This window comes from Carcharhinus amblyrhynchos, chromosome 14, assembly GCF_965287045.1.
Source record: "Carcharhinus amblyrhynchos chromosome 14, sCarAmb.v2.hapA, whole genome shotgun sequence".
Lineage (NCBI taxonomy): Eukaryota > Metazoa > Chordata > Chondrichthyes > Carcharhiniformes > Carcharhinidae > Carcharhinus > Carcharhinus amblyrhynchos.
Genome location: NC_137337.1, coordinates 10847482 through 10991660, shown reverse-complemented (window position 1 = coordinate 10991660; position 144179 = coordinate 10847482). Strand labels below are relative to the sequence as shown.

Genomic DNA, 144179 nt, shown 5'->3' with positions numbered 1-144179 from the left:
AATAAATCAGGTTGAAGCCAATTCTCCGGAGGATCGGAGCCAGCCAGCTGGCCTTGAGAGGGAGATATTAACAACGTCGAGTGACAGCTTTGCTTTGTCGAGTGGGCTTGTCACCTTTCAGCTCGTCCAACATCCTCTACAGAGACTAAGTACCCTGTCCAAATCCCACTTACAATGCTGCTCAGTTCACCTCCAATTGTAACTGACCCTTCGCTGACACACAGAGAGGTCAACAGAGTCACCAGGTCTGAACTCATTATCCTGGATCAAAGTAGTTTCTATATCAGGAGTCCTGACTGCCGCAGGAGAGACGCATGTGTTTATTGATGATGAACAGCTTGTGCTACTTCCTTCTGTCTCTCCCCTCTGGTGGCACAGTGGTTAGCACAGCTGCCTCACAATGCCAGGGATCTGGGTTTGATTCCTGGTTCGGGTCACTGTCTGTGTGCAGTTTGCACATTCTCCCCGTGTCTGTGTGGGGTTTCCTCCGGGTGCTCCGGTTTCCTCCCACAGTCTGAAAGATGTGCTGGTTAGGCGCATTGGCCTTGCTAAATTCTCCCTCTGTGTACCTGAACGGGCGCCGGAGTGTGGCGACGTGGGGATTTGCACAATGACTTCATTGCACTGTTAATATAAGCCGACTTGTGACATTAATAAATTAGCTTTTTTTAAACTGTGTTTCCCTCGGCAACCACCTCCAGGAGCTAACAGATGCTGTGCTCGGTTAAATATACTGCTGCCGCCTTTCTGTATTTTGAAGATACGACCAGGTCCTTGTTCTCCGCCCTCAGTCCTTCAATGTTCTCCTTCTTTGATTTAAAGATAGGCAAATGAGGCATGGTTCATGAGCAGCCAACTTCACACTGGAGCTTAGCACTGAACTGTACAGAGCAGAAGGTGGCCGTTCGGCCCATAGTGACTGTGCAAGGACTACACTCCTCTGTAAGTGATCCTTTTCAGTTATGTATCCAACTCCATTCTGAAAGTTACTATTGAATCTGTCTCCACACTGTTACATCGAGTACATTCCAGGCCATAACAACAATTAACAAATTCCTCCTCATCTCTCCAACCCCAGGTTTCTTTAGTCAATTATCTTACATCTACCTCCTCTCTCTGACAACAAGATTCCTCTTCATTTACTCTATCAAAACCCTTCATAATTCTAAAGGCCTCTGTTAAATCTCCCCTCAGCCTTCTCTGTTCTAAGGAGAACAATGACGTGGAGATGCCGGCGTTGGACTGGGGTAAACACAGTAAGAAGTCTCACAACACCAGGTTAAAGTCCAACCAGTTTATTAGATAGTAAACCCACAAGCAATTGGGGTTTTCCCCTTTGTCAGGTGAGTGGAGAGCTCTGGTCTCAGACATCTGTCTGTGCTGTTATATGCTCTGTCTGAGACCAGAGCTCTCCACTCACCTGACGAAGGGGCAAACCCCAAAAGCTAGTGGGTTTACTATCAAATAAACTGGTTGGACTTTAACCTGGTGTTGTGAGACTTCTTACTAAGCAGAACAACCCAACTTTCTCCAATTTCATCGCATAACTAAAGTCCCACATCCCTGGAATGAATTCTGAAGTTTATTTATTAGTGTAACAAGTAGGCTTAATTAATACCGCAACGAAGTTACTGTGAAAATCCCATTTCTAGTCGGCCTTGGTATCAACACAACACATCCACTTACTGGGGTAAGTTTTAAAATACGTGTTCACAAATCTCTCGTGGTCGTTGTAGATAGTTCGAGCCATTCCAGGCCAAGGTTGTGCGATGCAGAGGGACCCAGCGATTTCGTTGCCTTCTAATCTTCTACCCTGGAACACAGACAGAACAATAGTCAATACAATTCGGAAATCAAATCTAAGGCCCCTGAATTAAATTTACGGAGTTCTAGTGACTCAGTGTGTAGCATCCCTACCTGTGAGGCAAATATTCCAGGTTCGAGTCCCACATCAGGACCTGATGGCCAAGGATGGCCAAGGTACATAACACGGGCAAACAGGTTGACCAGAATTTTACCATCTTGCCCACTCAAGGCTCGCAAGGCCTTTGGCCAACAGAGAAAGCTGTTCTGCGAGCCGATCCGAGGGCATGTGTGCCGGTAAAGTTCCGTCCTTTGATTTTTGTCAACTTGCAAATCCTTCCAAAAGCGCTAATAGCTATCGGTAAAGACTCCTGGTCAGCCACGCTTGATGCACAGTGGCGCCCCTCAACCTATAAGCCCCTGATCATAGATCATAATATCCTACAATGCAGAAGGAGGCCATTCAGCCCATCACGTATGCACCAACCACAATCCCACCCATGCCGTATCCCCACAACCCCATGCGTTTATCTTAGCTAGTCTCTCTGACACTAAAGGGCAATTTAGCATGGCCAATCCACCTCGTCCACACATTTTTGGACTGTGGGAGGAAACCGGAGCACCCAGAGGAAGCCCACGCAGACATGGGGAGAATGTGCAAACTCCACACAGACAGCGACCCGAGCCAGGAATCGAACCCGAGTCCCTGGCACTGTGAGGCGGAATAGTGGAACCACTATTCCACCGCGCCCATCTGGTGACAGACCTGTGACCTGTTCGGGGAATTACGAGCTATGGGAACAGACAAAAGTCTGCCTTAGTGCACCACTGGGGGCAGGAAGAGAATTGGAGTGGAAATTAAAATTACAGAAAGTGGCTGCAGAAGACGAGACAGAGTTAGCAGGTCTCAAAATTCTTCCTTGTCAAGAAATGGGTGAACAGAGGAAATCAGATGAGTATCTGAGAGAACCAGGAATAAAAAGATCTACTGAGATGAGGCAGATGGAATGAGAACTCATGAAGTTTAAAGACCAGCACAAACAATAGAGAGTGTCATTGACTCCAGAAAGCGTAAAGGAGAATATGCCCCTGTCTACATCAATGGGGACAAAGTGGTGTCCAGTTCACCAACAACCTGTCCTGGCCCCTCCCATGCTGACACTATAGTTAAAAAAGCCCAACACCTCTACTTTCTCAGAAGACTAAGGAAATTTGGCATGTCAGCTACGATTCTCACCAACTTTTACAGATGCACCACTGAAAGCATTCTTTCTGGTTGTATCACAGCTTGGTATGGGCTCCTGCTCTGCCCAAGACCGTAAGGAACTACAAAATGTCATGAATGTAGCCCAATCCATCACACAAACCAGCCTCCCATCCATTGACTCTGTCTACACTTCCTGCTGCCTTGGCAAAGCAGCCAGCATAATTAAGGACCCCACGCACCCCAGACATTCTCTCTTCCATCTTCTTCCTTTGGAAAAAAGACACAAAAATCTGAGGTACGTACCAACTGACTCAAGAACAGCTTCTTCCCTGTTGCTGTCAGACTTTTGAATGGACTTACCTTGCATTAAGTTGATCTTTCTCTACACCCTAGCTATGACTGTAACACTACATTCTGCACTCTCTCCTTTCCTTCTCTATGAACAGTATGCTTTGCCTGTACAGTGCGCAAGAAACAATACTTTTCACTGGATGTTATTACATGTGACAATAATAAATCAAATCAAATCAAACTGGTTGGGCTGTGTCTATGCTGTATATTTGAGGTAATTCTCTGGAACCATCAGGCTCCACTAGGCTCTTAACCACTTGACCACGACTGGGGATGACCCATTGCTGGTAGACAAATGGAAATCGCTTAATTCTGAGGGAAAAACTCACTCCCGATGCCCTTTCCCACACCCCACACTCCCCTTACTAGAAGAGAAACCAGGATTGTAATTCCACACTGAATATCCTGCATATTCCCACAGAATCCTGACCAGATCCAAACACACTATATTCCCAACTCCAAATGTAAAGGGACTTCTCCAGTTCGGACCATCTGACCTCCTCAGACAAGAAGGTGGGTGAGGTGAGGTGAGGCGAAAGGAGAAAGGAGATATTCTACTTACCTGCTCGTCCATGAGTACGGGTTCTATCCCAAAGAAAGGCCTCATCGCCATGGTAGGGACAATCTTTGCATCTCTGCTGGCAGGACGAGGGGCTATACAGATACCACCGGTCTCTGAAAAAGATCACAAACCTTCCTCATCAGGAAACAGGCGGTGAATCATTCCAAGCAGCTGTGTGAGACACCAAGGTCTCTGCAATATTCTGAAGAACCTTCAACTCACATCATCACCTCAGAACATGGTTCTGACAGATGTAGCTCTGTTTGCAGTGACAGTTTTCTAGACGTCATTGACAAACCCCATCTTGTTCCAGGGTTTGTGGATTTTATTGGCAGTTCCACACTCTGAGAGGCCGATCACTTTCGCTCAGCACCCTCTGCGCTCTCACCTCTGAGTGTGCTTTCAAGTCCTACACCAGAAACTTGAATATCTAGGCTGACACTGCACTGCCATACTGGCAGAATGCTCATCTGATGGATGGCACTGCCAACAGATGAGACATTAAACCAACGTCTTGCCTACTAGCTCAGGAAGACATAAAAGAACCTCCACTATTTGGAAGTAGAACAATGGAGACATTCCCCAATATCTTGGCCAATATTTAACCTCAGTCAACATCAACAGAAAACAGGCTATCCAATCATTGTCATGTTGCTGTTTGTGGGATCCTGCTGTGTGCAAATGATGTATTTCTTACAATACACTTCAATGAACACATCAAAAGTATTGTTGATAAAGGAGACATACTATCGAAGCTTTTCATCTTGCACTCATCAGTGCAAGATAAGCCAACAGTAAAAGGAACAACAATTCTTACTGCATGAGAAGAGAGTGCTGATTGGTTGAACTCTGATTGGCAGAGGTGTTGGCATAGATAATACAGCAATATTCTCCACCAGATTCCATTGCCAACCAATCAGTACTCTCTTCTCATGCAGTATGAATTGTCGTTCCCTTTAGTGTTGTTTTACCATGTGTAGCTGTTCTGATGAGTACAAGATGAAAAGTTTTGACAGTATGTCTCTTTTTTCAGCGATACTCAAATCCTGTACTACCAAGTGACTACTTCAAAACTACTCCACTATTTGGCAGTGAAGCATTTTGGGGTACCATGTTTGTGAAAGGTGCTATAGAAATGTGAGTCTTTATTTCATTAATGCTGATAGTTGCAGTTACTGCCAGGGCAAGGGAGAGTTACCAAGAAACTTTCTTCCCAAGTGCAGTGGCACCCCTCAGGCTGAGTAGCCATGAGGGTATGGCTACGAGTCAGGTAGATATGCGGATTCAGTGATGGAGGAGTCTCCTTGACTTTAGCCAATAGGTTCATGACCCCGATGAATATTCCTAGTTCAGTACTGAGGGAGCACTGTGCCGTCAGAGGTGCCAGCGTTTTGGTTGAGACATCCTCCCCTTTGAGGATGTCATGCCAGTGTTCAGGCACTTAAGCAATAAGCAAAGGGGCTTCCCTGGAATCAGGGACCCTGGAGGTGGAGGTCCCGCCTTCATCCCCACACCCCAAGGGCTTCCAGCCAATCAGAGGCCAACCGCTCCTCACTACTGTCAGCATCAATGGGGGGTGACAATGCACCCACCCCTGGATCAGTGAGAGACCCAGGGGTCACAGAGGGAGAAAGGGATTGGCAGAAAGACCTGGATGGGTAGTGGTTCTCAGTGGGCCTCTCTCCTCTCTTGATTCTGGGTCCTTCAATCAGGCACTGAGTGCCTTTGAACGGGTAACCCCTCCACTTCATCCCTTCCCCCCCCAACACAACACCGGAAGCATAAGCAACTCCACACACAGTTCCCACATATGACTGCAGCCAAAGGGCAGCCAGGATTCTTGGAGCCACATCCCAACAAGACACCAAAGGAAAGGAGTGAGGTGTTTTTGTAACAATTGCAACTTTTCAAACAGTCACTTCCATTGCCTTACTCTTAGTCTCTCACATCATCATTTTACTTTTATACTTAAGCTTAAACTGCACTTTTTTTTTAAACCTGTAATCCTCCGTGATCTTACTATTCCTTTTGGAGAACAGGAGATATATCTGGAATCCTGGTGAACGTTCCTCTCTCAAAACAACAACCACCTCCCTCACACAACAGATTCACTGACTCTTTTCCTCATTGCTGCTGCTGGCACAGACAGCCATAAGGTTTGACTCCACATGTAGCAGTCCGTGTACAACACATGGTAATACAGTGGTTAGCACTGCTGCCTCACAGCGCCAGGGACCCGAGTTCAATTTCCAGCTTGGGTTACTGTCTGTGTGGAATTTGCACGTTCTCCCCATGTCGGCATGGGTTTCCTCCGGGTGCTCCATTTTCCTCCCACAGTCCAAAGATGTGTGGGTTAGGTGGATTGGCCATGCTAAATTGCTCCTTAGTGTCAGAAGGACTAGTGGAGATAAGGCCTGCGTGGGATTGTGGTCAGTGCAGACTTAATGGGCCAAATGGCCTCCTTCTGCCCTATAGGATTCTATGACACCAACCAACAAACCAGATGCAAGAATATCATACGACAAGATCTTCAGGCTCTTCTTTTTCCAAGGAACTTGCCAGGCACCTTTTTTCTGTGTGGATGATGGCGAATGGGATGCTGGCCTTCATAGCGAGGGGGACTGAATATAAAAGTAGGGAGGTCTTGCTGCAACTGTACAGGGCACTGGTGAGGCCGCAGCTGGAGTACTGTTTACAGTTTTGGTCGCCGCACTTACGCAAGGATATTTTGGCCTTGGAGGGAGTGCGGAGGAGGTTTACTAGGCTGATACCGGAGTTGAGGGGGTTGAGCTATGAGGAGAGGCTGAATAAACTAGGCTTGTACTCGTTAGAGTTTAGAAGAATGAGGGGAGATCTCATTGAGACGTATAAGATGATGAATGGGATGGATAGGATAGAGGTGGAGAGACTCTTCCTGCTCAGAAAGGATAGTAGGACTAGGGGGCACAGCCTCAAGATAAAGGGGGGGGTGCAGTTTAGAACGGAGTTGAGGAGGAACTTCTTCACTCAAAGGGTGGTGAATCTCTGGAATTCTCTGCCCGTTGAAGTGGTGGAGGCTGCCTCACTAAATATTTTTAAGACACGGGTTGAATGGTTTTTGATAAGCGAGGGGATTAAGGGTTATGGAGAGAAGGCAGGAAAGTGGAACTGAGACACGACAGATCAGCCATGATCTTACTGAGTGGCGGGGCAGGCTCAAAGGGCTAGATGGCCTACTCCTGCTCCTATTTCTTATGTTCTTATGTTCTCTTTAAAGTCAATAACCTCAGTGGCAGCAACAGCTGCACCCACAGCTGCGGAAGTGGTTTTCGATCGCAGTACACAGATGGCCCAGACTGCAGCGTTTTATAGCTGGGTTGTGTATCTCAACTCAGTCAGGCTTTGCATTCGACTTTCCCAGACGCCATGCCAAACCAATAGCTCCACGTGGTTACTGATCAGTCTGGGAAGCTCAGGAAGTTTCCGTTACATCATTAATAGCGCACGATATGGAGATCACAAGACCAACAGTCACACATAATTGAACAGTCTCTCTCTTGGTAGTGAAGAACATGAATATTGAAAAAAAATGGTTCTGATGTCAAAGATCTTGCGCTTACCAGGATAGACGCAAGAATGTCAAATTTCAAAAGGTAAACAATTTATGTTGCATGAAAAGAGGGTGCTGATTGGTTGGCAAGTGAACTTTGATCAGTTGCGTTGTTGTTTGGGAATTCACCAGGGAACTACTGCCCCCATACTTCTGTTTAATTCAAAAAAAGTGCAATACCTGATGAATACAAGTTCAAAAACTTCAACAGTATATCTCTTTTTTTGAGCAGTATCACGTTTCTCTCTCTCTTTATTCACCCTTACACTGACCACTCTTCAGATGTGTGAATCAGTTTTAAAGTTTAATTATTAGTCACAAGTAGGCTTACTTTAACACTGCAATGAAGTTACTGGGAAAATCCCCAGTCACCAGCGCCTGTTCAGGTACACTGAGGGAGAATTTAGTATGGCCCATGCACCTAACCAGCATGTCTTTTGGACTCAGGAAATCAGAGCGCCCAGAGGAAATCCATGCAGGCACGGGGCGAACATGCTGACTCTGCACAGACTGTGACCCAAGCTAGGAATCGAACCCGGATCCTTGAGGCTGTGAGGCAGCAGTGCTAACCACTGTGCCACCGTGCCGCCCACACCTCACTACTTAGAACTGTAGCAACAATGATCTATACAACGAGCTGGTAAGTTCATCCTCAATATTTATCCACTCCATCGACAAGACAAAAACAAATTTTCTGGCCATTCTAACACTGTGCCTTGTGGGAGCTTGCTGTGCACAAATTGGCTGCCAGATGAAAATGGCTACTATCACAGTGAAAAGTGGCTGTAAAGACTTGGGGGCATCCTGAGGTCTTTACATGGTGTTCTAACAATGCAGGTTTTTCTTTCATTAAGAATGTAGCTTGCGGCAGTGCTGGTCACAGCCTAAGATGTAGCACCAGGGAGAATCTGCCTCTGATCGGTGCTCCTGCCTTATAATGATGTGTTCGCTCTTCATTCAATTCTTTCATCAGCAACACGGCTGAGATCCCAGATCGAGGATGGTTGGATTGGTGCATGTGAACATACATTCCAATCCTCCCTGCCTCCAGCGGTCCAGAAAGGTACAGGATACACTGAAACATCTCTCCAGCATCCTTGTTATTTTGTCGGACAGTTTATATCTTGGACCTATTCAGAGATTTCTGTGTGTGGGACAAGTTTTATTCACAATGCTTTGTCCAAAACTTTAAAATGTCTCCTCCGCGCTTACAACTGTGGCTTCCAGTTCTTCCGGCAGCTTTGCTTACTTTTCTCTGAGTCCACACCCAGGTTTAATTAATCAAGCACAGTGAACGTCAATAGTAAACAGACTCATATGATCAAATACAAGGTAACACAGTGGTTGGCACTGATGTCTCACAGCGTTGGGGGTCCAGGTTTGATTCCCAGCATGGTTACTGTCTGTGTGGAGTCTGCACGCTCTCCCCATGTCTGCGTGGGTTTCCCCCGGGTGCTCTGGTTTCCTCCCACAGTCTGAAAGACATGCTGGTTAGGCACATTGACCCATGCTAAATTCCCCCTCACTGTACCCAAACAGGGGCCCAACTGTGGTGACTAGGGGATTTTCACAGTAACTTCATTGCAGTGTTAATTTAAGACTACCTGTGACCCTGAAAAAAAGCTTAAACTTAAAATGCAGAACAATTTAATATTTGAACAGACCCGCCCCAGTGTTAAACACCATGCTCACTAGGTCATGGTGTTAATTACATGGTATCTACAATAATGTGCCCACATTGGCTTTACCCTCTTACCTGTCTGCCACCAAGTATCCACCACTGGACATCTACCATCTCCAACAACGTTGTAATACCAGTGCCATGCCTCCGAGTTGATGGGCTCTCCAACTGTCAAACAGAGCAAGGAAGCTCATTTCCATTCTTTGCCAAATGAATGCATGAAACGAGACCCTAGTCACTGAATTCTGGAACAGGAAATGTACTAAATCTTTCAAAAATACTGGTTAGGAGCTGGAATATTGTGCCCAGTGATGGAATTCAGAAGGAATGTCAAGGACTGGCTGCAGAGATTTACCCGAGCGTTCCAGAGATAAGGAACCTCGATGATGCAGAAAGACTGGTGAAACTGGGATTGTTGTTATTAAAGTAGTGACGGTTAAGGGGAGATGGAACAAATGTTTTAGCGGGTTTTAATTGGATAAATAAGGAATAACTGTTTTTATTATTTGTAACAAACACTTAACGTAATTGTCAAAACAGCAAGTGTTGTGATGAGAATCTTTTTTCAAATACATTTTATGGGATATGAGCATCACTGGCTAGGCCAGCACTTATTACCCATCCCTAGTTGCCCGAGGTACTAGGGTACACCAAAGTGCTGTTAGGAAGGGAGTGCCAGGATTTTGACCCAATAACAGTGAAGGAATGGGGATATATTTCCAAGTCAGGATGGCGAGTGGCTTGGAGGGGAACCATCAGGTGGTGGTGTTCCCAGGTATCTGCTGCTCTTGCCTTTTTAGATGGTGGTGGTCGCGGGTTTGGAAGGTGCTGCCTAAGGAGTCTTGGTGAGTTCCTGATGAGTTTTATTGTTAACTGTTACAATGTGGAATGCACTGCTTGAATGGGTGATGGATTCAACGACATCTTTCCAAAGAGAGTTGGATAACACTTACATAGAAATAGAAAAACCTTACACTGCAGAAGGAGGCCATTTGGCCCATTAAGTCTGCGCCGATAACAATCCCACCTAGGCCCTATCCCCCTAACCCCACATATTTACCCTGCTATTCCCTCTAAACTACGCATCCTGGGACACTAAGGGGCAATTTAGCATGGCCAATGCGCCTAACCTGCACACCTTTGGACAGTGGGAGGAAACCAGGGCAAACCCACACAGACATGGGGAGAACATGCAAACTTCACACAGACAGTGACCCAAGCTGGGAATTGAACCTGGGTCCCTGGCACTGTGAGGCAGCAGTGCCACCGTGCCGTCTCCTTGAAATGGAGAAGCAATCAGTAGCAATAAGAGGAAAAAAAAAGCATGGAACTAATTGGATATCTTTTTCAAAGAGCTGGCACAGGTTAGATGGATTAAATAGCCTCCTTCTGTGCTGTATGGTTCTCAGGCTCATTGACCGATTGGGGATGAGCTTTCTAGAAGCTGGGTAACAGGAAGACAAGGATTATATCGGTCATGATGTCCCAGTTCCGGAACACTGGGTCAGGGAGCAACTGGCGAGCTGCCAGTAATTCCAGTTAGAGGAAAGGAGATATCAGCTATCTCTTCCCCCTTTGGCCTACTTCTGTCCCTCTGTCCACATTCAGAGTCACAAGTGTTGGCAAACAATCCACTACCAGACACCTTATCTGGGAGATAGAATCATAGAGGTTTACAGCATGGAAACCAGCCCTTTGGCCCAACTTGTCCATGCTGCCCAGTTTTTTAACCCTGAAGCTAGTCCCAATTGCCTGCGTTTAGCCCGTATCCCTCTATACCCATCTTACCCATCTAACTGTTCAAATGCTTTTCAAAAGACAAAATTGTACCCGCCTCTACCACTACCTCTGGCAGCTCGTTCCAGACACTCACCACCCTCTGTGTGAAAAAATTGTCCCTCTGGACCCTTTTGTATCTCTCCCCTCTCACCTTAAACGTATGCCCTCTGGAAAAAGAAATTGACTATCTAGCTGATCTGTGCCCCTCATTATTTTATAGACCTCTATAATATCACCCCTCAGCCTCCTACACTCCAGAGAAAAAAGTCCCAGTCTATCCAGCCCCTCCTTATAACTCCGTCAAGTTCCAGCAGCATCCTGGTAAATCTTTTCTGAACTCTTTCTAGTTTAATGATATCCTTTATGATCAATGTGAGATCAGTGTAATGGGGAGAAGCATGTGTTAGTGCCTTCCCCACCTTCAGCACCTTCCCAGAACAGGTTAACATTTCTCAGCACAGCCTTCAATGGCCCAGGACGCACACGGTTCTGACGTACTCACCTGTCCCCAGCATCTTCAGTGAGGACCGGTCGTGGGACTTCACCCATGTATCTCCATACTTCAGCAAGAGTCGGATCGCTGTGGGGGCCCCGTAGAACTGGTTGATCTTTAACCTTTCAACTGTCTCCCAGTAACGGCCTAAACACAGGGCAGAACCGTCCATTAAATAATGAGTGCATTCAGGTATTCAACCACTGGAGGATCACAGCCAAATCCAGTTCCAGCCTTGTCACATGGCCTCCCAGCTAATGGGATTGAGGGATATGGGGGATGATGGAGGGGGGAGGATCAGGATATTGAATTTGCAGATCAGTCATGATCGTAATGAATGACAGGGGACCTGGGTTCAATTCCGGTCTCAGGTCCCCGTCTGTGTGGAGTTTGCACATTCTCCCCATGTCTGCGCTGGTTTCCTCCAAGTGCTCCAGTCTCCTCCCATTGAGTGAAACATGTGCAGGTTAGGTAAATTGGCCATGCTAAAAATTGCCCCTTAGTATCCCACGATGTATAGGTTAGAGGGATTAGCCATGCTAAAATGCGTGGGATTACAAGCAGAGGGCCTGGATGGGATGCTCTTTTGGAGAGTCAGTGATGGGCTGGATGGCCTCATTCTGCACTGTAGGGATTCTATGTAAGTTGTTCTATGGGACTATTTTTTGAAGAGGTTTGGGGGATTAGTGGGGTAAATACCTAGGGCTTGTGAGATAAACAGAGTAAGAAGTCTCACAACACCTGGTTAAAGTCCAACAGGTTTACTTGGTAGCAAAAGCCACTAGCTTTCAGAGCACTGGCTGTCCCTTCGGCAGGTGAGTGGGAGTTCTAATCACAAACAGGGCATATAAAGACACAAACTCAATTTACAGAATAATGATTGGAATGCGATTCTTTACAGCTAATCAAGTCTTGAAGATACAGACAATGTGAGTGGGGAGAGCATTAAGCACAGGTTAAAGAGATGTGTATTGTCTCCAGACAGGACAGTTAGTGAGATTTTGCAAGTCCAGGCAAGTTATGGGGGTTACAGATAGTGTGACATGAACCCAGGATCCCGGTTGAGGCCATCCTCATGTGTGCGGAACTTGGCTACCAGTCTCTGCTCAGCGACTCTGCACTGTCGTGAAGGCCGCCTTGGAGAACACTTACCCAAAGATCAGAGGCTGAATGCCCGTGACTGCACGTTCTCCCCGTGAGATAAACCTGGGTAAGAGTTAGTACAGACTTGATGGGCCAAATGGCCTCCTTCTGCACTGTTGGGACTGTATGATTATGTTACCAATCTTGAGGCCAGTGCCTAGCTGGCAGCTGTCAAAACACTCAACCCCCTTCCCCAAGAACATTCGCCTGACGTTCCTCAATGTTAACTGAGATATTAACTGGTGTTAAAACCAGTGGACAGAATGACATCAGACTAATATCACTGGGGGGTCACTCCTAGACACAAGAAAGGTACGGGTGTAAAAGTCAATAAACAAGCTTACTATTTTGTTAATCGATTGCCACAACGTACATGACCTTGCAGTTCTTGACTCAGCTCAGAGAGGCTGTACTTGTTGCCCTTGAAGGTAGATATTGATTGAACCACAAACTGTTCTGCCTCAAGTTCTTTCCCCGATTAAGGAATGACTTTACGGTAACGCGCAGGAATTTCAGAAACGCTCTCCAAGTTCATTTCGCCTCCTCAGGTTGGATGATGTCCCTCCACAAACCCCCACACTCAATAAACATGGATTTAACTTCCTGAAACTTTTCAGGTGAAACTGGGGTGTTCCTTCATTCAGAGTAGAAGCTACGGCGGGAAACATTTACCTGAACAGAAAACATCTGCTCCCACAGCACAGAAAGGGAGCTGCACAAACTGTCCCTATTTTCCGGGGATTAAAGTCCATGTAAAACAAATCAGCCCCCAATGGGTGGTATACTGTGTGCCCACTGTCTGAGGCAGTGTGCCTGCTGTGTAAAGCCTCACCATTGATAATGAATGTTGGGTCACAACTCTTGTGTACCTGAAATCAGTTCGGTTTCTTGACCATTCCAATTGCTTTGTGATGAGGTAAATTGACAGACCTCCCTCTTATAGGCACAGTGGTTGGCACTGCTGCCTCACAGCATCAGGGACCCGGGTTCAGTTCGGGGCACTGTCCGTTTGGGGTCTGCACATTCTCCCCGTGTCTGCATGGGTTTCCTCCAGGTGTTCTGGTTTCCTCCCACAGTCCAAAATGTGTGGGTTAGGTGGATCGGCCGTGCTAAATTGCCCCTTAGTGTCAGGGGGATTAATAGGGCAAATATGTGGCGGTTACAGGAATCAGGCCCAGGTGGGATTGTTGCCGGTGCAGACTCGATGGGCCGAATGGCCTCCTTCTGCACTGTAGGGATTCAATGATTTCTATGATTAATGCTTACGGGGTCCAGTTGAAATCTATCTGAGTCTTTGGACAGGAATACTGAAAGGCCTTCATAGGGTGAACGTGGGGAAGAATGTTTCCATTAGTGGCATAGACTGGGATCCGAGGGCACAGTCTCAGAATAAAGGGTCAACCCTTTAGAACCAAGATGAGGAGGAATTTCTTCAACCAGAGAGTGGTGAATCTGTGGAACTCATTGCTACAGAAGGCTGTGGAGGCCAGGTCATTGAGTGTCTTTAAGACAGAGATAGGTTCTTGATTAGTAAGGGAAGAAGGAGGGAGAATGGGGTTAAGAATCATATGAGCCATGACTGAATGGCAGAGCAGACTCGATAGCCCGAATGGCCTAATTCTGTTTCTATATGTTATGGTCTTGTTTTCCAGTCCCGGATGATCACCGAGATCATCCAGTGCCACCAAAAGTCCATCACATGACAGGTCCTGCCACAACGGGGCTGGAAAATCCCAGTCTTTGAATGGAACAGAATTAGTTTCTTTGTGACCCGTAGGGAATTATATTGCCTTTGGTTCTCCAATCCACAATAATTCTGCAACCACTGATTTGTTAAATTCATCCTTACCCTCAACCACTTAGACCCACCAATGCATTGCTCTCTCTCACCAATCCAACCCCTGCCTTCCTCACCTCAAACCTCTACCCTCGGACTGTCCCTCATCTCCACCTCCACTCCCGTAAGTCCAAGGGACGCAGGCTTGGAAATGTTGGGGCAACTGGCTTAGACATTCATGGCCAGATGTGGCTGGATCACAAAGCAGTATAGAAATCCAGCTCTTGTCTGCTAAAATAGATCACTAATCCAGAATCATCCTGAGGTACAAAGATAATCCTCAGGTAGCACTGTGGCACAGTGGTTAGCACTGCTGCCTCACCGCCCCAGGGACCTGCGTTTGATTCCTAGCATAAGTCACTATCTGTGTGAAGTCTGCACATTCTCCCTGTGTCTGTCTGGGTTTCCTCTGGGTGCTCCAGTTTCCTCCCACAGTCTGAAAGACATGCTGGTTAAACGTATTGGCCATGCTAAATTCTCACTCTGTGTATCCAAACAGGTGTTGGAGTGTGGCGACTAAGGGATTTTCGCGGTAACTTCATTGCGGTGTTAATGTAAGCCTACTTGTGACACTAATAAAAAAGTCTGGAGACTTCCCAAGTCCTGGATTTTCCAAGTGTCTGGGGTTGGATCTGGCTGGGTCACACACCTATGGCACTGCCCTGAAAGACTTTGGCAGCTTGTTCTAAGGGAAAAACAAACCCTTTGGATCTTTTGCTATTGGAAATATTTTAATTGGGAACCTCACACAACGGGTTAAAAAACAGTCATGTACCATTTCTACATCTGTGGTCAGTTATCTGAAGCTCCAATTTTGAGCAATGACTCAAGATCCAAAGACTATATCCTGAGGCCTGGACAGGGCCTTCTAACATGGGCTGAGAAGGTGAGAAGAGATAGGGATGAGAAAGGCCATTTGGCCCATCGAACCTCATTGCTCTAGTGCTCTAAAGTTCCCCCCTTGTAGCCTCTATTTCCTCGCTTGGCATATTATTACATAAACCTCACACTTTCCAAGCACAAACTGTTTATTCCGTAACTCTGCGTATTCCCCTCCATCCAATTTCCTTTTCTTCATCCTGTCGAGGAATATTGTCTGTGCGGAGTATGCACATTCTCCCCATGTCTGCATGGGTTTTCTCCTGGTGTACCGTTTTCCTCCCACACTCCAAAGATGTGCAGGTTGGGTTGATTGGCCATGCTAAATTATTATGAGGGTTAGCAGGGTAAAAACTGTGGTTACGGGGATAGGATCTGGGTGGAATTGTTGTCAGCGTAGGCTCAATGGACTGAATGGCCTTCTTCTGCACTGTAAGGATTCTATATTTAACAACAGCCTCTTGTCCCACTCTTCCAACCAACAGCGAAGCAAGATTCTGATTTTCCCTCAGCCAATACATACACAATACTTTCTATTGTAGTTGGAGTCACGGTGGTGCAGTGGTTAGCACTGCTGCTTCACAGCACCAAGGACCCAGGTTCAATTCCTGGCTTGCGTGTTTGTGCGGAGCCTACACATTCTCCCCATGTCTGCGTGCATTCCCTCCGGGTGCTCCAGTTTCCTCCCACACTCCAAAGATCTGCAGGTTAGGTGCATCGGCTGTGCTAAATTGCCCATTAGTATCAAGGGATTAGCAGGGTGAAAGCGTGCGGCTATGAGGATAGGGCCTGGGTGGGATTGTTAGAACATAAGAACATAAGAAATAGGAGCAGGAGTAGGCCATCTAGCCCTTCAAGCCTGCCCCGCCATTCAATAAGATCATGGCTGATCTGTCGTGGCTCAGTTCCACTTTCCCGCCCTCTCCCCATAACCCTTAATCCCCTCTCTTATCAAAAACCCATCAACCCGCGTCTTAAAAATATTTAGCGAGGCAGCCTCCACCACTTCAACGGGCAGAGAATTCCAGAGATTCACCACCCTTTGAGTGAAGAAGTTCCTCCTCAACTCCATTCTAAACCGCCCCCCTTTTATCTTGAGGCTGTGCCCCCTAGTCCTACTGTCTTTTTTGAGCGGGAAGAGTCTCTCCACCTCTATCCTATCCATCCCATTCATCATCTTATACGTCTCAATGAGATCTCCCCTCATTCTTCTAAACTCTTAACGAGTACAAGCCTAATTTATTCAGCCTCTCCTCATAGCTCAACCCCCTCAACTCCGGTATCAGCCTAGTAAACCTCCTCTGCACTCCCTCCAAGGCCAAAATATCTTTGCGCAGGTGCGGTGCCCAAAACTGCACACAGTTGTCAATGCATGCTTGAATGGCCTCTTTCTGCCCTGTAGGGAGTTCTATGGGTTGCACCTCCCTTAGTTTTACACAGGTTCCTATTTCAAAAGATTATTCATTATCAGGCTTAAGCCAAAAGAAAACTCAAATCCAGGACTGACATCTGATGCTTGTCTTTATCAGTTACTGAGGAACACACACAGTATCTGGGCTGAAGTTAGATAGCAGTCATTTATCGCAGGCTGCAGTGCTCATTCTAACGCCTGCCCTGGTTTACTCTCAGAGGGACAAACATTCCCTGCATCATCAGCAGGCTCCTTGTTCTGTGGTACATCAGCGTGACTCTGGGAGAGCATGAACTTGATCCTGGCCACCCAAAGGTTCTGGACGGAGGTTTGTACAGTCCTTTTAGAAGGTGTGAATGGTGTAAATCCCACACAGTGAGAAACACCTTCTCAAAGGGGCGTCTCACAGTGATAACAGCAGCAGCTAATACGTTTAATCGCACTCCTGAAGTAATAAAAGATCTTAAATGGCTGGAGCATTACGAAACAAAACATGGCAGCAAGCCACATAATATCAGATATAAAAAGCTTGTTCAAGGAGTTAGTTCTAAGGTGTGTTTTATGAGAGGGAAGTGAGGTAGAGAGGGAGCAAGATGTAAATAGCTTATTCCAGAGCTTAGGACCAAGGCCACTGAAGGGTGACCGACTCCAATAGCGAGAAATAATTGATACTTCACCAAATCCTTATGAGCGGCGGAGGGGAGAGAGGTGCAGTCAAATCTGTGAGCTGGGAGGGGGTTGCAGGCAATATCTTCAGATCGGGGGTGCAGGGGGGGCGGGGAGAAACCACACATAAGGATGGCAGATTTCCTGCCCGGACTCTGATGCTGCTGTCTGGTGGAACCGTTCCGCCTGGCAGGGCAGCCCCAGACACAGGCGGGATATTCCACTCTAGGCCTAGTCACCACCTCCATCCCCACCCCGACCCAGACAGGACAGTGTCTTGAGAACAGAGATCAGGGCGCAGACTGGGCAAGATTGGCAGGTTTCCTTCTCCAAAAGAATATTAAATTAAGTTTATTTATTAGTGTCACAAGTGGGCTTACAGTAACATTGCGATGAAGTTACTGTGAAAATCCTCTAGTTGCCACATTCCGGCTCCTGTTCAGGTACACTGAGGGAGAATTTAGCACAGCAAATGCGCCTAAACTAGCACACCTTTCAGACTGTGGGAGGAAACTGAAGCACCTGGAGGAAACCCACGCAGACACGGGGAGAATATGCAGACTCCAAGCCGGGAATTCAACCCAGGTGCCTGGTGTCGTCAGGCAGCAGTGCTAACTCTGTACCTCCCTACTTTATTACTGAAGGAGTTGAATTTTTATGTCAATCCAGTATCTTCAGGATCGCTTTAACTGATAAGCAACTTTTTATTTCCATATGGTTAAAACATTAAGATAAAATCTTCAAAAGGACTTGATGGGATTTGAATTCTGGGTAAATAGTTCAGGAACATAAGAGTAGCCTTGAAACAAGAGATGGAGGGAGCTGAGCACTGCGAGATGTTTGTACACGAGGGGCGCTACAGACATGAGTGAGCTGTTGATGTCATTACCTGGGTTGGGGTAGGTAGGGGTGCTCTCAAACAGCACTGTGGTTCCTCCATTGCACAGGGGTCCATACACAACGTAGCTGTGCCCAGTGATCCAACCAATGTCCGCAACACAGCCAAACACATCACCGTCATGGTAATCAAACACATACTGGAGGGAGAGAAAGACAAAGTAAGGTTGCGTTGCAATCACAGATCATTATGGGTCATCACAGATTCTGTTAACCAGATTTTAGAATTATCCCAACATGTTTTTTTTTTGCATTGATTTCCCCACTGCAACGTAAACAGCTCTTTTCTAATCTATGTATTTCCCCCAAACTGTAGTGATTTCGAGAAACTGACGTGTTTTGGTTGCTTGTGTTCATCCCACAGACGCCGCAATGTATAGACTATAAATATGTTTCATTACACTATAGAATAGTACAGTTAGCACAGTGGTTAGCGCTGCTGCCTCACAGCACCAGAGACCTGGGTTTGATTTCCAGCTTGGCTCACTGTCTGCGCCTGCAGTGCTCTGGTTTCCTCCCACAATCTGAAAGACGTGTTGCATAGGTGCATTAGTCGTGCTAAATTTTCTCTCAGTGTATCTGAACAGGCGCCAGAGCGTGGCAGCTAGGGGATTTTCACCGTAACTTCATTGCAGTGTTAATGTAAGCCCACTTATGACACTAATAAATAAAATTTAAAACTTTAGAACTTTACAGGAGGACACCATCTGGCCCATTGGGTCTGTGCCAATAATTCAAGGAGCAATCCAGTTATTCCCACTCTCCCATTCTTTCCTGAAATTCCTGCAATGTTTTCTCCTTCAAGTGTTTATCCTACTCCCTTTTGAAACTATTATCGTATCTTTGCCCACCACACCAGGCATTCCCAATCTTAACCATTCTTCATTACCACCACTAGATCACCCAGTACCCCTGTCCTCTGGTTATGAACCTTTCAGCTATTGGAAACAAATTGTTGATGCTATGCAAACCCTTAAATAATTTTAAACATCTCAAATCTCCTCTTCACCTTCTCTGCTCCAAGGATAATGACACAGCTCTACCAGCATAACGGTAAACCCTCATTATGAAAACCATTCTCGCATATTTCTTATCTATTAGTGTCACACTAGGCTTACATTAACATCAAAATGAAGTTACTGTGAAAATCCTCTAGTCACCACACTTCTGCGCCTGTTCGGGTACACCGAGGGAGAATTTAGCATGGCCAGTGCACCTAACCAGCACGTCTTTCAGACTGTGGAAAGAAACTGGAGGAAACCCACGCAGACACAGGGAGAACGTGCAAACTCCACACAGACAGTGACCCAAGCCGGGTCCCTGGCATCGCGAGGCAGCAGTGCTAACCATTGTGCCACCATGCTGCCCGTTCTGCCCCTCCTGGAGGTTTCCATGTCCTTCCTAAAATGGGAGTGCCCAGAATTGGATGCAATATTACAACTGAGGCTACACTGCAGTTTGTATAGTGGTTTGGTCAGATCTAAGCTCTACAGTCCAGTTCCCTAATTGTTGGGCAGAGTACATAGCTAATGGGAGCACGAATCCACAAACACTGCCTCCTGATGGTGGACCCCAGAATCTCAGTGCAAAAATTCAATCACTTTCAAACAGAGTTGTCAATTGGAAGGCCCACCTCCTCCTGAGGTCCCCAACGTCACAGATCTTTAGGCAACCTCCATCCACTCCAAGTGATATGAAGAAATGTCTGAAGGCACTGGACGCTACAGAGGCTAAGGGCCCTGATAGCACAGCAGCTGTACTAAAGACAGTTGTTCCAGAACAAGCCAAGCTGTTCCAGAACAGGTCCACAGCTGGCATCTACCCAACAATGGGGAAAATTACCCAGTGATGCCTTTGTCCACAAAAAGCAGGATGTATCCGTTTTCAACAGCAGATGTATGAGGCAGTCAGGTGACGTTACGGAAATTGAAGGAACCAAGGCTTCGTGATGGCACAAATATAGCCAGGAGTTCATCAAGAGGTCAAATATGATATCAAGATTGCGAGCAGTCCAGTTTAATCTCTGACAGTGGCTAGGGATGAAACCAACAGCTAGAGAAGTTGAGTTTGTCAGAGTGGATTAAATACAAAGGCTTCAGTCTTCCCAATGGGAGAAAGTTGCTGCCCATCCAGTATTGAACGTTGGAAAAGCAGTCTGATCGTGTGGAGGCAATGAAGGAGTAAGCGGAGGTGGTGGTGAGGTAGGGCCGCTGTCACCAGTGTATATTTGAAAACTGACACTAATTTTAGACGGTTACCAAGGAGCTGATGAGAAATGAGAAGGAGCCCAAGGATAGATCCTTGGAGGGGACACCAGGGGTAGCGGGTGGAAGAGATGGAAGAGAAGATATTGCAGGAGACAATGGTCTAGTGGTATTATCGCCAGACTATTAATCCAGAAACTCATCTCCTGTTCTGGGAACCTGGGTTCGAATCCCACCACGGCAGATAAAATGAAATAAATCTGCAATTAAGAATCTGCTGATGACCATGAAACCACTACCGATTGTCAGACAAACCAATCTCATTCACTAATGTCCTTCGGGGAAGGAAATCTGCCATCTTCACCTCGTCTGATCTACATGAGATTCTAGAACCACAGCGATGTGGTTGACTCTCAACTGCCCTCAAGCAACGAGGGATGGGCAATAAACACTGGCCAGCCAGCAACACCCACATCCCACGAATGAATAAAAAAAGGCATTAGTCTGGCCATGACTGGATAAATGGAATGGAACCAGCTGAGAGCAGTCCCACCCTGGGATGACACTGCTGTGACATGGGGGAGGGGTGATGTGGTGAACCAGGTCAAAGGTCAACAGGAAGAGCAGGGCGAGGAGAAAAAGTTTAAAGTTTTAAACTTTTTAAAGTTTATTTATTAGTACAAGTAAGCTTACATGCACACTGCAATGAAGTCACCACACTCCAGTGCCTGTTCGGGTACACTGAGAGAGAATTTTGCATGGCCAAATCACCTCATCAGCACGTCTTTACACTGAGAGGAAACCGGAGCACCAGGAGGAAACCCACGCAGACATGGGGAGGATGTGCAACGCAGACAATCACCCAAGCTGGAAATTGAACCCGGGTCCCTGGCACTGTGAGGCAGCAGTGCCACCCAGGTGGAAGGATGATGTGGTGAACCAGGCCAAAGATCAACAGGAAGAGACGGGTGAGTAGGGGAAGTTTATCTTGTTACAGTCACTTAATGTGACATTTGTGACTGCGATGGGGCAGACACCTGATTGGAGGAAGTCAAACATAGAATTTCAGGAAAGATGAGCAGGATTTGGGAGAGGACATCACATTCGCGGAGTTAGGAAAGGAACTGGATCTTGGGCTGTCAGAGGGGGCAAAGTTTGTCTTTTTTTGTGGAGTTTTGAAGGGGAGAACCACAGTACCTGCAGAGAGAGAGGGAGAACTGTTAACAGTATCCAGTTAATAGGGAAGGCAGAAGGGAAAGCTCAACTGTTTGATGGGAACAGGATTGTGGAGGAGATACTAATGGTAAGATGAGCTCAGGGAGGGCACGAGCAGCAATAAGAGAGAAAGCAGAGAAAGATGCAAGTTCAGGGCCAGGGTTAGGGGAGGCTTTAGAAGAACTTTGGTCCAAGCAATTATCATTTACCAAAAAGAGCAGGGGTCTTAAACCTTGTGGAACTGCATTAAATACCTCATTCCAGTGCAATAAAAAAATCGCCTCATCACAACTCTGAATTTGAAAAGAAAACATGTGAATGAGTGCAAGGGGCTAGGACTGATAAGACAGCACTTCAAAGGGCTGGTATACTCATGATGGGCTGAATGGCTTCTTTTGAGCTGCCTGATTGTACATGCTTCTAGCCCGCACCAGCTCAACCACCCCAGCTGATAGATGTTAGAAAGCGCAAATCATTAACCATTATCGTGAAGTTATTGCTTACATTGTGTTTAGTTGGATTCTGCATTTCAGACAGAAAAGGGTGTTCACTCGGTATTTCCCAACCTAATTAACGACAACTAACTCAATCACAGATGTTGGGTTAATGCTGCTCAACTCTGCCTGAACTCTGCAACATAAATTAGAACTCATTATGTTCCAAAGTACTAAATAACCACTACACAATATACAAGAACTGAGGGCCAGCCCTTCAAGTCTACTCTGCCACACGATAAGATCATGGCTGATCTTACCGTGGCCTCAACTCCGCCTTCCTGTCTGCCCCCAGCTTTCCATGACCCTTGTCGATTAAAAGTTTGGCTAATTCAGCCTTGAATATATTAAATGGCCATGCCGCCACAGCTCTCTGGGGAAGCAAATTCACGGACTAATAATCTCACTCTGAAAGAAGAGACTTCTCCTCATTTAATGGGATTTAATGGGATTGAGGGTTATAGAAAGGCCTGGTAGGTAGGGATATGATCAGCGCAACTTGTGGGCCGAAGGGCCTGTTTGTGCTGTAGTGTTCTATGTCTATCTCAGCAGGACACCTTTGATTTTTCAAATGTGTACAACCTTTTAACAGTACTTCTCACTTAATGTTTCAATCTTCTGACTAAATCTACTTCAGAAACCATCTTCCACTGGAACGTATTAAATTTTAGCACCAAATCACTTTCACCGGCGATTCTGTTCTTTCTGTTAAACAGGATGAGTGTGGCAGATGGAGGAGGTTACAGGTCAAGAAGACCCTGTGGTTGGAGCCTTGGTGAGTCGTTGCAGTGCATCTTGTAGACGGTACACGCTGCTGCCACTCTGCACCGATGGTGGAGGGAGTGAATGTTTGTGGAAGGGTGTGGAGATTCCAGAGTTGGACTGGGGTAAACACAGTAAGAAGTCTCACAACACCAGGTTAAAGTCCAACAGCTTTATTTGGTAGCAAAAGCCACTAGCTTTTGGAGCACTGGCTGCCCCTTCGTCAGGTGAGTCACCTAGCTCCGAAAGCTAGTGGCTTTTGCTACCAAATAAACCTGTTGGACTTTAACCTGGCGTTGTGAGGCTTCTTACTGTGGAAGGGGTGCCAGGCAAGCGGGGTTGCTTTGTCGTGGATGGTGTTGAGCTTTTTGAATGTTGTCCTGACGTGTGTGGAGTAAGTGTCATTTGATAGCACTATCAACAACACCTTCAGAACAAACACTGATCAGTAAATCATTGAAATCAGAGCAGCAAAAATACTTACCAATAAAACTGAAAATATTTGACAGTGGTTGGTTAAATTTTAGAATACTATGGCCAGAATTTTACCACCTCCTCCACTCCAGAATCGGAGCCGGTGAGACTCGCAGAACAGAATTCTCCGCCAGCTGCCCGAGCGAGGTTGTAAAATACCAGCCTGTGTCCACTGACACTTTAAATCACTTCAGTTAAATTTGTTCCAATGTTTAACACAAACTCAGCAGTGGCAGGGCCCAGTCAGAGGGTTCCTTACATTTTGGATCTTGGCAAAGCTCTACTTGTGGTTTTTGATTTGATTTATTGTTGTTACACGTATTAGTATACAGTGAAAAGTATTGTTTCTTGCAAGCTATACAAAGCACACTGTACATACAGAAGAAAAGGAGACGGTGGAGAATGTAGTGTTACAGTCATAATGAAAGTAAGATAGAATTAGAGGGTATCCTGGGGATCGGAAGTCTCTACATGGCTCTGGCGCCTTGTATTCATGCCCTCGTCACATGGCTGCTGCTCTCTGTTGCCACCTGGCAGAACACCCGAGTCACCCACTCTTTGACGTACCTTGTATAGAGTAAAGGGTTAACTCTAATGATCGCTATTGAGCATGTGCAGAAGGAGCCATATCACAGCAGTGTCACGCGTTGAGGATTGTTAATGGAGAGGCATTGAGAGAAGCTCCGGGCCTTACTTAACCTCCTTAAATAGTTAGCGTGTAAATAAATATGTTTTCAACATTGTCTCCAGCAAGGCCCCTCCTCAGCAAGAGTAAGAAGCTAGCAAACTGCCAGATAAAATCATGATAACGGACAAACCATAATAACGGACTTCAGGCCAGTGCTGTCTTTGTGAAAGATCTCTTTGTACAGATAAAAATGGGTAATCTGATTTCCTTCCCCTCTCATAGTCTCCAATTCTCACTCCCCAGAATATTGCCTTGATCCCCTGGACAGGATTAGCATGGATGCTTGAGAGAGGGCCTAGGGCTGGATGTGACTAGCGGGCAGGAGTTTGCCCTTCGCTGCTCTACACCGACGCTGTACTGAAACATAACTCCGATATTGAATTTACACTGGGTCGGGGCAGGCACGCCTGGTACATGTTGTTGAGGGAAGCCCTTCAGACTTTCCGCAGAGGGGCTGTTTGACCCAGCTGCTGCAAGAGCCAAAATGCTGCAGATGCTGGAAATCTGAAAGGAAACCTGAAAATGCTGGAAGAACTCAGCACATCTGGCCACATCAGTGGAGCGAGAAAAAAAAAGGCCTTTGACCTCTCGTTTGACCTTTCAACCAAAAGTCAGAGGTTAACTCTGATTCACTCTCCACAGATGCCACCTGGCTTACTGCATTTTGTTGATGTCACCTTTTTAAATTCTGGCTAATCTTTGCCCTGCTTTCCCCACATCAAACAATTGGAAGGCAAGAAGATTTTGTCCCATTCTGATCCCACAACACAGTAGATTGAAGCTAGAGGGAATCTACATCTTGAGGACAATTAACAATGAATTGGAGCTGACTTCTGGTTCCTAGCATCAGACCGACCAGAAAAGGACACAATATTCCAAATGGGGTCTAACCAAGACAAAGAAGCCTCCCCTTCCATGATGGAGAGCAATCTCAACTTTCCAGGTGCTGCCCACAGCCAAAGATGGCCATTTCTTTGAAGTAACAGAGAGTAACACTAGTAAGAGAGAATCTAAGCACATCCCCTCACCACTCAATGCCATTCCCATCATCAAACCTTCCATGAGCAACATCTTGGGGGTTACGATTGACCAGAAACTGAACTGGACCAGCCATATGTGGCTACAAGACCAGGTCAGAGACTGGGAATCCTGTAGCAAGTATCTCACCTCCTGACTCCCCAAAGCCTGTCCACCATCTACAAGGCACAAGTCAGGAGTGTGACGGAATACTCCCCATTTGCCTGGATGGGTGCAACTCTAACAACATTCAAGAAGCTCAACACCATCCAGGACAAAGTAGCCCGCTTGATAATTAAGTGGCCAAACAATTGCCCATTCCCGGTGTAAAGACATTTCACACTAATGTACGACAAACAGGCTCCTTGTGAAATCTAAACATATCCCACAAGTTATTTTGTTTCTCTAATCTTCAAACAGAACCTTTTATCAATTTTTCATCATAAATATTTATTCTGCATTTATCTAGGTTATGATAGCATCCCTAAACTTTGAACATTATTTGCAATTTGGTCATGTTCTATATTGAATGACCCCATCCAGCACCTTAAGCATTCACTCCCACCGATGCACAGTGACAGCAGTGTGTACCATCCACAGAATGCACTGCAGCAACAAGCCAAGACACCTTCCACAGCACCTTCCAATCGCACAATCTCTACTATCCAGAGAACAAGGGCAGCAGACACACGGCAACACCACGGCTTGGGTCAAAAACCTAGAACTCCCTCCCTAACAGCACGGTCGATGTACCTGCACCACATGGACTGCAATGGTTTAAGAAGGCAGCTCACCTTCTCAAAGGCGATTAGGTTGGCCAATAGATGCCCACATTCCAAGAAATAATGAAAAAAAAATTAATAAACGACTATTTTCTTAAAAGCCTTATTAAAATCATGCTAGCTCAAATGCAGCACTTTCATATTGAGTATTGTATAGTACTCAGATTTAGATGGTGGAGAGGACGCGATGGTTAATTCAATCTAATTAATTATAAAATAAATGTCATTACATGGTAACTGTTTGGCCAATAAGAGCATACCAGAAGTGATTAAGAAGCCAATTGTACAAGCACGCACACGTTCTGCATTTATCCTGGCAACAATAGCATTCCTAAATTTTGAACTTTAGTTGCATGTTAGTCATGTTCAATGTTAAATATTTTTAGTGTATTTTGTATTTTAGCATTCAGGGAGTGGGTGTTCTGGGACTCAATACAGGGCAAAGTGGTCATGGTCTTTCAAGTAGTGGTGTTGCCAATTCAATCCTTTCAATAGAATTCCTACTCACATGTAAACATCGGAGAGTGGAATGTAACGTTAACAATATCTCCCTTGCACTTGTGTTTGACAGGCGATGGTTTTAATTTCATGCACTCTCATTTCAAAATAAATCTGCTCCTAAAGGTGAAGTGATCGTACAATTCCTCCAACCATGCATTAACCCAGAATCATTAAACCAACAGGGACACCAAAACAAGAGCAAAATACTAGGGGTGCTGGAAGTATGATCATCGCAGCAAACAAGGGTCACATCTGACCTCGAAAGATTAACTCTGTTTCTCTCTTAACAATAAGACACAGGAGCAGAACTAAACCAAGTCTGCTCCATCATTCAATCATGGCTGATACTTTTCTCATCCCCATTCTCCTGCCTTTCCACATAATCCCTGATCCCCTTTTTAATCAAGAACCTATCTATCTCTGTCTTAAAGACACTCAATGACCTGGCCTCCACAGCCTGCTGCAGCAAAGAGTTCCACAGATTCGCCTCTCTCTGGCTGAAGAAATACCTCCTCATCTCTGTTTTAAAGGATCGTCCCTTTAGCCTGAGGTTATGCCCCCTGGTTCTAGTTTTTCCAGTTGGAAACATCCTCTCCACATCCACTCTATCCAGGCCTCGCAGTATCCTGTAAGTTTCAATAAAGATCCCCCCTCGTCCTTCTAAACGCCAATGAGTACAGACCCAGAGTCCTCAACCATTCCTCATACGACAAGCTTTTCATTCCACGGATCATTCTTGTGAACCTTCTCTGGACTGTTTCCAAGGCCAGCACATCCAGCCTTCACAGATGCTGCCAGATGTGCTGCGTATCTCCAGCACTACCTGTTTTTTTTTATTTCAGATTCGCAACATCCGCAGTATTTTGCTTTGGTACAATAAACAGAAACACATTGTGAATAGTTCAATCAAACCCCTCCTTTCTCTCAATAGCCCTCTGATCTCTTCTAAGAACCTCACTCATATTGCTTACGCTCAGTTACTTATTAATGCATGAAAGTGCATTAGCCTTGTCTCAGCAGGTCATTCTCTAACCTTTGAGACAGAAAGACGTAGGTTCAAGTCCCCCTTGTACAAAGCACAAAGTCTAAGCTGACACTCACAGTACAGTAGCGAGGGAGTGCTGCACTACCAGAGGCGCAGCCTTTTGTTTATGACACTAAACCTAGAACCCCCTCCTGCGCAGATCTGAAAAATCCTACAGAGCTAGGCAAGACTTGCAGAGTTCCTCGTCATCTCTCGCTCAATCCACATCACTGAAGCAGATAATGAGAATATTTATCTTGCTGCTGCTTGTGGAATCTCACTATTTCCCAAGATTTCAAAAGTCCTTTGTTAATTATAAAGCGCTCTGGGATTTCCTGAGGTGGGGTAAAGAACAAAGAACAAAAACCAGCCCGGGAAACAGGCCCTTCGGCCCAACGAGCCCGCGCCGCCATCTCAACACCACCAGTCCACCTCTCTACCCATGACCCCTATCTAATGTTTTATGGCCATCCAGATTGAGGGAAACTGATTTAGGGACAATTTATTCCTGCCAATCAGCCTAACAGCACATCTTTGGGGTGTGGGAGGAAACCGGAGCACTCGGAGAAAACCCACGCAAGCACGGGGAGAATGCGCAAACTCCCACAGACACCGGCCCAAATCCATGTGTCTGCACAGCAATCAGCGATAGTCACTGAGCTGTCGTCTTGCCCAGTATCTGGTCCAGTTTAGGCACACACTAACGACATGGAGCACTAGGCCAATCTCGAACAACCAAGAGCAGCCCCAGTACGACCCATCGTGTGTATGCCCCTCGTTGGACACAAGGTGGACCGACTTAAAACCTGTAGGATGATGGAGCGGGCCTGCTCGAGGTGTTCTTTCAGGGAGCCCATGCGGACACAATGGGCCGAATGGCCTCTTTCTGCACTGTAGGAATTCTATGGTTCAGCAGTCAGCAACTAGTCAGGTCACAGTAACCACCAGCACTGACAGCAGGGAAGACAGTAAAACTTGGGAAATAACTGGTACTGGTCCAGACTGGTTCTGTATATCTTAAATTGGAAATCCAGTCTGCACCAGGAGCACTCATTTACACATTGGGGCAGCACAGTGGTTAGCACTGCTGCCTCACAGTGCCAGGGACCCGGGTTCGATTCCCAGTTTGGGTCACTGTCTTGTGCAGAGTCTGCACGTTCTCCCTGTGTCTGCATGGGTTTCCTCCGTGTGCTCCGGTTTCCTCCCACAGTCTGAAAAAACGTGTTGGTTAGGTGCATTGGCCATGTTAAATTCTCCCTCCGTGTACCTGAACGGGCGCCGGAGCGTGGCGACTAGGGGATTTTCACAGTAACTTCATTGCAGTGTTAATGTAAGCCTACTTGCGGCACTGGTAAATAAACTTAGTTTAAACTTAGCCAGCACAAGTAAAGCAGCCATCTAGTTCAGTGCTGAAAGGGTTAACAGCCATTCACAAGCCTGAGCACAGGGGCCTCCCACATCTTGCTGCATTCAACTCCTCACCTTCCCGACCCTTCCCACCTTCCCGCTCAATCCAAGGCCTGGCAGAGATCTAAGACAGTCAGCCCACTAACTCCAGGAAAGCGCTCTGCCCCTGGGAACACACAGCCTTCCAAAGCCTGATCATGTGGCTGGCAATAAATCCCTGTTAATCCAGAAAAGAATGTAGGAATTTTTCCAGAATTTATATTGCGATTGCTGGGTAACTACTTAGAAAAGCAACTCCAAGCCAGTCCTGTTTCCTGCGTCACTCTCACATTTCATATAATTCAGACCGTACGCTCACTGACAGAATGTTAACTAATCTCACTTCTTAAATAATCACAAAATATCTTTACCCCTGCCCATATTACGCACTCTCACCCTATGCCCTACTCACCCTATGCCCTACTCACCCGGTGCCACACACTCGCTCCATGCCACACACTCACCCCGTGCCACACACTCACCCTGCACCCTGCCCACCCTCACCCTACCCTCCCTCCCCCCTATCCAGCCTCAGTCCCAGGGCGTTCAGGCTCGGAATCCCCACTTGACCCCGAATCCTTCAGGAAAATCCTGCTCAATGATTCAGGTCACCATGAAAGGTGCAGTTGGCTATGAGGAGAGATTGGGCAAACTGGGGTGGTTCTCCCTGGAGAGGTGGCGGATGAGGGGCGACGTAATAGAGGTGTATAGAATTGTGAAGGGCATAGATAGGGTGAACAGTGGGAAGCTTTTTCCCAGGACGAACACAAGGGGTCACAAGGTCAGGGTTAAGGGGGCAAAGTTCAACACAGATGTTAGAGAGACGTATTTTACGCAGAGGGTGGTGGGGGCCTGGAATGTGCTGCCAAGCAAGGTGGTGGAGGTGGACACACTGGGATTGTTTAAGACTTATCTAGATAGCCACATGAACAGACTGGGAATAGAGGGATACAAATGAATGGTCTACCTGGGCGCATGAGCAGAGCAGGCTTGGAGGGCCGAAGGGCCTGTTCCTGCGCTGTACTGTTCTTTGGCCGCCAATCGACCTGACCTCCCCTTCCCTCCCAGAGTTCTGGCCCAGTGACCAAATGATACAAGGGGACAGGCGCTGGAGGGGGGGAGCTTGTTCCTTCGTGGCCAGTGCAATGATGACCCTTGTCAGACCCCACTTGGAGTACTGTGCGCAGTCCTGGTCACCTCACTACAGGAAGGATGTGGAAGCTGTTGAGAGGGTGCAGAGGAGATTTATAAGGATGTTGCCTGGATTGGGAGGCATGTCTTATGAAGATAGGTTGAGGGAGCTCGGTCTTTTCTCCCTGGAGGGACGAAGGTTGAGAGGCGACCTGATAGAGGTTTATAAAATGTTGAGAGGAATAGATAGGGTGGATTCTCGGAGGCTATTTCCCAGGGCTGAAACGGTTGCTACGAGAGGACACAGGTTTAAGGTGCTGGGGAGCAGGTACAGAGGAGATGTTAGGGGTAAGTTTTTCACTCAGAGGGTGGTGAGTGAGTGGAATCAGCTGCCGTCAGTGGTGGTAGAGGCGAACTCGCTGGGGTCTTTTAAAAGACTTCTGGATGAGTATATGGGAATTAATGGGATTGGGAGTTACGGATAGTTCTATGGCCTGGTAGGTATGGATATGATCGGCGCAACTTGTGGGTCGAAGGGCCTGTTTGTGCTGTAGTGTTCTATGTTCTGTGTGATAGGCGAGAAGGTCCGTTCTTTCTAACTGTGGAGCTTTCCCTCTCCACACGCGCTGCCAGACCTGCTGAGCATTTCCAGCCGTTTCAGATTTTATTTCAGAGTTCCAGTGTCTGCAGTGTTTTGCTTTTGTTTGTGTGTTTATTGATTCTGTGCAGTCCAGAGTTCTCCAGTCTTGTACACACCGAGAGCAAAGTCTAGCACGTCGAACTGGTTGCTACTTAATTATTAGAGATTGCGATTTGATATGACAGCTTTAAGGGAAGAAGTGGAACATTAATTTGGCCACATGGTCTACTAATGGCTTGTCATTTATCAAGGACAGATCTTAAACGTGAAGCTGCCTTTTCCCTTTACACGTGCTGCCTGACCTGCCACGTGTATCCAACATTTGCAGTCTTGATTTCAGATTCCCAGTGTATTTTGTTGCTGTCCTGTCCTTACCCCCACCATCACTTACCTTGTGTGTGAGACAGGCGTACAACAGATAGCCAGCCTGCGTGTGCACCACACCCTTAGGCTTCCCAGTGCTCCCTGACGTGTACAAAAGGAACAACATATCCTCGCTCTCCATGGCAACGGGATCACATGCTGCTTCTTCTTTCATCATTTCCTGGAAAAAAAACGAGCCACTGTTTAACCATAAAATTACGCAATAGATAGAACTTGTTGGGAAACCATCCCAAACCCTGCTGGAAAGCTTTGGCTTCTGAGTTCAGGATTCGCAAACACAGGGGACACTAAGGATGCGAAAAGGCCTATTTGATCCCTTTTCCTTTTGCACCGTCGTCATTCGGGGGTCTCACAAAGATGGCGGCCCACATTGGCCGGGGGGGGGGGGGGGGGGGGGGGGGGGAAGGCAGGTTGGCAGTGGGTGTGGGGCCAAAGATACACGGAAGGGAAAAAACCAACGACAAATCAAAGGACAACAAGAAAAGTTAAACTATCTGACTCCCCCAGAGGATTTGAGGTTATAAGACGTAGCGATGACGTAGCTAATTAAATGCCCTGGGGTCCTGTTCCGATTGAGACTATGAGAGAGTACATGGAATGCAGTTGTAATTAAGTTGATACCGAGAATTTTTTTTTACAGTTTCTTTTCACGTACAGCATCAATGGTGGTACAGATCGAGCCCATTATGTGGATGAGGGGAGGCTCAATTGGATAGCTAATCACAGAATCCCGACACTGCAGAGGGAATCCATTCGGCCCATCGAGCCTGCACCAACAACAATCCTACTCTGGACCTATCCCCGTAACGCCACATATTTACCCTGCTAATCCCCCTGAGGGGCAATTTAGCACGGCCAATCAACCTAACCAGCACATCTTTGGACGGTGGGAGGAAACGGGAGCACCCGGAGGAAACCCACCCAGACACGGGGAGAATGTGCAAACTCCGACTTCGCCGGCAGTGACCAAAGCCGGGAATCGAACCCGGGTCCTTGGCGCTGTGAGGCAGCAGTGCTAACCACTGTGCCACCGTGCTACCCCAAATCCTTTACCTTCTCACAGCCTCGGTGTTGTACAATGCGAATATTAGGATAAAAACTCCTTCACACATTCACATCAACATCTCTCGGCTCCTATTTCGACAGATGCGTCGATCCAATTATTCTGACTAAGTAAGTACCTGTGTTAAAATTGCGAACATTTCATACAAATGTTCATACGGTTATAATTTGCACTGAGGTATCTCGGGGTGTTTGCATTTTTCTAAACTCCCACTAACAGAGGCCGATTTAAAAATCACTCAGATGAACATGAATCACTTCTTGGCCTTGAGCATAAACCCCGTGCAGTACTGAGAGAGTGCTGCACAGTTGCAGGTACAACCTGGCCTTCGCCTGTGCTCTCGGGTATATGTACAGTACGCAGTAACATGGTGGTAATATTACTAAACAAGTCATCCAGACTAATGCTTTGAAGCAGACATGAGTTCAAACCTCATCGAGGTAACTGGGAGAATTTCAATTCAATTAATTAATAAATCTGGCAATAGTAATGGTGACAGCAAATTGTTGTTTAAAAACCCCCCTCGATTGTAATGTCCGTCAGAGGGGGAAATCTGCTGTTCTTACCCGGCCTGGCCTACATGTGATAGGTTGGCACAGTAGCACAGCGGTTAGCACTGCTGCCTCACAGCGTCAGGGACCCGGGTTCAATTCCCGACTTGGGTCACCGTCTGTGAGGAGTTTGCACATTCTCCCCGTGTCCGCGTGGGTTTCCTCTGAGTGCTCCGGTTTCCTCCCACAGTCCAAAGATGTGTGGGTTAGGTGGATTGGCCGTACTAAATTGCTCCTTAGTGCCAGGGGGACTAGCTGGGGTAAATGCATCGGGTTATGGGGATAGGGCCTGAATAGGATTGTGATCAGCTCGAGGGGCCGAATGGCCTCCTTCAGCATTGTAAAATTCTAAGGAAAAAAACCCACGTGGCTGGCTCTGAAATGGCTTTGCAAGTCATTCATCGAATCCATACAGTGCAGAAGGAGGCCATTTGGCCCATCGAGCCTACACCGACAGCAATCCCACGCGGGCCCTATTCCCGTAACCTCACATATTTACCCTAGCTCGTCCCCTTAACGCTAAGGGACAATTTAGCATGACCTATCAACCTAACCTGCATATCTTTAGGCTGTGGGAGGAAACTGGAGCACCTGGAGGAAACCCACGCAGACATGGGGAGAACGTGCAAACTCCACACCGACAGTGGCCCAAGCAGGAATCGAACCCAGGTCCCTGATGCTGTGAGGCAGCAGCGCTAACCACTGTGCCACCACGCCACCCTCTAAGTTGTATCAAAGTCACAACAGGGAAACAAAAAGCAATGTGGTTAAAAATATAGATTGCCTTGTCAGAAACTGAATGCTACACTTTGAAAAGGCTTAGTTGGTTGAAAAATGCTTTGGGACGTCTGAGGTCAGGGAAAGTGCTATTTATGTACATAAAGGTATGTGGCAAAGGAACAGACAATGTCATTTTGTTTATCGTCCCCAGCAGTGGTGTAGTGGGATCGTCACTGGGCTAGTAATCCAGAGACTCTGGGTAATGCTCTGGGGACCTGAGTTTGTAATCCCACCACAACAGCTGCTGAAATTTGAATTCAAAAGTCTCACCATAATATTGAAACCATTGGCGATGAGTGTAAAAAAACCTATCGGTCTCACCAATGGGAAGGGAATCTGCCATCCTTACCCGGTCTGGCCTACATGTGACTCCAGAGCCACAGCAATGTGGTTGACTCTTCAATGCCCTCTGCAATGGCCGGGTCAGCCATTCACTCCAGGGGCAATTAAGGATGGGTAACAAATGCCTACATCCCAAGAACGAATAAAAAGAACATACCTCCTCCAGGGGCATGTCGATATTTGACATCGGGACCTTGTTCTCTGTTCTCATAGCAACAAGCACTCGTTTGACAGAAGGACACAACTTTACAGCCTGATCGACAGTTTTCTTCAACTCGATGACCCGTCCACCCCGCAGGGCTTGGTTGGCGGTAATCACAATTTCAGACTGTGCTTTAGGAAAGAGAGCATGATGGTTTGGAGATTGCACAGTGAAAACAGCGTAAACCAAAAATCCCCAAGGTATTTCACAACTGTATAGGTCGAGGCTGAGAATAGGCCTCGGAATTGTTATAGAGATGAGTTTGAAGGAAGCTTTTGAAGGTGGGAGAAAACGGGGAGAGCTCAAACGTGTAGGGTTGAGGTGTCAACAACAACAAAGACAAATCTGGTGAATTGGTGCGATGACAATAATCTCTCCCTCAATGTCAGTGAAGTAAAGGAGATAGTCAGTGACTTCAGGAGGCATGTCTACATCGATGGGGCTAAGTGGAAATTCACGGGCAGTACGGTGGCACAGTGGTTAGCACTGCTGCCTCACAGTCCAGGGACCTGGGTTCGATTCCCAGCTTGGGTAATTGTACGTACAGAACCTGCACATTCTCCCCATGTCTGCATGGCTTTCCTTCGGGTGCTCCAGTTTCCTCCCACACACCAATGATGTGTGGGTTAGGTGCATTGGCCGTGCTAAATTGCCCCTTTGTGTCCCAGGATGTGTAGGTTGGAGGGATTAGCTGGGTCGATATGAGAGATTACGGGAATAGGGCCTGGGTGAGATTGTGGTCCGGACTCAATGGGCCAAATGGCCTCCTTCTGCGCGGTAGGGTTTCTATGATTCTGTGAAATGACTTCAAGTTTCTAAGTTCAATAAAAGCAAAATACTGCGGATGTGGAATCTGAAATAAAAACAGAAAATGCTGGAAAATCTCAGCAAGTCTGACAGCAACTGTGGAGCGAGAAGAGAGCCAACATTTCAAGCTTGGATGATGAAACATTGGCTCTAATTTCTCTCCACAGATGCTGTCAGATCTGCTGAGATTTTCCAGCATTTTGCATGCGCGCTTCAAGTTTCTAGGTGTCCGGATCACCAACGAGCTCCCCTAGTCCCTCCACGCTGACGCTCTAGTTAAGAAAGCCCACCAATGCCTCCACTTTTTCAGGAGTCTAAAGAAATTTGCCAAGACTGTCACCAACATTTACAGGTGCACCATAGAAAGCATTCTTTCTGGTTGTATCACAGCTTGGTATGGGCTCCTGCTCTGTCCAAGACCACAAGGAACTACAAAGGGTCGTGAATGAAGCCCAGTCAATCACGCAAACCAGCCTCCCATCCACTGACTCTGTCTACACTTCCCACTGCCTCGGCAAAGCAGCCAGCATAATCAAGGACCCCCACACGCCCCAGACATTCTCTCTTCCACCTTCTTCCTTCGGGAAAAAGATACAAAAGTCTGAGGTCACGTACCAACTCAAGAACAGCTTCTTCCCTGCTGCTGTCAAGACTTTTGAATGGACCTGCCTCATATTAAGTTGATCTTTCTCTACACTCTAGCTATGACCGTAACACTACATTCTGCTCTGCACCGCCCCCACTCCCTCTCTGCCTCCATCCAACCCTGCCCCCCCACATCTGCGCCCCACTGGTAATAAAAAAAAGCACTGTCATAGTCCCTGTGTATCTGTCAATAAAAGAGGAAGTTTGTGGTAAAACAAACAAGCCAAATCAATCTTGTGAAGTAAAGTCTGCAGATGAGTAAATCAGATAAATTCTCACCATCTTGGATCCTGTTGGCCAAAGCCTCAGCACTGAACCCTGCGAACACGACAGTGTGCACCGCCCCAATACGGGCACAGGCCAGCATCGACGCCACTGCCATTGGGGAGACTGGCATGTAGATGACCACCCGATCTCCTTTGCGGACGCCTTGTCTTTTCAGTGTGTTTGCCAAGCGACAGGTCATCTCCAGAAGCTGCCTGAACGCACAGAACGGAGCAGTGAATGCAACGCACCCCAGTGACCGGTGACCCACTCTACATCTGCACACGGGCGTGCACTGTGCCTTTAAGAAATGAGGCCCCTCCTGCATTCTGCCCCACAATGTGGCAATCTCATTAAAATGCACGCCCTGTCATTCACGGTGGCCTTATTGTCAGATTCTAAGCGGCCTTGAGAAAGTGGATGTGAACGAATGTTTCCCCTGGTGAGAGACCAGAACTAGAGACAAGGGGACACAGTTTATAAATAATAGTCTCCCATTTCAGGCAGTGATGAGGAGAATTATTTTTCTTTGAAAGAGTCGCATGTCTGTGGGTCCTCCTTAGCGATGGAGCAGGATCACTGAACATTTTTTAAGGCTGAATTTGGGAGTCAAAAGTGGAGTTGAGACCACAAATGGGGCAGTATGACAGAGCAGGCTCACAGGGCCAAATGGCCTACTCCTGCTCCAAATTCGTACGTACAACACTTCTTCTGAAATAAACTTCATTTATTAGTCACAAGCAAGGCTTACGTTAACACTGCAATGAGGTTACTGTGAAATTCCCCTAGTCGCCACGTTCTGGCACCTGTTCGGGTACACGCACTCTAACCAGCACCTCTTTCAGACTGTGGGAGGAAACCGGAGCACCCGGAGGAAACCCACGCAGACATGGGTGGAATGTGCAGACTCCACACAGACAGCGACCCGAGCCGGGAATCGAACCCGGGTTCCCGGAGCTGTGAAGCAGCCGTGCTAACCACTGTGCTGCCCTCACAGGGAAGTTAGCCTTTCTCGTTCCCCAAACCGAAACAAAAATTTCCAAAATCGCTGCCACAGTTGTGGTTGCTCAGAGATTTCAGTCGGACAAGACTGATCAACTCTTAAAGGAGTCAAGAACTGAACTGCTACACTTACGATTCAATGAAACTGAGTGAGTGCCACACTGTCACGGGTGCCAACTTCCAGAGGAGATATTAAACTGAGGCCTTGTCTGCTCTTTCAGGTTCTTTTTAATTCATTCATGGGACTTGGGTGTCGCTGGCCAGCATTTATTGCCCACCCCCAATTGCTCTTGTTCTGAGGGCATTTGAGAGTGAACCTCATTGCTGTGGCTTTGGAGTCACATGTAGGCCAGACTGGGTAAGGACGGCAGATTTCCTTCCCTGAAGGACATTAGTGAACCAGATGGGTTTTTCTGACAATTGACAATGGTTTCATGGTCATCAGTAGATTCTTAATTTCAGATTTTTTTAATTGAATTCAAATTCCACCATCTGCTGCAGTGGGATTTGAAACTGGGTCCCCAGAACATTAGTTGAGTTTCTGGATTAATACTCTAGCGATAATACCACTAGGCCATACTTCCCATTGTATTATTCCAGGCAGTATATATCCTTCAACTAACATCAGTAAAAAATATAATTGATCTGGCCATTACCTCATTGCCAATTGTGGGATCTTGCTGTGTGCAAATTGTTAGCTTTGTTTCACACAGTACAACAATGACTATACTACACGAGCTATACATGGTTGTGCACAACTCCACAGTAATACGAAACCTTCAGGGGTTTGTTCTCCACACTCTGCTCCCGACACTGACCTGTAGGTTACATTCACCTGGGCACCAGGCTCATCCTTCTCCCAGATCAATGCTACCTTGTCTGGAGACTTATGGACGTGACGGTCAATGCAGTTCACTGATTGGGGAACACAAATCAGAAAGGTGAAGGGTTAATCAATGTCGGAACACATACCTATCCGGGCGTTTTCCAAATGGCACCAAAGGGGAAGGGAAAGCGGATCCAACAGTGCAGCTGAGTAAATATAAAATCAGTCAAATTAAGTCTGCAAGTGGGAAGCACTGAGGCCGATGCAATATTTCTTTTTATTCATCATGGGACATGGGTGTCGCTGGCTGGCCAGCATTTATTGCCCATTCCTAGTTGCCCTTGAGAAGGTGGTGGTGAGCTGCTTTCTTGAATCGCTGCTGTCCATGTTCTGTGTACTGAGCCAGAATGCCGTTAGACAGGAAATTCCCTCCTTTCAACCCAGCGACTGCGACGGAACGGCAATATATTTCCAAGTCAGGACAGTGAGTGGCTTGGAGGGGAACTTGCAGGTGGTGGTGTTCCCATTTATCTGCTGCCACTGAACCATAGAACCATAGAAAATTACAGCTCAGAAACAGGCCTTTTGGCCCTTCTTGTCTGTGCTGAACCATAGTCCTACTGACCTGCACTTGGACCATATCCCTCCACACCCCTCTCATCCCTGAACCCGTCCAAGTTTTTCTTCAATGTCAAAGGTGACCCCACATTTACCACTTTATCCGGCAGCTCATTCCACACTCCCACCACTCTCTGCGTGAAGAAGCCCCCCCTAATATTCCCTTTAAACTTTTCTCCTTTCACCCTTAACCCATGCCCTTTGGTTTTTTTCTCCTCTAGCCTCAGTGGAAAAAGCCTGCTTGCATTCACTCTATCTATACCCATCAAAATCTTATACACGTCTATCAAATCTCCCCTCATTCTTCTACACTCCAGGGAATAAAGACCTAAACTGTTCAATCTCTCTCTGTAACTCAGCTTCTCAAGTCCCGGCAACATCCTTGTGAACCTTCTCTGCACTCTTTCAACCTTATTTACATCCTTCCTGTAACTAGGTGACCAAAACTGTACACAATACTCTAAATTCGGTCTCACCAATGCCTTATATAACCTTACCAAAACACTCCAACTTTTATACTTGATACTCTGATTTGCCCCTGTCCCTCTAGATGGAAGTAGTCTTGGGTTTGGAAGGTGCTGTAGATGTTTTGTAGATGTGATGCCAATCAAACGGGGCTGCTTTGTGCCGGATGGTATCGAGCTTCTTGAGTGTTGTTGGAGCTGCACCCATCCAGGCAAGTGGAGAGTATTCCATCACACTCCTGACTTGTGCCTTGTAGATGGTGGGCAGCCTTTGGGGAGTCAAGTATTGGAGTTTGGAAGGGAGAACACGCACACGGTGTGAAAGATGGTGAAACTGCACAGCTGGAAGAGGCCAAGAAGTCGTGGTTGACTTAATGGCTAACCAGAGCAGGGGGCAACAAACGGTAATGCAAATGGAATGTTTAATAACGTAGCAAAAGCGGTAAAGTATAAATCAGGAAATCATGACCAAGCTGTACAGTGCTCTGATCGGAATAGGGGCGCAATCTTCGCAGCCGTTCACATTGCCGCTGCAGGCGAGGAATGAGAATTTGGCGCTCAGCCAAATCTCCGTTCACTGCAGTGGGACCAGAAAACCCGGCCAGTGGGAACAGAGGGAAAATTCCACCCGGTTACTCAGATTCCTTTTCATCTTTATTACCTGGACCCACCGCAGAGGGGGAACTCTGATGGCTATGTCTAAACATATTCATCATAGATACCATCCAATTTCCTTTCCATTGAAGAAGACCACCATGGTCCATTGGCACTAGCTTGGTTATATAATTATATTGGTGTACCCAATACAAACTTCACAGCAATAGTTTTTAAAGTTTATTAAGGTGCAGCCCAGCCAGATTCTGTGGACCAGCCAGATGCTACCCCAGACACTTGGAAAATCCAGGACTTGGGAAGTCTCCAGACTTTTTTTTATTGGTGTCACAAGTAGGCTTACATTAACACTGCAATGAAATTACTGTGAAAATCCCCTAGTCGCCACACTCCAGCGCCTGTTCGAGTAGATTGGCGGAGAATTTAGCATGGTCAATGCACCTAACCAGCACATCTTTCAGACTGTGGGAGGAGACCAGAGCTTTGAATATTACCACCACATTTGAGTTCTTTGATCAGCATCCGAGCAACTGCACTGAGTGGCCAGTTCTTGATGGTTTGGAATATCAAATTCAAGGGGTACAAATCCCATTTGGAGGAAACCCAGGTGTGGTCACCAATGTAATGAACAGGTGCTCCTCGCAAACAGAATCCAACTGGTTCTAACCATTCTTCCTAAAATTGGCTCCAGACAACTTTTCAAAGTCTTCATCTGCGCTGTGTGATAAGATCTCCTGAACACTGGCATTCCTGGAATACCAACATTGTACATTAGCTGGGTCCAAGATTTATTAATTCCCTCTCCATTCCAAAGTGCCCAGCTTAACTCAGTACAAACCATGTAAGGTTCTCACTGGCCTGACTAGAAAAAAGGTTTGGACAGTGTTCAGCAGAGTTTACGATCGCTCCCTCCCTTTACATATCTTGCTTATACTCTTCAAACCCTTGCCCTGGTGACACGTGGAGGATGCCTAGTAATAAGACTGCTTCCCAAACTTTCTTCACAATTCTCCTTAAAATCTACCCCTTTGACCGAACTTTTGGCCACCTTCCCAGCTATCTCTTTCAGTGATTCATGGAATAGAATACCTACAGTACAGAATGAGGCCATTCAGCCCACTGAGTCTGCACCAACCTATCCCCATAACTCCATGCATTTACCCTAACTAGTCCCCCTGACACTAAGGGACAATTTAGCATGGCCAATCCACCTAACCCACACATCTTTGGACTGTGGGAGGAAACTGGAGCACCTGAAGGAATCCCACGTAGACATGGGGAGAACGTGCTAACCCCACACAGACAGTGACCCAAGCTGGGAATCGAACCCAAGTCCCTGGCGCTGTGAGGCAGCAGTGCTAACCACCGTGCCAGTATCTGTTGCTCCTGTGGAACATCTTAAGATCTTTTACTATGATTAAGGTGCTATATAAATGCAAGTAGTTATTGTTGCCTTCTGTTTACTACGGCAGTAAGTAGTCAACGTGGAAGTGCAAGGCTGTACAGGGGGAGGAAAGGAAGATCTAACTGACGATTGTACTTGGAAGTAACACTGCTCAACCCTTCCAACAAGCAGCCCCTTCATATGTTTAATGAGCTGATTGTTTGCTGTGACTAGGGCGGTTGGAACATTTTATTCTCAATCACTGTTTTGTTTCGGAACGTAGGAATGTTGCTCCCAGAGCCCATGACTCCCTTGCCTTCCGACACCCAGAATTAGGGGGAGATGGAGCTGCAATGGTAATCTCACTGAGCTAGTAACCGAGAAGACTGGAGTCATGCACTGGGGACATGGGTTCAAATCCCCCCCACGGCAGCTGGTGGGATTTAAATCCAATTAATAATTTTGGAGTTGAAAATGAGTTTACGTGATGGTTTTCATAAGTGATATAACTGACTGTCATTAAAAAAACCTATTGGTTCCCTCTAGGGAAGGGAATCTGGCCTACATGTGACTCCAGGCCCACAGCAATGTGATGGACTCTCAATTGCCCTCTGAAATCATAGAATGATGGAAAAACTACAGCACAAACAGGCCCTTCGGCCCACAAGTTGCGCCAATCTTATCTCTACCTATTAGGCTTACCTATACCCCTCAATCCTATTAAGTCCCATGTACTCATCCAGAAGTCTCTTAAAAGACCCCAGCGAGTTCGCCTCTACCTCCACCGACGGCAACCGATTCCACTCACCCACCACCCTCTGAGTGAAAAACTTACCCCCAATACCTCCTCTGTACCCACTCCCCAGCACCTTAAACCTGTGTCCTCTTGTGGCAGCCATTTCAGCCCTGGGGAAAAGGGCCTGAGAATCCACCCGATCTATACCTCTCATCAAACGGTCCAGCAAGTCACCCAGGTCAAGGGCAATCCGGGGCGGGCAATAAATGCTGCCCTGGCCAGTGGCACTTCATTCATCCCATGAAATAATAAAGAAGGCACGTTCCCCCCTCCAGAGACTCGAGTATAAATATCCAGGCTGTTGCCTGTCAGATGTGACATTGAACCAAGGCCCTGTCTGATCTCTCAGATAGATGCTAAAGATACTATTCTGAAGCACAGCAAGGGAGTTCTCTCTGGCATCTCAGCCAACATTCATCCTTCACTCAACACAATGAGAACAGTTGATCTGTGGCTGTAATCGGAGTACGGAGACAGGGGTAGACTTTTAGCCTCTGGGTCCCCTGTTTCACCATTGAACGAGACCATGGCTGATCATTGCCCTAACTCTGTGTCCCCGCCTTACCACTTATCTCTTAATATGTTGAGTTGACAAAAATCTATCAATCTGAGATTTAAATTTAACAACTGGCTTAGTTTCAGTAGTAAAAAGTCTGACAACACCAGGTTTAAGTCCAACCGATTTATTTGATAGTAAACGCACTAGCTTTCGAGGTTTCCCTCTTCGTCAGGTGAATGGAGAGTTCTGGCCTCAGACAGAGCATATAAAGCACAGACAGTTTACAGATTACTGATTAGAATGCGAATCTTTACACCTAACCTGCTGTTCAAGCCTTAAAGTGGCCGACAATGTGAGTGGAAGGAGAATTTCAGTAGCCTTTTTGGAAGAGAGTTCTAAATTTCTAGCACGTTTTATGTGCTGAAGTTCTTCCTAATTTTATTCCTGAAAAGTTCTGATTTTAAGATTTGCCCCGAGATACACCAGCCAACAGAAACAGAGTTATTAGAGAGAAAGACTAATCAGTTCAATCTATTATCTTGGAAATTTTGATCGCATCACCTCTTAATCTTGTAAACTCCAGCAAATACAACCCATGTTTGTGTAATCTCTCCTTGCTGTTTAACTCTTCGAATTTAGGTACCATTCTGGTAAATCAACACCACAGTTCCTCCCAGGTCGATATATCCTTCTTAAGATCCAGGATTGCTCACAATACTCTAGGTTTTAAAGTTTTTTATTAGTGTCACGTGTAGGCTTACAGTAACATCGCAACAGCTAGCTGTTGGAATATTTTATTCTCAATCGCTGTTTTGTTTGGGAATGTTCGTCCCAGAGTCCACAACTCCCTTGTCTTCCGATACCCAGAATTAGGAGGAGGATCTGTGAAATTTACTGTGAAAATCCCCCAGTTGCCACACTCCGGTGCCCGTTCGGGTACACTGAGGAAGAATTTAGCACCTAACCAGCACGTCTTTTGGACTGTGGGAGGAAACCAGGGCACCTGGAGGAAACCCATGCAGACATGGGGAGAAAGTGCAGACTCCACACAGGCAGTCACCCAAATCAAGAATGAAACCCGGGTCCCTGGCGCTGTGAGGCAGCAGTGCTGACCACTGTGCCACCATATCACCCTCTAATCTAACTGGGCTATGTATATGGTTGGTGATGATGTGTTCACTCAGAGATGCATACTGCAGTCCAGAAATATGGAAAATGAAGTTAGAGGCGCCAAAATTTGCTCCATTACGTTCAGCCTGGAATCTCTCCGACTCTCATTGCCTGCCAAGGGCAAGTGATGAAAGGATTTTCAAATTCATACTCAATCTGTTTGGCTGTGTTATGAACTCACTTTCCTTGGCCAACAATTCCTGGGGTAGAGCCAGAGCTTTGGTTCCAAGGCAGGTATCCTACCCATTGTACCTCAAGAACACCTCAGCATGGCTCCTACCCCCCTTGTACTCTAGTCTTCTAGGGATATAAAGGCCAGCATTCATTTTGTCTTTCTGATTATTTTCTGATAAGAGCAGGAGGCCATTTGGCCCTTCGAGCCTGCCCCGCCATTCCTTACGATCATGGCTGATCATCCAACTCAATAGCCTCATCCTGCTTTCTCCCCATAACTTTTTATCCCATTCGCCGCAACTGTTATATCCAGCTGCCTCTTGAGTACATTTAATGTTTTGGCATCAACTACTTCCTGTGGTAATGAATTCCACAGGCCCACCACTCTTTGGGTGAAGAAATGTCTCCTCACCTCCGTCCTAAATGGACCACCCGGAATCCTCAGACTGTGACCTCTGGTTCTGGACACCCCCAACATCAGGAACATCCTTCCTGCATCTACTCTGTCTAGTCCTGTCTGTGTAAATGGATCTCAAATCTCTTTAGACCTTAACTGTTTCCAGCTTTTCGCCATTTAGAAAGTGATCTGTTTTATTCATTTCAGGTCCAAAGTGACAGCCTTCACATTTTCTTACAGTTTTGCACATTTGCTTCTTCTATTAATCCCTCTTCTACACTGCTCACTACACACTCTCCTTTAATCACAGCCAGCTTGGTGTCTCGCCTAACGAATGTGCTTTATGCTTCAGGGACATGGGTTCAAATCCCACCACAGCAGCCAGTGGAATATAAAATGAATAAATTTAGAATTGTAAAGCTAGCATCTGTAACAATGATTATGAAACCATTGGTGATTGTCGGAAAAACCCATCTGGTTCACTAATGTCCGTTAGGGAAGGAAATCTGCCGTCCTTACCCGGTCTGGCCTGCATGTGACTCCAGAGCCACAGCAATGTGATTGGCTCTCAACTGTCCCCTGAAATCACAGAATCCTTACAGTGCAAAAGGAGGCCATTCAGCCCATCGAGTCTGCACCAACTCTCCAACTGAGCATCTCACCTACATCCTATACCCGTAACCCTTCATATTTATTCCGCTGACCACCTCCCCCGCCCCCCCCTCGCAACCTACACAACTTGGGACACTAATTTCCTGATGACAGATATTAGATGTTAGGCAGAAAGCTGGATTAGGCTCAACCCAGCCCAGTGTACTCCTGTCCAGCCCAGTCCACTCCGCTCCACTCCAGCCGAGTCCACGCCTGTCCAGCCCAGTCCACTCCTGCCCACTCATAAGAACATAAGAAATAGGAGCAGGAGTAGGCCATCTAGCCCTTCGAGCCTGCCCCGCCATTCAATAAGATCATGGCTGATCTGTCGTGGCTCAGTTCCACATTCCCGCCCTCTCCCCATAACCCTTAATCCCCTCGCTTATCAAAAACCCATCAACCCGCGTCTTAAGAATATTTAGCGAGGCAGCCTCCACCACTTCAACGGGCAGAGAATTCCAGAGATTCACCACCCTTTGAGTGAAGAAGTTCCTCCTCAACTCCGTTTTAAACCCCCCCCCTTTATCTTGAGGCTGTGCCCCCTAGTCCTACTGTCCTTTCTGAGCGGGAAGAGTCTCTCCACCTCTATCCTATCCATCCCATTCATCATCTTATACGTCTCAATGAGATCTCCCCTCATTCTTCTAAACTCTAACGAGTACAAGCCTAGTTTATTCAGCTTCTCCTCATAGCTCAACCCCCTCAACTCCGGTATCAGCCTAGTAAACCTCCTCTGCACTCCCTCCAAGGCCAAAATATCCTTGCGTAAGTACGGCGCCCAAAACTGCACACAGTACTCCAGCTGCGGCCTCACCAATGCCCTATACAGCCGCAGCAAGACCTCCCTACTTTTATATTCAATCCCCCTCGCTATGAAGGCCAGCATCCCATTCGCCTTCCTGACCACCTGCTGCACCTGCAGGCTGGGTTTTTGCGACTCATGCACAAGGACCCCGAGGTCCCTCTGCACCGTCGCCTGCTGCAGTTTTTCGCCAAGTAAGTAATAGTCCTTCCTACCATTATTCCTACCAAAGTGGACAACCTCACATTTGCCAACATTAAATTCCATTTGCCAGTTCCTGGCCCATTCGCCCAGCCTATCTAGATCCTTCTGCAGACTCTCCACACCCTCCGCACAATTTGCCGTTCCACCAATCTTGGTGTCATCAGCAAATTTCGACACCATACACTCGGTTCCCTCCTCCAGATCATCTATATAAATGGTGAATAGCTGAGGCCCCAGCACCGACCCCTGGGGCACTCCACTAGTCACCAGTCCAGTCCAGCCCAGTCCAATCACTCCAGCCCAGTCCACTCCACTCCAACCCACTCCACTCCAGTCTAGCCCAGTCCACTCTGCTCCACTCCAGCCCAGTCCACTCCACTCCAACCCACTCCACTCCAGCCCGGCCCAGTCCAGTCCACTCCAGCCCGGTCCACTCCACTCCAGCCCAGCCCGGTCCACTCCACTCCACTCTAGCCCGGTCCACTCCACTCCACTCTAGCCCGGTCCACTCCACTCCACTCTAGCCCGGTCCACTCCACTCCACTCTAGCCCGGTCCACTCCACTCCACTCTAGCCCGGTCCACTCCACTCCACTCTAGCCCGGTCCACTCCACTCCACTCTAGCCCGGTCCACTCCACTCCACTCTAGCCCGGTCCACTCCACTCCACTCTAGCCCGGTCCACTCCACTCCACTCTAGCCCGGTCCACTCCACTCCACTCTAGCCCGGTCCACTCCACTCCACTCTAGCCCGGTCCACTCCACTCCACTCTAGCCCGGTCCACTCCACTCCACTCTAGCCCGGTCCACTCCACTCCACTCTAGCCCGGTCCACTCCACTCCACTCTAGCCCGGTCCACTCCACTCCACTCTAGCCCGGTCCACTCCACTCCACTCTAGCCCGGTCCACTCCACTCCACTCTAGCCCGGTCCACTCCACTCCACTCTAGCCCGGTCCACTCCACTCCACTCTAGCCCGGTCCACTCCACTCCACTCCACTCTAGCCCAGCCCAGCCCAGTCCACGCCACTCCACTCTAGCCCACTCCACTCCACTCTAGCCCAGCCCAGTCCACTCCAATCCACTCTAGCCCAGTCCACTCCACTCCACCCCGGTCCACTCCACTCCACTCCACTCTAGCCCAGCCCAGCCCAGTCCACGCCACTCCACTCTAGCCCACTCCACTCCACTCTAGCCCAGTCCACTCCACTCCACTCTAGCCCAGTCCACTCCACTCCAGCCCAGTCCACTCCACTCCACTCTAGCCCAGTCCACTCCACTCCAGCCCAGTCCACTCCACTCCTCTAGCCCAGACCACTCCAGTCCACTCCACTCCAGTCCACTCCACTCCACTCGAGCCCAGTCCACTCCACTCCACTCGAGCCCAGTCCACTCCACTCCACTCGAGCCCACTCCACTCCACTCCACTCGAGCCCACTCCACTCCACTCGAGCCCACTCCACTCCACTCCACTCGAGCCCACTCCACTCCACTCCACTCGAGCCCACTCCACTCCACTCCACTCGAGCCCACTCCACTCCACTCGAGCCCACTCCACTCCACTCCACTCCAGCCCACTCCAGCCCACTCCACTCCACTCTAGCCCAGACCACTCCAGTCCACTCCACTCCACTCTAGCCCAGTCCACTCCACTCCACCCCAGTCCACTCCACTCCACTCGAGCCCAGTCCACTCCACTCCACTCTAGCCCAGACCACTCCAGTCCACTCCACTCCACTCTAGCCCAGTCCACTCCACTCCACCCCAGTCCACTCCACTCCACTTGAGCCCAGTCCACTCCACTCCACTCGAGCCCACTCCACTCCAGCCCACTCCACTCTAGCCCAGTCCACTCGAGCCCAGCCCACTCCACTCCAGTCTAGCCCCGGTTGCAGCCACTTACCGGAGACATTGAGCTGTCCTCCCTGGAACCAGCGAATCCTGCCCTGGCTCAGGTCGCAGTCACTCACTGTAGTGAAGGGGCTGATCCAGGACAGTCTGTCCCGGGCCAGCACAGCCCAGAAGCGCTGGGGATGCTTCAGGGAGAGGTCCCGCAGCGCCGGGTAATCCCTCACCCCCAGGAAAGCGGCTGCCTCCGGCATGTAAGCGTTCACATTGAAACCGGAGCAAGTTGTGGCCGAGCGCAACTTTGTAACGAAGCCCAGGAGGCGCTGGCAGGGGGGCTGGGGGGCAGAGAGAGCCGCTCTCAGCAGCAGGGACATGGTGCAGACCTTCAGAACCTCCCCAAGAGCACCGACTGATCCCAGGCACTGAGCTGGAAACATGCACTCAGCCTGTGACGAAATGCACATCTGTCTGGAGCAATGTGATCGCGTTTAATCGTCCAAAACAGCTGCAGCCTCTACCCCAGTGCCACCTAGGGAGAGTGACACACTTCAAACTCTACTGTCACAGCTTCTATTTCTTCAAATCTCAATAAAATCCAAAGTCAGCCCGCAGAGAGTACTTTTTTTTAATTAGTGGCAGTCTCCACTCTCCAGTGGGGGGGGAAAAAAAAATGAAAGGGAGTTTGTAAATTATGAGTTTAAATTTTAATAGTCTCACAAGTAGGCTCACATTAACACCGCAATGTGAAACCCCCTCCCCCCCCCCAGTCGCCACACTCCAGCGCCTATCCGGGTACACCGAGGGAGGATTTAACATGGACAATGCATCTAACCCGCACAGCTTTTGGGAGGAAACCGGAGCAACCCAGAAGTTTCGTAATTACCAATGAACCACAGAACCCGACAGTGCGGAAAGGGGCCCTTCGGCCCATCGAGTCTGCGCCGAACACAATCCCAGCCAGGCCCTACCCCCCTATCCCTACATATTATACCCACTCATCCCTCTAACCTACGCATCCCTGGACACTTAAGGGGCAATTTCTTAGCACGGCCAATCAACCCTAACCCGCACAGCTTTTGGACTGTGGGAGGAAACCACAGCACCCGGAGGAAACCCACTCGGACACGGGGAGAATGTGCAAACTCTGCACAGATAATGACACAAGCCGGGAATTGAACTCAGACCCCTGGCGCTGTGAGGCAGCAGTGAAGGGGGGCGGGGGGGAGGGGGGCAGGTTTGATCGAGTTAATTGAAAGAGGAGATGTTTGCGTTGGCCAGAGGATCGGTGAGCAGAGAGATGATATTTTTATTCTGGAAGTGAGTTCTGACCCGCAATGAGTTGTCCGACGGGAAGCAAATCCAAGGAAGCTTTCTAAAGAGAAATCTTCGAGAAGGGCGCTGAGAGAGTGGGACACCTTCTTACACAGGCACAATGAGCCGAATGGCCTCCTGCTGTGACTCTAGGACGTGATATTTCAGTGAGATCTCCTCTGAAAGCAATCTAGGAGCAGTGGCCAGACAGTCCCACAATCCCCCCACCACCGCCAACTCCATCCAAAAGACCCAAACCAGTTACTGACTGTTATCAGCAATAAACTTATAAAAAAGCAAAATCCTACAGGTGCCAGATGCTGAAATAAAAATGCTGGAGTAAACAAATGGAAATTGTTAGCGAGCATCAAGATCGCAGAGCTGAAACGTGCACTGTGATTCTCCCTCCTCAGATACTGCCTGAACTCAGGAGAAATTCCAGCATTCTCTGTTTTTCATCTTACCTTTGTCAGTGTTTATCCAGTCTCTACCCAGCGTTTATCCAGTTTCTATCCCGTGTTTACCCAGTGTCTATCTGGTGTTTAACAGAAAGAAATCCCATAACACCAGCTTAGTGTCCAACTAGTTTATTTGTAGCAAATGCCGCAAGCTTCCAAAGCCAGTGTCTCCATGTCGTATCTGGTGTTTATCCAGTGCCTGTACTGTGCCCTACCCATTCCTACTGTGCCTATCCCATGTTTATCCAGACTTTTATGGTGTGTCTGGACAAATATGTGAATAGCGTGGGAATGGAGGGATATGGTTCCTGAAGGTTTTAGTTCAGTTGGGCAACATGGTCGGTGCAGGCTTGGAGGGCCGAAGGGCCTATTCTTGTGCTTTTCTTTGTTCTGTGTTCTTTGTTCTGAGCACGTGTCTGTCCAGTATTTATCCAGTGTCTATCCAATGTTTATCCTGTAAGTATCCCGTGTATCCAGTGTCTATCCCATGTTCATCCAGTGTCCATCCACTGTCTATCCCGTGTTTATCCAGTGTCTATCTCGTGTTTATCCAGTGTCTATCCTGTGTCTATGCAATGTCGATCCTATGTTTATCCAGTGTCTGTTCCGTGTCTATCCAGTGTCTATCAGATGTCTATCCAGCACCTATCCAGTGTCTATCAGATGCCTATCCAGTGTCTATCCTGTGTCTATTCAGTGTCTATTGAGTGTTCCTTCCACATTCCTGGTCTTCATGCTCCACATTTCTCCAGGTACATGGCCATGAGAGATACTCTCGCTGATTCAACTCCTTGAAGCATACCCAAACTATTCCTGTCATCTTTCTGGAATCTTCTGTCTAAGCCAGAACTTTCTTCCTTCTTGAAGCCTTAAATCTCCCAATATCCCTCTCCAGCAACTCTTCACTGCTATTAGGATCGCTGACTCATGTTCCAGTTCTCAGATTCACACTATGATAGGGGCATAACCATCACCACGTAAATGTTACCTTCATTAGCAAAGTATCTTTAGTCTTCAATGAGAAGGTTGAAGTGTGATTTGATAGAGCTGGTTCTGATTAGGAGAGGGTTTGACAGAGGTGGCATGGAGAAGATGTTTCCCCCTGTTTGTGCAGGAGGCCATAAATAGGGATCAGAACTGTAAGAGAGTCACTAATAAATCCAAGTGGGAAATTAGAAGAAATGTCTTTATCCAGGGAGCGGTGAGAAGGTCCAACTAGCTCCCATAGGGTAGTTAATGAACCTCGATGAATTGAAGGGAAAGATGTAGATTCGATGGGCAGAATGGCCTCTTTCTGCACTGTATATGATTCGATAATGAGAAAGGATTAGAGCATTGTGCTGATAGGGTGAGAGGTAAAGAGTTGGGAAGAGGCTTCAGAGGAACTAAAATGGCCAATGGTCACAGGGCCTGTTTCTGTGGTGTAAATTATAGATAACATGCTGAGCAGAAACACACCTTATCCTTGTATATAATGTTATATCCACAACTCCCAGGGTGGGATTTTACAGCCCTGCTCGATCTGAAACTATAAAATCCCGTCCAAGGTCGACGGACCTCCCCATGCTCCGTCCCTCACCCATTCCGATTCCCAAGGCGGGTGGGTGTAAGTGAGGGGGGCCTGTTAGAGTATGAACCCCCTGATTAAGGGCCAAACTGATGGGGCAATCAGGGACCCTCTTGCTTTGTGTTTAACCAGGAGTGCCAGGTCCTCTGGGACTCCTAGTTGTAGGCTGCTGACGGAAAGCTCTCAGTCTGCTGCTGTCAGGCTTGTAAACGGAAGGGATTTTGGTGAGGGGGCTTCTGCCTCCGAGGACTTATTACAGCGGGCCAGTAAAATTCCGGCCCCACTCTCGATCACTAAACCCACCAAGATACACAGGCCTTTCCCCTCCAACGAGAGAGGGGGACGTGTGTCAGAGGGCTGGGAAATCACTTTGACATTTATTAAACATTTATGGGCAAGAACATCATGACATCACCAGCGAGGGGTGGGGAAAACCAGGAAAGGCAGTCCCTCCGGATTTTCCGCCCACATTGCTGTTCTCTCTGACAACAAACGTGGCTGCAAATCCCCCCCCCCCCCTCCCCCCTCCCCCCTGCCCCGAGTCTCCAGTTTCACTTCTCTATTTGAATCCTGTCTCTATCCCAGAAATACCACACCCTACACCCGTCAGCTTCCGGTTTAACTCATTATAAAACAGATTTATCTGATCATTTGTCCCTCTCTCTTTCCGGGAGTTTGCTGCTTGCAAATTATTTGCTGTGTTCCCTACACTACAGCAGGGATAATTCTTCAATAGGACCTCATTGGCTGTGAGTTGCCTTGGAACATTGTGAGGATAAGAAAGGTGCTATATAAATGCCAGTTGTTTCTATTTTTTGTTTGTTAATGTTTTATACAAAACAGCAGAACCACAGTTTACCACAGCAGCTCCAACAACACTCAAGAGTCATAGAATCCCTACAGTGCAGAAGGAGGCCATTTGGCCCATCGAGCCTGCACTGACTATGATCCCACCTATCACTGTTTACCCTGTTAATCCCCCTGACACTAATGGACAATTTATCACGGCCAATCCACTTAGCTCACACATCTTTGGACTCAACCCCAAAGCAGCAGTTTGACTGTCACCCCATTCACCACTTTAAACATCCATTCCCTCCACCATGGGCACACAGTGAGAGCCGTGTGTACCACCTACATGATGTCCTGAAGCAACTCACCGAGGCTCCTCAGACACCTAGAAGGACAAGGACAGCAGATACATGGAAACACTACCACCCCTTACCAAACCACTCATCATCCTTGGAAATATATCACCGTTCTTTCACCGTCCCTGGGTCAAAATCCTGGAATTCCCTCCCTAACAGCGCTGTGGGTGTATATCCACACTGGGTGGGCTGCAATGGTTGAAGAAGGCAGCTCACCATCACCTTCTTAAGGGTAATTAGGGATGGGCAGAGAAATGCAGGTCTAGCCAGCGACGCCCATGTCCCGTGAATGAAAAAAGAAAGAGAAAGCTCGGGGCACACAGAGACCGAGAGTGTTTGTTTTGAGGCAAGAAGAACAGAGGGTGCAGCAAACTCACGGCACTCATATAGAGGGAGAAAAATGTTCATCACACAATCTGGGATGAGGTGAATTCACAGTCTCGGTTTAGGCACAGAAAGAATTCTCACAACACCAGGTTAAAGTCCAACAGGTTTATTTGGAACCACGGGTTTTTGGACGCTGCTCCTTCATCAGCCTCTGATTGTGACAATACAATGAATAAATTATTATACCGTAGATAAAAACATAGGTTTGGAAGCTTTTCTGATATTCACTGTCATTTGAGCAGAACAAAGTGTTTCAGGTCAATCCGAGTTGCCAGAATCCATTCACCGTTTTCTAAACCGTTTTGGACTTTCCGAGACTGCCAGAGAAAACCTCACCCTCACTCTCACCCCACCCCTGACCTCGACCCTTCATCCCCTGACCTCAACCCTTCACCCCCACCCCTCACCCTTTCCCCTCACCCAATCCCACACCCAATCCCACACCCCTTACTCTCCACCCCTCACATCCCCAACCTTTGACCTTGATCCCTCACCCCATTCCCCCCACCCCTCACCCACCACCCCTCACGTCCCCAGCCTCTGGCCTTGACCCCTCACCCCATTCCCCCACTCCTCACCCACCCCAGATCCCCTCACACCCCAATCCTGTCCCAATCTCCACCCCTCACCCACCACCCCTCACCTCGAACCCCCACTCCACCCTCCATACCTCACTCTCCACCCCCACCCCCACCGTCCATGATCCCTCACCCCATCCCTGACCCCCTCACGCCCCAATCCCGTCCCCACCCCTCATCCCCCACCCCTCAACCCCCCACCCTCACCTTGTTCCTGACCTCTCACCCCCACCCCCTCACCCCGTGACCTTCAGATCTGAGTTGGGAGTAAAAATTGTAGGCGGAGCCAATCAAATCCTCTCTCACCCTCCCCCCCCCCCACTGATTGGCTCGGAGAGTGGACCCGACAGAGCCAGTGAGATGGCCGGGAACGAGCAGTGGATTCCATCTTTGTAAAGAGAAGGATTAGGATTGAGTGAAATCTTTCTTTGGGAGGGGTCAGCAGCAGGGAGCTTTCATCCTCCAGCCACCACGATGGGGGGGTGGGGAGCAGGATGGATTCATTCTCATCTGACCCATCCAAATATTCACGTTTGAACACCGAGAACCCAGACTGAATTCTGTGGACTGGGGTCCAACTCCCCACTCACCTGACGAAGGGACAAAGCCCCGAAAGCTCGTGCTACCAAGTAAACCTGTTGGACTTTAACCTGGTGTTGTGAGACTTCTTACTGGGCTGTTTGGGAGCAGCGCCTGCTTCCTGAGTGATTTTTAATCACCAAGACCATGCGTGTGATTCAGTCTCCTCACGTGTTCCCGAATTGCCTCACTTCCAAGATCATTCCTTCATGTGGGGGCTTGTTCCACCACTGGAGCTTCCCCGGCAGTGGCTGCCCCCTGGTGGAATCTTTAGGAATCTGCAATGCCTGGAACCTGTGTTGAATTAAAGACTTGTATTCATACACTGTGCTTTGTTGGATCACCAGAAATCTCAAAGGGCCTTCACAGCCGATGAAGAACTTTTTTGAAGTGTTGGTAATATCGGAAACGTGGCAGCCAAATTATGCACAGCAAGCTCCCACAAACAGCACCCCTTTTCCAGATGTTGATTGAGGGATGAATGTCGGCTGGGACAACAAGGATAACTTCCACCAACCCTGTCCTTGTCTGGAATAGTGCCATGGGATCTCTCCCATTCAACCAGGCAAGCGCAAGGGGCCTCGATTTAACGTCTCTCGTGAAAAACGGCACCTCTGCAAATGTAGCACTCCCTCAGTGCTGCAGTGGAGGGTCAGAGCGGATGTTTCTGCCTAAGGCCTGGGTACAGTTGCCAACTCTGATTAAATATATTCCTGGAGGTTTCAACACACGACTTTCCCCCACCCCTCCAGCCATCCCTGTGACGCTCTGCCTTGCTACCCCGAAGGAAAAAGTCTCATTACCCAGTTGGATCTTGCTTGTATGAGCTTTGACAAAGGGTCATCTGGACTCGAAACATCAGCTCTTTTCTCTCCTTACAGATGCTGCCAGACCTGCTGAGATTTTCCAGCACTTGCTCTTCTGGATGTTGTTTGGCTGTCAGTCAGGCAGTGTTTTTTTTGCCATTGTCAACATTTTTATATCTGATACAGAGGAACATTCGGAGAGAAACATTTGTTTTAATGTCCCAGTGATTTTGTTCCAGAGTTTCCTGCAGCAGAGTCTGGGAAACTCCGCACCAGTCCTAGAGGATTAGCAATCCTAGGCCCAGAGTGGGTCCCGAATCCAAAACCTAGTGAGCTGTTGGGAACCAAGTGGCTTTGGGATATATTCACACAGCTCTAGGATACACAAGGAAAGCTATTGTTTATTGTCAGTGTCAATATGGTTCTATCTAAGACCCATTTCTTCGGGAAGACAGATCTTTATTTCACTTATGGCTCCATGGGAAGCGCTCTCATGAGTAGCAAGGCTTAAGCCCCTCTCCAGAGACTGGAACACAATGCTGAGTGTGTGCATCACTGTCAGAGGTGTTGTCCTTCAAATGGACCGTTAAACCAGAGTCCTGGCTGTCCTCCCTGGGAGGCACGGCTGCCTCACAGTGCCAGGAATCCTGGGTTCAATTCCAGCTTTGGGAGTCTATGCAAAGTTTCTATCCGTGTCTGTATAGGTTTCTTCCAGGTGCTCCGGTTTCCTCCCGCAGCCCAAAGATGTGCATATTAGGTGGATTGGCCATGCTAAACTGCCCCTTAGTGTCCAAATATGTGTAGGTTAGGGGGATTAACCAGATGAGTACATGGGAATAGAACCTGAGTTAGATGCTCAGTTGCAGACTCGATGGGCCGAATGGCCTTCCTCTGCATTCTAGGGATTCTATGATTCTAATTTAATTAGATTGGGTGACCTTGTGCAGAAAACATAAAAGGTCAAACAGCTAACAATTTATGATTGAATGAGCTGCCAGAGGCAGTAGTAGAGGCGGGTACAATTTTGTCTTTTAAGAAGCATTCAGACAGTTACACGGGTAAGATGAGTATAGAGGGATATGGGCCAAAGGCAGGTAATTGGGACTAGCTTAGTGGTTAAAAAAGAAGGGCAGCATGGACAAGTTGGGCCGAAGGGCCTGTTTCCAATGCTGTAAACCTCTATGATTCTATGACAAGGACATGTCAGAGTGTCCCAGCTGGAGTATGCCACCTCACAGGACATAGCTATGTTCATGGTTCCTCTCCTTCTCCTGAGTTCCCCCCACTCCACATCTCAGCAGGCTTTGTGCCCACATTCTATAATCCAACAGGTGGTCAACTCATGGAGGCCCAAGAACAGGCTTCAGCACCACCTTATGGTGTGTGGTGTGTGGATTTAGGGTACACCAGCAGATTCCAGGGCATTGAAGAGGAAAGGAATGTGGGAATAAGAGACAGTAGCTTGTATGGGCAGAGGGGTACAGGAGTAACAACTGCAGATTTGGAAGACAGGGGAAATGATCCAAAATGCAAGAACCATTGACCTAGCAGCAAGTGGTGCTGAGAAAGAGTGACAGAGGACCCTGGAGAAAATACCTATCACACACCCTTCCCAATCCACAAATTGGAAAATTCCAGCAAAACATAGAAGATTATCATTGACTTCAGGAAGCTTGGTGGAGGACATGGCTCTATCTATATCAATGGAGATGAAGTAGAAGTGGTCGAAAGCTTCAAGTTTTTAGGCATCCGGGTCACCAACAACCTGTTCTGGTCTCCCCATGCCAACACTATAGTTAAGAAAGCCCAGCAATGCCTCCACTTTCTCAGGTGACTAAGGAAATTTGGCATGTCAGCTACGATTCTCACCACAGAAAGCATTCTTTCTGGTTGCATCACAGCTTGGTATGGGCTCCTGCTCTGCCCAAGACTGCAAGGAGCTACAAAATGTCATGAATGTAGCCCAATCCATCACACAAACCAGCCTCCCATTCATTGACTCTGTCTACACTTCCCACTGCCTCGGCAAAGCAGCCAGCATCATTAAGAACCCCACGCACCCCGGACATTCTCTCTTCCACCTTCTTCCGTTGGGGAAAAAGATACAAATGTCTGAGGACATGTACCAACCAATTCAAGAACAACTTCTTCTCTGCTGCTGTCAGACTTTTGAATGAACCCACCTTGCAATAAGCTGATCTTTCTCTATGACTGTAACACTACATTCTGCATTTTCTATGAATGGTATGCTTTATCTGTATAGCACGCAAAAAACAGTACTTTTTACTGTGTACTAATACGTGACAATAATAAATCAAATCAAATCAAAAAAATTAACTGAGATCCTGGTTTACTGAGCTGGGCAGATGCAAGCGAAGGGTTAAATATCTGTGATTTCTTGAAGGATCGAGGAAATTTCAAGCAATGCTTCCCAGATGTATTGGTGGTGAAATTCCACATCAGCTGAGTTTAAATGTAAATTAAATGTTATCTCTTCTGCTCCGAGCATCTGGGCACTGTGTTAATAGGATTTAGTCAGGTTACACGTAATTATCTTTTAACATGCTATGTAAGACAACAGACAAGTGACCAAGGGAACAAGATAAGAGTTCGTCCAAACGATTTCCATTTCTGTAGCACCTTTTATGAATTCACAATGTCCCAAAGCACCTGACAAAGAATTGCTTTTGAAACATTGCAACATCTTGTACTGGCACAGTGGCACTGTGGTTAGCACTGCTGCCTCACTGTGCCAGGAACCCGGGTTCCTCATGCAATAATCTCCTTCTCCTGAGTTCCCCCCACTCCACATCTCAGCTGGCTATGTGCCCACATTCTATAATCTAACAGCTGGTTAGATTATCCTTCAGGAGAAGGCTTGGGTCACTGCCTGTGTGGAGTTTGCACATTCTCCCGGTGTCTGTGTGGGTTTCCTCCAGGTGCTCCGGTTTCCTCCCACAGTCCCAAGGTGTGCGGGTTTGGTGCATTGGCCGTGCTAAATTGCCCCTTCGTGTCAGGGGGATGAGCTTGGATAAATGCATGGGGTTAGGGCCTGGGTGGGATTGCGGTTGGTGCAGACTCGATGGGCTGAATGGCCTCCTTCTGCACTGTAGGATTCTATATGATCTTATCCATGAGACTCACCTACTGTTCCCTCAAAGAAACTACCTAATATCCAGCTTACTTTCCTTGCTCCAACATTAACTGACATTGGAACTAATTGGTGCACAGCAAGATCCAACAGACAATCCATTTCTGCGATTTTGGTTAAAGGATGTGTGTTTGTCAGCACACCTGGGGGAGAACTCCCTTATTGTTCTTCAAAATAGTGACAACATCTGACCCGGAAGTCAGCACCTCAGGCAGTGCAGCTCACCCTCGGTCGGTAAGTTGGCCAATCGGAAGATGAGATGCTGTTGCTCAAGATTACGTCTTCTGTCATTCAATCTCTCCTGACCTCCACCCTCGCACAGACCTTCCTGTTGTCCTTGTACCGCCTCCCTCTTGCTCAAAATCTAATACACCCTGAACTTTTCCCAGCTCTGGTAACTGATGGACCTGCAACAATAAATTCTGTTTCTCTCTCCACAGATGCTGCCATAGCCTGCTGAGTATTTTCAGCATTGATCTGGAGGTGCCGGCGTTGGACTGGGGTAAGCACAGTGAGAAGTCTTACTAAAGATTCACTGAGTTTACTATCAAATAAATTGGTTGGACTTTAGCCTGGTGTTGTGAGACTTCTTACTATTTTCAGCATTCTCTATTTTTATTCCAGTGACAGGGAAGTTAGCAAACACTGCGTATATAGAAGGGATGGACCTGATGGGCCAGATAATAGAAACACAGAGTCCTACAATACAGGAGGAGGCCATTCGGCCCATTAAGTCTGCCCCAGCCACAATTCCACCCAGGCCCTATCACTTAACCTCATTTATCTACCCTATTAATCCCCCTAACACTAAGGGGCAATTTAGCATGGGCCAATCAACCTAATCAGCACATCTTTGGAATGTGAGAAGAAACCAGAGCACCCGGAGGAAACCCATGCAGACACAGGGAGAACATGCAAACTCAGCACAGTGACCCAATCTGGGAATCGAATCTGGGTCCCTGGCACTGTGAGGCAGCAATGCTAACCACTATGCCATTCGAAAATGGTCTTCCATCATGTGATGCTTTATGTTTCTCTTGTGCCAACATACTAATACATTAAAAATACACACACACACACACAAACATGCATGCAGACATATCCACACACGCACACACACAAACATGTATGCAGACATATCCACACACACACAAACATGCATGCAGACATATCCACACACGCACACACACAAACATGTATGCAGACATATCCACACACACACAAACATGCATGCAGACATATCCACACACGCACACACACAAACATGTATGCAGACATAGCCACACACACACAAACATGCATGTAGACATATCCACACATGCACAAACATGCATGCAGACATATCCACACACTCACAAACACACATGCAGACATACATACACACACACAAACATGCATGCAGACATATCCACACACGCACACACACACAAACACCCATGCAGACATATATACACACACACATGCACAAGCATATACACACACATACACAGGAATACATAAACACACATACGCACACACATGAGCACACTCACACGCACAAACACACACACACACACACATACACAATGTGAGACTTCATAAGGCCAGAAGTGGTGAGGGGATTCTACAAGGATACCAGAAGAATGGAGTCTTCTTTTGTGTTGATGCTTCTAATAATGTTACGAGAGCAGTCTAACAGTGACAGTTATGTATAGCTGGTTGTGCTGTACTGATAATTCACAAGGTTTCACTGCCCTGGAAAGTGTTAGTTAATTGTCAGAACGTAAGCCACTTGCAAAAATCTGGAGAAGAAGACATCTAAGTTTGAACCATTTCAGTGAATTTGCATTGCACCATTTATTTTCCTCATGTGAAATGTGATCTTCTGGGGGATTTCTTTTATACAGAAACTCAAACAAGAAACACATAATATTAGTAACTACAGTTCAATATATTTCAATATTCAGGATACCCCAGCAGAAGTTGGGTGATGGTATGTACAATATTTACAAAGGTTTTACATTCCAATGCTTTTCAGCTCCTTTCAGTTAATGTCACATCATCACAGAATGCATTCCGAAAACAATGGGATGAGGCGGGATAGGGGTGACAGTGTTTGGAAGCTGCAATGAATCGAGGGAGGACTCCTGATGTCTGAGTGCAGCACCAACCATTGTACTGGTGTCCATCAGCTTTCCCATCCCAACAGATGTCATCAGCTATAGTCCAGTTCGGACTATAGTTCATGTTTAGCACAAGCATCACCCTGGCTATGGGTTTGTGGAGTTTTGCCCAATTCCCCCACCACTGGAATCCAGGCACAAGGTGGGTCCGCCCAGAATCAATTTAGACCTGGGACACCACAAGCATGGTCTAGCTGACAAAAATCTTGTCCCCAGTGTAAAGAGAACTCCCTTCCCTGCCCACCATAAGTTTCAAATCGAGTCTGATAGGGGAAGGACTGTGGTCCATATAAAGGATCTTCTTATTAAATATCCTCAATCTGGCAAAGCTCTGAGTCCAAACTCAACCAAGAGGTCAAAGCAAGGCGCCCATCATTGACCAATCTACACTCTTCCAAGAGAGAAAGAGAGACTGGTATCACCAATCTGTACCCAGGGCCATTGTAAAGTACAATATTCTGGTAAAATGTGCCACCTTTATACTCAGTGTATACAATTCCCTTCATCAAAGCAATTCTGATTTTGAGATGTGAAATGTTATTTGGATCTGAGGGGAAGATTATCCAGTTTCCACTGTAACCCATGAAATGAGTAGCTGACCAGTGGAACTGGGAATTTTCAATAGGGAATGAGCCCTCAAATTGCAATCTTCTTGCTAATATTTAGTCCTTACAGATTGCTCTTACTGCAGCCCTGGAGGAATTACCCATTTCTTCCAGTGCAGCCCATTCCCCCATCAGTTGCCCACGTCAACACATATTAAAGACCATTCTGGGTTTCCTTCTCTTTCTGAGTCCATGTGATGGTCCATTAACATTAATCACTAATTGATACTCGCTCACGCTCTTCCGTTCCTAAAGAGGCTCATCCGATGCCATTTTCAGGGAAAAAAAATATAATTTAAAATTTTGAAAATCTCCAGCAACAATTCAAACTTGAAATAATGAGCTTCCACCGTCGCAATTGCTCATTTCTGTGCCAGAGAGGGCGCTGGGTAGTAATTAGCATTGAACACATCATTGCAATGGGGCTTAGAGGGAAGTGAGAAAGATTTGACTTCCTGTGGCGAGTTTAGTTTGTTATTGTTTTGCAACCACAGGTGTCTCAGACAAGTCAATGCATCCAATCGTGAGACAGGCAGCAAAATGCCTTTCTGGTGATGCTTGCGGCTGCAGATGGACGCCACTTTTAACTACACATTTGCCCCTCACCAGCCAGTTGCCGTAGCAACATTGGTGCATAAATAATGATGGGAGCCATAAGCCTCGCCATTATTTTGATGACAAAATCTGATCCATTATTGGTTGGACAATGTGTCTTTTGGGTTTAGATTGCATTGTGACCAAGATACAGAATTATTGAAGTATTTTAGTGATTTGGACTCACAGCACACAAGCTCTGGAGAGAGTTAAAAGAGAGAGAAGTCTTTAGTTTGTGTTACACTGTAAAGGTGAAGAATGGAGGCTGATCATAGCATTTTCTAAATGGCTATAAATTTATTCAGGGGCTGTGGGGATGGTGGAGAACTTCAAGTTTCTAGGTGTCCAGATCACCAACAATTTGTCCTGATCCCTCCATGTCGATGCTACAGTTAAGAAAGCCCACCAATGCCTCTACTTTTTCAGGAGGCTAGGGAAATTTGACATGTCCGCTACGATTCTCACCAACTTTTACAAATGTACCATAGAAAGAATCCTGTCTGGTTGTAATACAGCTTGGTATGGCTTCTGCTCTGTCCAAGACTGCAAGAAACTACAAAGGATTGTAAACATAGCTCAGTCCCTCATGCAAACCAGCCTCCCATTCATTGACTCTGTCTACGCCTCCCACTACCTCAGAAAAGCAGCCAGTATAATTAAAGAACCCACACACCCCGGACATTCGCTCTTCCACTTTCTTTTGCAGGGAAAGATGTACAAATGTCTGAAAACATGTACAGACTAACTCAGGAACAGCTTCTTCCCTGCTGCCATCAGACTTTTGAATGGATCTACCTTATATTAAGTTGATCTTTCTCTACACCCTAGCAATGAATGTAACACTACATCCTGCACCCTCTCCTTCCCTTCTCCCCTATGTACTCTATGAATGATACATTTTGCCTGTATAGCGCGCAAGAAACAATATTTTTTGTTGCATCCCAGTAATGTGACAATAAAAAATCAAATTAAAGAAGAAAATGAACTGTAACTCATGGAGACAATCAGCGAGTATTCTTCACCAGAGTGTTGCCAGCAGGTCACACATTTGTACACACCAATGCCAGATTGAGAAACTACCAGCATTTTTGCTTGTATCCTGTTCTATGCCCACAACCTCATCACTGATCATTCCTAGAATAACAAACCCAATACTGGGAAGCAATTCACCTGCTGGGGTTATCTCAGGGTTAAAACATAATAGTCAACGCTATGAGTATAAACAAAGTAGAGTCTCACCTCATCAAGGTCGCCCCTTTAACACAGCAACATGGAAACATAGAAGGCAGAAGCAGGAGCAGGCCTGTTCCACCATTCATCATGATCATGGCTGATCATCCAACTCAATAGCCTAATCCTGCTTTCTCTCCATAACCTTTGATCCCATTCATCCCAAGAGCCGCCTCTTGAAAACATTCAATGTTTTGGCATCAACTACTTCCTGTGGTAATGAATTCCACAGGCTCACCACTCTTTGGGTGAAGAAACATCTCCTCACCTCCAACCTAAATGGTCCACCTCAAACCCTCAGACTGTGACCCTGATTCTGGACACTCCCACCATCAGGAACATCCTCCCTGCATCCACCCTGTCTAGTCTTGTTAGAATTTTATAAGTCTCTATGAGATCCCCCCCTCATTCATCTGAACTCCAGTGAAAACAATACTAACCTAGTCAATCTCTCCTCATACATCAGTCCCACCATCCCTGGAATCAGCCTGGTAAACCTTTCATTTGGATTTAGACAAACAATATGGATAAATACAGGATGACGGTAACTCATAATCAGGCTCAGTTGATAGAACTCTTGCCTCTAGATCACAAGGTTCAGGGTTCAAGTCCCACTCTCGAGCTAAAGCAGGAAAATCAAGTGCAGTATGGGAGAGTGCAGCATTTTCTAAGATGCTGCCTTTTACCAAAGATATTAAACTGAGGCCCCCCCTTCCCTCACCTTTCCCCCCTTTCTCACCCCTCTCCCCCTTCCCTCACTCCTCTCCCTCTTCACTCAGCCTTCCCCCTTCCCTCATCACTCTCCTTTTCCCCTCATTCCTCCCTCCCCTCCCCTCGTCCATCTTCTTGAAACAGACCAGGGGAGGTATCGCCAGTGTCCTGGTCAAATATTTATCCCTCAGCACAATTGATCTGGCCTGAATCACATTGGCGTTTATGACAGTTTGCCATGTGCCAATTGGCATTACGGTAGTGAGTACATATCAAAGAAGGACTCCATCGGTCGCAAAGTGTTTTGGGAGGTCCAATGGATAGCAGCAGCCATAATCTCACGATCCCTACCAATACGTTAGCTCCTTGGAGGAGTGCCAGAGCAAAGATGGCCACCATCCCTCTTTTTCCAGCAGTGCCACCAGTAATGGTGGCCATTGCTGGGATTGCAGCATTCCCCAATACCCAGGGAGCAATGGAGCCAAGACTTGATCTGGTCAAGACTGGGCTGATAGGACCTGAGAAAGAATGGGGAGTGCAGGGCCAAGCTCAACAGGGCAGGTGAGGAGCAGATACACATGGGAGGAGAGGGCAGTGGTGGCGGGGGGGAGGTGTCCTCCAACAGGTATAAGATGACTGAACAGAAGGTATTTCCAAGGCCTGGAAACCATGCTGCCAGATTTCACTTGGTGACCAGGAGACATGGCGTTAACCTTCCCCCACCTGGGAAAAATCCCAACAGTGACAAGGAGAAGCTATTAATTGGCCATGTAATGGCTTCAGTTAGCGCCTGGGCCTTCAAAATCTTTTCCCCCAGTACTCAGAAACCGTGGACACCCATTGTACATGAGAATAATTCTCACTGAGCGTTAATGATGTGGTACTAAACAAGAATTATTACTATTTTGGTGGAAAGTCAGGCATGATGTGGAGATACTTTGGCGATACATTGAGGGATCATAACTAACAGAGCGAGATCAGCCATTTTATATCCCATTAAAATGAGCATCAGGCTGGATACAATCAAATGAATTCCTCTCCTCACCGATGGAAGTTAAATTGACCCTCCAGTAACCCCAAAATGATTGGATTGTCAGAAGATTGGAAGTGAAGGATTCGGTTGAAATAAGGGCCAAGATTTTGGATTGGTGCCCAGTTCCATAGGGATTCCATCCCATTTACATTGGGAACTTAGACACCAACTTGGGGGCCTGGGTAGGTAATGTGGGGGGAGGGTGGGGCGGGTGGTGGGAGGGTGGCAACAGATCCTCAAGGCTACATTCTCCCCATGTCTAGAAAGAACATCCCAAGGAGTTTCCTTGGGCAATTCTGCCCGTATTACATCCTAGAATCACCCGGTCAGCCCTAAAAACAGCCTCTGAGGACTCCAAATCTTTAGGATGGACACAGCAATCTCATTCATAAGGCGGACCATTTGGAATAAGGAAATCATTCGCTGAACCGCAGCAACATCAGGGCAGCAGGTTGGTGCACTGGCATCCTGCCAACTCAGTAAGTAGTCTCACAACACCAGGTTAAAGTCCAACAGGTTTATTTGGCAGCACAAGCTTTCGGAGCCTCAAGCTCCTTCTTCAGGTGAGTGTTGTGAGACTTCTTACTGTTCTTACCCCAGTCCAACACCGGCATCTCCACATCATTCCTGCCAACTATTCAGAGCAAATTCTATTGGAGAATCCTTGCAATGACAATGGCCCGAGTCAAAAAGAATGACCCCACCCCAGGGGGACTTGAGACAGTGCCGGTGCTGGTAGACTAGGGCTGAATGGGTAACTTGGGTATGCCCCACAAATCTTCAGGCTGGTGAGTTTTAACTCATTCATTCCCGTCCAATATGTGGCTCTCATCAAGTGGAACTTAAGGATTTCTCAAACCTCCTGAGGGTAACATAACTGGGAGACAGGATTTTGCAACACAACCTACTTGATTGTATTTTGTACCATCACAAAACTGAACATCTTCCACCTTCTTTTGAGTTAGTTATTCCGTAATAGATAATAGTGTGCAGAATAACGAGAGTAGAACAGAAACCAGGGTATTTCAATACACAAGATCTCCTTGAATTCAAATGCTTTATATATAGATCAATGAGTACCTGGGAGTGGGTAGCACGGTGGCACAGTGGTTAGCATTGCGGCCTCATAGCGCCAGGGACCCAGGCTTGATTCCGGCTTGGGACACTGTCTGTGTGGAGTTTGCACATTCTCCCTGTGTCTGCGTGGGTTTCCTCCCAGTGCTCTGGTTTCCTACCACAGTCCAAAGATGTGTAGATTAGGTGGATTGGCCATTCTAAATTGGCCCTTAGTGTCGGGGGACTAACTAGTGTAAATGTATGGGGTAGGCGGATAGGGTCTGGGTGGGATTGTGGTCGGTGAAGACTCAATGGGCTGAATGGCCTCCTTCTGCACTGTAGGACTCTATGATGTACAAATCTATGATAGATCAATGAATACCTGGGAGTCTGCAGCATGGTGAAAGAGTGGTTAGCGCCGCTGCCTCACAGCGCCAGGGATCCGGGCTCGATACAGCCTTGGGTCACTGTATGTGCGGAGTTTGCATGTTCTCCCTGTGCCTGTGTGGGTTTCCTCCCACAGCCCAAAGACATGCAGGTAAGGTGGATTGGCCATGGTAGATTGGCCCTCTGTGTTGTGTGTGTGTGTGTGTGTGTGTGTGTGTGTGTGTGCTGTGATGGACCCGTGTCCCATCCTGGGTGAACACTGCCTAACTCCTGGTGTCTGTTGGGCCAGGCTTTAACTCCCCACGATCCCGAATTGGAGTAAATCTTGAAGTGAAGTGAATAGCTGGGAGTGAGTTACAGACTGAAATCTCATCAGGGGACTCAAAAGGTTTATGTATAGAATAATAGATACCTTGAAATGAGTTACAGACTGGAATGCGATCGAGGGTTCAGTTGGTTTATATAATGGATACCTGGAAGTGGGTTAAAGACTCAGGACTTCATTGAAGTGTTTGGATGGGTCATCCATAGAATAATGGTGAGTTGTGGGCTAGGCCCAAGGCTGCATTATTAGGCACCATCACCAAGTACATAATATCCATGCTGAGACAGGGACGATTGCAATATCAGTGGGCTACCAGGAAGACCTCCTTGGGAGAGGCATCATCCTTTAGGAAAACAATGAAGATATGGACACACTGGGGCCAAACAAAAGGCCTAAAGCATTGTGAAAACTCAACGCAACTCTAAAAAACTCAGCCTTTTAGGTTCCTCTCTTTCTACAGAAGCAGTCTTCTTGAAATAAAAAACGTCTCAAAACCAGAGCCTGCAATGCCAAACATTGTTGTGTTTTGCGTCAGCCCAATTACTGCGCTGTCAAGATGGCTGCCGTGAAGCAAGTGTCTGCTGAGCCAGGGAGGGTGAATGGATGCTGTTAACTGGATCAAACTCCCAGGAGGGTCATTGCTTCACCCTCAGATTGATCATTTATGGAACTAAATGCCGTAACATGAACTCAGCTGAAACATTTTTTTTTAAGAAATGGACATATTTCTAATTGAACGCAGCATGTGGATTGCAAAGGAAAGGTCCTGAATTGGACCTACGCATGAGCCATCGATGAGCTGGATGGGCTGAATGGCCTTGTATTCTTATCATAAAGGTGCCAGTTGTAAGCCTGTTCTACAAACAATGAATAAATAGTTACTGAGGATGTAGGATTTGTCAAGAATGTCCAACTAAGACTAATTCTGGAACATCCAAGTACATTCTTTGAACACATTGGAGAAATCAAAAGGGGAGAAAAAGATAATTAAAACCTACCATAATCCACCAGTGTCTCACTTTGGTGTAACTCCAAATGAACGATTATAGATTATACTTACATAACAAGTCAATATAACAACAACAAATTGTTTAAAAAAAACCCACATCTGTCAAGAGTAATCTCTGTAAAAATCAAACAGAGGGACGCCTGGAGGTGAAGCCAGGGCCAATGTTGTGTAACTTTTGCCTCCGTTAAACAGTCTTGTTGGGGGGGGGGGCACTGCATCATAAAAGACTGCAGAGATATAAAGAGCTAAAAGTTTGTGTACAAAGTTTAGAACTTTTCAGTCGACATCTCGTCTTGCATTGCTTTTGACTGCTCGCTCTTCACCTCTTTGGGCCTCTCCTCTTCCGCCATCTTGCCTTGCCCCTCACTGGACACCGTTCCTAACACTTTGGCGCTGTGCTCCTGCGCTTTCGCCCGCAGGGCGGCTATGCTGCTCTCCCGCAGTTCCTCTTTAGAAATGGCCGTCTTGGACTCCTTGCCCTTGACTTCTCGCTCGATGTCCTCTTGGCCGGGCTGACTGCCATGCTCGGCTTCCACTTTCCTCACCACCTCAGATGCCTCCAGGGACTTTTTGTGCATTCCTAGAAAGAATTGTTGGTACTCGGTTTTAGAAAATCGTCTGGTCATTGGTAAGCCATCTTGAACTGAAAACGGTAAGCAAAGAAAGATGCCAAGATTAAACTGTAGTAGGATCCTGGGAGCTAAAGGCTTCATTTAACACAGACACTACAGGTCAGGTCAGGTTATTAGACACAAAGGTTTCACTGGAGGATTTGCTCATTTGTATAAAAGGTGCATGGTTTCCAAGGCAACACCCAAACTTGGGCAACGTAGGGACATATAACTCCAAATGCCTTTTGTTTTCACAAATTATCCATTATAAGTGTCACTGCTGAGACTCTTGTTCCAGCCAAGGCCTTGTTTCGTCTTCATAAATGCTTAATGAGGAGATAGACCGAAAGCCGGAAAATCCCACCCAAGTCAACGGACCCTTGTGTGGTCCGTCCCACCCACTACGATTCCCCTTGGTGGACAGGATGGGAAAATTCCCCCCTCTGTCTTCAGATAGAGTTTATCCAGGCAGCTATTGTTTGCAGATAGGAACATTCTGAATTTAGCTCGAAACTGATAAACCCTAATGTTGCTGCAAAGGTGACAGGTCTCGCTGAAGCTTTTCATCTTGCACTCATCAGGATAAACACAAGAATACCAAATTTCAAATCAGCACAATTTGAAATTTGAAAAAAAGTGAAAAAATTCTTCCAAGATGGCGCCGGGGCGAGGCGACTTCTTGCAAGCTGTGCCCAGCATACCTTCTAATACTAACTTTTACTCTCACCCTATGCTTCTAAAACTTCATTCCAACTCTTTTAAACCATACAATAATGCTCTAATTCAAGCTCTTACAAATTTGGCACTGACCTTCTTCTACACCCTGACTGTAACACTACACTCTCTCCTTTCCTTCTCTATGAATAGTATGCTTTGTCTGTATAGCGCACAAGCGGCAATACTTTTCACTGTATACTAAAGCATGTGACAATAAAATCAAAGGCATTCTTGTGTTTGTCCTGGTGGATTGAAAGATGTAAAGTTGCAGAAATATGTCTCACTTTCCAGCCATATTACAGTTCAGTCCCTCTAAGCAACTGGCTGATAAACTCTCCTCTAAGTTGAATGAGCGGGAGTCACTGTTCTTTTTGGTACCACTGAATATAAGCTGAGAAATGACTCCGTACTTATCCAGTAATTATCTGTTCTGCGGGTAATTTTCCATCAGAACAACAGAACTTTCACTAAGATAAAAAATGGCTCAACAGTGATTGAGGGGAAAGTATTAATTCCACCAAACACTGTGGGACAGAAAATGCTTTGGCCCATTTTCTGATGTATAACTAATTTTTTTTTATTCTTGTTTCCAAAAAGCCATTAAAGCATTTTCAGTGGTTGCAAAATTAGTGTGAGGAATTGTTTGGAGATCTCCATCAACAGTGATGTCATTGCCTCTGGTGAAAAATATAATGCAGCAGTGGAAATGAAGGGAAATGATATTTAACTCATCAGGTTTCACACAAGGCCATCGTATGGACAATCCTCTCCACTGAGGCAACCTTCGATTGTGTCTCGAGCACTGGATTGCAAATGGCTCTTCTCAATTTGTTGGAAATTGGTAAACCCTTGTGATTAACATCCCTGACCGCCTGCTGGGTGTGACTCTGATGAAGGCTGATGGGTTTCTACGGGAGAGGTGAGGAGGGGTCAGTTAATGGACGTGCACAGGAAGCAAAGGAAATCCAAAATGGAAGATGACTTGTGTCGGAGCACATGCTTCAGCAAAATTCTTTAATTCACAACAGTTCAAATATAGACAAGACACACAGCAAACCGCAGAATGTGAATGATGCTTCATAACATTTATAACGGAAAGAAAATACAGAAGAATTCCATGTCCATCGGGCTGAGGTTTGTCAGGGTTGCGAAAGGCTCGCGTTTCTACGAACACGCACACAAACATACGGCCTCTCGAGCCTGCTCCACCACTCGATAATAGCTTGGCTGATCTGGCTGTGGTCTCAACCCCGGGGTGGCACGGTGGCACAACGGTTAGTAATGCTGCCTCACAGTGCCAGGGACCCTGGTTCGATTCCAGCCTCAGGTCACTGTCTGTGCGGAGTCTGCGCATTCTCCCCGTGTCTGCATGGGTTTCCTCTGGGTGCTCTGGTTTCCTCCCACACTCCAATGACGTGTGGGTTAGGTTGATTGGCCATGCTAAATTGCCCCTTAGTGTCAGTGGATTAGCAGGGTTTGCAGGAATAGGACCTGGGTGGGACCGTAGTCCGGGCAGACTCGGTGGACCGAATGGCCCCCTTCTGCATTGTAGAGATTCTATGATTCTAAACCATCTCTATCAACCTTTCACTCCCTTCCTTATCAATAATCTACCCCACTCTTCCTTAAAAATATTCAAAAATTCTACCACCTTTTGAGGAAGAGAGTTCCAAAGACTCATCACCATCTGAGAGATAGAATTTCTCCTCATCTCTGTCTCCTCAAATGGGCAATCTCCTATTTTTAAATGGTGGCCACCTAGATCTCCCAAAAGAGGAAACTTCCCTTCCAAACCACCCTGTCAAAATCCCCTCAGATTCTCTTTCTTTCAATGGTTTAGTTTTTTAATCTTTTTTTTGCACCCATTGTCAGCACATTCAGTCCTTTGAGTAAAATTTCCTCCACTCTGTCCCAAACACGTGCTTAAATCCAACCCAAAAGCAACATCCCTTCCACGTCAATGACTATCTTTCTTCTAAACTGATGGAATGAAACTTAGGGCAAATTTTCATGGATGATGGGTTCCCCCCCCCACACTCTCCACCTCCTTTCCCCCAGCAGGGAGGCAGTGCCATAGAGATTTCGCCATTGGACTAGTAATCCAAGGTAATGCTCTGGGTACCCAGGTTCAATACAGAGAGCTAAAACACGGCCCTAGTTGGAATTTGTTGTCAATTAGTATTTAGTCACATTGCTTACGATGCAATGAGCTCCTTCTGCCTAGAATTGGGATTCCGTTGGCCCAATCTCAATTTTTATTGAACCTTACTTCATTCTATTGATCGCGGTTGGATTGGAAACTGTTTGAAAGTTGAGTGTTTCAAATTATTTTCCAGCCCAGTTGAAACCTGGTTATTTATTTCCCTGACTTGAGATGTTTAGCTAAACATGAGCCAAAACAAAGGATGACAACAGATAATGTTGAGTTTGTGAATTGGTTCTCACTCCTGAGTGATGAGGAAAGCGTCATATTCTCACTTCAGGCAAACTCTCCTCGGTTTTCTGGATGCAGATAAAGCCGTCGCTACTCTATCTCAATCTCAATCTCACTCTGGAGTGCAGAAGGGAACCACTCAGCCCATCAAACCCATGCCAGAGCAATCCAGTTAGCCCCATTGTCCCAATCTATCCTTGGAGCCCTGCAAGTTTCTTCCCCTCAAGCAACCATCCAATTTCCTTTTGAATTAATCATCATGACCTCAGAACAGTTATCCTCCAGCCCCCCCCGCCCCCCCCCCCCCCCCCAAAAGGCCTACGTCATGTGTGATGCCATTTCCTTTCCCACAACAACCATCTTGGAAATGAGATGGTCAGTTAGGGACAACCCCTGTCATGCCCCCAGAGCACTGCTCAAATCAATTTTACATTGACTCCCTGGAGAACCTCCATTAGTCTGAACCCAAAATTCAAACCCCATTGTTACCCAGAGTCTGTACATTTTAAGAACACTGGGAGTCATCTTCATGTACAAAGTGAAAGGTTGCATCAACATCTTGTTCTGCCCAGTTAACAATCTGAGTTTGTGAGGAGCCTTGATGAAGTAAATCAGGAGAAATTTTGTTTCCATTGATCTATTGGAGGCCCATTAACCAGGCGGCATGGTGGCACAGTGGTTAGCACTGCTGCCTCACAGTGCCAGGGACACGGGTTCAATTCCCGGCTTGGGTCACTGTGTGGAGTTTGCACATTCTCCCCATGTCTGCGTGAATTTCCTCCGGGTGCTCAGATTTCCTCCCACAGTCCGAAAGATGTGCGGGTTAGGTGCATTGGCCATGCTAAATTCTCCCTCAGTGTACCCGAACAGGCGGCAGAATGTGGCGACTCGTGGTTTTTCTCAGTAACTTCATTGCAGTGTTAATGTAAGCCTACTTGTGACATTAACAAATAAACTTATAAAACATGGATTTAGGATAATTGGCAAAGAAACTAATGGGGGGGGGGCGAAATCCTTATGATTCAGCGAGTTGTTATTATCTGGAACTCGTTGCCTGAAATGGAGGCGGAAATAGATTTAATAGCAACAGGGAATCGGCTATTTATTTGAAAAAGACGATGATAAATGAGGAAGGTTGGGGTGGGAGGGCTAACTAGATTGCTCTTTCAAGGAGCTAGCGAGCTAGTAATGACATCTTGGGCTGAATAGCCTCCTTCTGAGTTGCCTTACATTACCTGTTACAGCTAAATCCATTAACCAAGCCCAGTCCCCATTTTGGTATTGTGTGTGTTTTTTTTATAAAACCCTCTGTTCCCATGTCAACGTGTCTCAAGCAGTGGAAAAATAAACAATTACCCAGAAGCCATGGAGCGCAGGATTCCATGATCCCATCCTTCGCCGACTTCAGGATGGATTCCGGCAGTGGTATGGAGTGCCGCACCATCGCTCCATACAGCCCGTACTCCGCCATCACACTGCTCCGACCCCAGCACTTCTCACGCTTCCTCCATTTTGCTCTACGATTCTGGAACCAAACCTGTTCGTGTGTGGGGAGGGGGGGTGGGAGAGGGGTTTGGAGAGAATTATAACAACGCAATCCATCTGAAGCAAGGAATCTCCTGCCTAAGGCTCAGTGTTAATGGAACAAGAAGAGTTTCCAATTGTATAGCATTTGCACAAAGCTAGCAGTTTCCCAAGGTGCTTTACGGTCAATGTATGGAGATACTGGTGTTGGATTGGGATAAACACAGTAAGAAGTCTCACAGCACCAGGTTAAAGTCCAACAGCTTTATTTGGTAGCAAAAGCCACTAGCGTTTGGAGCGCTGCCCCTTCGTCGGATGAGTGGGAGTTCTATTCACAAACAGGGCATACAAAGATACAAACTCAATTTACAAAATTGATTACCCGTAAAGACTCGCATTCCAATCATTATTTTGTAAATTGAGTTTGTGTCTTTATATGCCCTGTTTGTGAATAGAACTCCCACTCACCTGATCAAGGGGCAGTGCTCCAAACGCTAGTGGATTTTGCTACCAAATAAACCTGTTAGACTTTAACCTGGTGTTGTGAGACCTCTTCCAGTCAGTACACAGAGTTAAATAGACAGAGGCATTAGGACAAGTGATCAGAAAGATGACTCAAGGACATAGCATTTAGAACAGATCATAGAATCTACAGTGCTGAAGGAGGCCATTTAGCCCATCGGGTCTGCACTAACCACAATCCCACCCAGGCACTATTCCAGTAACCCCATACCTTTACCCTGCTAATCCCGCTGACACTAGAGTCAATTTTAGCATGGCCAATTAACCTAACCCGCGCACAAAATCATAGAATCCCCACAATGCAGAAGGAGGCCATTCAGCCCATCGAGTCTGCATCAACAACAATCCCACCCAGCCCCTATTTCCATAACGCCACATATTTACCCTGCCAGTCCCCCCGGCACTAAAGGGGAATTTAGCATGGCCAATCAACCTAATCCGCACATCTTTGGACTTTGGGGGGAAACGGGAGCACCCGGAGGAAACCCATGGGGAGAACATGCAAACTCCGCCACACAGTAACCCAAGCCGGGAGTTGAACCTGGCTCCCTGGTGCTGTGAGGCAGCAGTGCTAACCACTGTGCCACCGTGCCGCCCCAATTGATTTGAAAGAGTAGAACATGACTTCCTCATTCGCCAGGAACTGATTCACTTTAATACTAAATAATGTTTTATGCTGTGGTATAATATTTCTATAGTTTCATATACAGTCACTTCACATCAGGGGCAGCAGGGTGAGAGATGCAATAAAGATTACAAATTGTCCCAAGCGGCTCTCAAACTGTACCAGGAGATTGGCAGTAAAGTGATGTGTGCATCCAGGATTTTCGGGGAAGTTATGGCAACTGATTATAAGAACCACCCTCTTCCTCCTAATGCACCCAAAAGAGGTTACTGATATTGGTGCATGATATGGCAAATTAAATTGCTCCATGGAAACTTTCAAAAGAAGCTCTTGGAATTCCCTAACATCCTCACAACTTTAGTCCATTCCAAGGTATTTACGGCAAAATCACATTTTTTTCTTTAAGTGTAGTCACTACACTTCAAGAGAAGCACACTGGTACAGCGGTTAGCACAGCTGCCTCACAACACCAAGGACCCAGGTTCAATTCCAGCCTCTGGTCACTGTCTGTGTGGAGTTTGCATGTTCTCCCTGTGTCTGCTTAGGTTTCCTCTGGATGCTCTGGTTTCCTCTCACAGTCCAAAGATGTGCAGGTTAGGTTGATTGGCCATGCTAAATTGATCCTAGTGTCGGGGTTTAGCAGGGTAAATGTGCGGGGTAACAGAAATAGGGTCTGGGTGGGATTGTGGCCAATACAGGCTCAATGGGCCAAATGGCCTCCTTCTGTACTGTAGGAATTTTATGATTCTATGATATTCTAATAAAGAAATGCGGCAAAGAGTTTGCACACAGCATTTTCCCACATTCAGCAATAAGATTGTGGGGGAATTTTTTCAAAAAAATTCTAAGTTTCAAATGGGGGAGAAAACAGTAAGTTTTTTCAATGAGGTAAGACATGGGAATTTACCACACTCTGCAATACAGAAGCCACAATGCAATTCTCGCCATTAGGGAGGGGTGGAGTGTCAGCTTGCTCTAGAAGCCGGCTGCTGAGCTCTAGGTGCGCCATTGCACATGCACCCTGATCTTGCAGTATACTGTGTACACAGTACGACTAGTGAGGCGAGCTGGTAAGATCACGCCCATTGTTAGATATAGAATGAAGGATAAATAGCCAAGAGATCAGGAGCACTCCCTTGCTTATCTATGGTGAAATAGTGCCACATTTTCCTCAGGTATGGCCTGGGTTTAATTTCTCATCCTCTGACAGCACAGCACTCCCTCGGTACTGCACTGGATTTGTTCTCAGACACCTAGAGTTCAGAAGAGAGACAATGTTACCCAGTTTTTCCAATTATTCTAAATGGGTTATGGCGTTGCTAGCAAGAACTTCCCTAACCGCGCTTGAACAGAATGGCTTGCTGGGCCACATCGGAGGGCAATTGTTAGTCAAACACAATGCTATGGATAGAATCATAGAATCATAGAAATCCCACAGCGCAGAAAGAGGCCACCTGTCAGTCTGCACGGACCACAATCCCACCCAGACCCCAGCCTCATATCTCTATACATTTACCCACTAATCCCTCTAATGTACGCATCTCAGGACTCTAAGAGGCAATTGTTAGTATGGCCAATCAACCTAACCCGCACATCTTTGGACTGTGGGAGGAAGCTGGAGTACCCGGAGGAAACCCACACAGACATGAGGAGAATGTGCAAACTCCACACGGACAGTGATCCAAGCCGGCAATCGAACCCAGGTCTGGGATCTGGAGTCAAATGTAGGCCAGACCAGGTAGGAACAGCAGATTTCTTTCCCTATAGGATATTGGGGTGCCACCGTGGATAGCACTGACTGCCTCAAAGCGCCAGGGACCCAGATTCAATTCCCAGCTTGGATCACTGTCTGTGCAGAGTCTGCACATTCTCCCCATGTCTGTGTGGGTTTTCTCTGGCTTCCGCCCACAGTCCAAAAGATGTGCTGGTTAGGTGCACTGGCCAAGCTAAATTCACCCTCAGTGCACCCAAACAGGCACTGGGAGTGTGGCAACTAGGGGGTTTTCAGAGTAACTTCACTGCAGTGTTAATGTAAGCCTACTTGACACTAATAAATAATACTTTGGGGAAGCAGATTGGTTTGATGACAATCGATGGGGTCACCATCACTGACAATTGGTTGCAAACTTTATTATTCTACCAGCTGCCGTGGTGGGATTTGAACCCATTTCCCTAGAGCACTTGACGACCATTACACCACTATCTCCCACCAAGGTTGACACTAAAGGGGGCATTTCTACTTTTCAGCGATGATACTTGGCGAAAAAAAAAATCCTATCATGTTTCAAAGTAAAAAAAAACCTAATAATTAAGCTTTTAAGACCAAAATTAATTTTGACGGCTATCCCTGGAGATAGATTTAATGGGAGAACAGGGTGAAGTTGCCTAAACTGGTTTAGATTTACTAGCATGCATACCAGGACTTGAGGGTTTGAGTTGTAAGAAGAGACTGGGTAGATTGGGACATTTTTCCCTGGAGCGTCAGAGACATTTATAGAGGTCTGTAAAATAATGAGGGGCATAGATAAGGCAGATAGTCAACATCTTTTCCCAAAGTTAGGGGAGTCTAAAATTAGAGGGCATAGGTTTAAGGGAGAGAGGAGAGATACAAAATAGCCCAGAGAGGCAATTTTTTTTACTCAGAGGGTGGTGAGTGTTTGGAACGAGCTGGCAGAGTTTAAAAGTTTATTTATTAGTGTCATAAGTGGGCTTACTTTAACACTGCAATGAAGTTACTGTGAAAATCCCCCTAGTCGCCACACTCCGTCGCCTTTTCAGGTACACTGAGGGAGAATTTAGCATGACCAATTCTAGAGGTAGTAGTAGAGGCGGGTACAATTTTGTCTTTTAAAAAGCAATTAGACAGTTATACGGGTAAGCTATAGGGGACATAGCTTTAAATTGAGGGGTGGTAATTATAGGACGGATGTCAGAGGTAGGTTCTTTACTCAGACGGTAGTAAGGGCGTGGAATGCCCTGCCTGCAGCAGTAGTGGACTCGCCAACTTTAAGGGCATTCAAATGATCATTGGAATAGTTTAGGTTAGAGGGTCATTAGATTGGTTCCACTGGTCGGCGCAAACATCGAGGGTCGAAGGGCCTGTACTGCGCTGTAATGTTCTATGTATTTCTAAGCTGGGTGTAGAGGGGTGTGGGCCAAACACGGGCAATTGGGACCAGCTTAACGATAAAAACTGTGCGGCATGGACAAGTTGGGCCGAAGGGCCTGTAAACCTCTGCGACTGCGTGGTGTTAAAGTGCCAGTCAGTGCTGACGGCGCAGCTTCAACAGCAAGAGATTACACAGATATCGGTGAAACGCCCAGCAAGGCGACGCTACCTTGTTAAGCTGTTGCTGATGATGTGGGGAGGCGGTGGTGGGTGGGATGGGTGGGTGGGTGGGTAGGGGAGGGGGGGGGGGAGGAGGAGTGGTGTGTGTGGTGGTGGGGGGGGGGGGGTGGCGCGGGTTAGGAATAAAAAAAAATTGTCAAAATCATTCAAGGCTCTTTTGTAACTCATGACGGCTCCTCTCCCCATCAAAGACAGCCGCTGATGAAAAATCACTTCAGCTGCAAGAGAGGCAGGCGTGCAGCGACCCAGGGGGCAGCTGGAACCTGATTGAAAAATAAGTTAATTTCTGCATCAATCGATGGCACAGCTTAGCGACAGCCGCTCAAATATCACGGGAAATTAAACTAGCCTGACTCCAGGGAGAAGATGCATTGACCCTTCCTAATTACAGCCGTGTAGTTATCATTTTCACCTTAACTGATCCCACCTCGCAGTCTCCCGGGGGAGAGCTACATCTTCTGATTTAACTAATTAAAATGGGAAAATTGGGTGTTAATTTTGCGGTGGAAATTTTCGGAATTACCCTGTAATGGAAATGAAATTAAATCGCTGGCAGATTGATGGTACAGGTCAGGACATAATCTTCTTCTCCTGATTGCCTGATTAAGGCTGTTATCATTTTAGAAATCACCTCATGTCCTCGACTCCTTGATAAGTTGGATGTGAGGAATTGGTTGGTATAATTTATCACATCTCTCTCTCTCTCTCTCTCACTTGTATTTCAATGAGATGGCACTGAGATGGGGCCTGGGGGAGAGGGGAGAGGGAGAAGGGGAGGGAGTTACTGTTTAGAGCACGTCATCTGGAGGTTCTGTTGCTCTCGTTGTTGGCAATAGTGTTGAGGCCAAAGTGGGCGAGGGGTATGCCAGCAACGAGTTGGCACAAATGGGTCTTGTCCTGATTGGCAGACTAATGGGTTCCGTAGGGATCTGTGCTAGGACCCCAAATGTTCACATTATATATTAATGATTTGGAAGAGGGAACTGAATGTATTATCTCCAAATTTGCAGATGATACAAAGTTGGGTGGGAGGGTGAGCTGTGAGGAGGATACAGAGATGCTTCAGCGCGATTCAGACAGACTGTGGACATCTGCGTGGCAGATGCAGTATAATGTGGATAAATATGAGGTTATCCACTTTGGTAGCAATAATAGGAAGACAGAATGGGTGTAAATTGGGAGAGTCAATGCTCAACGAGACCTTGGGGTCCTTGTGCATCAGTTGCTGAAAGTAAGCACGCAGGTACAGTAGTCAGTAAAGAAGGCAAATGGTATGTTGGCCTTCATAGCGAGAGGATTTGAGTACAGGGATAGGGATGTTTTGCTGCAATTGTAGAGAGTGTTGGTGAGGCCACACCTGGAGTATTGTGTGCAGTTTTGGTGTCCTTATCTGAGGAAGGGTGTCCTTGCTGCTGAGGGAGCACAGCGAAGGTTTACCAGGCTGATTCCTGGGATGGGAGGTCTGTCATATGAGGAGAGATTAAGCCAGTTAGGATTCTATTCACTGGAGTTTAGAAGAACAGGAGGGGATCTCATAGAAACCTATACAATGCTAACGTGTTTAGAGTGGGTAGATTCAGAAAGAACGTTCCCAATGGTGGGTGAGTCCAGAACAAAGGGTCATAGTTTGAGGATAAGGGGTAAATCTATTATGACTGAAGTGAGGAGAAATTTCTTCCCCCAGAGGGTGGTGAATGTGTGGAATTCACTCCCATTGAAAGTAGTTGAGGCCAAAACATTGTGTGATTACAAGAAGAAACTAGAGAAAGTTCTTGGGGCTAAAAGGAACAAGGGATATGGGAAGAAGTGGGGGCATCAGGATATTGAATTCGATGATCAGCCATGATCAAAATGAATGACAGAATAGGCTCAAAGGGCCGAAGGGCCTATTCCTGATTCTAATTTCTATGTAGCTCTCCATCTTTCAACTACGTGAAACAGAGCAGACCAGGGGAATCATTTTCATTTGTTTTTGCATAGTAAGAATATTATTCGTAGTCATAGCATCCGTACAGTGCAGAAAAAGGCCATTTGGCCCATCAAATCTGCACTGACCACAGTGCCACCCATCCCCATAACCTCAGGCATTTCCCCTGGCTGGTCCCCCTAACACAAAGGGACAATCAAATCGAATCAAACCTGGGTTCCTGCTGCTGTGAGGCAGCAGTGCTAACCATTGCGCTGCCATGCCACCCACATTCCAGAGATGTTAGGTGGATTGGCCATGTTAAGTTGACCCTTAGTATCAGGGGAGTAGCTAAGGTAAATAAATGGGGTTACATGGATAAGGCCTGGGTGGGATTGTTGTCAGTGCAGACTCGAAGAGCCAAAAGGCCTCTTTCTACACTGTAGGGATTCTATGATTCAAAAAAATGTCAAATCTGTTTCTCTCTCTGCTCGGCCTGCTGAGTTTATCCAACATTTTATTTCATATTTCCAGCACCCGCAGTATTTTGCTTTCATTTTCTGTGAATGAGGCACTTGCCACCAGCCCTATCCCAGGAGAACTTGGGCTCATGTTCCTCTCTGTAAACCTTGAGCACAGATACCAGTGATAACTATTTGCTGCCACTCTTAATGAGATCACCAAATCCAGAGGCTTACACCATCCCCCCCACCCCACCACCCCCTTCCAACACACACACACACACACACACACACACACACACACACACACACACACACACACACACACACACACACACACACACACACACACACACACACACACACACACACACACAGAGATCTGTGGACAGTTCCAACCACCAGCCAGTGTAATAGGTAATTCCTCAACACCATTGCATGGGAAGATGGAATGCCATTAGGCAAGGTATTTGCTGCTGCCACATGTCTTCATCAATACAAACGTACGCTCGATGGTCTGATGCACTCCTCTCCCAGCCTAGACTGTTCTCACTGACCAAATTATGCATGTACACAAGCATTTTAACAACTACCTAATGCAATAATAGGATATGTTCCATTTGGCTCCCAGATTGAAAGGACAACATTGAAACACATCTTTTACAAAATGCCCTTCCGAGTTGCGACAGTACAGTGGCACAATGGTTAGCACTGCTGCCTCACGGTGCCAGGGACCCAGTTTGCTTGGATCACTGTCTGTGTGGAGTTTGCACATTCTCCCCATGTCTGTGTTATTTATTCAGCCTCTCATCACAGGACAAACCTTTCATCCCAGGAACCAAACGAACAAACCTTCACCATACTGCCTGCAATGCAAACATAACTTCTCTTAAGGCCATCTTCCCCCATGCAATCTAGTTCATGGGGTGGCCACTATCCATTTTACTGTAAGATCAAATATTCCAGTCTTGGGAGTCACTTTTCACTTCTATTTATGAGGCAGCATTTGATATGATATATCAAATTTGAACAAGAATTCCACACAAATGGAGTAAATTTATTAAGGGGGTCACATTGGAAAGCGGCTAATGTTACGCCGTTGTTTAAGAAGGGTGCCAGGCAAAAGGCAGGGAATTATAGGCCGGTTAGTTTAACGTCTGTTGTAGGTAAAATGTTAGAATCCGTCATCAAGGAGGAAATAGCGAGGCATCTTGAGAGGAATTGCTTGATAGACCAGACGCAGCACGGTTTCGTTAAAGGGAAGTCGTGTCTGACAAATTTACTGGAGTTCTATGAGGATGTGTCTCGGGTGGTGGATAGAGGAGAGCCGGTGGATGTGGTCTTTCTTGATTTTCAGAAGGCGTTTGACAAGGTACCTCACAAGAAGTTATTGCAGAAGGTCAGGGGACATGAAGTTGGGGGTAGGGTGTTAGCGTGGATAGAGGATTGGTTGTCAAATAGGAGGCAGAGAGTGGGGGTCAATGGGTGCTATTCGGATTGGCGGATGGTGACTAGTGGAGTGCCCCAGGGGTCGGTGCTGGGGCCTCAGCTATTCACCATTTATATAGATGATCTGGAGGAGGGAACCGAGTGTAGGGTGTCGAAATTTGCTGATGACACCAAGATTGGTGGAACGGCAAATTGTGCGGAGGGTGTGAAGAGTCTACAGAAGGATCTAGATAGGCTGGGCAAATGGGCCAGGAAATGGCAAATGGAATTTAATGTTGGCAAGTGCGAGGTGGTCCACTTTGGTAGGAATAATGGTAGGAAGGATTATTACTTACGTGGCGAAAAACTGCAGCAGGCGACGGTGCAGAGGGACCTTGGGGTCCTTGTGCATGAGTCACAAAAACCCAGCTTGCAGGTGCAGCAGGTGGTCAGGAAGGCGAATGGGATGCTGGCCTTCATAGCGAGGGGGATTGAATATAAAAGTAGGGAGGTCTTGCTGCGGCTGTATAGGGCATTGGTGAGGCCGCAGCTGGAGTACTGTGTGCAGTTTTGGGCGCCGTACTTACGCAAGGATATTCTGGCCTTGGAGGGAGTGCAGAGGAGGTTTACTAGGCTGATACCGGAGTTGAGGGGGTTGAGCTATGAGGAGAGGCTGAATAAACTAGGCTTGTACTCGTTAGAGTTTAGAAGAATGAGGGGAGATCTCATTGAGATGTATAAGATGATGAATGGGATGGATAGGATAGAGGTGGAGAGACTCTTCCCGCTCAGAAAGGACAGTAGGACTAGGGGGCACAGCCTCAAGATAAAGGGGGGGCGGTTTAGAACGGAGTTGAGGAGGAACTTCTTCACTCAAAGGGTGGTGAATCTTTGGAATTCTCTGCCCGTTGAAGTGGTGGAGGCTACCTCGCTAAATATTTTTAAGACACAGGTTGATGGGTTTTTGATAAGCGAGGGGATTAAGGGTTATGGGGAGAGGGCGGGAATGTGGAACTGAGCCACGACAGATCAGCCATGATCTTACTGAATGGCGGGGCAGGCTCAAAGGGCTAGATGGCCTACTCCTGCTCCTATTTCTTATGTTCTTATGTTCTTATGTACATCTGATTGCAACTTTAGTGAGTAAAGGATATCATTCTATTTTAAATAGGGCTGGATATCTGGTTCATATAATCTTCCTCACTGAGTGCTGCTATCTCAAGACACCTCTGAGCATCCGTCATTCCAGCCATCCAACATCTGGAGGGGAGTTTACCAAGTTGCTGCAATGGATGGGTCTCTTCACAATGGCAGAGTAGTGTTTTTGCTGGACTAGCAAGCCAGGGACCCAGGCTGGTGCTTTGGGGGACCCAGGTTCAAATCCCACCACAGCAGATGGAGAAATTTGAATTCAATAAAGATCTGGAATTAAAAGTCTAATGACGACCTCGAAACCATTGTCGGAAAAACCCATCTGATTCACGAATGTCCATTTAGGGGAGGAAATCTGCCATCTTCTGGAGCCACACATCTGGCCTACATGTGACTCCAGAGCCACAGCTTAACTGCCCCTCTGATCTGGCCTAGCAAGCCACTCAGTTCAAGGGCAATTAGGGATAGGACATAAATGCTGGCCCAGCCAGCATCCCATGAAGGAATAAAGAAAAAGCACTGACAAAAGCACAGCTTTTTCCACTGAGGCTAGGGGAGAAAAAAAACCAGAGGGCATGGGTTGAGGGTGAAAGGAGAAAAGTTCAAAGGGAATATTAGGGGGGGCTTCTTCACGCAGAGAGTGGTGGGGGTGTGGAATGAGCTGCCGGATAAAGTGGTAAATGCGGGGTCACTTTTAACATTTAAGAAAAACTTGTACGGGTTCATGGATGAGAGGGGTGTGGAGGAATATGGTCCAAGTGCAGGTCAGTGGGACTAGGCAAAAAATGGTTCAGCACAGACAAGAAGGGCCAAAAGGCCTGTTTCTGAGCTGTAATTTTCTATTGTTCTATGGTACTGGCTTCAAGTGAAACTAAATAATGGATGTGCCAATCATAAAATACAGACTGGGCTCAAGTTCACTAGACTACAGCAGTAAATCCATTGGTACATCCAATGGCTGAGCATGGCAACTTAGTGTTTTACCTTCCCCACTTATTAAGGTTTCGATGGACCGGTATTTCTTTGTGATAACAAAGCTTTTGATCTTTAGGCAGCAAAGAAAGAAAGAACCTGCATTTATATAGCATCCTTCCCAACCTCAAGATATCCAATTGCACTTTCCAGACAATGAAGTACTTTTTGAAATGTATTCCCTGTTGTAATGTGGGAAACATAGCAGGTGATTTGCATTCAGGCAGTCCCACAAACAGCAGTGAAAAGAAACAATAGGTTATCTATTTTAGATATTGCTCAGGGCCCACCTCCCCTTCTCCGAAATAGAGCAGTGAGATCTTATATATCTACCCAAGAGGGCAAACCCTTCTTCCCAGAGCTCAGAAGTGGAGTTTGAAGTTATGGCCTTCTGAATGAGAGGTGAGAGAGTTTTGTTCAATTCTTTCTTGGGATGTGGGTGTCACTGGCTGGACCAACAATATTTGCCCATCCCTGAGGGCATTTAAGAGTCAATCACACTGCTATGGCTCTCGAGTTACATGTAGGCCAGAGCAGGGAAGGATGGCAGATTTCCTTCCCTAAAGGATATAAGTGAACCGGATTGGTTTCTCCAACAATCGACAATGGTTTATGGTCTTCATGGGATGGAATGGTGGCACAATGGTTAGCAATGCTGCCTCCCAGCACCAGGGGCCTGAGTTCGATTCCTGGCGTGGGACACTGTCTGTGTGGAATGATAGAAATCCTACATTGCTGAAAAAGGCCATTTGGCCCATCGAGTCTGCACCAACCACAATCCTACCCAGGCCCTACCCCCATACGTTTACCTGCTAATCCCTCTAACCTACGCATCTCAGGACACTAAGGGACAATTTTAGTATGGCCAATCAACCTAACCTGCACATTTTTGGACTGAAAGATGGAGTTTGCAAATCCTCCCCGTGTTTGCGTGTGTTTCCTCCGGGTGCTCCAGTTTCCTCCCACAGTCCAAAGATGAGCGGGTTAGATGGATTGGCCATGCTAAATTGGCCCTTAGTGTCAGGGGGACTAACTAGGGTAAATACATGGGGTTATAGGGATAGGGTCTGGGTAGGATTGTGGTCAGTACAGATTCAATGAGCCAAATGGCCTCCTTCTGCACTGTAGGATTCTATAATCAGACTTTTCATTCCAGAAGTTTTACTGAATTCAAATTTTACCATCTGCCGTGGTGGGATTCGAACCTGGGTCCCTGGAGGATTATTCTGGTTCTCTGGATTATTAGTCTAGTGACACTACCATTACACCACAGCCTCCCCAATATTCAAGGGTGACATTATAGACAGTGGACAAGGTTAAACTTCAGTAAGAATAAATATTGATTTGAAGGGGGAACCAAAAATAAGTTTTAAATATTGAGGTTGAGCTGTTTATAACTCCCAGAAATCCAAACCCTGAGGGTCCTGAGGGGTATTCACATGGATGCGGAGAGAACGTTTCCTCTTGTGGGAGAACCTAAGACTAGGGAGTCACTGTTTAAAAATAAGAAGTTGCCCAATTAAGACAGGGATGAGGAGAATTTTTTTTCTGTGAGAGTCATGGGTCTCTGGAAAACTCTTCCTCAAAAGGCAATGGAAGCAGAGTCTTTGGACATGTTTAAAGGAGATTTATAGATAGATTTGTGACTAACAAGCGAGTGACCGGTTATTGGGCGTAGGCAGGAATATGGAGATATAATCAAATCACCATAATCTTACTGATTGGTGGAGCAGTCTGATTCCTGCTCCTCATTCATATGTTCATATGTTCACATGTAAAAATGTGACATACATTCCATCATGTGAATACATACACTAAAGAGGAAAATAGGGAAAATTTAAACAGAAAATCTAATATTAGAACTCTCTTTCAAAACACCTTTGTGTCAGAAGGTCATGATTAGGGTGGTACGGTGGCACTGCGGTTAGAACTACTGTCTCACAGCGCAGGGACCTGGGTTCGATTCCAGCCTTGCATCTCTGTCTGTGTGGAGTTTACGTAGTCCCAGTGCCTGCGTGGGTTTCCTCCGGGTGCTCCGGTTTCCTCCCACAGTCCAAAGATGTGCAGGTTAGATGTGCAGATGTGACCATGCTAAATTGTCCCTTCGTGTCTCGAGATGGGAAATTAGTGGGGCAAAAATGTGGGGTTATCAGGAGAGGGCCTGAGTAAGATGCTTTGTCAGAGACTTGATGGGCCGAATGGCCTCCTTCTGCACCATGGGACTGTATGATTCAAGATACACTCCAGAATTTTATAGCCAGATTTTTAGCAGTAAGGGAGTCAAGGGTTATGGGGATAAGGCGAGAAAGTGGATTATCATATCAGATCAGACATGATCTCATTGAATGGCAGAGCAGACTCGATGGGCCGAATGGTTTATTTCTGTTCTTCCATCTTTTTGATCTTACAGAGCTGAGCACTTGAGGACAGTACTGAGGGAGTGATGATTGTATCATCTGCACAACCATTAAACCCGAAGTACACAAGACAAACTCCAGAGGCACATCCATTCTGCTGCACATTGCACTGACTTCCCGAGCAATCAGACTTTCAAGGGGAATGCATCAACAACATCCAGAAGAAAATGGTATAAGATTGACCATTAAAGACAACATTAACTGATACCTTGCCTTGGATGGCAAAATATGGGGCATATTGAATGCAGCAAGGAGTATTTGTGATCTAGGACAGTACGTTAGGGCAGAATGGTGGCAGAGCACTTAGCACTGCTGCCTCACAGCGCCAGGGACCTGCCTTCGATTACTGGCTTCGATTACTCTGTGGAATTTGCACGTTCTCCCCATGTCTGCGCAGGTTTCCTCTGGGTGCTCTGGTTTCCTCCCACAGTCCAAAAGATGTGCTGGTTAGATGCACTGGCCATGCTAAATTCTCCCTCCCAGTGTAACCGAACTGGCGCCGGAGTGTGGCGGCTGGGGGATTTTAACAGTAACTTCGTTACAGTAAGCCTACTTGTGACACTAATAAATAAACTTATAAAAAAACTTACATCAGTCGCACAATCACAGGCTGCCAGTTGAGAGAGTATACTGAGAAACATTGCAGAAACTTCAGAGAGCAAAACCAGCCGTGGTTTACGAGCAACTAAGTTAGGATTATTAGCTAATTAATATCTGATGAGTTTTATCAATGACCCAACAGGCATCCCTAAACTTATGCACCGCTATGAATGAAGCAGGAGTGGCTGCAGTCATTCCCGGGATGGGCAGTGGGAATTAAAACTGGGATCCCATTTCTGAATCCAGGGGCAAAGTTTCCAGATGTGCGTCACAGGACAGTGGAAAGCGGTAATAGGAACGTCATCACAGACAGTAGTAATTAAATGTGACTAGCTGTCTATATCAGGGAATTACCTCGTCACAATTACATACCGGCTCGGCCTTTACTAACACACTATATTACCATCTGAGCCCTGCTGCATTGCTGCCTTTAAACATCAGTTTAGCTCAATCGTTGAATTGCTTCCTTAATCAGAAGGTTCAAGGTTCACGCTGTAATCCAGGATTTATTGGTGTAATCTAAAGACTCACTTGCACTCAGCACCTTTCACAAGCTCAGGGTGTTCTGAAGCATCGTACAGCCAATAAGGCACCTGTGAAGGCCAGGGCTGAATTTAGCCAATTTGCCAGTAATTGGGCAGTGGGTCTGTCTCCTGGTGCTGACCCTCATTCACTGCCACATCCTGTCCGCCTCTTTAACCAGTGTCTAAAGTGACAGGGTGACCATCAGACCCACTTTGGAGGCTCAGTGATGCAGAACTGTGTGGAGCAGGGGGCAGAGTGTTGGGCACAATCCTGACTGGCAGCCAAGCTCTCAGACCCAGCACAGACCAGCTGATCTGTCTACAGGGACATTGGTGGGTGGGTGGCCCAAGGATTGCCAATTGGGTCCTTCAGAGTCATTGCCACACACACTCCGTGCCCGCCACATTCTCGCCCCCTGTGAGTTGGCGAGGTGCAGACAAAGCAGGCAGCCCATGCACCACTGGCAAAATACTACCAATGGCTGCTAAGTGGCATCACCTTCATTGGCTTCCTGCTGCTGCCAGGTTTAATTTAATGCCAGGGAACCTTCTACATCCAACTAAGGAAGCAGCAAGGGCCTCGGTTTAAGATCATAAGAACATAAGAAATAGGAGCAGGAGTAGGCCATCTAGCCCTTCGAGCCTGCCCCACCATTCAATAAGATCATGGCTGATCTGAAGTGGCTCAGTTCCACTTTCCTGCTTTCTCTCCATAACCCTTAATTCCCTTGCCTACCAAAAACCTATCTACCCGTGTCTTAAATATATTTAGTGCTGCCTTTAACACTTTATTCAAAAGCTAGCAGCTCTGGCACTGCTGCTCTCCCTCAGTAATGCAATCTAGATTTTGTACCCAGGTTTCTGGGTGCAACTTCACCCCACAAACTTCCCCTTACAATCTCACAACATCAGATTAAAGTCCAACAGGTTTATTTGGTAGCACGAGCTTCCGGAGCACTGCCCCTTCATCAAGTGATTGAACCATCGTACAATAGTGAAGGAGAAGAACATTGCTGTATTTCAGAGCAGACACTTGGTTCAAGTCCTATCTCCCTGTCCAAGGAGAATGAAAAGGTCACGCAGCATCTTTTAAAGAATGCAAGTGGCTTGGTCTTCATCACTCCAGCAACAGAAGAGCATGTTATCTGATAATTGATCTCATTCTGGTTTATGAGACCTGGCTGCAATGTTTCCCAACATAAAATGATTCTACTCTAAAGCTACCTCATTAGTAGTGAAGCACGTTGTAGAATCCTGATGACTTTGTGCACTATATAAATGCAAGCTCCTCCCTGCTTCTTTTAATCACACCTAGGCTTTTCATTCTTTTATTTATAAACCATCTAACTCCTTGATTAGATTCCAGCCTGTAACTTATTACCGGGTGTCTACTATTCCATATATACACCACCTAAACCCTTTCCCACATTGTGCATATTTATACCTAGTGCAAATAAACCAGTTTTAAGTAAATACTCAAGTCTGGTTACAGTCCCTCTGTACAAGATACAAGAAACCGAAAGAGAAAATGCTGGAAAATCTCAGCATAACATAAGAAATAGGAGCAGGAGTAGGCCATCTAGCCCTTTGAGCCTGCCCCGCCATTCAATAAGATCATGGCTGATCTGTCGTGGCTCAGTTCCACTTTCCCGCCCTCTCCCCATAACCCTTAATCCCCTCGCTTATCAAAAACCCATCAACCCACGTCTTAAAAATATTTAGCGAGGCAGCCTCCACCACTTCAACGGGCAGAGAATTCCAGAGATTCACCACCCTTTGAGTGAAGAAGTTCCTCCTCAACTCCGTTCTAAACCGCCCCCCTTTTATCTTGAGGCTGTGCCCCCTAGTCCTACTGTCTTTTTTGAGCGGGAAGAGTCTCTCCACCTCTATCCTATCCATCCCATTCATCATCTTATACGTCTCAATGAGATCTCCCCTCATTCTTCTAAACTCTAACGAGTACAAGCCCAGTTTATTCAGCCTCTCCTCATAGCTCAACCCCCTCAACTCCGGTATCAGCCTAGTAAACCTCCTCTGCACTCCCTCCAAGGCCAAAATATCTTTGCGCAGGTCTGGCAGCATCTGTAAGGAGAGAAAAGAGCTGATGTTTCGAGTCAAGATGACCCTGGTCTTGATGATTATCGGTTAGTATGTGTCCTCAGACTTCTGTATCTTTTACCCATCGGAAATTTGATCCTGTGCTAAGTTATGTATACGACAGAAAAAAAGACTTGGATTTGCTTCATCCAAATCTTCCATCATTTTAACAATTTGCTTCTATTTTGTTCAAGATATCAGGTTTGGTGTATCCATCTAACAGAACTCACTAAGATAAAAGCAAATTACTGCGGATGCTGGAACCTGAAACCAAAAGAGAAAATGCTGGAAAATCTCAGCAGCTCTGGCAGCATCTGTAAGGAGAGAGAAGAGCTGATTTTTTGAGTCCAGATGACCCCTTGTCAAAGCTGGAATCGAAACGTCAGCTCTTTTCTCTCCTTACAGACGCTGCCAGACCTGCTGAGATTTTAAAGCATTTTCTCTTTTGGTCTCACTCTTGGATATATGTTGTATTACACAGACACCATCTGAAGCCCTGTATAGTCATCTCGCTGTCAAATACCTGCTAACACCAACATCACATTAAGTTTGGTCACTAAATAAAAGGTGATGTTTTGTCTCCTTCTCAAATTAAGCTGTTGTATTTATTTAGTAGATGTAATGTGGAACCTGGTAAATGACAACATTTGCTTTAATAGATCTACATCTACAGTGTCTGTAATGTATCCATCCATATATTGATCCATAGTCTATCCATTATCAGCAATACTATCTGCTCTGGTGGAATATCTTCCATTTATAATGTGGCGGCAATTTAAACTTGCATCATAAACAGGAGTGAAGCTTGCTGAGTGTCCATGCCCAATACCCGAAGACAATACTCATCTACCTACTTCTCTCAAAGACCTTCGACTCATCAAGTCCTATTGTCTTGGTACTCTCGGCTCACCCTGAATCCCTTTCAGAAAAAAGAACTTATCTGGTTTCTTCTGATCCTGTTTCCTGTTCAATCCTCCATGCTGGTAATCCGTTCTTCAAGTCTACCACCCTTATATTAAGAAATCCTCTCCCCTTTTTCCCATTTTTAAAATTGCTGTCCTTAATTTGTAAATGTGATTTATTATTGTCACATGTATTGGGGCAGGATGATGGCATAGTGATTAGCACTACTGCCTCGTAGCGCCAGGGACGCAGATTCAATGCCAGCCTCGGGTCACTGTCTATGTGAAGTTTACACTTTCTCCCTGTGACTGCGTGGGTTTCCTCCGGGTGCTCCGGTTTCCTCACACAGTCCAAGGATCTGCTGGTTACGTGGATTGGCCATGCTAAATTGACTCTAGAATCGGGGGGCGGGGGGGAATAAATGGGTAAATGAGGGTTGCGGGAATAGGGACTGGGTGGGATTGTGATCGGTACGGACTCGATGGGCAGAATGGCCCCCTTCTGTATTATAAGGATCCTCTGATGCAACGAAAAGGAATGTTCCTTGTGCACCATACAGACAAAGCATACCATTCATAGAGTACATAGGGGAGAAGGAAAGGAGAGTGCATAGACAGTCACGGCTAGGGCATAGAGAAAGATCAGCTTACTATATGGTAGGTCCACTCATGACAGGAGGGAAGAAGCTGTTCTTGAGTTGTCCAAACCTTTCATCATTTTAACAAATTCTAGCTTATCCTACCTCAGGAGAGAACGAGCTCAGGGCACTCAATCTTTCCGCATAAATCATTCCTGAACCATGTGCCACCTCACTGTATTTCCGCCACTAACAGAAATAGGAAAACTAAAACTGCCCACAGTATCTCAGATAGATCACATCAATGTCAAACATAGTTTGTAAATGACCTCTCTGGATGCATCTTGCTACACATTCCAACAGTCTGATTATACAGTGCAGTCTGATTACACAGGGTTTGATCATAGAATACCTACAGTGCAGAAGGTGGCCATTCGGCCCATTGAGTCTGCACCAACCACAATCCCATAACCTTATATATTTACCCTGCTATCCGCCCTGACACTGAGGGACAATTTACCGTGGCCAATCCACACATCTTTCGACTGTGGGAGGAAACCAGAGCACCCAGAGGAAACCCACTCAGACACGGGGGAGAACACGCAAACTTCACACAGATAGTGGCCGGAGGCCGGAATTGAACCTGGATCCCTGGTGCTATGAAGCAGCAGTGCTCACCATTGTGCCACCACTCTCCTGTTTCAATATCCCTGCAGCATTTCCATTTTGAACTTGTGTATTACTTAAATTACAGCATACACTAAATTTCAAAAATACTTCATTGACCGTAAAGCACTTTGGGACATTCTGATGTTGTGCTATATAGTGAACCTTCTTGCATTCAGGTTCATCTATTTTGTTGAACTGAATCTGTCCTTAGGTCTAATGTATGTACATATGAACAAGGAGGAGGCTACTCAGCCCTTCGACACTGCTCCGCCATTTAATAAGATCATAAGAACATAAGAACATAAGAAATAGGAGCAGGAGTAGGCCATCTAGCCCTTCGAGCCTGCCCCGCCATTCAATAAGATCATGGCTGATCTGTCGTGGCTCAGTTCCACTTTCCCGCCCTCTCCCCATAACCCTTAATCTCCTCTCTTATCAAAAACCCATCAACCCACGTCTTAAAAATATTTAGCGAGGCAGCCTCCACCACTTCAACGGGCAGAGAATTCCAGAGATTCACCACCCTTTGAGTGAAGAAGTTCCTCCTCAACTCCGTTCTAAACCGCCTCCCCTTTATCTTGAGGCTGTGCCCCCTAGTCCTACTGTCTTTTTTGAGCGGGAAGAGCCTCTCCACCTCTATCCTATCCATCCCATTCATCATCTTATACGTCTCAATGAGATCTCCCCTCATTCTTCTAAACTCTAACGAGTACAAGCCTAGTTTATTCAGCCTCTCCTCATAGCTCAATCCCCTCAACTCCAGTATCACAATTGATGTGATAGTAACATCAATTCTCCATCCTGTCTGTCCCAATAACCTTTCATCCCCCCCACCCCCGCTTACCAAGAATCTATCCACCTCTGCCTTAAGAATATTCAAAGATCCTTTTCAGGAAGAGAACTCCAAAGACTCACTGCCCTCTGAGTGAAAGATTTTCACCTCAACTCCATTTTAAATGGGTGACTCCTTGGAGGCGATTCTCCCATCCTGCTACACTGATTTTTAGCTGGGCATCCGGCACCAAGCGTGTCTCCCAGGCACAGAACTTCATGAACTATTTAAATAAGAATTTAAATGTAATCTAAATACAATTAGCGACCCCAGGACAGAGGTCTCTGGACCCACTAGCCTCTCCCCCCTGCCACAGTATTTCACTCCAGTAGGGGTTACACTAGCTCTCCAGTTTTGGGGAGCTGGCGCCCGGCCCCGCTGGGCTGAAGGGAGGGCAATCAGTCGGGTGTGGTGGGGGATGCTGCCCTCTTGGCATTGGCACCTTGGCAGTGCCAGCCTGGGCCCCAAGGGACAAAGTGCTAATGCCCAGGGCGCATCTTGGCACTGGCCACCAGATATGCGGCAGAGGGTGGGGTCTCTGGGGGCAGAGCCCGATGGGAAGATCGGTAGTGATGGCAGGGGGGGAGGGGGGGGGTTCCACTGCCACTCTGCAATCAGGAGCCGTGGGGGAAGGAAGGATGCCAGCGATCAGGACTGGCCATTGGGATGGGGGGGTGATGGCACTGCACGGGGTTGGGGGGGTTTTGATGCTGCGGGGAGGGGAGCCGTAACTTTTGGAGTGGATTGAGGGGGGGGGGGGGGGGGGGCAGGTCGGGGCTGGCCCAGGAATGTTTGGGGAGGGCCAGTGAATGGGCCAGGGGGATTTGAGAGGGCCAGCATTGCAGCGATCGTGGGGCTGGCCAGCGATTGAGCTAGCCAGCGATCTGGAGGCAGGCACTGCAGGGCCACTATGCATGTGCCGATCTCGGCACTGACAGATCAGTGCATGTACAGTGACCCGCTCAGCATCATGCTGCCAGCCTCTCCAGCGGGAATAAGCCTCACCCACGGCTTTTAGCATGATTCACGCTAGCGCACTCAGCAGGGCACAGAGTGTGGGAGATTCATTTTGAAAATCCCACTGAGAAAAACCAGTGTGATTTACTCCAGTTTTTACGCAAATTAGAATTTTTTTGGAGAGAATCTCGATCCTTACTTTTAAACAGTGACCCCCTACCTCGTTCTAGATATATATAAACCTATAAATGTTCAAATGTTTGTGTCCATGTACCTAACTATTTATGCTGAATTTATCTCCAATCACCCATATGTAATTGATTTTACTGAAAGGTTTAGCTGTTTAGTATAGTATGAATATTGGAGCACGATTTTCAATGGCATTACCATTGCCCGAATCCTGATGAGTTACCACTGACCAGAGACTGAAACAAAACTTTGAGAAAGCTGCATTGGTCTTTCTTTATCTTTCTATCTCTGATTGTCTCATTTGCTCTCTCCCTCTCACTCTGTCTCTCTCAGCCTGGTCTCCCTCGCTCTATTTCTCCACCTGCCCTTCTCAATCTGTCTGTGTGTGTTTCTCTCTCTCTCTCATTTTACCTGAATCCTATCCTCCGGCAGTTCTGTTTTCATGGCCAGCATCTCTCGTGCGTAGACATCTGGATAATGGGCTTCGTTAAACGCCTTTTCCAGCTCCTCCAACTGGTAAGAAGTGAAAATTGTCCTTAAAATTGGAAAGGAAAGAGAATGAGTGGGTTGTGAGCAGGCCCCTCAGAACGCTGAGCATCTCTCGACACTTCTATCCAGACAGTAAGAGCAGAGAAACACTCGGACAAAGTTGCTCTTATACAAAGATCAACTCATTTGTTTAATATGCAGCATTAGCACGTAAAGGCAGACATCACATTACACAGTCTAGCTTATAATGAGATGCTGCATATTTATTCATTTTTTCATCCTAATTTCTCACCTCATGAAGCTAATTGTTGACATTTCATAGAATCCCTACAGTGCAGAAGGAGGCCATTCGGTCCATCGAGTCTGCACGGACTCTCTCACTAAGTATCCTGCCCAGGCCCTCTCCCCCTGCCCTATCCCTGTAATCCCACACATTTCTGTTGGCTAATCCCTCTAACCCAGACATCCCGGGACATTAAGAGACAATTTAGCCTGGCCAATCCACCTAACCCACACATCACTGGACTGTGAAAAAGGTTTCTGTGAAACCTCTTGAACCTTTCTAAAGCACCAGTGAGGCCAAAACTAAAGTCCAGCTTTGGTCACTGCACTTAAGGTGCAGTGGCACAGTGGTTAGCACTGTTGCCTCACAGCGCCAGCTACCCGGGTTCAATTCTGGCCTCTGGCCACTGTCTGTGTGGAGTTTGTACATTCTCCCCGTGTTTGCGTGGGTTTCCTTTGGGTGTTCCGGTTTCCTCAAAGATGTGCGGATTGGGTCAATTGGCCACATTAAGTTGACTATCAGAGGGATTAGGAGGGTAAATATGGGAATAAGGCCTGGGTGGAATTGTCGGTGCAGACTTGATGGGCCAAATGGCCTCCTTCTGCACTGTCAGGATTCTATGATAAGGAAGGATGTAAATGCCTTTGAGAGGATGCAGAAGAGATTCCCCGGAATGAGGGATTTTAGCCACAATGTTAAGGTTGGAGAAGCTGTTCTCTATGGAGTAAAGGAGATTGAGTAATGGTCTGCTAAAAGTGTACAAGGTTATGAAAGGTTTAGGAGAGGTGGGCAAAGGAAAGCCATTTACATTCACTGGTGGTTCAAGGAATCAGGGACACAGATCGAAGGCTTTGGGTAAGAGGTACAGGTGCTAATATGAGGAGGAGGTGGCAATGAACTGCAACAAGATGCCTACAAGGAGGTGGAAGCAGAGACAATAACTAGTTTGAAAAGGAAAGTGGATGGGCACTTGAGGGAGATAAGTGTGCAAAGCAGCAAGGATAGAGCGGGCTGGGGTGGGGGAAGAGTATGGGACCGACTGCAGAGAACTAACATGCGTTTGATGGGCTGAATGTCCTCACAAGCTGCTACCACCACCCTCACCCAAGAATAACTTTTTTTTAAAAAGCCGAATCATAACATGGACAGCTGGAATACCATATAGGTAGGTAAACATCTGGAATACCACAGATAGGTAAACAGCTGGAATACAACTGTACGGATAGGTGAACAGCTGGAATACAATATAGATAGATAGGAAAACAGCTGGAACACAGCAAACAGGGTACGGATAAGGAAATACAGTTCACACAAACTAAAGACGCAATACAATTATATACAGGGTGACAATCATTAAACAGACACATCTTTCTACAGCTGTGGCTGCGAATTTCAATGTTTACCTGTGACGTCTTTTTTTTCTCTTTTTCGTTTGGCTCAGGTTGGACTTGGAAAGTTTCCTGTCGCTCGATGAAATGTCTTCAGAATCTGAATTAAAACAGAAAGTGTTTCCATACATAAAATATATTTGAAAATATAATTTTTCATGGTGTGTAACAGTATATTGTTTGGGTTGAGGGGCTAGTTGCCATCAGCAAGATCAAACACTCTGAAATATTGCAATGGCCTACCATCTCAATGGAACCCAAATCATCAATTTTTTTTGTATTTATTAAATTTGCTCCTCTAATTATTGAGTCGATTAATTAAGGAAATCATAGAAATCATCATAGAATCGCTTTAGTGCAGAAGGAGGCCATTTGGCCCATCGACCACACTGACCCACTGACCACAATCCTACCCAGGCCCTATGCCCATAACCTCAATTATTTACTCTGCTAGTACCCCTGACACCAATGGGCAATTTACTATGGCCAATCAACCCAACCTGCACGTATTTGGACAATGGGAGGAAAAGGGAGCATCCGGAGGAAACCCACGCAGACATGGGGAGAATGTGCAAACTCCACATAGACAGTGACCTGAGCCGGGAATCAAACCCAGACCCTGGCGCTATGAGGCAACAGTGCTAACTACCGTGCCGCCCCAAAAGGGGGTGCAGGAACTGAGAGCCCTGGGGTGTAAGAGAAGGCTGAGAATGTGGATAAAGAAACATTTGGAATCCTGGGCTTTATAAATAGAGGCGCGGGGCACTGCAGCAAGGAAGTGATGATAAAGTTTTATGAAATACTCATTCGGCGTTAACTGGGGCACTGTGTCCAGTTCTGGGCACTGCACTTTAAGAAGAATGTGTAAGTTTAAAAAAAGGGTGCAAAAAAAGTTTTAAGGGAATGGTTCCAGGGATGAGGAACTTCAGTTACCTGAATAGGTTGGAGAAATTGGAGATGTTCCCCCAAGAGAAGAGAAGGTTGAGAAGAAATTTGATCGAGGTGTTCAAAGCCAAGAGGCGGGTCTGGACAGATCGGATACAGAGGAACCCCTTTGGCGAAAGGTTCGAGAAGCAGAGGGCAGCAAATTAAGGTGATAAATGGTGAAAAAAGCAACTGCCATGTAAGGAAAAGGTTTTCTCTTTGGTGAGTGGTTAGGATCTGGAGTGCACTGCCTGAGAGTGCGGTGGAAACAGATGCACTCATGGCTTTCAAAAGGGAATGGGAGAAGCAGAAAAAGATTGCAGAGAAAGAGAGAAAAGACAAAGGAGTGGGACAAAGTGTGTTGCTCTTGCAGAGAGCCACCATGGATACAACAGGCTGAATGGCCTCGTCCTGTGCTGTAACCATCCTCTGATTCAATGATTCTTAACCAGTGAGGAAAAATAATTAAGTGGCCTTTCACTGTCAGTGTAAAAGAAAATATTGGTTGAGATCAGTCTGCCCTGACACTCAGTTTCACATATTCCAATAGAGAGCAAAAGATTCTGACAGATCCAGCCTTTAAAATGGACTCTGTTCAATTTCATGAACCTCACTCCGAATCAATACGCAGAAATATTTATTTAAAACTGCACTTCTCATTCAAATTCAAAACAATATACATTTTACAGCATGGAATTCCATTTCTGATAAATGAGGAATAAACTGAGACACAACAGGTCTCTGAGGGAAAAGGCTCATCCAGACCAACCCTAATATTCCCACCCCAGCATTGTCAATCCTGGCTCTCCCAACACCATCCACATCTTCACTCCAGTTTCCCTCCACGCCCCATGTTAATGGCACGCTCACATTGTCATGGTACATGACTGAAGGGTGTCATTTAATTAACTACTTGGAGCACGTATAAATGGGGGACAGCTGGGGCACGGGGTGTGTGGGAGGAGAACAGGAAAATTCGCGAAACCCTCTCAGTAAATAAAACCTCTGTGTCTTGGCTTTTGATTTCACCAACTAGCTTGGAGCCTGTTTACACCCCAACCCAAAAGGCTCACTCATGGGGAGAGGTGGTGACCCAAGACCAGGCTGCCAACACCCAGGAAACTAATCTATAAAATGAACATAAGAACATAAGAAATAGGAGCAGGAGTAGGCCATCTAGCCCTTCAAGCCTGCCCTGCCATTCAATAAGATCATGGCTGATCTGTCGTGGCTCAGTTCCACATTCCCGCCCTCTCCCCATAACCCTTAATCCCCTCTCTTATCAAAAACCCACCAACCCGCGTCTTAAAAATGGAGGGGGTTACACAATGGAAATTTGTGCATCTTCTTAAAAAGGAACTTGGACGTGGTGCAGCCAAAAGAATTTTTATTGTAGCTCAGTTAATCATTTTGCTTTTAAATTCAACTGCATAGTGTGGTTGAGTTTATATAATATGTCCTCAGAGGCGGAAGCCCCTTCACCAGAATCCCTTTATTTACGAGCTCCAGTAACAGAATGCTCTCAGTGAGCGGTCTACACCCAGAGTGCCAGAGGAATTGACACTCCTGTTTAACTACAGAGCACAGGGATCTCTGATTGGGCCATCAATTTGGCCCTTAATCAGAGAGCTCATATTCAAACAGGCCAACTTCACTTGCCTGATTAAAGTCATTACAGTTTACATTAATTTTCATGTGCCTTTCCTTGTAAATATTTCTTGCAAATCCCTCTGACACTTCCTTCAAATATCATGGTCTATCATCTCCTTGAAATGAGTAGGTTAAAATTAGCATTATTTTTACCTCAGAAACACACCACATTGTTGCGTTTCTTCAACACTCTGTGTTTCTCTCAGTTTCAGACACTAACCATGAGGTCAGAGGGGGGCTCTTTGTTTAGCAACATCGCAACTGCAGTTTTAAAAATACACAAGATGTTTCTGATTTTGTTACACACAACAACCAGAATGGTTCTGTAATTCTGTTCCAATTAGAGAGAGAAATACTGGCTAGAAATCAGAGACCACTCCAATTTATAATCAACATTGATATCAACAGGCAGATTATTTTGGAATATATGATAAAGGTTCCCCAAAATGTTTTATGGCTTTAATTAAAATAGTCCCTGTAACTTGTAAAACGGTAACTTATATGGTTGCACACGGTAAGAAGTCTCACAACACCAGATTAAAATCCAACAGGTTTATTTGGTAGCATGAGCTTTCAGAGTGCTGCTCCTTCATCAGGTGAGTCAGAAATTAGAAGCAAAATTGGAGTGGTGGGAGGAATATTTTCAAAGGTGTATGGAATTGTTATTCCTTTTTAATTCCTCACTATTGAATGTGCTGTGGGATCATTCTCTTTAAACTGAGAAGTGAAAATGAACCAATTACAATAACCGTTAAGGCAAATTTCAATTTCCTTTCCAATTCTGTCTTTTTTTTTTGGGGAGCACAGTGGTTAGCACTGCTGCCTCACAGCGCTAGGGACCCAAGTTCGATTCCCATCTTCAGGTCACTGTCGGTGTGGAGTCTGCACATTCTCCCTGTATCTGCGTGGGTTTCCTCCGGGTGCTTTGGTTTCCTCACACTGTCCAAAGATGTGAGGGTTAGGTGGATTGGCCAAGCTAAATTGTGCCTTAGTATCAGGGAGGCCAGCTAGGGTAAATACATGGAGTTACATGGATGGGGCCTCAGTGGGATAGTTGTCAGTGCAGGCTCGATGGGCTGAATGGCCGTCTTCTGTACTGTAGGATTCTATGATTCTAAATGTTTTCAGATTGACAGTCTACGTGTGAGTCTTAGGGATCTCGGGGATGAGATTTTGTGTTGTTTTAGATTTGTCAAGTCAGTAACGTTATTTCAGTATCGCATTATGCTAATAAAAGATATCCAGAAATATAGTACAGTTTTCCTTTGGATATTTTACTGTCTTTTGAGGTTATAAGGCCCATTTGCAGAGAATCCCTGGGCACGGTAAATATTGTACATGGTCTCCAGTGAATGTGTCAATATAAGCAGACAAAATGCTTGGAATACTAATATTTGCTGAGGGATTTTAGGGGTGTGTCACCGTAATTAACTCTGTGTCGGTGCTTGTTGAAGTTCTCTAGTATTGCTTAAATATTTGCTGTGGCCTATTAGGGAGCGTGTCAAACCCTATGAGTGATCAGGAGCTTTTCAGGTTTTTTTTTATTCATTCATGGGACATGTGTATCACTGGCTGGCCACATTTATTGCCCTTAGTTGCCTGAGGGCAGTTGAGAGTCAAGCATATAGCTGTGGCTCTGGAGTCACATGTAGGCCAGACCAGGTAAGGATGGCAGATTTCCTTCCCTAAAGAACATTAGTGAACCAGATGAGTTTTTCCTGACAATCTACAATGGTTTTGTGATCATCAGGAGATCTTTAATTCCAGATTTTTTTTAATTGAACTCAAATTCCACCACCTGCCATGGCGGGATTCGAACCTGGGTCCCCAGAACATGAGCTGAGTTTCTGGATTAATAGTTTAGCAACAATACCATTGGGCCATCTCCCCCCCTTTAGAGGATAATCTATCAAATATTCCAACATAATCTGTTCGTTTATATCAACGTAATTATACACTGGAGCTGTGCCGCATTCCTGGCCAATATTTCTCTCCCTAAGTGTAATATTCCCATGTGCTTTCCAGTAATGGTGCTGAGTGAAGATACAGGGCTGATTGTCAGTCTGGCCCCATTCACATATTTTTAAAATAGTTTACAATCAGCTGCTATATTTATCAGTTTTATTCAAAAGAGTGACTCTTTAAAAATGCAACGTGTAGTCCTGTTAGTCGCAAGACAATAGTAGGGACCAACTCTAGAATAATCCACAGTATGAGAAGAACAGTGCCTATATTTACTAATGGATAAACCACAAACACTATAAATTATACAGTTAAATTGCCCAAATATCTAAGCAAGCACATCAGTAACCCCGTCTGCCTCAATCTCAAACCCAGCAAAGAAATAGGAAACTCATTGAAGCAAATTAAATGCATCAATCCTGTTCAATACTTTAGTTCTGCACAAATGTATCCTCAAATCCACTCAAAATGTTACAGCAGCGCTCCGCTTGTGTACTGTCAGACCTATCCTGAAGTTCTGACAAGTTCTACCATATACCATTGCAAACTTATCCCAGTACATTCCAAACTCTGCCCAAAAACATACCAGCAGACCAACCCAAAATAGGTGGCACTCCAAAATGGTCCATCAAATCCAACTAAAATTTAAACCTCTAAGTGCTTCTAGGTAGGGGTGGCACGGTGGCACAGTTGTTAGCACTGCTGCCTCACAGGGCCAGGGACCCAGGTTTGATTCCAGTCTCGGGTGACTGAGTATGTTCCCCCCGTGTCTGCACAGGTTTCCTCCGGCTTCTCCAGTTTCATCCCACACTCCGAAAGATGTGCCGATTAGGTGCATTGGCCAAGCTAAATTGCCCCTTAGTTTGTCTGTGTGTGCAAGTATGCGTCCTGTGACCCCGAATTGGAGTAAGTGGTTAAGTGAAGAAGTCAAATTTAGAAAACAAATCAATAAACCCTCAAATACACCATCACATCAACCATAATATTGTACGTTCTGGCAGGGGAAATTCTTGCATGGCAATTGGCAAAGGGAAGGGAGTGGGACATGTTGGACAGTTCCTTCAAAGAGCCAGAACAGTTTCGATTAGCTGAATGGCCTTCTTCTCTGCTGTTTCATTCTATGATGCTCTTTATACAGCAAATCCACTCAATGCTACCAGCATATCTACAACTATACACTAAACCCAGTAGCAAACCCATTGAAAATACTCAAGGCAAGACACCAAAAAAGCCCTACAGACCAAGTTGAATTGATTAGAAAGCACAAGTGTGCCCAAACATGCTTCAAAACTCCACCTATAACTCCGTGAAATATAGCCAACCAATTCTAAAATGCACTGAATCCAATCAAATGAGCCCACTGACACCCAAAATGACAACCAAATCCAATGTACAAGGCCAGCTCTCCCCGATAGAAATCACTCAAATACACTCCATTCATTAACAGCTGTCAGCAAAGCTACTAAAAAATCTAAAAAGCATTAAAACCACCCAATATGTCATCAGAACCCATGTAATATACTATGGAACCAACTTGAGCAGGTTGAACAATATAGCACCCAATTTAATATATCCAGATGGGCTCTCAAATTTATTCCAATGCACCACTAAATACATCATTTAACCCCCTCAATTACTTAACCAGTCTTTCCAATTACCCATTCCAAGTAGTTCAACCAATCCACTCAGATACACAAACACATCGACAAATCTGACAATCCCAGCCACGTACAGTGTCATGGTGACCACCCCAATAACATCGTCAAGTGTGGCCAGAGCATCATTAGAAACATGGACACAATTAACCAAACAAGAGTTAATGTTTCAAGCCTGTTTGGCTTGTTATTTGAACAGAGGGCGGGAAGTCTGTTAGATCCTATACTGTAGCTGGAGGAGATCACAATAGAAATGTAACAAACTTAAGAACGAGAGATAGATGACCAAGAACGGGGAACGGGGGGAAGGAGTGAAGCATTGAAACCCTGGTTTTTATATAAGGGTGTATGGATCAAAGGCAGGTAAATGGAACTGAGGTCAATGATCAGATTGCATGGTGGATCAAGGCTGAATGGCCTGCGGCAAACCAGAACAATGAACCAGTTCAGCAACTTTGTCGAACCCACTTTGTCAAACCCACAGAGTTGGCTAAAATAGTAATCTAAGAGTTCTGGGTCTGTTTTAAGCTTGTCCTCCCTAATTGTCAGCTACATTTGTGTTAGAAAACCTAATCTAATTTGGAAGTGTGCACTTTATTGAGTTTTTTTGCTGGTAACATTCAATAGATGCCCAAGTCATCAGAATTGTGCTGAATGTGTGCAGGAGCTAGCTGCCAGTTAGCAAAATAATAAAATCAATGCAATGTAGCAACTCCCAGTCAGGCAACGGCTCAATCTTCAAACTCACATTTTTGTTTTTAAACACTGCCAGGTCTCACCGCTCCTGCTCTCCTTCACCCCAACAACCACTGAGATTTATTTTATTCTTTCATGGGATATGGGTGTCACTGGCAAGGCCAGTATTTGTTGCCATTCCCTATTTGCCCTTGAACTGATTGGCTTGTTAGGCCATTTCAGAGGACGGGTAGGAGCCAACCACAATACTATGTGTCTGGAGTCACATGTAGGCCAGACCTGGTATGGTTGGCAGATTTCCTTCCCTAAAGGGACATTAGTGAACCAGATGGGTTTTTACTGACAATCGATAATGGTTTCATGGGCCATCATTCGACTTTTAATTCCTGATTTTCTTTTTACTGAATTCAAATTCCACCATCTGTCATGGTGGGATTAGTTGGAATTACACCAGGTCTCTGGATTACCAATCCAGGGACAATACCACCATGCCAACACCCCACTCTCCCAACACCCCACCACCCCAGCCCCACCTTGATCCCCCCCACCTCGACCTCTGCGTTCCTCTGATCCCACCCCCTTGTACATCTCCAATTTTCATCATTCCAACATTGGCAGCCTTCCCTTCGGCTGCCTGGACTCCACAATCTGAAAGTCCCCCCGTAAAACTCTTCAACTCTGCACCTCTCTCTGCTCCTGTAAGACGCTGCTTAAAATCTACAATTTTGAGTAAGTCTTTGGCCACCTGTCCCAATGTCTCTTCATGTAGTTTGGTGTCAAGTTTTGTTTGATAATGCTCCTATGAAACATCTTCATATTTGATTTGATTTGATTTATTCTTGCCACATGGATTAGTACACAGTGCTAGCATGCTAGCTATGTGTTCTTTGTACAAATACAACCAAGTCCCTCTGATCATCAATACTTACACACACCTTTCTACTCTGCTTTTCTATTCTTACTGCCTAATTCAGTGATGTCACACTGCCCCCACATTATAGTCCACCTGCCATCTTGTTGTCCTAGCCATATATCTTTGTGTCCTCCTCACAAAAGACACAAAGCATTCCCACATAGCTTTTTATCATCAGCAAACATAAATACGTTCTCTCAGTTTCTTTGACCAGGTCCTGAATATAGATGAGAAACAGCCAAGGCCCTAACACTGTTCCTTGTGGCATTCTACCGGTTACAGCCTGCCAAATTGAAAATGCCCCATTAATCCCATTTACTCTCTGCTTCCTGTCCATTACCCAATCCTCCATCCATGCTAATACGTTACCACCAAATCCAAATTGTGTATGAACCTTTTGTATGGCACCTTATCAAATGCCTTTTGGAAAGTATACTACATACAGTAGATTCCCTTCCTTTAACTTAAGACCTACATCCTTTGTAAGCTCTTATTAATTTATCAAACACAAATTTCCTTTTTATAAAACTATACTGACTTTGTCTGGTCATAAGATGATTTTCTTCTTCTGGTCGGGAAAAATATAAAAGTTTGAGGTCACGTACCAACCAATTCAAGAACAGCTTCTTTCAGATTTAGCAGTAATTTGCTTTTATCACCGTTGATTCCCATCCCAGATTTTATTCATTGAGTTCAAGTTCCACCTTGGTGGGATTGTGAACCCATGTCTCCAGGGCATTAGTCTGGGCCTCTTGGTGATTAGTCCATTGACTTCGCCATTTCACCATCATCCCGCTGCACTCCCAGTGAATTTTCTAATGATTAAAGTGATTGCAGATGGCTGCCTTTGAACTTGAGAGAAAAACTTCCATTTCTAAAGCATCTTTCAGAACCACAAAATGTGCCAAGTGACTTACAACCAAGGGAGTATTTTTGAAATGTAGTCACTGGAAGATGGTCACAGTTGTAATGCAGGAAATATAGGAGCCAATTTGCTCACAGCAGGCTCCCACATAGTAATATGGTGATGGCCAGATTTTTTTAAAAGTTAAAGCTACTTAATTAGTCACATGTCATTCCACATTAACACTGTAATGAACTTACTGTGAAATTCCCCTAGTCACCAATCCAGTGCCTGTTTGGGTACACCGAGGGAGAATTTAAGCATGGTCAATGTACCTAACCAGCACATCTTGCAGACTGTGGGAGGAAATCAGAGCACCCGGAGGAAACTCATGCAGACATGGGGAAAACATTCAAACTCCACACAGATAGTCACCCGAGGCGGGAATTGAACCCAGGGCCCTGGTATTGTGAGGCAGCAGTACTAAGCACTGTGCCACCGTGCCACCCATTAGTTTCAAATTATCCATACACCCTCTACACCCCATGCTCTACTCTAAGGCTCTGCTCTGGGTTTCTCATTGTGGAAAAAACTGCCAGGAGCCAACAGAAAGATATGTGCACCTAGGGAAGACTGCACAAGACCGGGACTGCAGTACCTCAGCTGAATGTCAGAGAGTTAGATCCAATCGCATATTCTAACCGAGCTTATCTTTATTAAGCAAGTTTTTAAAATATCATGAGATAGCTTTGGCAATAGACATACTTGTCAAAATGTATTTTAAACCTAGCAAAATAAAATACCACATATATAAACACTGTGTTAAATAGACCTGATTTTTTGTGTGCTTTCAGTTTATTCGCCTTTTGTGGTGCTTTGTTCAGGAAATGAAGAACTTAGAGTCATACCATTATTCGTTGGTCAGTGCTTTGCGGTGTAACCTACAGCATTCGTTACTACTAAATGATTTTTAAAGCACAATAAATTACAGCAGATTCACCACAGTGATTCCCAGAGCAAATAGCAAGAAGTGATTTTAGCTTGAAGTACTGTACATGCATTTGTATTGGTCGTCTGTGTGTGTGTGTGTGTGTGTGTGTGTGTGTGTGTCTGTCTGTCTGCACATTTCTCTGTCTATGTACATATATGCATATATATGTATCTGTCTGCATATGTATAAGTGTATTTGTCTACGTGCCTTTAAATGTATATCTATGTGTGTGTATGTGTAAGTATGATACATATTATATATGCATACACCCATGCATATAGTATGCATATATACATAGACAGACACAGACACACGCACATTTAAATAAGCATAACACTGAAAATATAAAATGCCAGACCTTTCTCACCACTTAGCATTTACTGTGCATTTGAGGAGCGGGTTGTCTCCATCCAACTGTGGAGGTATTATCCCAGTCACAATTAACCGTGATTTTTGTTTTAGAAAATTTGTATTTTAATGATTTAACATTCAAATCTGCTTCCATTAGCAGAATAGTCCTGTGGCTATCTGAACCCCAACAGCTTTCAGGGAATCGGGGGTTACTTCTGCTCAGGGAAGAGTAGTTAGATTTGAAAATTTCACCTCGATTAAAAACAATTTCACCCAGTTTGAAGCCAGCTTCAGTCACACGGTAGAACTGGCCAGCTCCCCCACTCCAATGACACTTGTCAGAGGCTGGAGCCGAGGACATCTCCGGGCAAGAAGAAAGGGGGATATATTTAATGGGAATTGCCTTTGCAGTTTATAACTTGAATATTGTGGAAAGGGGAGAGACACGATGCCAGGATATTTCCTCTTACACTCTTCAGGACAAAAGCAAGAATGTCAAATTTCAAAGATCTTGATGTGGCGATGCCAGCGTTGGACTGAGGTGGGTACATACAGTAAGAAGTCTCAAAACACCAGGTTAACGTCCAACAGGTTTATTTGGAATCACGAGCTTTCAGAACGCCACTCCTGTATCAGGTGAGTCTCACCTGATGAAAGAGCAGCACTCCAAAAGCATGTGATTCCAAATAAACCTGTTGGACTTTTGCCTGGTGTTGTGCAATTTCAAAGAATCACTGCAATTTTGTTGAGATTAAAGTCCCAACAATCCAATTGTTTGAAATTCACCATTCCCCTCTTAGTCCCGCTGAGTCCAAGTCTAAAAACTTCGGCAATGTGCCTCTTCAGCAAAATTAATAATCGTTACTAGATTTTTTTAAGTGCATCTACCTCACCTTCTAATGCCCTGCTATTGGTCGGATAAGAACAATAATAGTTGTTGATTAGTCAAAGTTATTAATTCTATCAATGAGTCTGCAACAGACCCAGATAAGAAACACCACCAATGTTGGAGAACTTTGGGAATTGTCGATCTAAAGTTACCTGTTCTTTCCAAGCAATGCTACACTCAACACATATTTAAGCTAAGTTTATTTATTAGTGTCGCAAGTAGGCTTACATTGACATGACAATGAAGTTACTGTGAAAATCCCCTTGTCTTCACACTCTGGGACCTTTTCAGGTACACTGAAGGAGAATTTAACATGGCTATTGCATGTCTGTTGGACTGTAGGAGGAAACTGGAGCACCCAGAGGAAACCCACACAGACACAGGGAGAATGTGCAGGTTCTGTAGACAGTGATCCAAGCCGGGAGTCGAACCCGGGTCCCTGGCGCTGTGAGGCAGCAGTGCTAATCACTGTGCCACTCATTAGTTTCAAATTATCCACACATCGATCTCCAAAATGTAAAATTAAAATAAATTATGCCCTTAATAAGGGCCTGGTCCATTTAACTATTTTTAAAGCATCAATTCACACACACACTTTTCCCCCTTCAGGAAAGGAATAGAATTCTCCAGCTGATTATTAGCGCTTTGAACCACGTTATGAATATTTCTTCTGAGACCAACAAGTCCTATCATTGGATTTGAACCTGCAGCTTCTGAAGCAGAGGTAGGTATGCTAGGCATACAAGACCCCCCTCCTTATCTATTCACTTCATGGGGACAGATGGGAGCTGTTTGGAAGGCTTATTGTAGATTAACTGGAGGTAAAATATGGGGAAGGTACCTGGAGCCTGCCTCATCTTTTCAATGGAAATTTGAAGAAGAGATTGGTATAAACCACCCCCCAGGACAGGGTGGGAGAACAGAGAAGGTAATCTCCAAATACTGACATCAAGAATGAGAGAAAAAAATCAGCAACTTCTCGCCTGCTGGGACTCCTGCAGAGGGGAGTCCTAGCCAGAGTGAATGTTGGGACAGAGATGGGAGCAGGTTGCAGGATGGCAGCTGGGGTTTTGCTGGGAATTGGGAAGTTTGAACTGGAAGTGTGATTCTCAGAAACTCCCAGTGAAGCAGCGACGCCGAGAATCCCACTGATTGTCAGCCCCATTTACCCATTGCATCTTCAAGTGCTTTTACAAAAAGAAAATTTGGGAGAACAGGACTGTCACTGCCCTGGTCACTGGAGATTCAGGGTTGAATTGGAAAGCCCAGAGAAAGTTTGTGTGATTTATTTATTGATCACTGAATCAAAGATTTTGGAAAATTCAGCTGGTTTGCAAGAGCAGTAAGTATATATGTGTGAAGACCTGATTATAATGTATACATTTTGTGTCTCTCTGCGGAAAGGGATTGGCTCACTAATAATTCCATAAAGTCTCATTCTTAGCCCCATCCTCTCCATCATAAATATAATTTGCTTTTCTCTTTATCCTTATCCTACCCGCAGTTAATCTACAATAAGCCTGCCAAACAGCTCCCATCTGTCCCCATGAAGTGAATAGATAAGGAGGGTGATCTTGTGACACAGTGCCTAGCATACCTACCTCTGCTTCAGAAGCTGCAGGTTCAAATCCAATGACAGGACTTGCTGGTCACAGAAGAAATATTCATAACGTAGTTCAAAGTGCTGATAATCAGCTGGAGAATTCTATTCCTTTTCTGAAGGGGGAAAAGTGTGTTTGTGAATTGATGCTTTAAAAATAGTTAAATTGACCAGGCCCTTATTAGAGGGATAATTTATTTTAATTTTACAGCAAACGACAGGACATTTAAAAATCGATAAAGGCAAAATATTGTGGATGTTGGAATCTGAAACAAAAACAAAAAAATGCAGGAAAATTGCAGCAGGTCTGACAACATCTGTGGAGAGAGAATAAAGTCAATGTTTCGAGTGTAGAGAAGAGTCATCCAGACTTGAAACGTTAGCTCTATTCTCTCCCCACAGATGCTGTCAGACCTGCTGAGATTTTCCAGCATTTTCTGTTTTTATTTTAGAATTGAATTGTGGTTTGGGGAGAGGAATGGGGTGGATTTCATTTAATCAGAATCTACAGTGCAGAAGGGGACCAGTTGGCCATCGAGTCTGCACCGACAACAATCCCACCCAATCCCTATCCCCATAACCCTACATATTTGCCCTCCTAATCCCCCTGACACTAAGAGGCAACTTTAAGTTAATTTATAAAGTTTATTTATTAATCACAAGTAAGGCTTACATTAACATTGCAATGAAGTTACTGTGAAATTCCCCTGGTCGCCAGAGTCCGGTCCGGGTCAATGCATCTAACCAGCACGTCTTTCAGAATGTGGGAGGAAACTGGAGCACCCGCAGGAAACCCACGCAGACACGGGGAGAACGTGCAAACTCCACACAGACAGTGACCCAAGCCAGGAATTGAACCCGGGTCCCTGGTGCTGTGAGGAAGCAGTGCTAACCACTGTGCCACTGTTTGATTGAACGAATATCAATTCTAGGGAAGTTAAAGATTCTTGAATATCTGTCACAGCTTCAAATGAAACAACCAGTAACTTTTTTTGCAAAGGCGAATTATTTCTGGTTGGTCTGGTTACTCCTGTGTCTGTTGCAGTCTGTTATTCCTGCATACCCTTACAAAAATTTTATAATTCCCTCAGCCTCGGGACTCTCCTATAATCTGGTTACAGACTGTTAGCTCCTGCATATTTCTGTTATTATGTCGAGATGCCGGTGTTGGACTGGGGTAAACACAGTCAGAAGTCTCACAACACCAGGTTAAAGTCCAACCAGTTTATTTGATAGTAAACCTACAAGTTTTCAGAAACACTGTTCCTTTATCAGGTGTGTGGAAGGTTTCTTCTCTGATCAGAACCTTCCACACAGCTGACGAAGGAACAGCGTTTCCGAAAGCTTGTGTGTTTACTATCAAATAAACTGGTTGGACTTTAACCTGGTGTAGTCAGACTTCTTACTGTATTTCTGTTACTGCCAATGAAGCAGTTACTCCATCCTGTGTGATTTACCCGCACAGTACTATTGCTTCAGTCTAATCCTGTTGCTGCTATACTATCAGTCCTGTGGAATCTTGCTAATCACACATTGTAACTGTGCAGGAGGAGGCCATTTGGCCCTTCATGTCCCATCCGCAACCTTCCTCCTGCTCCCTATAAACTCAGAGCCCTACAGCACAGAACGAGGCCCTTCAGCCCATCTTTCCCCAGTCGATATTATGGTTCATTGCTCCCCTTCCATTTCCCGGTTGCCAGCTGCAGCCCCGTTTCTCTGATGTTCCATTCACTGGCACATTTACCCTCCCCACCACTGCATTCATTGGTATATGGAACACCCCCCTCTCCCCCTCACCTCATTCCATCTCCTTCAGGCTTCTATTCTACAACCTTGCCATCTAACTCTGTGGGTTTTGAACAGCCGGGTTGCTGTGAATTCTACCCCCCTGTGAAATGCTTGTGTTTAGGTCAGTGGGCATCCACTACTGGAGTTACTGAAAATAGCCCCTGGTGTTCTTCTAGATTGCCAGAGCCTTTCTCACCTCTGAGTTCAAGTGTAGAACATTCACACCAAATAAAGCAGCCATGTGGGTTTCCCTCTGTGACTATAGCTGGAACCCAGCTTTGGAAATGAGCTGTTCCCTACATTAACTCCCCCCATTCACACCTTCCTCCTCTCACCCCCTCCCTCCCTCCCCTCAGCCCCCTTTCCTCCTCCAGCCTGGTATCTCAATCTCCAATTCACAGACCCCGGGCCCCATTCACAGGAATAAAGGCTCGCACCAGAGGCCACCTGGAACAAGTTGTCTCTGGGTCAGCGTAGGAAGTTCCCCATTCTGATCGATAAGGGAATTAAGGGTTATGGGTAGTGAAGTGGGTAAGTGGAATTGATCCACTTCAGATCTTATTGAATGGCAGGGCGGGCTCAAGGGGCTAGATGGCCTACTCCTGATCCTATTTCTTATGTTCTTATTAAATAATATTCCATGTTTGCAACAGATGGAATTAAACTGGGTCTGCCTCTTTTTTCTCTAGAGATCAGGTATATATTTAAAATAAAAAGATCATTCACTTATAAGAACTGTGCTTGCACGGAGTGTCCCCTGTTGATGTACAAAATACAGAGATAAGCAACCCAAAAGAACAGCATCCTTTTTACTGTCCCCAACACCCAGTAACCTACACACCAACATCCCACACAAAATTATACCCTCAGATTCTTTAACAACCATAATCTGAAGAACCCCAAAACATAATCTATCGAGCTAACACCCGATAAATCATTATACACTTAACATCATATACAAATCTCTATACACTCAACATCATATACAATCACGATACATTCAACATCATATATAAATATCGGTACACTCAGCACTGTATACAAATCTCTATCCTGTTGTAATCTGAGCCAGAAACTCTAAAGTGTTTCATGAAGTCTGCCTGGATGATATGTTTTACAATTTGAATTTGGTAGAGTAAGCATGAGATGTTTCACTTCGGGTATGATTCAAATGACCCACCAGGGAGCTTTTAGAACATAGAACATTACAGCGCAGTACAGGCCCTTCAGCCCTCGATGTTGCACTGACCAATCTAAAGCCCATCTAACCTACACTATTCCAATATCATCCGTACATTTATCCAATGACCATTTAAATGCCCTTAATGTTGGTGAGTCCAGGGGCTGTAGTCAGGGCATTCCATGCCCTTATTACTCTCTGAGTAAAGAACCTATCTCTGACATCTGTCCTATATCTATCACCCCTCAATTTAAAGCTATGTCCCTTCATGCTAGCCAGCACATCCAAGGAAAAAGACTCTCACTGTCCACGTTATCTAATCCTCTGATCATCTTGTAATGTAATCCTCTGATCATCTTTGCGAAACAAAGTTTATTTAAGAATGCAGTTATAATGCAGAAAGAAAATTAGCAATAACTTATTAATTACAAACAGGAAAAAAACAATTATTACATTGTATAAACCTTAACAACAAAATGAAATGCTCCAATCAAACAAACCTCCTTATAAACATACCCCTGCCACAGGTTTAACACAGAAACCAAAGGCTGTTGGATTCTGCAGCTTCCTCGACCCACACACAGACAAACTTGAAGTCTGAACAGCCTCCCATAAAATCAGGGAGAGAGAGAGAGACAGAACACTGCATTCAGGCTGAAGTACAACACCTTCTAACCAAAACAGCAGCCAAACTGCCTTAACCAAAAGTGAAGGAAATCCTGTCACCTGACCTGTCAACCATTCTTCATCCAACAATACATGCCCATAAAAATCCCAGACACTTCATCAGTCCGAGAGTCAAAATAAACAACACCCCATTTAAACCATTTAAGCACCAATAAAAGACTTCCAAGCAAACATCTCAGTGCCTGCTTATAACTGTAGTGAACATGATTAAAAATACCTTTCTTAAAAGTACAGTAGTGTCACACCTCCCCCTTAAGAAAAAAAACCACCAATATTCAAAGATGGTTTCATTTTCAAACCCATTCACTTTCACACTACTAGTACTCTACAAAAAAATACATACATTTTACAAAATCAAAACAGGCAATCATAACAGTAATATAGTCCATTTCAGTCCTGTCGTCTACCATCAAATATTCCTCCTTTTATCCCACTCCTGACAAACTGCTTCCTCCTCAAGGCTCTCCATATATAGGATGGCATGGTGGCACAGTGGTTTCACAGCGCCAGGGTCGTGGGTTCAATTTTGGATTTGGGTCACTGTCTGTGCGGAGTTAGCGCATTCTCCTTGTGTCTATGTGGGTTTCCTCCAGGTGCTCCGGTTTCTCCCAAAGTCCAAAGATTAGGTTAATTGGCCGTGCTAGATTGCCCCATAGTGCTGGGGGGACTCGTAGGGTAAGTGTGTGGAGTGGCAGGAATAGGGCCTGGGTGGGATTGTGGTTGGTGCAGACTCGATGGGCCAAATGGCCTCCTTCTGCACTGTAGGGATTCTATGATTCTACCACTCTATGACTCTCCTTTCATCTTTAATCTGCTTTGATTCTAAGTTTGAGCTCACTTTTGTCACTATGATGATAAATTAGCTCTGGTAATTTCCTCACAGAACAGGGCAGGATCGCCAGGATAACACATTACATTTGTACAGTCAGGGTCATTCAAAAAGGTCATTTTATCCTTGACTCCTTTCTTGTCAATTGGTCTTAGCTCCTCCTCTGCCAATCAATTCAACTCCTTTGCTCGCTCTCGATTGGTATCATCACTTTCTGCACCTTCTTTGGCAAAGACACATGGCAGGTTATCTTCCTTGGAATCAGAACCCATTTCAACCATGTTTCCTAAGATTACTTTGATGCAAAAACCATTGTAATTTATCGAAACACCAGCTGCGTAGAGTACAGTTTCACTGGGTATCCACATCTCTGCAAACTATAGAATCATCATGCTAGCAGCTCAATTTAGATGATGGCAGTGTTTCAGCAGACAGTCTTATTACACACTGTCCTTCCGTTTCTTTGATCCACAGTGATCCAATACATCCATTCCACAATCTCCTCGCTGAGCTTGAGAGTTGATTGATCCACATGTTTCTTCACACAGATGATGGGCTGGTTGTGACAGTCCTTCAATTTACATTCAGGCAATTTGAACAACTCAGGAACATGTTCCAAAAGCAGTCTTGTATCTGTCTCCACAGCTGCTCAATTTCTTTATTCACATTATTGTTCAGTAACTGGTTCTCTTTCTCCACCTCCATCAGTTTTATATGGTCGGTCAAGACTTTTGGCTGCAGCATCTCAGACTGGGTAAACATCAGCTTCTCCTTCTGAACCTGTGCCAACTTGAGAAGGTGATACCTCCAAGGGTGTTGTTTAATTGGAACATCATTTTCTATGACTACCTCATTTACAATTGCTTTAGTACTTCCCAGTGTATTCCCACATTTTACTCCATGTAATTTTAATAACACTATCAGGTCAGTTCAATTTTCCTCTGGAAGGTAACTCAATGGTTTATCCCAATTTCTAATAACTTCCTCATTATCCAATTTAATTTGAGGAATGTCAGATTCAGAGTCATCTGGATTCGGCTCTTCGCTCTGAGTTATAATGACTAAAACATCCTTTTTCTGCTTTCCTCCCCTATCAAAATACATATTCACATGACACACTCTGAGTTGTCCTTCTATCTGGCGCACTTATCAAATAATTCATGTCACTCAATTTCTATTCAATTTGATAAGCCTCACCAAACCTTGTTTTTAAAGGTTCACCTATCACAGGTAGCAATACTAAGACTTTACCCCCACTACAATTTGTTGATTTCTTATCCACTTACTGTTTCAACACATTGTTGTGCCATTTTTAAATGTTGGCTAGCCAATTCATCTGCTCCCTTTGACCTTTCCCTAAAAGTTGACATAAAGTCTAATCTGTAGTCTCAGAATGCTGACTCACCAATTTCTCTTTAATCAATTTCAGTGACCTCGTGACCAAAAATCAGTTCAAATGGACTGAATTTGGTTGACTTGTTAGATACATCCATAATTGCAAAGAGTACAAATAGAATTCCTCTATCCCAATCCTCTGGATAATCCTGACAATATGTCCTCAAAATTGACTCTAACGTTTGATGCTTCCACTCTAATGCTCCCTGCGATTCTGGATGTACGTCGTTGATTTATTCCTAAACTATCCATTACCTCTTTGAGTAACTTTGCTGTAAAATTTCATCCTTCATCTGATTGTATTTCTATGGATAGTCCACATCTAGTAAAGAATTGAAATAACTTCTCCGCAATCCTTTTAGCTGTAACACTGTGTAATGGAATGACCTCTGGAAACCTGTAGATACATCCATTGTAGGCAATAGATATTGATTCCCACTTTTCATTTTAGGGAGGGGACCTATGCAATCAATTAAGACCCTTGTAAATGCTTCCTCAAATGCTGGAATGGGTATTAAGGGTGCTGAATATATCACCACTTGAGGTTTTACTCTTACTTGGTACGTGTGACATGACCGACAAAACTTAACCACATCTTTATGTAGTCCTGGCCAATAAAAATGTTTCTGTGTTTTAGCTTGTGTTTCCCTTACTCGCAGCCCATCCCAATCACTGGCCTCCCTCTTTCCACCATTGATTCCTATGCAGAATGGTAGCAGGAATCCCCATCCCCACCAATCACCCCCAAGACCCCATCAGGCCCCATAGATTCCGCCCCCATAGGGCCCACCCCTGCCTAAAGAGCAGCGTCAAGGTATCTCCTGGGCATTGGCACTTTGCTAAGGGGCATGTTTCTGGCACTGCCAAGATGCCAATGCCCAGGGGGTACCTTCCCTGCTACCTGACCCTCTGGGGGGACCCTGGTTGCCCCCCTGCATTCCAGCAGGGTCGGGCCACTAGTTCCCTGTGATGGGGAGCTACTGTAAACCCTGCTGGAGTGAACCGCTCTGGCTGGGGAAAGGAGAGGCAAGTGGGCCCAGAGACTTCAGTCCCGGGCCCACTAATCACGTTTAAGATATATTTAAATAAGTATTTAAATGACTTTGGCATCTCCCTGCTGATTTCCAGTGCAGAGCTGACACCACCAGAAATCCAACAACGGGATGGGAGAATTGCATTGAGATGGAAGGATCATGGCCATCATTTTAAGGCAATAACATTCTGGTATACACTCAGATTCCTCTTCCGTGTATGCTTTCTGGTACAACTGTTTTATTCCTGAACTAAAAATATTCACTTCATCCTCCACCTGCTCTTTTCCAATTATCTGATCAAAAATAGTTTCTGATAATTGAACTCCAACTTTCTAATCTTCACTCTTTGATTTGTTCTATTGTCTTAACCTGTGACTTTGTGACCTTGTTACTGCACAATCTGGAAAAATCCCAGGATATGCATCTTTCAACAACTCAGTTGTTTGATTTTCCACCACAGTAGCCGCCACTCCCACCTGTGATCCTGTTATATCATTACCCAAGATAAACTGTGTTCCTGGCCAAGATCATTTCTCTATCACTCCTATTACCACTTCACTACCAGTCACTGGACTCTCCAGTTTCACCTAATATAGTGGAACACTATTCTTCTCATCCTGAATTCCACCTTTCCTGGTAATACTCCTTCAAAACTACATAACTCCTTATCTCTTACAATCAAAGATTGACTTGCTCCCATATCTCTTAAAATGTTGAGTTCTTTACTGACTCCTCCTGGTACACATGAGTAAACTTTACCCACACAAGTAAATTCTTTAAAGAGAATTGGCATCTTCTTGTCAATAAATCCCTGACCAGGCTGTACATTATTTTGCACCTCTTTCACTTCAACTGGGCTTCCCTTTACCAATTTAACAAACCCCATTGGCTTATCCTTTTCTCCAACATCATCTTCCTGGTGCTTTTCTTGAACCACAAAACAGTGACTTTGCATGGCGTAATTTATTACAGTGAAAACACCTGAGGCTTTTCATTTCTCTTCCTCCCTCCTGTGTTTCCTTTTTAACTTGAGGGTACACGTTCTTTATTATCTCCCACAAGATCTTCTTTACCTTTACTACCTGAAGTTTTCTCTTTTCCCCAGTTTCTAACCCTCAAAGGCTGAAACTGAACCAAACTTTGATTTGTGAACTAATTCATAATCATCTGTCATGTCTGTTGCTGACGTCACAGTTTAATCTTCAACTCTTCCATATGGGTTCTCGCTACATCAGGAAGTGAATTTTTAAACTCCTTCAGAATAATCATTTTTCTAAGAGCTTCATATGTCTGGTCTATTTTCAGAGCCCTTGTCCATTTATCAAAATTACTTCGTTTGGTCCTTTCAAAATCTATGTATGTTTGACCAGGTTCTTTGCTTCGATTTCTAAACCATTATCTGCAGGCTTCTGGCAGTAATTTATACGCACCTCAAATGGCTTTTTTCGCTTCATCATAATCTCCAGCTACCTCCTCTGATAGTGATGCAGACACTTCATTAGCTCTATCTACCAACTTTATTTGAATCGGTAATACCCACATTCTCTGTGGCCATTTCATTTGTTTAGCCATTTCCTCAAATGAAATGAAAAAGGCTTCTATACCCTTCTTATCAAATCTTGACAACACTTGGACATATTAAAATAGATCTCCCCAGGTGCTTCCTCACTGGTCTTCCTCACTGTCTTCATTACTATACTCAAACTGTACTTTTTTCTTTCCCAATTCAAACTGACTTTCACTTTTCATTTCCAGTTTTTGAAGTTCTCTTTCTTTCCCCTTCTTCTCTGGTTTTTCCTACGGCACCGGCCTCTCTTTCTCTGCTGCAATTGCATCCCTTTCTTTGACTTTTGCTACTCTCTCTCCCTTATTTCAAATTCAAGCTGCTTTAATGCTTTTTCATGTTCAAGCTGTTTCATTTGTAATTGAATTCTAGCCATTTCCAATGATTCTGATGTGTTTCTGGCAATGTTAAATTCTGAAATATCGCCACAATTACCCTCCTCCTTCTTTACACCGTCAGGTAATGCCAACTGCAATGTTTTTGCCAATTCTAAAAGCTTTGCTTTAGTCACCAATTGTAAACCATCCTGCATGACTTCTTCCACCCCCAGGAACTTCTTAGCCTCTGAAAGAGTCATTATTCCACAGGCACTCCCTATTTAAACCTGATTACAACACCTGAAAAGAAAACACAAATATTCTTACCGCATTTGAGTCTAATAATCCCAAACCTATCAAGAAATGTAGATTTTAATCCCACAAAAGAACATCCAACTATTATAATCCAAGTCAGAATCTCCAAAGTGTTTCATGAATTCCGCCTGGATCACAAGTTTTGCTATTTGAATTTGGCTAGGATAAGCATGAAATATTTCACTTTAAGTATGATTCAAATGACTCACTGGGAAGATTTATCAAAAAAAGTTTATTTAAGAATACAGTTAACATGTATAAAAAGTAAATTAGCAATAACTTTTATCAATTACAAAAGAACCCATGATATTGTATAAACCTTAACAACTAAGTGAAAATTTCCAACCAAACAAACCTCCTTATAAACATACTCCTGTCACAGGTTAAACACAGGAACCAAAGGCTCACATGATGCTGTTGGATTCTGCAGCTTTCTTGATCCACACAGAGACAAGCTTGAAGTCAGAACAGCTTCCCATAAAAACAGGGGAGAGAGATAGAACACTGCATCCAGCCTGAAGTAAAACATCTTCTAACTAAAACAGCAGCCAAACTGCCCTAACTGAAAGGGAAGGAACCTCAGTCACTTGACCTGTCAATTATTCTTCCTCCAACAACATATGGCCATAAAAATCCCAGACACTGCATCAGGCCAAGAATAAAATTAAAGAAAAAAAATAATTTAACCCATTTAAGCAACAATAAAAGAATTTCCAAGCAGACATCTCAATGTCTGCTTATAATTGCAATGAACATGATTAAAAATAGCTTTCTTAAAGGTACAGTGATGTCACAATATTTGGCATCACATACAAATCTCCATATAAATCTCCACCCACTAAGCATCATATACAAATTGCTTTACACTAAGTATCTCAGTACATCCAACATTATGTACATATCTCAGTACACTCAGCACCATACAAAGGCCCTGGCCTATACAGCATATAATGCTTCTTGGTACACGCTTAGTACACTCAGCATCATATACAAATCTCAGTACACTCGGCATCATATACAAATCTCAGTACACTCGGCATCATATACAAATCTCAGTACACTCAGCATCATGTACAAATCTCCATACACTCAACATCATATACAAATCTCCATACACTTAGCATTGTACACAAATCTCCATACTCTCAGTATTGTATACAAATCTTGGTACATTCAGCACTGTATACAAATCTCTAAACACTCAATATCATATACAAATCTCAGTACAGTTAGCGACATATACAAATACCTATACATGCAACAACATGCACAAATCTCTATCCACTCAGCGTCATGCACAACTCCCTCTATGCTCAGCATCATATACAAATTTCAGTATACACTCAGCATCATATAACAATCTCGGTGTACTCAAAACATTCAGCATCATATACAAATCTCTATTCACTCAGCATCATATACAAATCTCCATATACTCAGTATCATATACAAATCAGTATATAATCTGGAGGCCTGTGACCAGCCGTGTTCCTCAAGGATCAGTGCTGGGTCTGCTGTTATTTGTCATCTATATTAATGATTTGGATGAGAATATAGGAGGCATGGTTAGTAAGTTTGCAGCTGACACTAAGATTGATGGCATAGTAGATAGTGAAGAAAGTTAGCTCCAATTGCAACGGGATCTTGATCAATTGGGCCAGTGGACTGACGAATGGCAGATGGAGTTTAATTTAGACAAATGCGAGGTGATGCATTTTGGTAGATTGACCAGAGCAGGACTCACTCAGTTAATGGCAGAGCATTGGGGAAAGTTATGGAACAAAGAGATCTAGGTGTTCATAGCTCCTTGAAAGTGGCGTCACAGGTGGACACAGTGGTGAAGAAGGCATTCGGCTTTCTTCGTTTCATCAGTTGGAACACTGAATACAGGAATTGGAATGTCTTGTTGAAGTTGTGCAAGACATTAGTAAAACCACATTTGGAATACTACGTGCAATTCTGATCACTCTATTATAGAAAGGGTATTATTAATAGAAAGAGTGCAGTGAAGATTTACTAGGATGCTACTGGGACTTGATGGATTGAGTTATAAAGAGAGGCTGGGACTTTTTTCCCTGGAGTGTAGGAGGCTGAGGGGTGATCTTATAGAAGTCTGTAAAATAATGAGGGGCACAGATCAGCTACATAGTCAATATCTTTTTCCAAAGGTAGAGGAGTCTAAAAGTAGGGGCATAGGTTTAAGGTGAGAGGGGAGAGATACAAAAGTGTCCAGAGGGGCATTTTTTTCACACAGAGGGTGTGGAACAAGCTGCCAAAGGTAGTAGCAGAAGACGGGTACAATTTTGTCTTCTAAAAAGCATTTAGGTAGTTACATGGGTACAATGGGTATAGAGGGATATTGGCCAAATGTGGGCAATTGGGATTAGCTTAGGGTTTCAAAAAAATGGGCAGCATGGACAAGTTGAGCCGAAGGGTCTGTTTCCAGGCTGTAAACCTCTATGACTCTATTGGCTCAATGTCCAAATCGCGATACAATCTGTTGTTATATGCAAATCTCTATACTCTCAGCATCATATAATAATCTCCATATACTCAACATCATATACAAATCTCTATACACTCAGCCTCATATACAAATCTCAATATGCTCAGCAACATATACAAATCTCTGTACACACAGCATAATACACAAATCTCTATACACTCAGCATCAAATACAAATTGCAATACATATAGCAATATATACAAATCACTGTATACTCAGCATCATATACAAATCTCTGTGCATTCAGCATCATATGCAATTATCTGTACCCTCAGCATTGTATACAAACTTCAGTAAACTTAGCATGCTATACAAATGTCTACATACTCAGTGTCAATACATAGATCTTTACATTCAGCATTGTATACAAATCTCTATGCACTCAGCAACATATATAAATGTCCATATACTCAGCATCTTATACAAATCTCCATACACTCAGCATCATGTACAAATCTATATACACTCAGCCAAAATAACATACAAATGCGATTCATATTCTCCCAGTATATACCCAGTATAACTATATACAAATCTCTATACATTCAGCATCATATAAAATCTATATACACCCAGCATCGTTTATAGTCCAAATATGGTATACAACCCGAAAAATATATGTTCTTGTACTGTGTGTTTGGATATACAGATCAATATAGCACACAGTCTGTCACCTCTGTCATTTCCTGTACACAGTCCCCTCATCTCTAATCTCTCCCAGACTGATTTCTATTGGCTGTTTGCTTCTCAAAGTACTGAGCACGAACTCCTCCTGCCCCTCATGGTCTCTGCCTTTCTTCACTACTCTAGCCCATGTGAAATGTTGTAAGATGCTGTGTTGAGGAAAGGGTACTCAGGCATCGATATGTATGATATTGTAGACTGCCGGTTGTATATAGTTACACTGGGTAAGGGCTATAAAACTATAAATGACTCAAGGAATCCCGGAGCATGGAGAATGCGAATCGCATTTGTATGTTATTTTGGCTGTGTGCTGTTATTTCCTCCTCCCCACCTATTCACACCCTCATGCTATGGTGTGTGTTCCTGTATCGATATCCACCCTAACCTGGACTGCATCTGCCTCTAAAACTCCCTCTAATTTCCACCACATGCCTAGCTATCCGCAGAGGCCTCTCCCGCCGCAACTTTGGTCACCAACTTTCATTTCCTCTTTCACTCCTTATTCAGTCTGACCACTCCCACCTCTGCCCCCGCATTCTGCCCCATGAGAAGTTCCTGGAGTCGTTTTGATGGCATGTTTTTGCTCTTTCTACTCTGTACCTTTTACCTTCCGAATCAGCCAGCATCTCAGATGCACTTCTACAGTTAGAATTCTGTACACACTCACCACCTGATACAGCTCCGTGCACTCACCATCCCACACAATGCCCCAACTTGTGACATCCTCTCTCCCCTCTACAATTTCCATCAACTCCTCTCCACAGATATCCGTTCTGCACACATTGCACATACTCGCCACTCTGTACAATGAATAGTCACTCCGTCCGATCCTACAGGTGCCATCAGCTGCAGTCCAGACATGGGTCAGCTATTAAACCAAAAGGCAAAACCACTCGAGCAGATGACAATGAACTCGCTGGCCTCTTATTTCCCCCAATAACTTCTGTCCTCCTGTCCCCGGAGTTGTCTGATGTCCTGTATAATAGCGTATACCTCTGCTGTATCCTTCCCAAGCAACCCCGTCCAGTCTTTAAGAGTTGTATACACTTGATATATACCATACTTTCTGTGCTACTGTCAATCCTATCCACAAGCCTATACAATGTAAGTTCACCTCTTTCATAGATTACATTACCCAGTGATTCTGTACACTCTGTATGATATACCATCACTGGCAAGCATAGCAGCAATCAGCCAAAAGCGTATATAATTCCATAGTTTAATTCTCCATGCTCTCTGACTCAAATTGAGTCGTATAAAGTTATATGCCCTCATACCCAGTTTTAACCATATACAGTCAGAGCAAAGTCATACGTATAGGCGGAATATCCCTAAATTCCCATTGTAATCCCACAATATTTTATCTGTATCCTATATGTCATACATCTCATGCGAAGAACACCATACAATTAAGCATTTTGTACCGAATGTCGTTGACATTCTGCATGTTATCCAGGTGGCTTTATATATAACCGCACACTATCTTATTAGCCGTTCTATAAAAACGCGCAAATGATATATTCTGTGCAAATCTCTATATATAATGCATCACATACAGTGCTAACATCCAGCATCGTAAACTAAAGCCGGCACCATATATGGTTCTATATTCAAATTAAGTCCGATATTCGGTCTCACGTTCAGTTTTCTATACATTGTTATGAATAATACATTCAATGCAATGATGTATACTGTTGGCCTAATATAACTCTATAAGCTGACTTCGGCCTTTTCGTTCTGGATTTAATGCATTTAATACATTATGCACCAATGCAATTCTATATATTCTGCAACACAAGCGAGTCCAGCTCCTCAAAGAATCGTACAGTCCTCCCTTCCCGAGAGACAAATCCCTGGACAAGTTTATAAAGTCAGCATCCTGTGTGATATACAGATTCCGACAAATCTCCTCATCATGTGTAACTTTCAGCACTAATAGATGCAGCATCCCTAACACCGCGCACCCTCACAATCTCTTCCATGCCATATCCCACGTTGTCCTTTACAATAACATTAAATACAATCCGCGTGTGCATCTAAGCGAATCTTGTACACTTAGATCTCAGAAAACAATTTGTTATCAGGTTTCACAACCCGAAATCAAACGAGAACGTGGCTGTAATGAAGGCAGAAAGTGCAACCCAGACTTCCAAATGTGTGTGTGTGTGTTGATGGTTTTTACTGTAATATATTGAGTGAAATCCATGGTATACATGAAACATCCTTTAAAAAACACTGAATTCTGAATTAAATCACAATCTCCGGATAGATGGTCCATTCCAAACCCTACAGGACACAGGCCAGTGACTCTCTCCCTCTCTCTAACTTAAAATCCTATTGTGATGTGACTTTTAAACAGTTGCTGCCATACTCGTGCGATGCACAACTTACTAACCGGACACGGCTCTAATTTACAACCATTGAATCTCTAATCGTGTTGTAGGACACACGCCATACACCCATATTACTGCTAAACCAGATAATAAGACAATTTACAAAATCCGTCAGTGCATTTGGCGCAATTTTCCATTACCTATCGCAGAATTGGAGAAACGGGGGCTTGCGTTTATTTGACATAATGCATACCTGAGTGCACTCGTCTTGTTGCGTTCCCTAACGTACTGGCAGTTTGTAAGTATTATTCGATACAAACACACAGAATATAAATAATCATGCTTTTATACACACTGCTGCATTTTATAAACAATCATGGTTTTATACACACTGCTGCATTTTACACCGAGACATTAAATCTATCAACAAACCCATGTGTCCTTATCTTTATTTACAAACAAAACACTCCTGTTTTAACTGTTTAGAGAGCTCAAATTCAGTAATGTGATACTCTGAGCCCGGGGACGAACTGGGACAATTGTGCAAGATGTTTTCGTTTTAAATTCCAATGCACTGACCGTTAAAAAGCCACAACATTTGAATACAGTGCCCAGATTTAATGGGAAATAATAGTTTAGATTTATACCAAGTGGATGTCCAATCGCGTGGAATTTAACAACAGAGCACTCTCGACCTTTTATCCAAGCTTATGGGATCGAATTGCCAGATTCCAAAAACGGTGCATCAGATAGCCCCGGTTCAAAATTTCCCAAGTGAGGCGCGATGGTATTTTAATTTACATTTCATTTGCACATTTTCTGTGTAAATCTCTGACTGCATCGCCTCTGTCAACTTGACAGTTCTACCGGGCATCTTCCAACACCAACGGTACCAGAACCGCGCTAGAATTGGCATTTGGACCTCACAGAGATGCTAGCAAAACCGGTATCAGAAAGCGGCAACATCAGAAATAATGCGAGCCAGCGTTTATTGGTACCCGTGGTTTCATATTTAGTCTGGGGTTGTGGCGTTAATATCCTGTGCAATCTGTATTTAAACAGGATAATCTTCAACCATTACATGCTATCTGCTAAATATCGAATATTTATCCGCCTTTTTGTAACGAAAGTCTTGGTTTTAAAGAATAATTTTGTTGTTGAATTTATACATTATGATCTGCCAATGTTTTCTGCTTATAATTAAATCGCAGTGGTGGAAGATCGAACTCGTTTTAATTGCGACTTATTTTCAAAGTAACAATTTGCTAAACGCCACTAATCATTAACTGTGGGTCCACTGAGATTTTTACTCGGATTCCAATGGAATTTGTTTGGTAAAGTGAGGTTACTGGGTGACTTGTGGCCCAGATCAGCTTGGGGACAAGTGAATGGGAGCAGACAGCCTCTCTCTCTCTCTCCCCCTGCCTCAGCCTCTCACCTGAGCTGACTTCGTGACTGGTCTCCAAGTGGATGGTGCCCCGGCGGAGGGGCTGCAGGTGAGCGGATGGAGCGGCGTGCTGGACCCCCGGGTGCTCCGACAACACGTCCAGGAAGGCGGATTGCCCGTAAAAAGCCGGCAGCCCGGCCGCCCCGACCAGCCCCACCCCAGCGGGCGTCAGCACGGTCCTGGCCGCCACCAGGTGAGCCGTGGCCGGCAGGGAGTCGGAGATCAGCCGCGCTGGGGCGGGCGGCTCTTTATTCAGTCCGAGGATTTCTTGAATGCCAAACCCAGTGCACCTCGACGAGTTCCCGGAGCCGGGGACGCCTTTGGGTCGCTCGTTGCCCATCAGATTCTGGGAGATGGAAATAGTTTTGGACTTACTGAAATTCTCCGATACCATTTCCTCCTTGCCTGTCATTTTAGCAAAATTGTTGAACTTGGGGTTTAATTCTCTGCTGTTTTTTTTATCCCCTCCTCCTCCTCCTCCTCCCCTCCCCTCTCCAGTGGTCCCAAGTGCACTGTCCAATGTGCAATGCTCACATCCCTATAGAAATTCCCTATTTATTTAACGGGACAATCCCATCGGGGGACAACAACACCAGCGACCAATCAGCGACACGGGATCAACTAGGAATCCAGGAACTCTCTCCCTCCTGCCTGATAGAAAGGCCACTTTCACTCTCAATTCTCCAAGAGGAAACCTTTCACCCTCCCGTTCCCCAGCCCAAATCTCTAGGTCTTGACCGTTTGCGTTGGTGTGGGAGAGAGAAAAAAAACACAAATTTCTTCCCCTCTCTACTCTCCCTCCCCCTTGAAACGCCCAGACCGTGTTCAGTGAGACTGAGACTTAAACAATAAACAAATGCAACACCTCCAATCGATATTTCAATCAGGCCGTTCGTTTTTTATTGGTCCAGAGGAACAGAAATATATATGTATGTGTGTGTGTGTGTGTTTGTTGCTGGGGGAAAGAGATGTTTGTTTGTGTCCACTCCTCTAACACAGACCAAACATTGCTTCATCTATCGGAAATAACACTCCATCCACCCAACTGCTTCTGCTGGAAGTGAGAATATCGATGTGTTTTATTTTGTTTTGCATCTTAATATGGATATCTTTCAACATTTTAAACAGTAAATCTAATTTTAGTGTTCCTAATTTTTAACAGTAAATTTTTCCACACCTATTTCATCTCTCTCGCCATCAGATTTTTTGAATGGATCTACCTCGCACTAAGTCGATCTTTCTCTACACCTTATCTATGACTGTAACACTACATTCTGCACTCTCTCCTTTCCTTCTCTATGAGTGGACTGCTTTGCCTGTATAGCGCGCTGGAAACAATACTTTTCACTGTATACTAATGACATGCGACAATAATAAATCAAATCAAATCAAATCAACGCATCTCTGGACAACTTTTCCTGCCTCTCTCTCTCCTTTTTATACTTTTTCTCGTATTTTTCCCCCCCTTTCGTCATGCCCCGCCTGTTCATCAAGCTCAGTTCTCTTTTGGTTCTGGATATATGTATCAGCGAGGCTCGCTTCAACTCTCCCCGTCTCCTCCAGTCTTATCCATCAACCACCTCAGAACAATTTCTACCCTGCACACACCCTTCCCAAACGAAAAAGTGAGAGAACAGGGGGACAAATACCGAGGCAATCTTTCCATTTTACGAAGGGCGGGAAATTAACGAAAATATTGTGTGTGGACCAAATGAAATCTGTAAATATTTACACACATTCAGTCATAGAGACAGGTGTCTAATGTATGAACGGGGAGACAGTATTTTAGTGGGAAGATAGACACATATGCCACATCTCTCTCTCTCCCCCCCACACACACACACTACCTCGGGAGATTTTCCAACGAATCTCGCACATTTACTCTATCGAAAAGGCACGTCGGTGCCCACTGAAATACATATTAGTCTGTCAGGCCTCAGAGGTCACCCTGACAAAGTATGATTTCTACTTGAGCCTGAGTCCTGTACCCGAGAGGCTGATCTGACAAATAAAACTGCATCTAAGGTACGATTTATCTCTTCGCAAGATATTGTTCCAAATTGAGCGAGAGTCTTCCTGGGCTTCCTTCCACTTAATTTATCTGAATTCATTAGCATTCCTCGCCTCTACCCCCGCCCCCCCCAACAACAACAACCTCCCTCCCACACCCCCCTGCCCACACTCCAATTTATCTGTTTTTTTTTATTTGAACCAAAAGATTGTTTCTTCTTCTTCGCCTTATTTCTGTCTGATGTACATTGCCCGGGTTTCACGGTTAAACGGGGGAGCGTTCGCAAAAGGCAATAATTCCGGGCGCTCGGGGAATTTACACGGATTGGAGAATGATTGGATTTGTCGCTTTTTCAAAAAAAAAATTTTAAAGTAATATAATACATCTGTTCAGGGCGGCAGCGAATTGGTTTCCCCAGCTTTGCCGTATCGGGAGACTAAGAAGCGAATGGACACTCTGTTTTATCTGGTATCTGCTCCGTTTAATTCACTGACTAACAGCAGAGTGGAACTGGCCAAAGCAATGTGGAAATTATTAATTACACAAAAATAGTTCAACTTTAATAGTCACACGAGTAAATCGATAGTTAAGTTAACAGCCATTTCTTAATAAATGGATGAATATTCTTGACCGTGTTAACACGGTAAATACTAATTAGTGCAATCCTAGTCCATCACTCGCCACCACTTTGAGAAAGATATTTTAATATGCTTTCACTCTCGTTCGTTTTGCACATTTTATTTGCGCAATTAAATTTCACACCACCGTCGCATTTATTTCTTTTTGTGAAAAATGCTGCATTTTTGACCTTTCTGGTGGTGAGCTTGTTTGAATTCGAAATTAAATTTGGGGGAAAAAAAGGCTGAATCTGCTCCCCATATAGCCATTTATTTCTATAACTTTCTCCCTTCTCTCTCTCACACACACAGAAAAAACAATGCCAGTTTGTAGGATTTATACTTTCACAGGTTTTTGATTTCCAAGGAGACTCTCTCTCCCTCTTTCTCTCCCTCTCTCTCACTCTAGTAATCAAAGGACGTTAATCCTGACATCAGTTCCTCAGGGGGATTTTTTTTTAAATATCGGATAAATTCCTGGTTCTAAATGTTATGAGTAAATCAGCTTATCTTGTAGTAATTTGTTACAGTTTAGGTAAAAGAAGGGGGGGGTGTGGAGGGAGGGGGCATGCCGATAGATTTGACTGTCAAATTATCTGCTTGACATTACGTTCGCTTTGTCGGGTGCAGTTTACCAACTGCTTTTCGTTTACTCCTTCATTCGGGAGGATTGTCCCAGAAAAAAATTAAACAATTACTGCCTAAAGCCCGTATTTCCGGAGTAATTTTCTGTTTGGAAGAATTAGGCACAGACTCCCAGTCAAAGATGAGCGTGGATGGGGGTTGCTTTGGGCAGAATGATGGGAGGATTTGTGTGTCTATGTGTGTGTGTGTGTGTGTCTCGCTCTGTGTGTGTGTGTGTGTGTGTGTGTCTCGCTCTGTGTGTGTGTGTGTGTGTGTGTGTGTGTCTGGCTGTGTCTTACTCTTAATGTGTGTGTTTGTGTGTATGTGTCTGGCTATGTCTTACTGTGTATGTGTCTGTATGTGTGTGTGTGTGTCTGTGAGTGTGTTGGGGGAAGGTCAGCTGAGTTTTGTTTCTAACGAAGAATCTGTCAATTTATCTTATCCAAAATAACGAGATTGGAAAAGTAGCGAGAGAGAGGGAAAGAAAAAGAGAAAGTGAAAGAGAGAGGGAGAAAGAGAGTAAGCGAGAGAAAGAGAGAGAGAGAAAGAAAGAGGGAGAGGGGGAAAGAGAGAGAAAGGGGGGAGTAGAAAGAGAGAGGGGGAAAGAGAGAGAGCGAGGGAAAGAGAAAGAGAGGGGGAAAGAAACGGAGAGGGAGAAAGAGAGGGATAAAGAGAGAGGGGAGAAAGAGAGAGAGGAAGAAAGAGAGGGGGGAAGAGAGAGATGAGGAAAAAGAGAGAGGGGGAGAAAGAAAAAGAGAGGGAAAGAGAGAAAGGGAGGAAGAGAAAGGGGGAAGAGAGAGGGGGCAAGAGAAAGAGATGGAGAAAGAGAGAGAAAAAGGACAAATTGAGAGATTTTAAAAAGGATAGAAACACAGGTGGAAATGGGTGGGAAGAAATGGACAGGAAGAAAGGTAGAAAAAGAGAAAACAGCAAAGAGAAATAGCAGAAGCGAGAGATAGAAAGATACCCACAAAAGGGAGAGAGAGGGAGAGAAATGTAACAGTGAATCCACACACGGGGAGGCTGATTTCCTCAATGATTACAACGGATTGCCACAGATTAAACCCAAATGTTCCGTTCCCTCCAGTTATATAACAATAAGCCGCCTCACTAATCAGTAATTATGACATTATCTTCAATTTTTCTCCCCTAAAATCGTTGGTTAATAACCGGCTAGTGTAAGTCCGTGCCTTTGATGGGGTTTATTAGAATGATCTCTCGTTAATCTCTGTTTCTGCAATGGGGGGTTGGGGGGGGGGGGAGAGAGAGAGAGGTACATGTCCGCCACACAGAAAAGGGGGAACTAGAGAAGGATTTGATGGCAGTATTAATATATCAAAAGAAAGCAGATCGAACAACCAACTTGCCAGCTAGATAAAGGCGCTGTGACTATTTAACACACTGAATATAAGATAGCCTCTCTGTGTATCAGGAAGTGTAGGCAGAGCTAATTAATGAAAGAGTTTTTAAAAACGAGAACAGGGTCAAAAAGAACAGCAGACACCAGCAAAGAAATCCTTCAATGACAGCTAATAGGACATCCGTATTTCAGTAGAATCACGAATGTAACAAAACGAATGATAAACGGAGTGGGGGAATGTAGAGAGAATGAGATCAGGGAACGAGGAGGGGAGGAAAATGAAGGAGAGGCAGTGAGAGTGCGGAAAAGAGGATGAGAGAAATAGACAAACAAGTGGGTCTAAGAGGGAGAGAGAGAGACTGCGATGGCTTGGAGGTGATGTGCAGGCAACGTGCAGGGGCCACTGAGAGGACTCTGTTAACAGGTGGACACCAGATGCTGGAGACAGAGAAATTATTAAACAACCTGACGGCACTGAGAGCAAGCAATGGCCCAAAGTGCAAATATCAGCCCCCACAACAGAAACACACACACTCACACACGCTCATGTATTCATATACTCATGTACACCCGCACATATACAGACACATTCACCTTCACATTCACATAACACACACAGACACTACACGCACATTTGTACACACAAACTCAGACGCGCATATGTACTCAGACATATACAGTTGGGCACAAGGACACCACAAACACATGCACACATATACACACTCACATATACACAAACACACTCATTTGCACATTCATATGAACACTCATGCACATATACATGGATGCATACACACACTACACATACACTTGTACACGCACAAACTCAGGTGCACATATATACTTACACATGTGCACACAAGGACACACCACAAACAAATGCATGCACTAGGACACACATATACACACTCACTCACATATACACTCTTAGGCACTCATACACAAACACATGCTTATACACAAAAATATGCACACGCAAGCAAAGCTCATATGGACGAGCAGACACTTAAACACAAAACACATTCACATTGTTGTAAAGCACACTCACAAGAATATTCAAACTCAAGCACCCACACACACACCAACACATACATCTAAACTCACACATACACACACTCTTATACATATACTCATATCCACACACTTGCATACACATTTATACTCTTACCCATGAAAATATACACACACTCAGCCACACATATACTGATATGGGGCTGCAGTTTGGACAAAACATTGAGAGCAGGAAACTGGGATCGAACATTGAGAGCAGGAAACTGGGATCGAACATTGAGAGCAATAATTTAGGATTGAACATCGTGCGATGATCGTGTACTCTAAAGAAAGTTTTTAAAATCATGACCTCTGGAGCTCTGACAGCTTCAATCTTTATGTGGATGTGCCGGCGTTGGACTGGGGTAAACACAGTAAAAAGTCTGACAACACCAGGTTTTAGTCCAACCGATTTATTTGATAGTAAACCCACAAGCTTTCGAGGGGACTCCCTCTTCGTCAGGTGGCTCTCCATTCACCTGACGAAGAGGGAGTCCCCTCGAAAGCTTGCTGCTCTGAGTCTGTCCTCATGGACCCCGGACATTCTGTCTTCCACCTTCTTCCTTTGGGAAAAAGATACAAATGTCTGAGGTCACATACCAACCCACTCAAGAACAGCTTCTTACCTGCTGCTGTCAAATTTTTGAATGGACTTGCCTTGCATTAAGTTGATCTTTCTCTACACCCTAGCAATGACTGTAACACTACATTCAGCACTCTCTTGTTTCCTTCTCTATGAATGGTATGCTTTGTCTGTATATTGCGCAAAAAATGATACTTTTCCCTGTATGTTAACACGTGACAATAATAAATCAAATCAAATCAAAAAGCCCAGCGAACCGCAGACTTCATCCAAAGAATTCAATTCCAGTATCACGCGAACATTAGTCTATGCTGCGTTAAAACTGTTTAAAGGGTTTTCTTGTCTATGGGATTGGTTTGATTGGAACATGAGCTGTATTTGTTAAGGGTTATATATTATTTTGATTGTTTTGTTTCTTGTTTGTAATTGATAAAAGTTCTTGCTAATTTTTTTACTATACATGTTAACTATATTCTTAAATAAACTTTGTTTGATAAAAGCTCCCTAGTGGGTCATATGAACATACCTGAAGTGAAACTTACACTAGCCAATTTCAAGGCGCAAAACTTATGATCCAGATGGGCTCCGTAGAACACTTTGGAGTCTCTAACCTTGAGCCATAATGATTGAGAGCAGGAGAGTGGGATTAAACATTGGGAGCAGGAAACTGGGATTGAGCACTGGGAGCAGGAAACTAGAATGATGCAACCAGAGCAGGATTTTAGGATTGAACATCTTAAGCAGAAATCTGCACAATGATAAATTCTGAATCAATAGGAGTGAATGAATGAAGTTTAGGTGATTATTATAGCTTTGGTTATTCTCTAAACTAAGAAAGTGGCTTAAACTCAATACTGAGAAAATATATCAAATCAATCACAGAAATAATTAAACATAATTAATTAATAAAACTAAAATGGTTCAATGGATAATAATTGAACTCATAAATAAACTAGAGTTAGTTAGACATGTGGGGAGTGGGGAGGGATGTGATGCGCTGTAACTGCAATGTGAAGAAGTCTGTGAAGACAAGTGAGATCCAAAACAAAGGGTGGCACAGTGGTTAGCGCTGCTGCCTCACAGTGCCAGGGACCCAGGTTCGATTCCTAGCTTTGGCCACTGTCTGCGTGGAGTTTGCACATTTTCCCCATGGGTTTCCTCCAGGTGCTCCGGTTTCCTCCTACAATCCAAAGATTTGCAGGTTAGGTGGATTGGCCATGCTAAATTGCCCCTTAGTATCAGGGGGAGTAGCTCAGGTAAATGCATGGGCTTATGGGAATAGGGCCCAGGTGGGATTGTGGTTGGTGCAGACTTGATGGGCCGAATGGCCTCCTTCTGCACTACAGGGATTCGATGAGTCTATGAATCACATTTGCTGTAAATATAAGTGGTGGCTCAGAGTTGTTGGACCGGCATCTGAGCTCTCGACATTGCAAGGCATCAGGATATTGTTCCAGGAGACAGTTATACCCCTTAGATAGTATAAAGATAGTCACTGGGCAAGGACAGGAGGCTGTGACTATGAGTCAGTTACCGAGCTTCAGGATGTAGTGATGGAGGAACTATGACTCTTGACCTTGTTCAGTAGGTACTGTAGGTTCCCTGTGCGGATGAGAAGAAGAACTACAGGAGGATGGACATACTTCCCATTGGAATGTGGTACTGGGGCCTTCCAACTAGGGGGAGAGAAAAGGAAATGTGTTAGCAGTAGGGTTGGTATGGTCAAGGGAATGGACACTGTTCTCCCAGGCAGCATCTGGGAATTGCAAAGGTTGTATTGCCTGCCCAAATCCAGGGTTAAGGATAGTTTGCAATGCTGGAGGAGAATCTAGAGTGGGTGGGGAAGGATTCAGTTGTCATGGCCCGTGTGGGAACCAATTATGTTGCTAGAGGTACGAATGAGGTTCCATGGATGGAGATTGAGGAGCTAGATTCTAAATTAGTAACTAAAAATTCAAAGTGTACACTGCTTGGGTCATGTACAAATTGACACAGGGTCAAGCAGATCCGAGAGTTCCTTGTGTGGCTCAGACCAATGGGAGAAGAAAGGGGGTTCACTTCATGGGGCACTGACACCAGTACTAGGGAAAGATTCCATTGGGATGGAATCAACTCACACTGTTATCCATGTGAATTAAATAACTAGGACTGTAAACTAAAAGTAGGGGGAGAAGGATGGAGGGGGTCATAGAATCCCAACAGCACAGAGGGAGGTCATTTGGCCCATCAAGTCGGCACTAACCACAATCCCACCCAAGCCTTTTCCCTCGATCTTAAGTATTTACTCTGATACTAAGAGGCAATTTAGCCTGGCCAATCAGCCTAACCTGCACATCTTTGGAGTATGGGAGGAAACCGGAGCACCCAGGGGAAACTCACGCAGATGCAGGGAGAATGCGTGAACTCCACACAGACAGTTGTTCACCCAGGAATCAAACCCAGGTCGCTGGCACTGTGAGGCAGCTGTGCAAACCATTTTGCCACCACGGCAGCCAGTCAGGCGTGGGGAAATTTAGAAATCTAAAGACAAAAATCAGGGTAATAGTGCAATACAGCAATTTGGGTAAAGAGTCATAGAGTGTAGCAGGAAGCATTATAAAGTTTAATGGGAATAGTGCGTCAGCAGATAAGGTCCAAATGGTAATAACTTAAAATTAAAGGTTCTTTATCTGCAATACTGGCAGAGGACTTCAATCTACATATAGATTGGACAAATCAAATTGGCAAAGTTAATCTGGAGGATGAGTTCATAGAATGCATTCCAAACAGTTTCCAGAACAGTATACTGGGTTGCTGCCTGTGCAGTCTGCACGTTCTCCCTGTGTCTGCGTGGATTTCCTCCGGATGCTCTGGTTTCCATCCACAGTCCAAAGATGTGCTGATTAGGTGCTAAATTCTCCCTCAGTGTACCCAAACAGGCGCTGGAGTATGGCGACTAGGGGATTTTCACAGTAAGTTCATTGCAGTGTTAATGTAAGCCTACTTGTGACACTAATAAATAAACTTTAAAAATATTGTGATTTCTGAAAATCTAGTACAGACTTGACTCAGACTCACTACTAAGGTCTCGATATTACCCACAGGAAGTTGATCAGGTTTCAGTCACCCAATATGGATATATTTTTCTTCCCTGAGCTTCGAGTTCATGGTCCTCCTTTTGTAACAGAGGTTCCGGGTTGTAGACTTTATTTGCTTGCCCCACAAGCCTTTATCACATACAGAGCCGTTAAAGTGACCAGTCACCACATACCCCAATTTGCCTCTGCCCCAGGCTCATGAGATGTCCTTAGTTGATTTTTTTCCTGCTATATTTGCTTGTCTGCCCATTACAGTCAGAACCTCAACAAGTATGCAAACAGAAAAGGAATAGCAAAAATAAACTTTGTGATGGGAGAAATTATAATTCAGAATAAGGAACTGGCAGAGATATTAAAGAAATGTTTTTCACCTGTCCTCTAAGTTGAACATACAAAAAACATGCCAAAATGAGGGACTCATGGGAGTGAGGAACTTCAAGTAATTAATATCAGTAGAGGAAAAGTACAAGACAAATAATAGAACTGAAAGCCAACATATTCTCTCAACCTGATGATTAACTTACTACTTTCTAAAACAAGTGGCTGCAGAGGCAGTGGTCTGTGAATATCCTAAAATCTCAAGATTGTAGAACAGGCAAAATGGTTGAAAGATTGCGAATGCAGTTCTGTGAAGATTCAACATGTTCACACCTGTGGACAATGGAAAGAGATTTGTGCTGACCTTAGGTAGGCTATTAGTCTCCAATTCTCACATGGAGATGTTGGGAATGTCAAACTTCATAATGGATATAAATTAACTTGTCTACTTAATTCCAAGATAGAAAGGAGCTGGGGATTTAGAAGATAATTAATAGCATTTCCACCTGGATGTAAGACCCGCATGATTCACAACGTCATAGTGATGGGTTTTGAGAAGAGAAATGTCGACAGAAAGTTTTTGTAGTACTGGCGTGCAGGGTTTTCTTAAAACATTCCTGAACCTCACAGGTCAGTCTGCAAGAACCTGAAAGAGAGACAACAGAAAGATAGAAGTTGGCACTCACCATTCAAAATGGAGGTGGGAGCTTGGTTTTGCATTGAAGACATCAAGTTCATGAGGACAGCAAGGTTAGAAGATTATCCTAACTTTGGCTACAGGGGGAAATCTCCAAGGTAACCCTCACTGAGTAAGTCAATTTAGGGATTAGAAGTTATCTGACAGGAAAAGACAAAATGAAAAAAAGTCATCAGGAGATTGGAAAATACTTGGACAGGTTCCTGGAGAATGAAACAGCCACTTGAGGGACAGAGTAAAGTATAACTATGGTTGGGGATTTCTGGTCATTTAGAAAATTAAATGGGGGAAACTTTCCAGTAATTTAGAATGTAAGTTACCTTCAAAACAGTGTTTAGTCAGTGTTACTTTGAGTGGTTTGATACAGTAAAAGTCTTAATAATTAAACTCTTGCTTGTGATCCTTCCAGTCAATTACTGGAATATGCAAATATATTTTTAAAGCATTGGATTCTATGAGGATTGTATCAATTTCAATATGTTTTTGATACCATCCTCATAAATTTTCTCTCCATCCTCTCCACTGCCTTTTTATAATGTGACAACTAGAACTGCACTTTCAGTGTGATCTAACCAATGGTTGACACAAGTTTAGCATAATTTCCCTACTTTTTCATACTATCCCTCTAGAAATAAAACCTTGGCTTTGTTTGCCTCTTTATGGCATTGCAAACCTGTGGAGTAACTTTTAGTATTGATGTATTACTACTCCAAGGTCTATTTGTTCCTAGACCCCACTTTTCCATTTTACAAGTCATAAGTGACCTCCCTATTCTTCCTCCCTCACATTTATCTCTGCTGTGTGTTATTTGCCATTTTTTAACTGATTCTGAAAGTTTATCAACGACCTCCAATAATTTGTTGCAGTCTTCCTCAGTAACGACAATTCTCCCACCACCCAGCTCTCACCCCACCTCCCCCCTCCCCGGCCCCACCAAAAACACCAACAATTTTGTTACAATTCTGTAAATCTTTGTTTTGGATTCCAAAGCTCAAACCATTAATGTAAGTTGCGTCAAACTGACTCAAAATGTTAACTCGCTTTCTCTCTCCACAGCTGGCTGCTGAGTTTTTCCAGTGGTTTCCGTTTTTGTTACTGGTCTCATACTGATCCTTGTGGGACACCACTTCCGCCATTCCTAATTTCACTTATTTACCCCCATTCTGTTTTTCCTCTTGAAGCCGGCTTGCAATCCGTTCTACCCCATGACTTTGAGTCCGCATTCTCTGACTTTGTTCATTGGTCTATGAGAGGGGCCTTCCCAAAGGCCTTTAGAAAATCCAGATAAATTACATCCACAACAAGCAATTAGGAAGCCCAGTGGCATACAGGCCTTCACTGCAAGGACCAAGGGGACAACATTGAAGAACTCAGTTTTACAGGATGTTGGTGAGACCACACCTAGAGTACTGTGTGCAATTCTGGTCTCCTTTCCTAAGAAAGAATATGTTTTACTTGGTGTCAGACCTGCGAAGATTCTCATGATTTGTTCCTGGGATAACTGTGTGAGTAATTTGGGCATATATTTGGGCGGCATGGTGACACAGTGGTTAACACTGCTGCCTCACAGCATCAGGGACTGGACTTGATTGGACATTGTCCCCATGCCTGGGTAGATTTCCCCCAGGTACCCTGGTTTCCTCCAACACTCCAAAGATGGGGCAATGGCACAATGGTTTGCACTTTGCCTCACAGCGCCAGGGACCTGGGTTCGATTCCTGGCTTGGGTCACTGTCTGTGTGGAGTCTGCACATTCTCCCCATGTCTGCTTGGGTTTCCTCCAAGTGCTCCAGTTTCCTCCCATAGTTCAAAGGTGTGCCGGTTAAGTGGATTGGCCATGCTATATTGGCCCTTAGTGTCAGGGGGACTAGCTAGGGTAAATGCATGGGGTTATGGGAATAGGGCCTGGATGGGATAGTGGTCGGTGCTGACTTGATGAGCCAAATGGCCTCCTTCTGCACCGTAGGATTCTATGATTTTATGTGTAAGTCAGGTGGATTGGCCATACTAAGTTGCTCCTTAGTGCTCAAAGATGTTTAGGATGGGCGGATTAGTGGGGTAAATCTGTACGGTTATGGAGATGGGGCAGAGGCAGAGGTGGGCCTGGATAAAATGCTCTTTCAGAAAATATTGCAGACTCAATGGGCTGAATGGCCTCCTTCTGCACTGTAGAGATTTTTTGATTCTATATTCTCTGGAGTTTTGCAGAATGAAAGGTGATCTCATTGACACATAAAATTCCGAGGGGACTTAATAAAATGGCAGCTGAGAGGTTCTTTCCCCTGGCTGGAAATTGGTGGGAACAGTCTTGGGATAAGGTGTTGATCATTCAGGACTAAAATGAGAAGGAATTATTTCAGTCAATGAAGATGGGAATGTAGAACTTGAAATACAAACAGATCAGTCATGATCTTATCGAATGGCAGAGCAGGCTCGAGGGGTTGAATGGTCCACTCCAGTTTTTATTTTGCATGTTCACATGTACTCCAGAGGGTTGCATCGGCTCCCTCATTGAGGATATTCAAGGCTGCGATAGATAGATTTTGGGCTTGAAGGGAACAGGGGATATAGGGGTCAAAGTTTAAAGTTTAAAGTTTTTAAAGTTTATTTATTAGTATCCCAAGTAGGCTTAAATTAACACTGCAATGAAGTTACTGTGAAAATCCCCTAGTTGCCACACTCCGGCGCCTGTTCAAGTACACTGAGGGAGAATGTGACATGGCTAATGTACCGAACCAACACGTCATTCAGACTGTGGGAGGAAACTGGAGCGCCCAGAGGAAACGCCTACAGATATGGGGAGAATGTGCAAACTCCACACAGAAAGTGACCCAAGCTGGGAATCGAATCCAGGTGCCTGGCGCTGTGAGGCAGCTGTGCTAATCACTGTGCCACTATGCTACCCCACGAATCCAATGAGAAGGTGTGTGATAACCCCCTTGATTTGCATGGAAAATCACTGATTGACCTCCCTACATGACTTGTAGAATACAAGCTCCCTGAGGATTAGCAATTAACCAACCAGGTGGAGCTCGTATACCGAGCCCTGTATAAAGCAAGACCCTGAGTGGGTCTATTACTCCATTGTTCTGATTGGGATCCGCTGTGTTCACCACAGGCTGTGGTTTTTGCTTTATTTTGAGCAATAAAGCACATTCCTTTACAGCCGACACCTGGAGTTATTATAAGATGGAATTGAGGTCAAAGATCAGCCATGATCATATGGAATGGTGAAGCAACATGAAAAGGCCTACTCCAGCTCCTCTTGCTTCTGTCCATGTACACACACACATGCACACACACAAATACACACACGCATGCACACGCGCACACACACACACGCGCACATGCACACACACACATATAACACAACAACATGCTACCACATTCACACACATATACTACAGAGACTGAATGAGAAGAAAATCATAAGGACACTAAATAAGTTAAATTCAAATAGAATGTAAATGCTAACGCGGTTAAAGTTTTGAAGTTTATTTGTTAGTCATAAATAGGCTTACATTAACACTGCAATGAACTTACTGTGAAAATCCCTTGGTTGCCAGACTCCAGCCTGCTCAGATACACTAAGGGAGAATTTAGCATGGCCAATGCACCTAACCAGCACATCTTTCGGACTATGGAAGGAAACCAGAGCACCCGGAGGAAACCCACGCAGATACGGGGAGAACATGCAGACTCCACACAGACAGTAACCCAGCCAGGAATTGAACCCGGATGCTGTGAGGCAGCAATGTTAACCACATAGTGTCACCATGCTGCTGTATGGTTTACCATCATAATTCACAGAGGGGAGTCAACAATGTGAGACCAGAATGGGTCATGGTGCGTGACTGGCAGTGCCCATCCCTCCAGTGGTAACAGCATTCTGGCAATCACAGGGTTAATGTCACAGAGCCGAGGGATCAAATCCCGACCTAATCTGATCTGAAAGTTTCTGGCTGATTTTAAACACTCCGCCCTGAAATTAAAATGGCTGGGGCTTGATTTACATGCATAAGGAGGACGCAGTAATGATGTGGTAGATTATGCTAAGATTTAGTTCGCTGCTTGCCCGCTCTTCTATCCTATTCCAGGGCAGATCTAACCATTAGAGATTAAAAACCAAACAGCTGTTGCTCGATTTTGTTCCCTGGCTTTTTTTTTATTGAGTCTCATTAACATTGCAATCCTGCAGCATCCGTCCACTCTTAAATCGGCTTTCTAATCGTTATTAGGGAAAGTTCTTCAGCGCAAATTATTTACTGACGCAGCTTGCCTCCCAGTCCTGTTTGATGTTTAAAGTAGCAGTGTCTCCCCCCCCCACCCCGCCCACCGTTTGGTGTCTCAGTATTGGCTGAGACCCAGACAGCACAATACTGCTTCCAACCCACCCCTGAACCTGCACTCTCGGCATTTTCCCATTGTTACACTTTCTAATCTGTACAATCCTTCTAATCCCAATTCACCCAGTGAAAGTCAATCAAAATGTGTGCCCCTTTGGAAACAACCCTGGATGGCACCTTTAACAACCCCAGTGCTCCCAACTCCTTTACAGCCCGTGTTGTACTTCTCAAAGTAAGAAGTCTCACAACACCAGATTAAAGTCCAACAGGTTTATTTGGAGTTATGAGCTTGTGGAGCGCTGCTCCTTCATCATCTGAGATACCTTGGTGAAAGAACAGCGCTCTGAAAGCTCATGATTCCAAATAAACCTGTTGGACTTTAACCTAGTGTTGTGAGACTTCTTACTGTGCCCACCCCAGTCCAACACTGGCACCTCCCACCCCGTGGCTACCATTGACATCACAGTACTTCTCGAAGAGTGGTCAAGTGGTAACATCACTGGATAGCAATTCAGAGGGCTAATTCTCCCGGCACATGGGGAGGGAGGGGGAGGGAAGGGGGTCACGTCCTCTGGGAGGAAGAGTCAAATAAAAGCAAGACACTGCAGATGCTGGAATCTGAAACCAAACCTGAAAATGCTGGAAAATCTCAGCAGGTCTGTCTGCATCTGTGGAGAGAGAGAATAGAGCCAATGTTTCGAGGGAAACAGCTGTCATCCAGACTCAAAATGTTATTGGAGCCCATAGCCTTTGCTGCACCCAGTGCCTTCACCTCTTTCTTCATATCACATGGAATGGATTGAATTAGCTCACAACTGATACCTGTGATGCTGGGGACATCAAGAGGAGGCCACATTAGATAATGAACATTTCTGATGCATTTTCATCACCATAGCTACACGTTCCCAATCAGTGTTTGCAAAAGTTAACTACACTGTCTGAAAAATTCTGCTCCATCTTCAGCATGAACAAAGATCACAGGAAACAGGCCCTTCGGCCCTCCAAGCCTAGGCCGCTCATTGGTCCAACTTGACCATTCTTCTCTATCCCTCCATTCCCAGTCTGCTCATGTGATTATCCAGGTAAGTCTTAAACGATGCCAGCGTGTCCACCCTACTTGGCAGTGCATGGGGAAACTTGAAACGAACATTTTCTGGACTTCATTCAGGCTTGAGCAGGGTAAATGGCTTTCATCACATAAGCACCAGGCAATGCCCATCTCCAACAAGAGGCATTCTAACCATCTCCCCCATGACATTCAATGACATTGCCATCACTGAATGCTGGCGAGGTCAGCTTTTATTACCATTCCTTAGTTGCCTTTCAGAAGGTGGTGGTGACCTGCCTCCTTGAACCATTGCAGTCTCTGAGGACAGAAACACAGTGTTGTTAGGGAAGGAATTCTAGTATTTTGACCCAGCCACACTGAAGGAATGTCGATATATTTCCAGGTCAGGATGGTGAGTGACTTGGCGGGGAACCACCAAGTGGTGGTGTTCTCAGGCTTCTGCTGTTCTTGTTCTTCTAGGTGGTAGTAGTCATGGGTTTTGAAGGCCCTGACTGCCTAAGGAACCTTGGACAATTCTTGCAGTGCATCTTGCAACATTTAGTTAGAATTGGGCTTTGCCAGTAACACCTACATCCCCCGTGGATGAAAACAAATTGATGTCCAATTTTCATTTTGGATAATTGCTTTTATTACAAGATTAATTTTTTTCTAGTTGCCCTAATTCTCAAAAACAAGATTGTCCTGTCATGTTTGGCTGTCCTCACCTTGGCTCAACCACTCCAAAAAATGATTGTAATCCTCTTCAAATTCCATTTCTGTTCCCTTACCCTTCTTGTTCCTGACTCCTGTTCTTAGCTAAGTCACTTTGTAATTTCATCTTTGAAATTGCTTTCATTACAAGATTAATTTTTTTCTAGTTGCCCTAATTCTTTTAATATATATTTCATTTTGAAAACAAAAGGTTTACTTCAGATAAATTAATTTGATTCCAATGACGGATTAAGAACACAATACTGAACTGAATTCTGAGCTAACTCCTGTCAGTCTGTCTATATATTATTGTTTCAGTAATAGAGTTGAGTATCCTACCTATTACAGAGGAACTAAATCAGAAAGTTACCTCAACAACCAATAGTCCTTCGTATCGATGTGACCAATCCTATTGTACTATGTCAGATAAGATGAGTTCTCCCTGATGTTCTGGCCAATCTTTACCCCTTAATATCCCATAAACAGATTATGTGGTCATTAACACACTACCATTCTGCACTACATGCTGCACCCTCTTCTTTCCTTTTCCATGCGCAATACTTTTCATTGTATCATAAGAAAAGAACATAAGGACATAAGAAATAGGAGCAGGAGTAGGCCATCTAGCCCCTCAATCCTGCCCCGCCATTCAATAAGATCATGGCTGATCTGAAGTGGGTCAGTTCCACTTTCCCGCCTGCTCCCCATAACCCTTAATTCCCTTATCGATCGGAAATCTATCTACCCGTGACTTAAATATATTCAACGAGGTAGCTTCCACCACTTCAATGGGCAGAGAATTCCAGAGATTCACTACCCTCTGTATCCCGATACATGTATCCCGATACTTGTGACAATAAATCAAATCAAATTTGTGTGAGTTTACTGTCATGTTTCCAACATTACAACAATGACTACACTTCAAATAAATCTTACTGGTTGGAAAGGCAGCATGGTGGCACATTGGTTAACGCTGTTACCTCACAGCGCCAGGGACCCGGGTTTGATTCCACCTCAGGTGACTGTCTGTGTGGAGTTTGCATGTTCTCCCCATGTCTACGCAGGTTTCCTCCGGCGCTCTAGTTTGCCTCCCACTCCAAAGATGTGCGGGTTAGGTTGATTGGTCATGATAAATTGCCCCGTAGCGCCGGGAAGATTAGCAGAGTTATGTGGATAGGACCTGGGTGGGATTGCTGTTGGTACAAGCTCGACGGGCTGAATGGCCTCCTTCGGCACTGTAGGGATTCTATGATTCTAAAAGCACTTTGGGATGTCCTCAAGTTGTGAAGGGTATCGTGAAAATGCAACATCTCCTTCCAATGTAAGATAATGATAATTTATTGTGGTGATTCTTAGACATTTTTGATAAATGTAAAGAGTAAATTTTTCATTGCATTCAAGAAAGTACAGTTCCCCCTCCCAGATGCACAAGGAACAGCCAAATAGCATTGCAAAGCAACAACGATATATGTGGACAATGTTATATCAGTCATTATGAAACAATAAGGAACTCAGAAGCACATTACTTTTGATGGAGATGCATATAACTATACCAGGGGTTGTGCTTACCTTGCAGGAGTCTTGTTTGGTTTAAGGCCACGTGTATTGTACTCAAATGGCTGATAGCTCATCTTGAGACTGGCTGTGGACTGGTTTAGAGTTGTAGACAAATGTTTAGAGTGTTCAGCGATAAACACCACCAAAAACAAAATTGTAAGCACCACTAAATCAAGCATCCATTCGAAGATGTTTGGAAGGCTGGGTGTGAATTTGTATAACCGATTTATTTCATTTTGTTTTATTTTATCAAATAAATCGGTTGGACTTAAACCTGCTTACTGTGTTTACCCCAGTCCAACGCTGGCATCTCCACATTGTGAATTTGTGGCCCAGTTTTCCAACAACAAAATAGTGACTGATCTTCAGACCATAATTCATTTACCTTGGAACACTTGGAAATGTCCGAAAGATGTGAAAGGTTATATAAATTAAAGTTATTTCTACAAGAGCTGGTGAAAAGAATCAATGTCCTAATTGTAGTTTCAGTGCATCCTTAAACAGGTCACAAGAAGGTGTTGTAGGGAGTACGGAGGTGATGCTGATGTCACTGGTGGTGGGATAAACATTTAGCTCGCATCTCATCCTGGGGTTCTTGCTTACCTCACAGGGACCTTATGAAAATATTTGGTTTACTGTCTTGGGCACTGCACCAGACAGATTTAACTCTGCATCCATTCAGCACTTAGTGTAACAATGTATTAAACATGTAATCAGCATTCAATGTTTTATGCCATCCAAAAGTAGTCTTCTCTAATCCAGTACAGCTTCTCTTTACGAGGGACAGACTGCCTTTAAGAGCTAACTGGAACACTTGCTTGCTTTGCATGCTCTTAAACTCCCTGTTGAACATGCAGTCAGACAGCACCATGGGCTACGGGGGTGGGAGGGGTGGTGGGCTTCATGCTCCCATCATGTAAATGGAAAGAACAGCAAGAGATTTACACACTGCCTATCTCCACGGCATTGGGCAGGGTTCAAATCATGATGACCAGGCCCACAGAGTGGTGAGCAATCATTTCTAGCCCATAGTCCTTACAATCTTATACATGGTAATGGCCAAAGTCATGGTGAAACTTACATAAAGGAGCACCTATGGTAAAATTCTCTCTTTTGTACCTTTTGCCATTTTATTCAGAAACATGGTGCTGCTGAGGCATTGGCTTCTGGTTGCCCTCTGCTCTGCCACCTGTGAAGTCAGGCAGGCTATTCAACTTGAAAGGCGTCACAGCCGAACTGACTCTGGAACTCATCCACAGGCAAGTTTTCCAATCAGGCTGGGTATCTGGATCTCAGTCGAGAGTGAAAACACTGCTCGTTTTCCATGGAATCCACTTCTTTCCCCTTCTCCCGGGATTTAGCCCCGGGTATAGCCAACTCAGCTCAGACAAGGGGAGACTGGAGTTGTGGACTATACAGATCTTGGGGTGCAGGGGGTGGGGGTCACCTACTCTGTGGTTAAACTTGCTGGGACAACAGAGATTTCCTTTCTAAAGTTGATACATATACACAGAAATCCTGCAGGGATTTAAATGATCATTTTAGCTTTGACTAAACAGATGGCAGTGTTCTGTAGCACAGCCAGTGCAGTTGGGCATTATTTCTCATTTGCTTGTTTTCCTCCCCGCAGACTGAGTCCTGGTTCCACATGCTAAATGAAGCAAGAGATGCATTGCTGACGAAAAGTGAGTTTGCCAACAAGTGCTTTCTCATGCATTTTACACAAAGGCCTGTTTTCTTGCCCGCCTCTTGACATTGCTTAATTAGGCGAGGAGTTGATTAATTTGCTGTAATTGACAGCTAATTAATGCCCGGAGAATGATTGAATGGACATTCGTCCAAGTCCTTTGCTCCAGAGGTCAGCCAATGTGTTGGTGCTGGCTGATTCCGGAACTCCTGCAGTGCAGATCCAGGTCAGTCGTCCATTTCCATCTGTTGCTCTCTACTGAAGTGACAGATCCACCACCAAGAAGTCTCTGCACATTTACATTGTGTTTCAAAAGCACAATGTCTGGCCGCTTCACAGGAGCCAGTGGTATCCTTGCCTTGATGGTTAAGTGGGGGATGAGGGTTTGGGAAGGGTGTTGTTTGGGTGTAGAGAGGCACAGACCTCGGGAATTTGCTCCATAATTGCTTCCAAGCTCTAACAACCTCCAGCTTCATGAACGTTCCAACTCAATTCAAACTCTTGGCTTGGTTCCCAAGCTGAATGCTCCAGGGGTTCGCTCAAGACTGAAGATAGCTCAAGCTTAGCACCACTGAGAGTGAATTTTGCCAGTCGTTAGATAAAGAGTGATTAGAATGTGTGGAGCATGTAACCACAGGGAGTAGTCAGGAGAGAGTAACATAGATGCATTGAAAAGGGAATTGAGACAAGTTTCTGTTCCATACTGTGTGCAACATGGGAGAAGAAGTGGCACAGTGGTTAGCACTGCTGCCTCACAGCACCAGGGATCCAGGTTCGATTCCCAGTTTGGGTGACTGTCTGTATGGAGTTTGCACATTCACCCCGTGTCTATGTGAGTTTCGTCTGGGTCCTCCGGTTTCTTCTCACAGTTCAAAGACGTGTGGATTAGGTGGATTGGTCATGCCAAATTGCCCCTTAGTGTCAGGGGCACGAGCTAGGGTAAATGCATGGGGTTATCGGGATAGGGTCTGGTTGGAATTGTGGTCAGTGCAGGCTCGATGAGCCAAATGGCCTCCTTCTTAACTGTCAGATCCTATGATTCTAACTCCAGAAGTGAGGTGAGAGTGAAGGCCATTGACACCAAGATAGCATTTGACTAACTGTGACATCAAGGGACCCTGGCAAAACTACCATCAATGAGGATCAAAGGCAAACTCTCCAGTGACTGCAAACATTGTGGTCGTTGAAGATTAATCATCTCAGTGCCACAGCATTGCTGCAGGAGTTCTTCAGGGTAGATAATCTAACTAAATATCTTCAGCTGCTTCATCAATGACCTTCCCTCCATCATAAGTTTAGAAGTGGGGCTGTTGGATGCAATGTGTGGCTCCATTCAGAATTTCTCAGCTCTAATTCCTCCGATTACTAGTGGAGTAGTAGGAGTAATAGTAGCAATGGCCGAGTGGTATGATCGCTGGGCCATTAATCCAGAAACTCAGCTCATGTTCTGGTGTCCTGGGTTCGAATCCTGCCATGGCAGATGGTGGAAGTTAGATTCAATTTAAAAAAAAATCTGGAATTAAAAATCTATTGATCACCATGAAACCATTGTCTATTGTCGGAAAAACCTGTCTGGTTCACTAACGTCCTTTAGGGAAGAAAACCTGCTGTCCTTATCTGGTCTGGCCTACATGTGACGCCAGAGCCACAGCAATGTGGTTGACTCTCAACTGCCCTTGGACAACTAGGAATGGGCAATAAATGCTGGCCAGCCAGTGACACCCATCTTCCCACGAATGAATTTTAAAAAAAAATTTAATTTTTACAAAATCCAGACAATACTCAGGTTTGGGTTAATAAATAGCAAGTAACATTTGTGGTACATCGCTGTCAGGCAATCACCATCTGCAAGAAGACTGCACTTAACTACCTCCAGAACTATCAACAACCTGCGGAGGACATCAGCTACGTCCATCACACACATGCTACTGTACTAGAGTGAATCAGACATTTGATACTCTGCAGCCCCAGGCTCTGGAAAGCTTCTCCACCATTGGCAAGACTCAAGAATGGATTGAGATGGAATTCTCTCCATTTGACAGCAGCTCCAATAACA

At 45.2% G+C, this 144179-nt stretch overlaps 2 protein-coding genes across 3 annotated transcripts in view; both read right to left on the bottom strand.

Moving 5' to 3' along the window:
* Positions 1–47690, bottom strand: part of LOC145352434 (acetyl-coenzyme A synthetase 2-like, mitochondrial) — a 59794-nt gene extending 12104 nt beyond the window's left edge. Inside the window, exons 1-10 of the mRNA XM_080202293.1 lie at positions 47216–47690; positions 37535–37631; positions 35730–35929; positions 33954–34129; positions 31068–31220; positions 18291–18438; positions 11475–11612; positions 9269–9361; positions 3924–4036; positions 1687–1813 (exon numbers count right to left, since the gene is read on the bottom strand). Coding sequence (XP_080058419.1) covers positions 1687–1813; positions 3924–4036; positions 9269–9361; positions 11475–11612; positions 18291–18438; positions 31068–31220; positions 33954–34129; positions 35730–35929; positions 37535–37631; positions 47216–47624 — 1654 coding nt within the window. The 5' untranslated portion in view covers positions 47625–47690. The remainder of the gene's footprint in view (positions 1–1686; positions 1814–3923; positions 4037–9268; positions 9362–11474; positions 11613–18290; positions 18439–31067; positions 31221–33953; positions 34130–35729; positions 35930–37534; positions 37632–47215) is intronic.
* Positions 47691–63700: 16010 nt separating this feature from the next.
* Positions 63701–122937, bottom strand: vsx2 (visual system homeobox 2). Of its 2 annotated transcripts, none has more exons than XM_080201947.1 (5): positions 122429–122937; positions 93899–93983; positions 92135–92258; positions 71376–71556; positions 63701–66900 (listed from the first exon to the last, which is right to left on the bottom strand). In XM_080201947.1, the coding sequence occupies exons 1-5, from the start codon at positions 122847–122849 to the stop codon at positions 66524–66526; spliced, it is 1188 nt and encodes a 395-aa protein (XP_080058073.1). In that variant the 5' UTR covers positions 122850–122937; the 3' UTR covers positions 63701–66523. The 2 variants fall into 2 exon arrangements, with proteins under 2 accessions (XP_080058073.1, XP_080058074.1); XM_080201948.1 differs by having other exon boundaries at positions 63701–66837.
* Between the last annotated feature and the right edge of the window lie 21242 nt (positions 122938–144179).

What these genes read in the sequence shown, in the direction of transcription:
- vsx2 (XM_080201947.1), bottom strand. Translation starts at nt 122,849, where the DNA reads ATGACAGGCAAGGAGGAAATGGTATCGGAGAATTTCAGTAAGTCCAAA. An exon ending in CAGTCACGAAGTCAGCTCAG is followed by an intron (nt 93,984 to 122,428) that starts GTGAGAGGCTGA and finishes GTTTTAATTCAG; the next exon opens with ATTCTGAAGACATTTCATCG. An exon ending in AGAAAAAAAAGACGTCACAG is followed by an intron (nt 92,259 to 93,898) that starts GTAAACATTGAA and finishes TCCAATTTTAAG; the next exon opens with GACAATTTTCACTTCTTACC.